The 142,428-nt window shown below is 42.6% G+C and overlaps 5 protein-coding genes across 6 annotated transcripts; 3 read left to right on the plus strand and 2 right to left on the minus strand.

The window, feature by feature from the left end:
• The first annotated feature begins 12,724 nt into the window (after positions 1-12,724).
• Positions 12,725-79,501, plus strand: RIPOR2 (RHO family interacting cell polarization regulator 2). Its single transcript, XM_053987145.1, has 22 exons — positions 12,725-12,761; positions 46,663-46,789; positions 47,893-48,048; positions 48,685-48,763; positions 48,980-49,003; positions 50,030-50,083; positions 52,890-53,039; positions 53,956-54,019; positions 57,862-57,905; positions 59,146-59,271; positions 60,634-60,782; positions 61,881-62,010; positions 64,042-64,731; positions 67,380-67,564; positions 69,321-69,489; positions 70,959-71,094; positions 71,993-72,154; positions 73,130-73,288; positions 74,329-74,531; positions 75,994-76,077; positions 76,684-76,774; positions 77,885-79,501. Exons 2-22 carry the CDS (start codon positions 46,689-46,691, stop codon positions 77,983-77,985), a joined length of 3,057 nt encoding a protein of 1,018 aa, XP_053843120.1. The 5' UTR covers positions 12,725-12,761; positions 46,663-46,688; the 3' UTR covers positions 77,986-79,501.
• Positions 79,502-81,682: 2,181 nt separating this feature from the next.
• GMNN (geminin DNA replication inhibitor) lies at positions 81,683-89,991 on the minus strand. 2 transcript variants are annotated; one of them, XM_053994605.1, is made up of 7 exons: positions 89,924-89,991; positions 89,311-89,375; positions 87,573-87,671; positions 87,116-87,245; positions 86,374-86,456; positions 86,183-86,293; positions 81,683-84,629 (listed from the first exon to the last, which is right to left on the minus strand). In XM_053994605.1, exons 2-7 carry the CDS (start codon positions 89,365-89,367, stop codon positions 84,426-84,428), a joined length of 684 nt encoding a protein of 227 aa, XP_053850580.1. In that variant the 5' UTR covers positions 89,368-89,375; positions 89,924-89,991; the 3' UTR covers positions 81,683-84,425. The 2 variants fall into 2 exon arrangements, with proteins under 2 accessions (XP_053850580.1, XP_053850571.1); XM_053994596.1 differs by lacking the exon at positions 89,924-89,991 and adding an exon at positions 89,456-89,663.
• Positions 89,992-98,377: 8,386 nt separating this feature from the next.
• On the plus strand, positions 98,378-105,911 carry C1H6orf62 (chromosome 1 C6orf62 homolog). Its single transcript, XM_053976356.1, has 5 exons — positions 98,378-100,567; positions 102,405-102,581; positions 103,162-103,284; positions 103,976-104,110; positions 104,614-105,911. Exons 1-5 carry the CDS (start codon positions 100,439-100,441, stop codon positions 104,737-104,739), a joined length of 690 nt encoding a protein of 229 aa, XP_053832331.1. The 5' UTR covers positions 98,378-100,438; the 3' UTR covers positions 104,740-105,911.
• Positions 105,912-112,766: 6,855 nt separating this feature from the next.
• ACOT13 (acyl-CoA thioesterase 13) lies at positions 112,767-118,861 on the minus strand. Its single transcript, XM_053979130.1, has 3 exons — positions 118,778-118,861; positions 115,602-115,786; positions 112,767-113,462 (listed from the first exon to the last, which is right to left on the minus strand). The coding sequence occupies exons 1-3, from the start codon at positions 118,856-118,858 to the stop codon at positions 113,306-113,308; spliced, it is 423 nt and encodes a 140-aa protein (XP_053835105.1). The 5' UTR covers positions 118,859-118,861; the 3' UTR covers positions 112,767-113,305.
• Positions 118,862-118,948: 87 nt separating this feature from the next.
• On the plus strand, positions 118,949-124,823 carry TDP2 (tyrosyl-DNA phosphodiesterase 2). The gene is made up of 7 exons (XM_053979117.1): positions 118,949-119,140; positions 119,215-119,303; positions 121,250-121,417; positions 122,087-122,178; positions 122,654-122,772; positions 123,203-123,373; positions 124,167-124,823. The coding sequence occupies exons 1-7, from the start codon at positions 118,949-118,951 to the stop codon at positions 124,446-124,448; spliced, it is 1,113 nt and encodes a 370-aa protein (XP_053835092.1). The 3' UTR covers positions 124,449-124,823.
• Positions 124,824-142,428: the final 17,605 nt, after the last annotated feature.

A 142,428-nucleotide genomic window follows, 5' to 3' on the forward strand; every position in this document is an offset into this window, starting at 1 on the left:
GAGCCCTGATGTTCAGGATGGGCTGCTGCTCCTATGCAAAGTGCTTTGCTCAATATGCTTCCCTCAAATTCAGGTTAAATGAGTACAGTGCAAGCCTGCAAGGAGCTGTATTCTATATTCTGCTGAGATTTCCATCTGGGCTCATCCCCATGGCAAGTGCACCTTCCAGGGGCATGGCAGGCACTGCGGCTGGCAGCTGCCGCAGCCCCCTTAATTTTGCTTCCCATCCCCAAATGGACAAATGTGTACAGTGGAGTGTTTTGATGACCTTTTTGCTTCTGGCTTGTGCAAGTGTTTTTTTAATGAATGTAATTTTACTGTCATGTATATGACAGTATAGCCCAGTCTAATGAAAAGCAGTCTGGGCTGGGGACTGGATCCCAGAAGCTCCCCAGCTCTTGTAGCAGTCCTCTCCACCAGCACAAGCCAGCCACTGAGGAACACGTGTCCCTGTCTCAGGTGTCTTTGCTCTGCTCATGGGGCTGTGGAGCAAGCAGCTGAGGGGTGACAGCTCACCCACAATCAGGTCTGACAGATGGAGGCTATCCTGTGCAGCACAGCTTTGCTCTGCCTTCCCTGTTTTCAGGAAAGAGGGCTTGAGCAAGCAGAGATTCCTCACCCCCGCTTGCTGGAGCTCACTAGAGCCAGGCAGAGTCACTTGACTGTGACTGAAGGTGAGAGATGAAGGAACAGGAGAGCATGGGCTGAAAGCTCAGTGTATTGCTACTCTGGTAGCTCGTTCTCACTCTCAAAAAGGAATTAAAAAACTAAAATCCACAAACTCAGAGGGCTGGGTCAGTCCTTCTGTTGCTGTTATGCTGTTAACATATTTTGTGATCCTCCTACGCTCAGTTTTTTTCTTCTTATGCTTAACCTTGACCGCTAAGGAAAAAAAAAATCATCTAGCAACTTCAAATTCAGTGATTCATTCCACAAGTTACTGCATTTTCTAAAACACAATCTACTCTAATGTCCTAACTGGAGGCTTATCATCTGCCTCAAAAGTTTGCATTCGGCCTAGAAAATGTAAGCAGCTGTATTCAGGCACACTTACAGAGCAGGGCCTGCAAACACAGCAGTGATGGACTTCTTAACTGAATGCTAAAGCAAGTGGGGACCAGAGGGAATTTTATTAAAACCTTCAAGAGAAGGCCTTTTGCTTTGCTTTAATCAGTCACTAATCCCCATGTGCGGCACAAGAACAAGTGGGTGCTCTGGGAAGAGATGTTTGGGTGAGTTGGCATTAGGCAGTATCCCAGCCTAGTGGTGCTAGGAGAGTCAGAATCAGGCATCACTCTGACAAGGCACTCAGAAGGAAAATATCAATAAACATGAAAAAATAAAGATTAAAACTCTGTGGAGATTTCATGTATGACAAGGCTTATACATGTATGAGGAGTTTCCTTCAGGTACTTCCTTCCTACCTCCAGTTCCCTACTGACCCTAGCAACATCCTCCCTGCAACTTGTCTGCTCCATTCATCATCTGCAGGCTGGAACAGCCTACTTTTTGGTTAGAAATAACACTGCTCAAACGCTAAGAGGGAAAAAAAAACATCATTATTTGCTTTTAGGAAGGAAAAGACAGCAAAACCAAAGGGCTTGGATTCACTCAACTCTTTATTCAAAATGCAAGCCCTGAATATCAGCTTGTGAGAGTAACCAGATTTGGTTCATGGCCAGCTGCACAGGCCTGGCTGTGTTCCAGCCAGGGGGCTTTGCCTGCTCCCCCTGCACAGAGGAGGTGTGTGGCTCTGGAGGAGATCCCCCCATGTTTCCCACGGCAGCATCTGTTTTCACAAATAACTTCCCAGGCATTGCTGGCCGCACCTGGAAACCCTAACATAAGTTTGTCTGCCTAGCATCTTTCTTTAGTGTCTTCTAAGTCTTAAATTTACCAGAAAACCTGCCAGCAAGTTTCGGAGACCAGATTGAGATTAATTTAAAATCTGGCCGACAAAAGAAGGCTCAGACGGAGCCAGTGCTGCACTGAATATGTCACCAGCTGCCTTTCTTCTCTGCTCTGCTCCAAAAGACAGCCTACCTACTTCAAACAGTCAGCCTTCCTTTTCCACCTTTCTCAGATGTTTTTAAGCAACCTAGTTTCACTGGAGAGCAGTCCGTGGGGGCTGGGGTTTCTTACTTTGAAAATGTGAGACCTTCTGGGCATCAGCTACCAGGAGAGTGCCAGTCACCAAAAGCAGGCGGTTTTGGAGGGTTACCAAAGCTGCTGCAGAGGCAATTTTCCATGGGGAGGAGAAAGGTTCAGACATTGTTCTCAGCCAGCTTGGTCCACACTGTGAAACCCTTGCAAAAAGGAAATGGTCTTCCTATGTGTCAGTTTTGACATTGCCATCCTGTTTCTTTCTGCATTTCAGCATGCTAATTGCTTGGAAAGGTGGGGGGTAAAAGATCTTATACTTAGATCTTTGTGTAGGTGCTGTTGCTAAGATGCATGATGGAGAAAAAAAAGTTCCCTTTTTCTTTTGATTTTATTCCCATCCTGGCCATACTCTGCAGAGGAGCAGGGAGGAGGGGTGCCGTTCCCTTGCACGCAAACCCAGGGTCTGGCAGGAGGGAAGGGTGCTGTGGCAAGGGGCAGACATCCTGTGAAAGGTGGAGAGAGGCTCTTCCTGGGGCTCTGCCACACCACAGTGATGGCAAAGATGAGTTGCTGTGTCCTGGACAAGGCTCACTGCCAGTCCTCACTCTGCTGCTCCATCCTCACCATGCTCCCTGAGCAGTGTCATCTCTCTGCCCATCTCTAGGACTGTGAAGTCAAACAGCAATAAAATATACTTCCCCCTCACCCCCAATTTTTTTTTTCACAGTGTTTTTTGCAGCACTTTGTGCAGAGAGCATGAAATAGGGCATGCCGGTGTGTCTTCCACAGTAGCTGCTTTGTTACTCAGTGTAGATCACTACTTTGTTATCACTAATTTCTTGTCTCTTCTGCAGTTTTGAAATCTGTGTCAAGGCTATTAGACTAACCATAACACTGTCCCATCCCAGAAGAAAGACCCTTCCTACAGGGGTATGCTGTTTGTTTCTGGCTTTCCTTCTTTTTGGCCAGCTTTTGCTATTTTTTTATCAGCCATGAATATTATTTCTGAATTGCCTGTTTGTAAATTGCTAAAACTCATTAACATCAGACATGAGCCATTTTCTGTTTATTTGAGAAACTAACTCCACAGTACACTGCTGTTTAGAAGAACCTCATACTGGCTTCAAATGTGTGTGTGCAGTCTCTAAACAAGAGTTAAACTTGATAGAAAAAGAAAATTCAGGAGATGCAAACAGGAAGAAAAGTAATTGCATGAAGTGCCACATTTTGCAGAAACTCTTGCTGCTATTTTTACTTTTCTGTGTTGTACCGCTCTCTCTGAAGTTGCTCTCTCAGCAAACAGGGCCAGGATGAAAGACAGGCTGATTAGCAAAATCAAGCTGCTGAAGAATCACTGATGCAGTGGGTGGTGATCTTCTCCTAAGAGCTAAGCATTAGTGCAGCAATGCAGCAGGAGGGACCCAAAATCCTGGCCATGTACAGACAATGGAAGGTTTTAGCTACCTTCTATGCGTGAAGTTTGCTTGGACTACCATGGCCAACAACTGCCATTATTTAAAGGTGGAAAATCTGCTCTTTGCTTCCTTTTTATTTTCAGGGTAGAGAACTGCAAATGCATGCAAATGTTTGCAGAGATTTCCTCATTCTAAAATACTCTACAAATGCTATCATTGTTTGTCCACTCAGCTGCCAGAATCTCTTCCTGAGAGATGTGGATGTGGAAAGTAGTGAACCACTTTTTCTTGAAGGACCTCAAGTCCACATTCCTTCAATTGACTCCCCCTGTGCTTTGCAGGGAAGGGAGAACTGTTACTCTTCAGTTAAAAGCAACCAAACCTAAAAATGCCAATAAATCTGCTGTGGTCATTGCACTGTTTATAAGCTGCTAATCACTTCAACAAATGACAAAAAGAGAGACACTGTACTAAAAATATTAAAAAAAAAAAAAAAATCCTCTTTTCTGTCCTACTTTGTAGGAGCAAAAATGAAGCAATCCCTCCAGGAGAGCTATTACCAGCCCTGTGCACATCCAGCCCCTGCACATGCCCTGTACCACTTGCTCAAGGAGGAAGGCAAACAGGGTGGGGATGCCTTGCAGTGCGATTTCCTTTACCACAGGTTCCGTTCTCAGCTATGCTTTTTTCCTAGGGCTTCAGATAAAGGAGAAGTAAATCCTGCTGTTGCAATTATTCGGAGAAGTCGATCCCAGAGTGCTACCAATGTACCAAGAGGCTGCAAACACAAAACAGGGACACTTTTCAGAACAATTTCTCAAAAAGCTACCTGAAATACAGAACAGAATAAGTCCATCTCAATTTAACCTTTTTTTTTTTTTGCCCTTAATAAAAGTGTTCTCTGCTGACACATGCACAGTAGGCAATATGAAAGCTTATCCATTCTTTGGAAACAGCTCCTTGTTTTTCTAAAGCCAAGGTGCTCCAGTTTTAATATAACTCCACTGCTGAACTGTGCCATGGCCACCTGCAGTGCATGGGTTGGAACTGGGGAAGGATCAAAAGCCTGAGTGCTCAAATTGACACTATTTAGGATTAAACACTCAGATTTCCTGGGACCTTGGCACCAGGTGTCAGGGACACCCTGGGAGATAGCACCTAAGTCAGGGCCAGTATCAGCAAAAGTTTCACAGAAAACAGACTGGGCTTGAAACCAAACAACCTCACTGGTGAAGATGATGTTACACCATCTTTTTCATTACCTGTGTGAGCTACAATGAAGTGATGCCTTCCTACAAAACAGAGGAAGTTCAAGGTTTGGGGCTGTTACAGCTCTTGGAGATACAGAATCTATGTTAGTGAAACTTTCCCACCTGATCACTCAGATGCCACTCTGACAGTCACAGTCCCACTGCCCAAGATTTTAACTGCTGAGACTGAAGCCCCTTTGCAGGGGGAAGTTCCACTGAACCAATGGGTCCCCCATTTGACCCCATCCACACACCATGCTCACACAGACAAGTTTCCCTTATCCCTTCAATCCTAAGTATCCCATAACAACATCCCAGACATTTGGCTTCTTTAAGTAATTTAATTGTGCTGCTGTGGCATAATAACATTTCAAGCTGGAGGGGCAGGGGGATCCCAAACAAAGGAAATCCTGGGCTTTGGTACTCTCACAGTCTATGCACCCACTCTTCACGCTGCCTGAATTTCATACTCCTGCGTGCAGCTTTGTTTGCAGCAGCAATTCCTTATGTCCATTAGTCCCTGATAAGTGCTCTGCAGGAGAGATGTTAAACAGTAATTTATAGCATTTTAGGGACTGATGAGAAAAATGTGTTGTAGGCAAGGGGGAAATGCTGAGGCTTGGCAGTGTCCTGGAGATGGAAGCAGCTAAGTCAGACTGCCTGAGAGAAATGCATGCTTGCTCCTTTAGGAGCAGCCCCAGGCAGGGTCTGAGCCATCTCACAGCTGAAGCTGCCCATCTTACCCACAGTTTACCGAAATATAGGAGAATGTCTTAAAAAAAAAAACCCTTTGGCAAAGGAAAAAAACCCACACTGTCTTGCAAAATACCCAAGATCAGTAGTGTCAAAAACAATCTCCCAGAAGCAGAAAGAACATTGCTGCATGGAGCTGGGAGAAGCAAAGACTAGGGGAGAAGACCGGCTCCTGAACTCCTTCCAGTAGCTGGAGAAACTGGAAGCACAATTACACAATGAAGTAAAGGCCCCCAAACTGAATAGTCCACAGGCAAGATTATTAATGTGAAGGAAGGACATTCATGCACAGACATCGTTTGTTTGACAGTGTGACCTGGGAGTTTAAAATAAATTACCTGAGGCTTTCACTCAATTTCCAATAATCTACCTAAAAGGAAGGAAGGGGGACTCATATATTTTTTGAAATATTACTAAAATAATGTTGTGAATCACCTTTTAATATCCTTTGCCTGGGATGGAAGTCATACAGCTGAACAATGAGATGACTTGCTTGCCTGTATTTCCTCCAACACCCACGATAGTTAGTATTGGAGAAAAAAGGTATTATTAACATAAATTATGGTAGAGAAAATTGAGATGGTCTTGTGGCTTTGGCATAGGCACTAGAATATTGTCTAGACCTCTTGGGTCAATTATAAAATTTGTTCACACTGGTAAAAGTATTATATAATTGATCTCTGACTCTTACTAAGACATAAGGTTTTGATGCTTAGCAGGATTGACCACAGTTGTTGGTTATGCTGGGGATAGCAAGCTCCCATATTATTATAGTATTCAGACTGCTTCTCATTAACAATTTATAGAAACAACCTGAGGGACTTCTGATAGGAACCCATGGGATTTAATCGTCTAAGGATAAAAAATCCATCCTCTATTCTTTGATGATGACAATGACCTCACTGGATAACAGAGGAATAGGTGACAAAAGAACTAGGAAAAAAGAATGAACACAAAAGCGACCAGACATGAAGATTTCTTACAGAAGGAGAAACATAATAGGGTCACTTCAATTGCTTGAAACAGCAAAAATATTCCCATCCCAGTCAGAGCCACTGGAATGTGCTGGACCCCTCAAGCAGTGGGAAAATTCAGCACTTGGCTAAGCGTCACTGAGAAATAAATTTAACAAGTAGAAATCCAGTATTACTCAATAGCTGCTCTAGCAAAACATCACTGAGTCTAACCTCAAGAGATCCCCTATTCCCACTGCCCTCCCCTAAGACTTCAGAATCAACCATTCTTATATTACTCCCAATAGCTACTTTTCTGCTCTGTTCTTCAAAAGCCTTGTATGTGCTTTGTAGGTTAAAGCAGCCCTCTGATTCACTCAGCACTGACTCACCCAAGCACTATCTTTTGCTGCTTCACTGTCTTGGCTGTTGGAAAGTGGTTTTCCCAAACTTACTTCTTCCTATTTTCTGCTTGTTTGCTACCTCACCTGCCTCCTCATTTGCTTCCTCCATTCTGCAGCCTCACTTCATGACACCTTGTTCACAACAAAGGTGAAGAAGAGGGCTTGAGTACTGCTCTTAGCTCCTGTATTTGTTCGCTCTCCCTCAAATGAAGTAGCTACAGTTTCTCCAATCTTTTCCTTAATTTCCCATTTCCTAACCCTCAGAACAGTCTGGTTGCTCCCCTCAGGAACATCACCCAACAGTCTCCATCTTCCTTGAACTGAGATGCCCGAAAGTGGTGTCTTGCCTTGGCAGAGGCCTTATTAACTTCAAACACTGCCTGAATACTTTGTGTCTCTGCCTTTGGTCACACCTGATGGCAAGCTGTCTGCTGGTTTTGGGTGCTGTTGCTGAATCCCCATTTGCTGTCTCCTGCCTTCTTTCTGAAAACGTGCTATTAAAGTAGCCATCCCTCAGCCTGCATTTATAAGGATTATTCCTGCTGGAGCATAATACTTCACAGATCATTCTCTTGCATTTAATTGTTTCCAGACTGCTTCTCCAGTTTGTAACTGTAAGTTTGAATTTTGATTCTGTCCTCCAGTGTATGTTCTGGGAAGCCTGGCATCTGCAATTGTAATGAGTGTGATCATATCTATTCTGGGATATTAAATATCATCTAGGATATGAAAGTATATATTGAATAATACCAGATCCAAGGCCGAGCCCTGCAAAATCATGCTTGACCATTTTCTTATCTTTTGATAATGAGCCACTTGGGAACTACTTAACTGAGTACAATTTTCAATATTATATTCATTCTGTAGGGGTTTCATCCAGCATGGTTTGCTTCCTCCCTTTGAACTGAAATAATATTTTGCTATGAGAAGATAATAAGCCAAGTGATACTGGAATGACAAAACACTGTCTTGGAGGAAGCCAAAGTCACCTTTGATGTGGTGGGATGTGCTAGGTGTTGTAGATTGCAGTGTCACACCTAAGTGTACACAAATGCCACTCACCTTTGGGACATGCCATGGTTTCTCTGCTGACAGCAGGGTGGGGAACATGAATGGACACCAGTAGAGCACCAACATCACCAACAACACCATGGCTGTGTGCCATGGTTCCTGCTCACTGCAGTGTGTGTCTGCTGGGGAATTGAGCAAAAGGCTAATGTACTACAGGAGTCCTAAGGAACTACTGTCCTGTCTGCTGTGTGAATGGTTCCTGGAGCCAGCCCTTTCTTCAGCCCTCAGAAATGCGTGGTGCATATTTCACAGCCTTGTGAAGATTTGTGCACAGGGCTCTAAGTGTCTGTGAAGTTGTGTGCAGTGAGTCATGTCTTCTACTGGCCTGCCCTGCTGACTCTCATTCTGGACACTAAAAGGGAGAAATTCTCCCAGGTTTTCTCTGGAACTGAATATCCCTACTTAAAAAAAAAAAAAAAAAAAGTGCTTAGATTTTTTTGGCAAAAAAAGTGCAAAAAATTTCAAGAGTTGGAAAGAAAAAAATTATACTAAGCTCACTCAGACACTGACACAGACTGTCTAAACATAATCTAAGTCCCTGGAGCCCCTGTAACTTGCAAATGAGTTTACAACTAGACAAGTTATTGTAACACTATTTATCAGGTTTCTGAGGAACACGTTTTGCTGGAGGACTGACACTGCAGCAATATCCAGAGCAAAACTCCAAATGCATATTAACGCTTACTTTCCCAAAGTGACCAGTGTCAGCCACCTTTTTCTACGTTCCCTTTCATACTATCTCCACCTCAGAGTCATCTGCCCTTCCTTCATCAATTCTTCCCCTCCTTTTTTTTTCATGTAGATTATCCCATCAAATGTAATCTTCACTCCCAAAATAGCCTCAGAACAAAGCAGGGGAGTAACTACCCCTGTGATCTTCAGCTTTCCGTATCCTGAGAATCTTTCCAGTGCTGGAACAGGAGAAGATGTGAAAAGGGCAGAGCTGTTTCAGACACAGAAAATGGCCAACTCATCTCTTCTGCTGCTTGTGGAATTATTGGTAATTTAAGGTAGGGTTGAATTAAAACATCCCCCAAAGGTCTAAATGGCACAATTTTTTACACTTCTTTTTCATTAGGAATGGGTTTTAGTCCTGTATCTGGAGATAAAACATCAGAACACTTGACTTTTTCCTGGATCAAAAATCCTAATAAACTAAGTTGCAGGGGAAGAGTAAGGTTGGAGTAATTTAAAGAAGCTGCTCTAGAAGTTGACTCCTTTTGCTTGATCCACCCTTGTTTTTGACATTTCCCCAGGCTCCCCTGCTTTTTGTTGACAGGTTCTTAGAAAATGGGTGGTGGCTTTTTCTGAGAACAGCATCAGATGTGGTTACGTGAAAAATAGGCACATGAGAGTTTTGCAGTGGATGCAAAATTGATTGAGGGCTTTTATTTTTGGTGTGGAGTGGGTCTTTATAAACCAACAGGTGAAAAGAACTTACTGTGTTTCAGAGCAACTCAGTAAGTATGAGGAAAAAAATACTTCCTGTGGGTATAGAAGGGAAAAAACCCAGATATGCTACAAAACAAAGCAGGGAGGAGGTCGCTTTGTTAGGCTGATGGTTGAGATCAGTAAGCAGCAAAGACAATCAGCCAGGGCAAAATCCTGCTGCCCTAAAGGCAAAGATGGAGCAGAGGGAAGGGGAACCTGGGCATCCATGTGAGGTGCCTTGTTTTTTGCCTGTGTTAATTTAGCCTGTCTCAAGGGAAAGGGCACTGTGCTCTCCTGGAGAACAGGTCTCTGGAGGAACATCGCATGCTGCGAGCAGAGCAGGTGAGGCTGCTGTCAAGGGGATGATGTGGCAAACGGGAACGAATCAAAGCAACTTCTCTTTGTGCATCTGCAGCGGTGGCTGAGTCATTACCATTCATCACTAGCCCGACTGGTGTGTTAATTCTGGTGACAGTTGTTTTCGGGAGAGAGGACAGCTTTTGATGCCTTTTAATTCCTGAAAATAAAAGAAAAAAGGGGTGTCAAGGTAACAGGCATCCGGAGAGGCTGACTGAAAACAGTGGGTAAGGAAATAGCTTTAAGTCCCAGGGAAATGCAGCGTAAAAGAGAGCTGCCACAATATCCAGGACAGTGTGGCTTGCTCCTTCACATTTCTGAAGGAAGCAGCAAATGGCTAAAACTTCCCATGCCCAAGTTACAAAGGACCTCCAATTGCAGGACAACACAGAAGAGTTAGTGCTGCAGTATTTTCTCTGTTATTCTTCCTGCTGGGCTCTCTTTCTGATTTGAGTATTCACATCTGTATTTGTAGCGTCATTCATCTTGCAACTTATTCTAATCAAGCCGAAAAACCTTCCTCAACAGAGCAGAGGCCTCTTCTGGCCCCAGTCCTCAAAGACTGACAGGCTCCACATCACCCTGGGGCAGTTTAGCCTTTGACTTTACAAGATTTCTCAAGATTTCTGCCAACCACTTCCTGCTGTATGAAGGAAACCATGGGCAGTGGCTGCCCATTGCGAGGAGTAGGTCTTACCGGGAAGCTTTAAGACAAGATACACCTTGTGGCTGTCTCTCTTTCAGCACTTCTCCTTTCCCCTCACCCCCCAAAGTCATTTCACATGCTAGCCCCACCAGCCTCTGCAAGCTCAGGGGTTCCCAGCCCTGATCCTGGGAGTCCTGGAGAGGTCCCAGCCTCCTATGCCAGCATCCCTTCCCTCCAGACTGATGCCTCTCTTCTGCAGCTTTCACGTCTCTTACTATTCCTCTTTTCATACCCCTCTCTCTCTCGTTGATCCCCTCTTCTTCTCTGCTTCTCCTCATCACCCAATAATGGTGTTTCTCTCTTTTCATCACTTTCTGCATCTACGCAGCACCATGGCAGGAGAGCTGTACTGAGGCAGAGGGATGCTTTCGTTGAGTACCATCTAATCAGAGATGGTCCTTGCCTGAAAAAATAATTTCAAATAAGCAGAACAAGAAAAAGACTGAGGGAGGATGTCTAGAAAGGAGGAGTGCCTTCCCCAAGGCTGTCCAGCAGGGTCAGAAACAAGTTCTCTTCTCTTGTCTGTTGGACCAAGCTGTCATGTCTATGGGGATTTGAACAAATGTAATTTTAAAGCAAAGCCAGGTTTGAGGGGGGGCTGTTGGAAATGGAGTTCCTTAAGGAATCTTGCTGCTGTGGCAGAGGAACAGCCCAGCAGGCAAACCACAATGCCCCACTAAAAACCAGTCCTGGGATGCTCTTGGCTTCAACCACATCCACCTAGGAAAACAAAGCTTCCCAACCCTAGCAAGGCGGCAACTCACAGGTTGTGCAACCAAGACACCTGATGTGACGGCGAGGGGGAGGCATGAGCAGGTGGGATGCAGCACCTCTTTCCAGGGACCCTGCACCCAGAGGAAAACTGTGCCTGATCTGGGACAGGTCTTTTCACCTTCCTATGGTGACCAAAGTGCTGCCATAGTATTTGCTAATGAACATGGCCTGGGCTGGGGTGAAATCAGGTGCTTCAAATGGACTAGTCCCAGCTTTAGTTCAAGTTGTGCAGTGCCTTGCAAACACCCACTGGGAGAGCTTTAAAAAAATACCGACAAAACAACTAGAGAAGAGCTCATTATATCTGTGACTCATCTGCCGGAAGCTGCAGTGAACACGGTGCTGTGCTGGGAGTCTCGCTTCAAAGGGTGTGGTGACACGTGCAATTACTAGACTGAGTAATTGCTGCTCAGTTCAGGTTTACTGTCATCGCATTCTAACTTTTGATAGCAGAGCTATTGGGGACTGCCTGTGCTAGGCCCCACAGTGGACAGACATATATATGAAATATCCCTGAGTGGACAGCAGGACTATGCAAGGCTCAGACACTACCTAAAGGTATTTTTGCACAAGTTTAGAGTAAACTAGTTTGTAGGTAAGGTCCTCTCATAAACAGAGGGACCTGACACAAAGGAGTCAACTTGCTTTATGAAGTTCAAGAAACACAGTGACAGGACAGACCAATATGGTGCTGAATTAGTAGTGACAGAGATACTCAAACAATATGCCTATTGTTGGCAGACAGCAAGCTTTACTTTGGTGTTGTTCTGTTGTACACCTGATCAGGAAGGTCCTTAGGTTTGGTAGTGCACCACAGACTGTGATTCGGATGAGTGTAACTTAGAATCATGTCCCTGCCAAGGCATCTGCCCATGGGACAACTGCCATCACCTACGGTTTTCCAGCTTGTCCACATGGCTATTGCTATGGGCCACCCCGGCGTGGGTGAGAAAGTGATGTCACTGCCACCGTGCTAAAAGAAAAATTAGTTCCATGAACATATGACAGTGAGAGAGCCTGGGGGTTTCTTCCTGTCACACTGTCCCTGGGGTGAAAGGGAGGAGTTGCTCTGCAGTCCGAGCAGGGTGAGTTGTTCCCCGGCTCTACCTCTGCCACCAGAAAACATTCCCATTCATATGCAAAACTTTTAACACCCCGGGCTGACAGGGCTGCCGCTGCTGCGCAGTTATGGCACTCAGCAACAGGGCAGGGTGCATTTCGAGCGTGTCCTGCCTCCTCTGCTCTCAAAATCAACTTCTCTCTCAGCAGTAAGGACACCCCACCTTAAAGCGCATCTCAAAGGCTGACTGTAAAAACAGGAGGTGTCATTTCTATGAATGAGATTGTTTTCGTAAATGCAGAAGCGGAAGCTGTTACCACCACAATATTTAGGAAACTGGTGAAAGGAAACAGTTGAGCTGTAGCGCAGGAACAGGTTCAAGCACTCAGCTCTGGCTGCGCCCTGAGCTGCGTCCTTGCCACGATGCAGCACTCCCAAGAAGACTTGACTGCACTCGGAGAAGAAGATGATTCCTTTGGGGAAGGTAAAGTCATCTTTTATTAAACTAATCCTTCTCCTACTTACACTAGAGACTGGTTACTAGCCTGGGTGGTATTTCTTGTGTAAATCTGAAGTTGTGGGCTTCAAGGTCACAGGGTGACCAGACTCTTTTCTCCTTAGAGAACGGAGAACAAAGGCATCACAGATACAATAAAAATACTTTCACACTGGTTCAGCAGCTTCAAGGAAGTTACTGCAGAAGAAAGCTGGGGGGACACCCAGTGTATTTTCTACAGTGGCTGCACTGTGCAAAGTAGCACATTGGGCATTCAACAGCACAGGTGCAGCTTTAAGTGGTAGTGGCTCTTTACAGGGGCTAAGGGTGACTTGCTACTTAAATTATCTGAGCAGAATTAGCGTCCTCCTCTCCAACTGCCACAACCTGAGATACAAAGCCAGTGTCATAATTTCTTATCCCTAAAACTGCTTCTCCTGTTGCCTGATACCTGTTGCTTGCATCCTATGCCATCATTTACATGTGTACTGAGTGCTATCAAGTCAAAATAGCAGAAACACAGATAAGAGGGCCCAGAGGAGGAGGAAGAATCTGGCCCATGCTGTTCAATTTCTGCCGCTGCTCACTGCTCCCCTTTGCACTCGAGCCAGGGGGAGAACTTGCTCATGCAAATCTTCTCCTGGGCCCCAGCCCTCCACAGTTTCTAAGGGAGTTGAAGGCACAAAGAGCTGCCTGGATCCACTCCAAAGACTGTGAACCTTTAAACTCACTTTCAGCACAGCTTCAGCAAGCCTCATTTAAACAAAGCTCAGCTGCGGTTGGTATGGAAAACTTAGCAGTGAATAGTGCCAAATCAAGTTATCTGAACTCCAGTGAAAGGCATCAGCTCAGAAAAGAAAGCGGTCTCAATGATGTTCTCTCTGTACTCAAATACATTTCTCACGTCTCTATGCCCCCACTCCTCACCCTGTATCCCAGTCTGGGCTCAGAAGGGCAATGAATTTGCTGACAGGAGAGGTCATTGCATTTGCATTGTGGAAGAAATCCTGGTAGTCCAGGAAACACCTCATGCCAGTGGGCAAATCAACTGGCATTGAAAGTACCCCATTGCATTTGCTGCATCCTGCATTCAATACAAGTGGATGCTGCTTCCCAGGATAATCATCCACATGCTCTGACTTGATATGGAGATTTGCAAGTGCTCTGAAGAGCCCGTGGGTTTTTAAGCTTCTTTGCTGTTTCTGAAACCTTTAGCCCATGTTCTTAATCAGAAACATAGAAGGGAAGGAGAGAAATGTGGGGAGGTTAGTCGACATATATATTGTGTTATCTGAAGGGAATGATATACCACTTCAAAAATCTGTTCCAGCCTCTCAGCTAAGTTGTTTCTGGCAGGGCGGATCCAGAAACAGCTAGAGGAGGCTCTGCTTTTCAAAGGCAGGAACATTTTAAAAACCTCTCCATGACCCTTCTTGGAGCAGTAGCTTGGAATAGATGATCTTCTGAGGTCCCACCCCACCTGAGGTGTCCCATGAGTCTATGAGTTGGTGACATCTTCTTCAACTCACCTACATGTAACTGGGAACAGTTGTATCCCAGCTGTTCTCTCAGACAGAGGGATTGTTGGCTCCCAAAACTGCCATCTGGAGAGCCCAAACAACACAGGCACAGTGCTAGACTTCCCCTTCAGTCCCCTCTCCTTTCTCTTGAACGGGTTAGCAAGGAAACATTAACTTTTTGGCTGCTATTTCTGGAGCGCTGTTGACCCTGGACAACCCAGTGCACTCCCTCAGGCTGGGTGGGATATGAGCGGGGAGGAGCAGGGCCCGTTTTGGTCACAGGGCAGCCCCCGCCCGGCTCATGCTGCAGGCTTAGGCGCCAGCCAAAATTTAGTCACAGCCAAAACACAGATTTTCAGGCCAGATGGAGGCACTTGTCAGGCACTGAACTCCCAGCTCAGTGCAGACCTCAGCTCTGAGGGCATGACCTATTTTTTTATTATTTTCCACATCCACCTTGATTTGGAAAGTGATGATGGCAAATCTCTGTCCACCTTTTTAACTCATCCCAAGGCTTAGCTACCATCACAGTTACAGACAGCTATATTTTATTTCTTTTAGCACTGATCTGTACACTTTTTTGGAGTTAGTTTACCTCCTGTCCAGGAGAGCTAAGATCTCACTACTGCTTGTGCATATAAAAATCTCATATAACTATCTACAGGCAATATTCAGACCACTCTCATCCTTTGCCAAGCAGACTGTTATCAAGCAGACTGTTATCAAGCAGACTGTTATCAATGTTTCCTTATAAAGTTTTAATCTGTTAAGCATTTTCATGGTTTTTGAGACCAGTCCCTTGGAGAGATGTGGACACCAGCATGGAGCCCAGTGCTCCAAAACTGTTAGATCAGGGACAAATCCAGAAGTTACAAGATATGTTTACTCATACTTTTTAAGTATATGTATAATATATCAGAATCATTTCAAGGTTCTGCTGCAGTCCTTTCAGGTTGCAGCATCACATGAGGGTCTGCTCTTCTCAGATTTTTCTCTTTAATCCTCAAGTCTTTCAGACTCAAATTTCTCAGGACAAAGTCAATGCTATCCTGCCAGGATGGCTTATCTCCCTTGCTCCCAGGTATGCCCATACTAAAACCAGATGAATCACCTCACTTCCTCAAGTAGCCTGGAAGTTTTCCACTTCTCCAGACACTGTGCCATCTGCATACTCAGTCAATTAATGTTTAAAGTTCCCTTTCAGGTCACTGACATAAAAATAGTTCAATCCCATGGGGAAGAACCAATCTTTGTATGTCCTCTCCAGAAACTGGCATCTTTGATGATTTCTCAGCTGGGTTATGTGTGTAAAGATCTCATGTGGTACCAAGTTCTATGTCTTACTAAAGTCCGAGCACACTATCAATACAATTATTTTCTCTAAAATCCTAATAATTGCCACTGATTGTACAACATCTCCTTTAATTTTGCTTATATGACTTCAACATCAGCTATTCCTTGATGAGGCCAAGACCACTGCCAGGCTACCGCATCATTAGTGACACAACATTAACTTACAGCTCCCTGGAATTCCTCTGGTGTTTCAAGTTTTCTGAAACATCAACAAGAAGTTCCTAGGATAATTCTAGGATAATTCAGTTACTTTTACAATTTTGTTAGGTCAAAACACCCACAGTCAAAACAGGGAAAATGCTGTTTAATTTTTAGTGACTCTAAGTGCCTGAGATTCTGAAGTTATATTTCATTAAAAAGAAATCCCTTCCACTAGCACTAGGCTTTCCCTCATCGCTGCAGCCTGCAGTGATGGTGTGGATTTTCCCTGACTCTGTCTAAGATGAGGAGCCAAGCCCAGAGAGTGAGGGAGATTTGAGCACAAGTCAGCTTTCCTGGCAGACCCTGATTTCCCTGGGAGGAGAGCTGAGGGCTCACACGAAGGTGTGATGCCACCACACCAGCATAGCCTCTGACTGGGACCAGAGGCTCAGCTCAGCAGGAGCTCCTGGATCAAGCAGACACATCCATGAGTAGAATTTGCAAGCAGTCAGCAAACATGGTCAGCATATCACAGAATTATAGGATATGCTGAGTTGGAAGGGATCCATCAGGATCATCGAGTCCAACTCCTGGCCCTGTACAGGATACCCCCAAGAGTCATACCTTGATATGACTCAAGTGCCCAAGAGTATTGTTCAAATGCTTCTTGAGCCTTGTCAGGCTGGTGCTGTGACCACTTCCCTGGGGAGCCTGTTCCACTGTCCAACCCCCCTCTGGGTGAAGAACCTTTTCCTGATATCCTGCCTAAACCTCACCTGACTCAACTTCATGCAGTTTCCTTGGGTTCTGTCACTGGTCACCACAGAGAAGAGATCAGTGCCTGCCCCTCCTCTTCCCCTCACAAGGAAGTTCTAACTGCAATGAGGTCTCCCTTCAGTCTCTCTTCTCCAGGCTGAACAGGCCAAGTGATCTCAGCTGCTCCTCCTATGGCTTCCCCTCAAGGCCCTTCAGCATCTTCATTGCCCTCCTTTGGATGCTCTCTAATGGCTTAATGTCGTTTTTATATTGTGGCACCCAAAACTGCCCCCAGCACTCGAGCTGAGGCTGCCCTGGTGCAGAGCAGAGCAGGACAATCCCCTCCCTTGCCTGGCTGGCGATGCTGTGCCTGATGCACCCCAGGACAGGCTTGGCCCTCCTGGCTGCCAGGGCACTGCCCAGATTCAACTTGCCATCAGCCAGGTCCCTTTCCACAGTGCTTCTCTCCAGCCTCTCATTCTCTAGTCTATGCACACAACCAGGGCTGCCCCACCCAAGGTCCAGAATCCAGCACTTGCCCTTGTTGAACTTCTTATAGCTGGTGATTGCCCAGTCCTCTAATTTGTCGGGGTCTCTCTGCAGGACCTGTCTGCCCTTGATGGAGTCAACAGCACCTCTCAATTTAGTGTTGTTGGCAAAATTGCTTGGAGTTCCTTCGAGAATTAGGTCCAAATATTTTGTTAGCATTGACCACTCTATCAAAACCGAGAATGCAAAGGAAAAGTAGAAATTAAGCTGTGATTTATTGCACATCTTTTCATGCAGCTGCTCTTTACTGACCTCTCCTCACACCTCCACTTCCCACTTCCTGTATATGTCCTCTGGTTGTACATGGGGTAACCATAACCTCCCTCTCAGGTCAAAGCCCACACAAAATCCCATCAGTGTTTCCAAAAAATGGGGTGGGGGAAACCAGTGCTGTCTTTTTCATTACATTCATTAAGTGTGTGCTACAGTTCAGTAGACCAGAGCCCCATTTAAGATGGTGCACTGCACAGAGTCACAGGGCCCTTTCCTTGCCCAGGACTGACATGCTCCTTTTGGCATACAGATACATTCCAGTACTGCTGCCCATCAAGGCTCCTGTGAGAACAGTAACTGTATCAAATGTTTAAAAAATGCAGCAGATACCTTTAACATCCTGGTAAAGCCTGCCTGTATTTTATAAGAGAGAAAAGAGCTTTAGCTCTGGGGTTTGGGACCAGCTTTGAGGCTTTGCTGAAATGTAAGGTAGCTGCTGTACATGGTTATGTGCACTGCCTGCACATAGTGAGGTTAGAGATGTTAGAGAAAACTGAGGATAAAGCCTCGGATGTTAACTTATAGTTGAGACTCTGTATTCAGCAAGAATCCAGCAATTTTTCTCTTTCCCTGAAGCAATACTGGACGCTGCTTTTCTTGGACATACAACTGCAGTGGCTTGTCAAACAGGGCCATCCATGTCACAGCTTGTCTGTGACTCATGGGACCAGTTCTCTTTCCATGCTGTCTCTAGCCCTGCTTTGGTGAGACACCTCAGGTATGACCCCTCCCCACAGAGTACATCAAAGTGGTGTAACTCTAAGAGAATTATGTTTTCTAAGGATACTTAAATGTTCATATCAGTATGGTATTCCAGCAAATGCCTACCTCAGAGATATACAGAGGTACTGTTTTTCCACTGTTTTCATCCCAATGAGTTTGACATGGCTACTTTTTAGCCAGCATACAGTTCCCAATACTTCAGGAGGCTGTTTTAAGGATGAGCAGCCTTGCAATGTATCAAGCATGGCACCTTCTCCTTCCTGACTGCTGGGAGACTGCAGATCAGTGTCCTGAAAACATTTACAGGTCCCACCAGCCCTACTTGTCCTTTTGGTTTATCTCACATTCCTGAAGAACGTGTGTGCTGTACTCCCTCCAGCCCAGAGGATGAGAAGTCCCATCACCAAGGCAACAGTGTCTGCTTCATCCAGATAGATGGATTGTAGTGAGATATTTGGCCTATAAACTCAGATTGAAGCACCTTTCTGCAAAAGCATGATCAGACCTATTTAACATGCAGGACAAAGATGGCAAGGAAAAGAGGGTGCTGTCTTATGGAGCATTTTTGTTATTACTGTTCACACTAAATGCTCCACTCACCTGCTTCTCGCAGCTGCTTCGTTTTGGTTGTGGTCCATGGGCGGACTCACAGTTATGCAGACAGAGGAGAGAGGTTTTTGTGGTCAGAGGAGTCAGTGTGAGACACCCATCCGCACCCCAGGCGCCCCCACACTGACCCACCCGCAGTGCTCTGGGACTTCCAGCTGTCATGGGCAGCTGGAGGGTTATTTTTAACAGGGCATCATGTTCCATATATGAAGCAAAAAAGTTTGAGCCCATAAGCTGCCCCCCCCCCAAAAAAAAAAAAAAAAAAAAAAAAATTAAATGAGAGACACTTTCTGCTTTGTTCTCTCCCTATTTTCTAATTAAAGGCCTTTGATCTTTTTGGTGCTTCCTTCTCCCTTTCTGGAAGGCAGCTTTTTTGGTTCATATCTGTTGACGATATTTCTAGATCACTAATAATAAGAACAGTGAGGGGAAAATCCAGGTCAAATAAACAAGTGGCATTTAACCAGCCCTCAGAGAAAAGAGGAAGGTATGTACAAGCCAGAGAGAAACCACTGATCAGGTGTGCTTGGGGCGCCTTCTAAGCTTGCAAAACAAGTGTCGTACCAAAGGCTGAAGCAAAGCTGCCTTTCTTTTCACACATTTTTCCCCTCCTGGTTTTACATAGCATCTCTACCAAGTTCCAAGAAACACGAGCTTTTTGTCACTCAGTCCCATCATTAAATTCACAAAATAAATGTGTCTTGGCTAATGTGAGTGGGTGGCGTAAACAACTTCACCCCTTTAATAATTCGAGGCACAGCTCAGCCGCCTGTGAAATGAGCTTCCGCCTGCCTGGATGCTGAACCAAAGCCTTGTGGTTGGTGTACCATGGGTGTGACAGGCACAAAACAACCGGGTCAGGAAGTGCAGAGTTAAAAGGCGAGGAGTGAAAACAGTCTGAGTGTATGGATGGGGGGGGGTGGGGAGAGAGAGGGAGAGAGTAGTCAAGCACTTGACAATGTCACAGAGGCCCTAAAAAGTTGATGGTGGGAAGATTTCCCAATAGTAGGATTTCTCCTATATCTCAGCATTGTTTGTGGGGGTGGCTTGTCAGGCCACATAGAATTTTAAGCAGTGTGTTGTTGATCTGGCATCCAGGAGCAGGGAAATGGTTTGAAGCAGAGGTTTATGCTGTGAAAGAGTCCCTGATATTCCTGTGTCTTTGGCAACTGGAAAACAGGTGAAGCAAAACTGCTATGGAAATCCTGAGCATAAAAGGCTTCAATCTGCATAACTTAATGGGGGCTGGCATTGTCTTGCTCTAGTTTAATTGCAGGTAGTTTGGCAGTTGGAAAGTTCAGAGATGCAGAGCTTGGAAATGATACCTTGAGTTCTAATAGTTGATTAAAAGGTTGGAAGACAAGAAGTGAAGTAGAAAGATAGGAAGCCATAGAGAGTAAGGAAAGAAACTGGTATTTTGGGGAAAAGCCCACTGTGACCTTGCCTGAACAGATAAACAGAGTGGATAAACACATCTGGCTGCACCCAAATTGGGGCAGTTTGAATGACCTCTATTCCAGCCTTCTCTGAGATTTATTGTTCTAGCTCCTCAAACTGGTTACCTTATGTTCCTCTTAGTCAATAGTGAGTGTGTGTGAGAAGAAAGGAGGGCAAGGGTGGAAACAAGAGGCCCCTCCAGTTGCCAGTTCAGGGCATGGAAATAGGGATCCTTCACTGCTGGAAGACCTGGGTTCTTTTGCTGACCATGGCAGTCCCCTGGTGCTAGCCTGGCAGCAGTGGGCACAGGTGTGGCTGATGCCTGTGGGCACAGGTGCCTGTGCCTGTGGGCACAGGTGTGGCTGATGCCGCAGCCCAGCATTCCCACCCACAGGACAACAGGAGGCAGATCCACTGCAGGAGTCGGGTAGACTCACCTTTGAGTCCTCATCACTGGGGAAGCCCTGCAGCAGCTGCTTACCATTAAAGTGATATTTACTCGAGCTTTGCCTCCAGCCAGGATCCAGTAGCTAAGGTAATGCCCATATGGGCCTGGGTTAGGTTCCCCCAGTGCACAGTGATGCTTTTAGTTATGCCCCACTGGGAAAACTACCTGCATTTGGTGCTGCTCTGATGCATCGTGGAGGGGGAGCTCAACACCCAGGCTGTTCCTGTAGCATCACTAACCAAAGCCCTGCCCTAGATTTACTGTCCATGTCATGGCATTGTGTGAGTCTGCCTACAACTAACCACAACCCATTCCACAAAAAAGAAAAGACACTCAAAATAGTCCAGCGAAATAAATGCTCGAGCCCAAAATCCCAGGTGAAATGACCACCCTGGGAAGCAAACCCCAAAACTGCCCCAAAAACTCAGACAGAGCTCTCAGAGGTGACTATACTAGTGCACACAAGGGCTTGCAAAAGCTCCCCTTTCATCACACCAGGCTGTTCCCCAGGCCAGCCCTGCCTTCCTGCCCTCCCTGTGCCCAGCCCTAGGGGAAGTGACCTGCAATGATGAGATTTTGTGCAACTGATTCTCTCTTCATGCTGTGTAACACCAGAGTGAAAAGCCCCCAACCCTCCTCACTCTCCGAGGAGTTAATCTATGGTTCAGGTATGGCAGCAGCTGAGTGGCATCCAGGAGGTTCCATGGAGGGGTGTCACAGTCACCTGTGGCAGGAGAGAGGGACAGCCTCTCCGAGGGGTTTGGCAGGACAGCTAAAAGCTCTTGTGAATATATTCAATATATGTCATTAACAGGGTCATTAAATTTTCAAGGACTCCTGCAGGACCTCAAGGAGATGAGCTTATAGACGTTCACATATGAGCCCCATGGCCTTCTCAAATTTGTGATTAAGATGCCAGCGGCTAACAAGGCTGGCCAGCATTCAGGCTCCATGGCATAACTGGAGCTTTGTTCACATCCTTCTCATTTCATGGTAGCTCAGAGCAGTGGAAGAGCTCTGTTGTGAACATGGATATTGTCTATAAGGCACCGTGCTCTTTTTAGCAGTTGGTTGTGACTGTGTAGAAGTGCAGTTTGCCAGCTGAGAGCTCCTGTAAGTTTTGGAGTCCTGTTCACTGCCTTCACACTGAACTAACAGATTTCCTTTTCTTGAGGGTTTTGGAGAAGAGAGATACTGTTGTAGATGTAGATAGATTTGAAACCAGATAGCATCTCTGAGATCCTCCTACAAACACATGCAAGGAGTGCCACACTAGCAATCCCAGCACACACTTAACAAGGGAGGCTTTTTTTATTGAGAGGGGTGGGAATGTTGAAAAGAATTCATACAAAAATATTCTCAAAGAAAAAGAAAGCCACAGGAGGAGCAGAGCAATCCAGCACTGCTGAGCTCAGCTGTGGAGTTGGATATCAGTAGCTTTTTTTTTCTAATTTCTCCATTGAAACGCAGGCACCTCGGGAGGTCCTGATGTGCTCTGCCTCTTCTGTCACTCTGGAGAGCTTCCTGCCCAGTCTATTCCTGATGCCTGTCGTGAGCCAAGGAAGAGTTAGCTTAATCAGCAACACCAGCCTCTGAGTAGTGCCAAGTTGTTGTCATTAATCACTTAAAAAATCACTGCACTGAAAATAGTACACAGGGTCAGATGTTCAAAAACTGGCATGGTTTCACTGGTGTCATTTAACCTCAGCCACAAAGCCAGAACACACCCCTAAAGAAACACTTCTTATTTGCTTTACGTATTATTTATGGATTTTAAATCCACCCACACAAAGCTGCTCTTCACCTTTCCTAGAGGAAATAACTGCTGTGAATGGTCAATCACCTCCAGGTGAAGGCAGGCTGGACCAACAAGGAACGTGTATACCCGTAAGAGATGCCTGGGGGCACTGGTCTGAGGGTTTGGTCGGAGTTTCTCTGTGCTACAGACCACCCTCTCTCCCTTGGAATCTCAGTCCAAATATTTGGCAGATGCACTTGGGGCTCATTACATTACAGAGGCAGCATGTTCATTGCGCTCCCCCGAATGGCATTTTGTGTGTGCTGCACTTGTTTTGTATTTGCTATATTTAAGCCACAGAAATATGCGCTGAGGAGGAAAGAGGGAAGTGGTGGTATCTTGGAGGCAGGGAAGAATGAAAATAATTTCTCAAAGCTGCAGTCCTCTGTGAAGAATTTTGGCTCACAAGAAGGAAAGAGGAGCACGGTCTCTGCACCAAGGACCTCAACGGGTCACCCATACTGCAGTTTATCTGGGAATGATTACAAAGCAACTCTGGTGCTACACTAATGTAACTAAGGATAGAAATTGCTTGGAGCCTTTGCACCTGAGGACTCCTCCTGGGTTTCTATTATGAAACTGCCCTGTTAGGGACATGAAGGAAGACAGGTGTGAGGCACTGCAGAATTCATACATGGAACTAGATTTTTAAAGGTCTGGCAGTATTTGCTCCTTTGCTTCCTGCTTCCACCCCAGCCTTTGCAGCCTTCTTCTACCTGACCATCATTTTACCCAGACCATGCTCATCATCCCTGCAGCTCTTCCCCTTCTTGCCATGACCTGTGGGGCTCACAGAGCAGCAGGAAGGCAGTGCCTGTCTCTATGCTGCTGCTGGGGGTCACAGCAAGGCAGGCCAAAGTCCTGGATGCTCCCGACTTGCTCTTTCGGTCATGGACTTAGGATACCTTTGATGTTTGCTAACATGTCCTATAGTGTCTTGCCCCATATAATACAATCTTTCATGATCCTTGGTCCTTCCAGGCCAGTTGTCTGCATCACATCATGGGGTGGAGGAGAATCAGAGTGTGCTTGTGCATGTATAAAGAAAGGTTTTCTCCTCCTCTGTGCTTTAGAGCTTGCCCAAAATTTGCCTCTCAAATGCAGGTGAGGGTGCAAGGGGAGTATGGATATGAACATGGGCTGGGGCCACATTTTAATTGTCCTGATGTCAGGGGCAAGTTTCAGCAGCAGGCATTACTGCTGGATAACAAGGGAAGATATGGGCACAGTCCCTAAGAGAACCCCACACAGATTCAGAATCTCAGCCTGCTGTCATGACAGACCGTGAAGGTTGTGGCAGGGAGACTGGTCTGGGCATTTGAGAGCCAAGAAACAAGTAAGAGGCAAGAGATTACCTAATGATTCAAGAGATCCCAGCAAGGAACCTAGGAACATACTGACTTTCTGTCTACAAAACTGAAACCATTCCTGGAAATGGTCTAACAGGGTCTTCTTGATCTTAAGCATGTTGGTTGTACTGAGACAGGTAGCCCTGAGCAGGAACCTCACATGCTGCAGACCCATGGAAAGCAATATGTTCCACTGTCTGCATTCCTCTGGGCAAACTGCTTTCATGGCTGTCCAGCAGCAGGACTTCAAGCCAGCCCATTACCAGTAGCATGGATGACCCTGTCCTGCAGTTATGCTCCCAAAAAGCAGGCTGATAGTGCCATACCTGTCTCTCCAAGTCTCCATCCCTCCTATAGTAGCTTTGATCATCTCATAGTGTAGCTGACTTCCAGCTGTCCAGGAAAGCAAAAATTAGTTTACAGCAGTTTTTCAAGTGCCTTAACTAGGAAACAAGGAATGATTTTCAAAAACAAGAGATAGGGAAAATATAAGGATAGAGCTGCAGTACTAGACACGCCATCCACACACTTGGTGTGCACGTAAGAGTGGCTCAGCCAGCCCTGGTTGCTAAGCAGTCTGAGAAACTGGAATGTGCTGCTCCCTCCAACCCTGCATGAACATTGCCATGCAAAACCTGCCCAGAAGAGGCATCAGTGCTGATTTTGAAACAGGTTCTGGGGAAAAAAATGCAGTTTGTGGCTCCTTTGTGCTGCTCCCCTAAGTTATATATGTGAGGATAGGTAGGGTATATGCTTGTGCATATACCTCCCAAACATCAAATGCTGCCAGAGGCACAGGCCATTGAGGGAACTGTTTTTGATCTGAAGGCAGCTATCTCAGACCACCACAAATGCAGCCAGTGGGACAAAGAACAGATAAAAGAAGGATTACCTAGGGAAAGTGTTATCTCTGTGGTACATCAAAAGCTAAAGGTGACTCCCCTTTCTGTCCCTGGCCCTCTCCCTCTGTATCCATAGCTGTTCCTTGACATACCAAGTGTATCCTGACCACCATGCCACAGGACACAACCACTGCATTATGCTTTGGTCATTCCTAAAGATCCAGCTGTGCTGAGCATCTGGCCAGAAGTCCCAAATGGAATTTGTTCCTGAATCACTGCAGAAGATCAGCACTAGTAACTTCTCCCCATAAAGTGCCCCAGAGCAGCAAGTGGAAAGACTTGCAAAAGCACCATCATGAGAAATGAGGAACTTGAGGGTGGAGCAGCAACACAGTGATGGGAAGTAAAGGGGGGAAATGATTGCACAGTGGTTAAAGGAGAGAAAAACAAGTGGGTATCAAATTCTTCTAGAAAGAGAGCAAGAAGTGCTACAGGATGACAATGAATGTGCAACAAACTGGACAGAGAAGCTATAAGGAATGGAGTCAATCCAAAGAGCAGCATGGGCAGGGTGCAGTAGGAAAGTGTGGCTAACACTTTGATATGTATAATTGGAAAGAGTAATGGCAAACTTGCATACGGTCAGAATGTTAAAGCTCACATCTTGCCCAGACTGCTCATGGCAGGGGTCAGGATCTTGTCTTTTACCTCTCTCCTAAAAGCTTTCCCAAGTGATGGTTCCAGCATCTGCCATGTTCCCCACTCTCAAATATGATCATTTACCTATATTTTTGGACCAAGATCCCCAGGTAAGAGCAGTCAGGTTTGCACCCTGTGCTCCCACAGAACACTTCCCTGGTTGTGATACCTGCTGGAGATGTCCTGTGGGATGTCCATGAGTTACACAGAAACACAGCAAAGACAAGTTACATCAGGAAAAAACAGGTATAAATTGTCTTCCTTAAAGGCTAGGGCAGGCCTGATCTACCTCAGACACCCGAAGCTCAAAGCTGTGGTCTGCCCAACCATCCCCCAACATCCTTTGGCCTCTTGTTGCTCCAAACATGTAACAAGAGACCTCCATGCAAACTGCTGTCTGCATGGTCTGCCGAGCATTGCCACCCACCACCAGTCCTTGCTTTCAGGTGAATGAAATCACCCAGGCCTAAGTCTTTGTATCTGCATAACAGACATACATCCCCACAGCAAGCAGGGAAATTTCAACAATATCCCACTTTTTCAGGGGGTCCACACAGAGCCCTCCCACACAGTATCTTATGGGGAAAAGAGAGTTTCCCCCAGACCTCTGTCCAGACTACTGGGTCATGCTCCATGCTCCCCCTTTCCAGGTTTGTCTAGTCTGCAGTGGACCTGAAAGCCTCCTCCTCTCTTGATTCAGGGGATTCAGTGGGCTGGAGTCTGTGTGGCAATAGGAAAAGTGAAGTACCTCTCAGTATATCCACCCCCCCCAGAGGGATGTGTAACTGATGCATATCAGTCAGAAAATCCTGCTCAGCCCTTTCAAGAAGCTTTCTGAGTGCCTGGGAGGAGCAGAGCATTTAGGTATTCTCAGACTATAATCTCTTCTCTGATAATCCTGATTTACTCTTTGGCCTGGAAGCAAAGGCTAATAGAAAGCAAAGTGCTTCCACAAAGCTCAGCAGGTAATTTAGTAGCTCTGGTTTAGTTGTCTCAAGTATAAAGTGGGGTTACCACTGCTGAGAATTAATGTTTGTGAAGGTGCACTGGAGCTGTCTCAGAGACAGAAGTATACCATAATTGTCAATTATTGCTTTGAAAAGGTCACTGTTTTCTGGAGACAAAGCTAAAATCAGCTGTTGTCACTTAGAATTTCACTGGGGACACTCATGATGACCTATTTTTAACATAACAGAAGATTACGCTGCAATACCGTGAATAATTTATAGGCATAGTAGCATGATCACAGCCACAATACAATGGCAGCTTCAGTTCCTGCATGATGATGGAGGGAGACAGAGCTCTCTGGCAATTTCCACTGAATTAGCAAAACAAGACACACGTGGAATGGCTGTCCCAGCCTTTCAAAAGCATGTGTGTCAGGATGAATACACGTCCAGAAGGACTAAGTGGGGCAAAGATTTTATCTAGAGCATCCATAAACCTACTCAGTCTCCCAGCTGTTTCAACAAGCACTGGGGGCAGAGAAGTGGGATTGTGTGTAGGGCTTGGTGTGATGGGGAGGAAGAGAGTAGCCTTCTGCATTTGCTATGCTAAACTATATTGAGAAACCAAGAGAAACAGCTCATACATCCCCATCACATGCATTTCCATAGGATAGAGGATATTTCCTTGAAAGAGGAGGTTGCAATATGAATGAGGTAATTTGTATCTGCAACTTTAAGTTCAAAAAATCTTCTGCAAGATAAGATCAGAAAGACCAGAGGGAATTGGTAACAACTGACCAGAACTGTAGGAGGATCCAGGTTGAAGTAAGATGTTGCAATTAGTCTACGGCACTGAAAACCTTTAACAGATAACCAGGCTTCCACAGTGAGAGCTGCCACCCCTTAAAAGGCTGAAATGGACTCAAACACATATTAAGTGTGCATGATGAGACATTTATAGCATTCAGCATTGCCACAAATATTTCCTCTCCTCTTTCCCTGGCATTCCATAGCCCAAAGTGCACAGCTGCTTTTTCCAGAAAGCCGCCTTTGCCTCAGAGTTCACATCCTGTGTGACACACATGAAATAGGGGAATAGTTGATTCAGTCAGAGATGTAGAAAGGTCACCCTTAAAATTTTGCCTTGGAGCAGTGACACTGTGTTGGCAACAGCCCCTACACTTTTTCTAGTGGAGAAACGGGTGCCTCTGGAAATACCACAGCCATGATCGCTGTAGAGCCCATCTGAACTCAGAAACCTTGGAAACGGCCTCTAGGCCCCAGAGGTCTGCACACCAGTGTGAAGAGCATGCTTCTCTGCTTTTACTAAATCTGGAGTCATTTTGTCTCATTTCTACTTTCTAAGTCTACAGGGTTTATTTTCAGCATACAGTATAAATAACTCATATTCATTATTCCTGCTGAAAATTACTTAAGATGATAGGTCATCTGGAATTGGCAGCTTGGATTTTTTTATTCAAGGACAGTTTGGGGGATTGTTTTACATGTACAATGCTCTGTAAAAAAAACCTAGCTCTGCCTTCCTTGCCGTTTGCTTAATTTCTTCATGCAACATCATCCTCTGTGTGACAGGTCAGTGTACTCAATGAAAACATTTGCATTCAAAGTGGTGAGTCTACCTATCCTGACCCAAATGAGGAGAGATACAGGGATATGGGGAGGGTATCAGCATTGACTTCTCAAGCCTCCTTCCAAATTGTGTCTATTTACCAACCTAGGGATTGGGTTGGCCAATAGATTTGCCAGGGATTCCCTCTGCCCCTCACTCCCCGTCCCTCCCTCCCCCCCAAAAAAGAAGCACTTGCAGCTGTTTAAGAGGCACAAGGGAGAGCTTGTTGAAGCTTTAAATGCTGGCAGAGGAACAGCAAATCATATAGAAAACACAACGTGTGTTTGGTATTTCTGTTGCCTGATGTAAAGTCCAGTATTTAAAAAAGTCACAGAAGAGAAATGAAGAAGTCCTAAGGGTAGCAATAAATATATGCAAAATCCACATCTCTCTAGAGAGATATATTGATAGTAAATAGGACTATACATTTTTGAAGGAAGACTAAATTTGAAGAAAATACCTCAGGGTCTCTGGGAGAATACGGTAGTCCTGCCATTTTTTTTTTCTTGGGGTAACAGAAAAGATGCTTAAAGGAAGAAACTCAAGGTCCATTCATTGCAATGTTCTTTCATTTATATTCGCCTTTAACTGCTGTCTTCAGCCCGCCCAATATCCAAATTTAGAGCTTTCATACACACTACTGAAGGCAACGGAGGCTGCAGCGAGCGGTCCACCGGCCGCGGGGAAGGCAAGCGGAGGCAGCCCGTTCCCTGCCCCATTCCAGGTGGGAAGGGTCAGAGGGATTTTGCAGATGTTCCGCCTTTGGGACAAACGGCCTGAGGGGCCAGACACGTCGAATGAAAAAACGGAAGAGCCGCACCGCCGCCTCTCCCAGAAAGGTACGGAGGTACCGGCAGTGCCGGCTCCGCCGCATCCCGCGGGGCCGAGCCCGGGGGGCTCCGCACCCCCGCACTGCCCGCGGGGTGGAGGCGGAGGCGGTGCTGCTGCGCGGCCGCTGCCCGCCCCCTCCTCCGCCTCCGCCTGCCTCCCGCAGCTCCGCAAGGAAAAGCCGGCAGCGGCTTCGCTCGCTGCCAGAGCGGCGGTGTGCGGCGTCGGGAGAGCTGTTCTCTCTTCTCCTAGTTTTTAATTTTTTTTATTTCATTTGAAAACTTTAATTTTATCTTGTTTTTTTAGAAATTTTTATTCCCTATTTATTAGTATTCCAGCTGCGGGCGCTGCCGCCCGGGATGGGGCACCGCGGTGCCCGAGGAGCGCTGGGCGGCGGCGGGCGAGCGGCGTCCCGGAGCGGGCTGTGAGCCGCGGCAGCACCGCCGGCAGCAACAGGTACCCGGCCGGGCTCCCGGAGGGGCGCGGGGCCCGAGCCCGCGGGGGAAGGAAGGAAGGAAAGGGGCGCTGCCGAGCGGGGACGTGGCCGAGCGCAGCTCCAGGGCTGCGGGGCTGGAGAGCCGCGCTCACAGGAGCGGGTCCTGACCCCGCTCATCTGCCGGCGGCGGCAAGGTTTTGGGGAAGGCAAAGGTGCTCTTTTGGGGCGTCCCGGGCATGGTTTTTAGGCTGTGATTGTGAAGAAAATCTTGAACGTGAGTGTTCGCTGAGGGACATGAAACTGGCTTAATATTTTCCCACAGAGCGTGGCAGTGCTTAGCCCTGTTTCCATTAAAAAGTCTCGGCGTTTCCTTTGGTCTTGTCTTTCTATTTCTAGTGGGCTTTTATGGTATTACTGGTTAGAGGAGAGCTTAGATCCTCTTAAGTTCCCTTTACAGTCCTCTGGCTCTTTCCCAAGGACTGATGCAAACACATAACACACTGGCATTGCTCTTCAGTTTACCTTTGAATGCCCTGGTTACAAAAGGTCACCCTAATCCTGTGACTGGTCTTTCTATTGCTGCGTTAGCCGAGCATTTTGCTGTCTCTCATTCAAAGTTTCAAAAAGCTTTCTGGAAACAGTGTGCTTGTGGCCATGCTGCCTTTGCACCCTTTCATCCATCTCTCTGGGAAGAGCTGAGTGTATTCCCAGTGTAATTTCAGCATTCATTAATCTGGCCATGCATTCAGCTCATTTTAATTACCGTGTTTGAGCTGCTGTCACACAGCTGGAGCCCGGGGCAGAGAACACACTCTCAAACAGAAACATCATCTTCTTCAGTCGTTAATTACGTTTCACAAGTATCCCTCTCCTGCATAAACAAAAGTAGGAGCATACCCAAACAGAGAGCTTAAGGAAGGAGACAGGAGGAAGGTGTATTTCCTGAAAGATTCCTGTGCTGGTGGCCCAGCTGTCTTGGAGATCTTCACACACTGGGAAGAGACACAACGTGATGTGGTTTTTGTGGCCAGACTCAGAAAGGTATCCACCGGGATGGGTTCGGAGCCCTGCTTTATAACCATAATGGGCAAATGTGACAGATTGTTCCATGTTTAAATGAATGTGGGTGGGTATATATGTTGCACAGTGGGAGTCTAAAGGAAGCAAAGTTTATCTTTTTACCAATAAATCCAGCATTTTCTAAGCTAGTACCTGAAGATTAGGACAGTCACTTAAGATGGTGTCTGTGCTGCTTGCAAGTGCAGATAAGCACTTGTGCAAAGTGAACTTTGACAATCCCAGCATCCATAACCTGATGTTGGTTTGACTTTTGGCATCCAAGCTGCATTTCCTTGACAAAGTGTGGGGTTTGGGGATTTTCTTTGGTTTATTTTGTTTTTAAAAAGCAACATGTTAAATTTCTTTCCAGGATCCTGCATAAGAAACAGAGCATTTAGCTTTGACATGTTGCTACTCCTCTCTAGAATGACAGTACCTTATACCTTAGAGGTTATACCTTAGAGGTTTTTCTGCTGCAGAATTAATATTTCTTAAATGCTTTGGAACGTGTAAGTGGAGAAGTGTGTGGTGTGTGAAGGAGCATCTGTAAGTGAAAAAGATGCTTTTCTTCCCTTGTGCTTTCAAGGCACATGACCATTTTATTCACCTGTATCACAGAACAAACACTTGGGCTAAGAGTGGTACAAAGCATGGCCTCAAAGCTCACAGTAGCATGTTTACGTGCCATGCAGGGTTACCTTTTGCTCTTTGATATTTTTAAACCCGAACAGGCAGAAAGGTAACTTCCACACAAAGAGCACTGCTGGAAAAGGTCTGGGGAAGCCGCCTTGCTTTCCTGCTGGGAGAAGTGGGAGTGAGAGCTATAAGCAGCATTGGCTTCTTCCAAAAAAGGGATGGCTGGTTTGACACTTTTTTTTTTTCCCCTGATGCTATACATGTGGCAGTGACAAGCTGCTCCCAGACAACCCACTTAACTGGGGTAGTTTTCATCAGGCAAGCTAGGCTGCGAGCAGCTGGGAGATAGACAGCTTGTGTCTGTGGCCATTCAGCCTGCACAGAGCATCAGCTGAAAGCAGACTGGGAAGGAAGTGAGAACAGCAATGCCTGAACACACGCTTCTGGCACGGGCTTGTTAGAGAGCGCTGGGATGTGAATCAGTATCAGATAGGGGCTTGTCACATCACTTTCAAGCTGTGTGCTTCCTGGATGACTCTATTAACAAAATGGGAGGGGGAAAAATGGTTATTTTCTCACTTAGCAGGAGCTTGGAGGTCATTGTTTTGTTCACTCAGCTTACAGTGCCTGCTGATTTTCTGAAAGGGAGGTTGCTAAAGAAGTTTCTTAGTAAGAGATTTTCAAAATTAATCAGAAAGAACACACAGTGAATTTTTTTTCCCCTCCACTAGTTTTGCACTGATTGTTGCATTGACTCCAAGATGTGCTTGCCCCTTTCAGGAGGCAGACAGAAAGAACAGCCCACTTGGAATTTAAAGTCAAATGTGAAGTCTTTTGGGAGCAGAAGCAATTTTGCCCTGGGAGACTTTACAAACCATGGTGGCTGCATGTTAAACACATCACAGAGTCAATGAGAATTTAAGTTACCAACATCTTTGTTTCCCATGGTGTCCTTCAGACAGTTGTGTTACACCAGGGCAAAGGCAGAAGGGCAGTCTGTGAGCAGGGGAGCTAGGCAGCTGAAGGAGGAATGGCAGGATGGGCTTTGCCAGCTCCCCGTGAGAGAGCTGGAAGGAGATCGGCAACAGAAACCAACCCTGGATTCAGTGAACTGGATCATATTATATCTCTCTGCCTAATATCAGAAGTGGCTTAGCTAAGGCTGGGCAGTCAGCTCAGTTTGAGCTCCATGACTGTGCTTCCCTACATACCCAAAATCAAAGCAGAAACTGCATTTTCTTGCCCACAGCTCTTCTGCAGCTTTATTTCTCCTCCTCAGTGCAAACGCTGCTCATGCCCTCACTTATCTGCACCCACGTGGGCTGTGTAGCTGGCCTGGGGCTGGTTGCATCCTGTCCTGCCCCTTCCCATAAAGTTGGTTCTCTGGCACCTGAAATACTTCCAGGTGGGTATTTCAAGGGGAAAGGAAGCAGCAGGTACCAGGTAATATTTTCTGGGAACTGTCGTTATGCCCATTTGTCAGCCTAGGGACAGACAACATGCAGCTCTTGTTTTACAGCCAGTGGGCACCAGTTTTAGCTCAACCTTCACTGAATTGTAGAATGGCTTAGGTTGGAAGGGACCTTTCTTTAAAGGCCATCTAGTCCAAGCCCCCTGCATTGAGCAGGGACATCTTCAACTCGATCAGGTTCCTCAGAGACCTGTCCAACCTGGCCTTAAATGTTTCCAGAGATGGGGCATCTACCACCTCTCTGGGCAACTTGTGCCAGTGTTTCACCAACCTAATTGTAAAAATAAAAAACAATTCTCGTGTCCAGCTTAAATCTGCCCTCTTATAGTTTAAAATCATTACCCATTCTCCTATCACTACAAGTCTGCATCCAGGGGATTTGGATTAAATCCCTTGAATTTTTGCTCTTCAGCTCTAGCTTTGAAGTGTTTTTGCTGCTGGGTCTGGTGCTCTTTGGGAGAAAGAGGATGCCACCTCCCCAGTCCCATCCAGGTTAATTAGGGAGCTGTAGCGAGGCTCCAGGAACCAAGCCATGATCAAAAATGACAATTCCAGTACGTGTTACCCCATGGGATTTGGTAGGTGTAGAGAAGGGCAGGTTCATAGTGTACTTGGTAGCCACAAGTACAGACCTTGTCTTATTCTTTGCATACAGGCTCTGCACCCAATGGACTCAAGAAGTCCTCTAAGCATGACACAAGAAGTGACTGGCCTTTTTTCCCTAAAGTCATCTTTTTCTTGTGTCTTTTTATGTTGCAAGGGTATCCTGTAATTTTTACTTCCCAACCAGCACAAAAGAAATGACGGATTAGCACAGAAGTATGCGAGCAATCTTTCTTCTTTTCAATGGGAGGAACAAATTGAAGCTGACAGTTCCCTGGAACCAGAGCAACACATGAAGTAGTCACAATAATACATTTTATCTTTCAGCTCTTTTAGAGCATCAGAAGCTCTCTGGTCTCTGATGCCTCCAGTAAGCTGACCTTGGCTGGCAGAGCCAACCATCTCATTACTGCAGTCCCACTGCTCACAGCCTGCCCTCTGTCCTGGCCCTCAAACAGCCTGATTAGCTGCAGCAGCAGCTTTGCTTTCCAGGTTGTGCAGCCTGCTGGTAACCTACCTTCAGTAACACCAGAACTGTTGCAAATAATCCCTTCTGTAATCAACTTTTTTTTTTTTTAATTCAAAAACCTCATCTAGCTGCAACACCCAGAGATTTGTAATAGATGATTTTGTCCTGAAAAGCCTCATCAACAGGAAAATGTCTAGTCATCCATTAACTCCAAAAAGCAGTTGCAGCACAGAAAATCTGTCTCGTCATCACCCAGGTTCTGGTTTTAGCTTGTGCCTTTTCCTCTACAAAACACCAGTCTAGACCAACCCTATCTTTTACTATTTATACATTTGTATTTGAGCTGACCAAAAGAAGGAACTCCTTTTCAGTGAAATCTGTAGGAGACAGGCAAATAAGCATCTGTAAATAGTGGCAGGAGGTACATGTTTCAACAGACCGTGCAAGGTTGAACACCAGAGCTTCCCTTCTCTTTCCCCAAATTAACATCTTGCTGTCTGACCAGCCAAAACTGCTTGATTTCTGCCTCAGTGAGGTGTCTTTCTTCATTGTAAGATTTGTCTTGAAGCTGCTAGAAGTCTGAATCTGAACAAAGAAAAAAACTGTTTGCTTGTAGTGAATGCACTCATTGAGGGTGCCTTAGAAGCCTTGAGGATCAAGGCTTGTGCTTGGGGTTGACATGGTGACAGTGGTCTGTGATACTGCTGCAGGCAGGTAGGGCAGACAGTGTAGCTCTGTATTCAAAGTCTGATAGGCATTTTCTTGTTATATAACATGAAGGAAAATGTATTTTCCATAATTAAGCAGCTTAACATCCTCTGTTAGTATTTAATTTTAAAATGATTGATTTTAAAACTTCTTAGCTGTGGTACAGAAGTAGTGGTGTATGTTGCAGCTTTGTGCAACAATATCCCTGCAAGTAATATTTGGCCAGTAAGTCTCCTTGGGTATGGACACACCTTTTTCTCTGGTCACCCCTGTAAGCATCGCTGGATCATGGCAGCAACCTGTGCACTTTCCCAACAAAGCAGGCACGTCAGTGGGTGACAATGCTGTTGCCAATGCTCAATTAAGTGTGTAAAGTGTTGCCCTGCATGACTGACTACCCTTTCCTTGTCTCATTTAGTACATCCACAAAACAGTGTTCTGTTAGTTCAAAGAAGGACTTGGGTTTTCACAAATAGGTGCTGGTGGCATTGGAAGAGTTGGCTGTGAGGTGCTCTTTGATCCACAAGGCTTTTTCTTGAATTCAGTATGACACTTGCAGGTCACATCTACTTAGATATACACAAAATCTTGTGTATAAGCAGAGATGTTTGCTAAAATAAACAGAGAAGAATGTTTAGTTTATTAGAGGTTCAGATTAATAAAACCAGGAGCTGGAATTGCACACTGCAGTAAGTCATCTGTGCTACACAAAACCAAACCAAAGCTGTATTAAAAATGCTAAGACTCAGCTGAGGCCAGAAAATAATCAGCTTAAAATTCTGCCTGCATAAACTGAGGTTTTGCTTTCTTTGAAATCAGAGGGAGATGTTGTCATCATCTCCCCAGATGACAGCTGGACCACAAAGCCTTGTTCCATCATGTAGAGTGCTGCACTGGAAGTGCTTTCAATACATTTGGTTTCCATGCCCTGTGCTGAAAACAGTAGTTCCCTAAAGGTTAGATGGCTTTTCATATGCAGTTAACCAGCAAAAGGTTGCTTTTTTCCCATTCTCTCCTAGCTCTACCCTTAAAAAGAAAATCATCTTCTTTCCTAGTAGAGAAGGTGGCAGCAGTGGATCCAGTGTGGCAGCTTCTATCTTAAACTGAACCGTGTACACAGGGTTCCTCCAGACACTGTATTTCTTGTGGGCATGTCATGCTGCCAGCAGCTGAAGAAGACAATTGCCTCCATTGGGAAAGGGGCAAAATAATTTTCCATCCTCATGAAAGGCCATTATATCCTCCTTTTCCTATCTCCTTAATGGTGTGTTATATGACATGAATAGGAAAATGCAGAAATCAACAGAGAAGGAAAGAAGAAAGGAAGGGCAGCAGAGGACAAGCTACGGTGTCATTCCTAAAAGCTTGTCATTAGCCTGCAATGGCCCCAGTACGTCTTTCTTTTAAATGGCATACTGTGGAATAGCAGGAATGAGCCAAGATGTGCTGCCTTAATTTATGCCATGAAAAGTTACACAAGATAACTACCTAGTAGTTCAGTGGCAAAAAGCACTGTTGGATCTTTCTGGTTCATGCTTAGTTTATCTGTAATGTCTCTGTGTCTAGAAAACTCAAATGGTAACTAATCCTATAGCATAGCTGGATCATATGGCATTTTAAACTCAGGATTTGGGTTTTTTTTAATGCCCATTAAAATTAAATTTACCAATTAACCCTGACTAGATCTACCTGCTGTAGTTTTAAGAGTTTCATCAGGTTTGCATTGGCTTTATCTGTGACAGTAAACTACAGGCATTTGCAAATGTTTTGGGCAGGAACAGCAGCAGGCACAGACCAGCCTGTATCTATGGCATTAAACTCCCCTACCTTTCAGAGGAGGAAAGTACATCAGGACTGCTTTGGGAATGATCCTTGGTCCATGCTTCCCAAAATATGCACAGTAGTTGTGTAAGAAAGCTCTATCTGGCCTAAACCAGAACTGTGCCAGTGACTGTTCAGTAAAACCTCTTTTGCCCCAAGGAGCAGAAAGCCATTTCAGAGTCAAGAGAGAACAGCTTTTCTGTACTGAGAATCTCGGTGTTGTAGAACGGTTTGTGTTGGAAGGGACCTTTAAGGGCCATCTAGTTCCAATTCTGCCCCTATCATGGGCACCTTCCAGTAGACTAGGTCTGCTCAAAGTATATTCCAAGTCAACCTCAATGTTTCCAGGAATGGAGCATCTGCAGCCACTCTGTTGTAGATGTTCCAGTGTTTCAACACCCTCATTGTAAATAATTTATTCCTTATATCCAGTCTAAACCTACCCTTTTTTAGTTATAAAAGATTGCCCCTTGTCCTCTTACTACAGGGCCTGCTGAGAAGTTTGACCCCATCTTTCTTACAAGCCCCCTTCAAGTACTGAAAGGCTACAATCCAGTCTCTCTGGAGCCTTCTCTTTGCCAGTTGAACAGCCCCAACTCTCTCAGCCTGTCTTTGTAGGAGAGGTGCTCCATCCTCAGGACTCACTCCAGCATGTCCATGTCTTTCCAGTGCTGAGGGCCCAAGACATGGATGCAGTACTTGACTTGGGGTCTCACCAGAGCAGAGGGGCAGTGTCCCTCACCCTGCTGCCCATGTTGCTTTTCATGCAACACAGAATATTGCTGGCTTTCTGGGCTCCATTTGCACTTTGAGTCATCTTGATAAGTGTTGAAATGAAATGTAGTTTCAGAAAGTGGTGGTAAGGACAGCAGGTCTCCCTAAAACTCTAGGTATTTTTTCCTAGTGGTTCCTGTAAACACTTGTGTGTCTGTAAAGCTGTTCTGCTCTTTTTGTGGATACGTGGTATAAGATAACTGTCTGGGACAGGGTTGGGATAGCTGTGTCCTCTGGCAGTCTACACATAGCAATCACCTTTTTTATTTTGCTCAGCTGCCCCATTGGTCATAAGACTTCTTTTTCCAGCACCAGTGTCACTAACACAAGCTTTTCCTAAGAGGGACCTTAGCACAGACCCTTACCCTTTTATACTCACTCTTTCAGATGTTTCTTACAGATCCTTTAAAGATCCTGATCAGAGAAAATGGTGGTGTTTTGGAAGAAGTTTAGGCTGTTTCATTGTATTAGATACATACTCATATCCTGTGCCTTCAAGAGGTTTTAAAAGCTTGAAATACTGTAGCCAAGAGAATAATGAACTCTGCTATACCTTTAAATAAAATTTCTTAAAGTCATATATGTAAGAAGACTGAAGTTTTGAATTTGAAAATGAGCTGAAGCCAAGAGACAAGCAAGCTGCATCAGAGCAGACAACCATTCTTGGTTGTGCATGGACAGTGTTCAACTACTTGATGTACTGGAAGAGAGCTTCAGACAGATGCTATAGCCAAATGTAAATGAAGTAACACAGGACTTTTATGGCAATGCTCTTTAAGTGGTCACACTTGTAAGGTGTAAAAAATATTAAATAAATCAGTTTCTGCACTGCTCATGACTAGGATGTCTAGGAGAAGAACATCCAGCTTTTTAAAGATCTTCATCCTAGGACATGTAACGGTGTATGTTCAACAGTACTTTAGTGAGCAGTGTGCCATTACGACACTCCTGGAAATAGAATGATCATATAAACATCCAGGGAGTTTTAAGTCACCCTAATCCCATGTATTTAAAAAGGAGCAGCAAAGCGTTTGTATCTCATTAGTGGCTGAAAGGATTTGACAACAATGATGTTTTACTTTCCTTTCAGGGATGAAAAGCCTGTCGTACTTGTTTAATTTAGCTCACTCATGCTTATATTAGAGCGTACCTGGAATGGATACTGAGAACAGCTAGTTTGTCTGTCTTGGCTGAGGGAAAACAATCTCTAGAGCAGCCCACTGATTACCCAACCATCCTGCATGTGTTTACTTGATGCATTTACTTTCCTGCAGATGCAAAGAAATGGTATCCTCAGCTTGCTGTCCTTGCCCATGTTGCTACCATCTGCATTAAATGAGGGTTGTAAAGCAGCAAAAATGTTGGTGTAAAGTAATTAAAGAAATCAGCATTCTCAAGGACAGCTTTGCTAGCCGTTGCTTTTTTCTCCTGTCACGGAGAAGATTTTTATATTCATTCCTTGTGCAGTCTGAGAAAGTGAAGCCACTCTGTGCTGCTTACACTTGACGTGCAAATTTAGGTCACTGGTCAAATTCATCATGGATTTTGCCAAAGGACTCCCACTGGAGCTGCATCTATTGACATCAGGGCTGCCTTACCCCACTTGTGCCCAGGTGTTACTCCTGGGCTTGTTACTCCAGATGTTGCTGTTGGTCAGTAAGGGTCAAGGGAGACCACCCACAGCACTCACAGGTTCCTAGGCCTCCCCTTATGCTAATGCTTGCCAAAATGGGCAATAGGTTGGTCACTTCTTGTGGTCTGAGCTAAGAAATTAAAATTACGTGACATCTGTGGTCAACCAGGCATATGCTAAAAGAGGTGGAGAAGTAGCCAGGCTGCTCCTGGCTGGAGGAGTTCCCACAACCTGTTTTGCATCCTGCTAGTCTTACTACTGCTCAGAAGATTGCTCCTAGTAGTTTATCTCCTGATGCAGGGATAGATAACAGAGCTGCCCAAAGTCTTGCACTTTTATGACTGTGCAGTGCTGCCAGAATGACAGTGTGGTTAATTGTGTGCTCAAGCCACTCTGCTGAACCGCTTGTTAGGGATTTTGTGCAAGGTGGATTTAAAGCATGAGAGGATTGTTCTCAGTTGGGTTTCAGAAGTGCTTTTTCTTTAGATTATTTGCCAGCACTTGAACGGCAGTGGGACTTTGTTTTTAATTAAATCTTACATTGACATAGAGAATTATCAGTGATGAGTAGAATTGGAGTTGACTTCTAATCAAAGATAATTCTGCATACTGGGGTGGGTTTGAGATGAATGAATGTCAAATGTAATTAGATGGTCAGATTCTGATCCCTCAGCCACACTCACAAGTACAGTTATAGACCAAATTTTGCTTATTTATGCTAATGCCAGCTGAATATGATTGCCCTATGTCTCTAATGCTGTAGGGAGCAAGATTAGGGAGGGCTCCATGTGGGCTCCTGCGCATGCTCACCCCAGCCACCAGTGTGAAATAATGTTGGAACTGAAAAAAAAAAAAGGAGGTCAGCTGCCACGAACCCATCTGTTGTGTGCAGAGCCATTTAGGATCAAATTTATTTTCCTTGGGTTTATTACAGTGAAATAACTCATTTGCATTTCCCTCTCCTTAGGTTTTCAGCTGTACCAGGGGGAAGGTGCAGTGTAGGTCTTTCTCTGAGGGGAGGTTAAGCAGAGGCTCCCTGGCAACACAACTAGAGAAACGGGGGCATTGCACTGAGAGCTTTGGTGAAGCAGTAGATGCAAAAAGGGGAGGGAAAAAGCTAACTGTGGTATGAGACAAAAAGGGTGCTGCTTTCACTTTAGCCACTGCCAATCCTTATTTCTGTGTTCTAGTGAGGTCATAAGAATTAGTGCTAAAGGCATGTTTTACAATAAAAATAAAATGAAGTGAAAAGTCCTCATGCTGACTTTGGTACCTACACTGGTGTGAGAGATGACTTACTGAATAAATGGAGCTGTATTACAGTGGGAGCACCAGCTATCGGGTTCTATGCATTTGCAGTCATATTTACTTGAACATTTTGCTCTTGACCTGGACCATTAGCTTTTTTCTTACTGTTACTATTGCTTTTTATGCAATAAAAAGGTTAATGGACATCATCTAGTTTGGGTAGGAGGAGCAGAAAAACAACATGGGCTGTTCCAGATGGTAGACAATTTGTATTTCTGCTCAGGGTGTCTAGTGATGAGCTAGCAAATACTGTAGCATTTGAATTGAAAACGCCCTTACATGCAATATTTAAAATGTTCTTACAGAAATGAGGCCATAAAGTACAAGCCTTTTTCCTAAAGCTTGATGCAATTTGAAACAAAAGCTGAAATTTGGTACTGCGATACTACGTTTTCATTTCTAAGGAAGAGGTAATGGCACTTTGTGCTCGCTTGTGGGGATTTCTGCATGAAAAAGTAAAGCTCCCAGCTGTGGGCTTAAGAGCTATAAAAGATGCATCAGTTGCATAAACATTTCTTTGTGCGTTGTAAGAATGGAATCCACCTGAATTGAAGGTATTGAAATACAGCTAATAAAAGAATCACTGTAGGTGTCCCTGATGGACATAAAGTCATCAGTGAGAAGTGTGCTCAAGCCTTCAGAGAGAGCCTGCTGGATAATCAGTGTGAAGGATGTCCATGGTGAGGGAAGAGACCACCTCAGCAAGAGCAGGATGAGCTGCAGTGGGCTCAGCTAAGATTCTTGTTGCTGCAAGAGGCGGGGCAGAAGTTTCCCTTCCTGTGCTGTGGCTACCAATGACTTTGATGCCCACCCAAGCATGTCCCATGTGCTCCCACATGTCTTGTTTGAAGGAGGGGGCTCCATCTCAGCTGCAGCTCCTTCTCTGTGCAGCACTGCTCTTCAGCCGTGTGGGTAAGCCCATGTGGCTCGTTCTGTAGGCTAAAATTAACGTGTGAAGCTCTCGGGTCTGCTGGCCTTTCACCGGCTGATGTAAGCTTGGGAAGTGTGCTTGTCGGTGTAGCCATATGCTACTATTTAGGAATATCTCTAAGCCTTGGACTTGGGTGGAAAAAATGCACATGATTTTATTCTGGCAACCAAGAATAGTTCTTCAGATGGAGTTCACATGTCTGTACAGCTCTAGCAAATGCTGCCCTGCACAAGGGAGGAGCAGCCCAATCACTGGGAGCATAAGGTTGTAGTTTGTGTAATTGAGTGACCAACAGAAGACACCTTTCTACAGGTGCTTCCAGGAGACCCTCACCCCACAGAAATCTTGCTGACACATACAGAAATTATAAGCCTGCTCACTCATGCCTAAGAGTTTTTGTGTTGAAAGTGTAAAAACTCTTGTGCAAGAATTAAATTTCTTGTGAAAGTTTTTATAATGCTCCTGAGCACTCTTACCCACATAGCACTGTCAAATTTTTATGTTAAAAAACCCAAAAGGATGTGTACTTTCTCATCTAAGATGCATACCTCTGTACCTTCTGGGAGCTGAGGGAACATGGAAATCATAAATTCCAGGTGGTTATTTGGGCTACTGGCCATGCTGGCCTTGTATTGCCAAAGTGATTCAGCTAAATCAGAACGAAGTTGGAAAATAAATATTAAAAATTGCTAGACTTAGGCTACAAAAGCAAGCAGCATGAATTGAAGGTGCACTTAATGAGCTTGGCGCTGAGTATGTGTAAATTTAGAATTTCATTTTGCTCTTTGGGCTTATGAGTGCAAAACAGAAAGAATTGGCATGGAGGATGACATGACTACTAGGGCATAACAGTTCCTTCCCTTGTTGTGGTTGTCTTTTGGAGAGATGCATGGTCCTTTGTCTTTTGGAGAGATGCAATGACATTTCATCTCATTGCATTTAAAAGTTTTTCTCCTTTGTAGGGCAGCCAGCCCAATAAGAATATAGATCTTGGCATAGATGAGAGAGGAAAATGTTCTTTTCTTTCATTAGTCACAAAGATATCGGTTCATTTGTCAGACATACCCCGGGTTTGCAGGTAAGAAATGTTCCTAGCACACCAAACAGAATCGGTTGGCTTTTATAGCCATCCACTCACATTAGTTAGTGGACCCCCTCAGCTCACCTTAATCTAAATAATTATCACTTGATTTTTAACAGGCAGCCTGCAGACCATCATAGATCAACATACAAACCATCTCACTGCAGGAATTACCTCTCCTGAGATCCAGAATGAACCTTGAACCATGTGTCACAAAAGGAAAATAATATAGGAAGAAAGGATGATCAAGGATGCTTTCAGTCACTCAGTCCTATCCCATTTAATCAGCGATTATACATAATCTCGAAGTGTCCTCAAAGCCTCAGCTGCAGACAGCTCCCTCACACCTTACAGCAAATTCTAGACCTGGAGCCATAACTGTAGCTGCTACAAGGAGAGAACAGGAGGAATCAAGGGCACCATCACCACTGTATATTGCAGCTTTACATGGTTGTTAGCACATGTCTAGCAAAACCAACTTCCCCTTGTCATGTGGTGGGCAAAACATAACATCTCCAAACTGGTCATGGGGAAGAAGCAAAGAAAAAAAGGCTGTGCAAAAGTCAGACTAGATTTAGCAAATATGTTTCTGCCTGAATTTCCCCTCTTAGCTTGAATCAAATACTGTTTATCAAATATTTTGGCACTGTGGGAGGTAGAGGTCTGTGCTTAGGGTGATGAAGAGAGAGCAGCCCTGCGGAAGTGATTGTCCCTTCCCCACTCATTAGCTAGGGCTCAGCTGTTTCCCCATTTCCAGACTGAAAGAAGAGCTGAGAGGGGGGACTTTTATTTCCCTGAGGACAGAGGCATCATCAATTATCTGCCATTCTTTGCTGCAAGCTGTCAGCGAATAGGGCAGCGGAGTACTGATAGGATTTCACCTTATCCCTCCACACAGTGATGGGCTCATCATTCAACTGCTCTGCACTTAGCATGTGCAGTATTAATTATATTAATTATACTTCTACACAGGGCATGCTTATATTAGCAGTAAAGAGACTGGTGTCTTTTTAAAATGAAACATCCCTGGTTCATTAACTATATAGATTTAAAAGTGTAAGTGTAGTCATTATTTCCACTGCTGAAATAGATATGTCAAATCACATTTAATATCATTTCAGATGTGCAACTTGCATTATATTGAGAGCAAAATTTATACTGCATGTAGAAGACAGTAGCATTATATCATATAACTGCTAAATGTAGACTGAGAAACTTGATCGCTCCCTTGGTGTAGCAGCAGAATGCCCTTAGTGGTGTTCAGCTGTGGGGATGCCTGTCAGGTCAGTAAGAGATCTGGGTGAGTCCTCATGGGCTGAGCCTCACTGAAATTATACTAGCAACTGCACCCATGCATATCATCAGGATACAACTGTATTATTAAATTCAGAGGTAGGTTTATGTAGTTGATAGCAGAGAGACCTGTGAATGGTTTAAGAGGCAGGAAAATAAATCCCTCTCAACAGAGGATATCACAACAACATGAGAGATACTCATCACTCAAAGTGTATTTGCAAGATGGGTATCATTAATAATCCATTGATGCAGTGACCATATGCAGCCATTGTCTCTGTGAATTTGGGCCAAGGAGCTGATGCAGAGTCTGCAATTTTCTGAGGATGATTGGAAGTATCTGAGATGTCATATTATGAATATCAGTTTAAATCTTAAGAACAGATGGTGTTGGTACAATAGAGTCAATCTTTAACCTGACCAATGGAAAATAACTGAACAGAGCTGGGATATTTCACCAGTTCCTACTGCTACCTGCTTTTATCTCAGTTTTTTTCTGTACCGAAATTAAACATACATTATTCACCAAGATTATATATAAATATATAGGGAGAGGCCACAAGCCTATCTGGGCTCTGAGTTCTGACCATTTTATGCAAAAGCAAAGCAAAAGTAGCTCCAGGCAGGTCTTCAATTTGCATTTCAATTGCACTTCTTGCACATTTTTTCTGGTATCTTGGGGAAAGTCTTAGCTACTAAAGCCTTTCAAAGCCATCTGAGTTCTTGGGCAAAATAAAGAAAATAAATAAGTACATTCCTTTTCCAAGATTATTTATTTTTTAAGTTAGCCCAAAGGAAAAGAAAATCAAAACAGTTCCAGTGTTTCTGCACAGTCAGATTTGGACACTAAGCCATTCGTATTCCGTTCATATGAATAGAGAAGAGACATCATGCAGAAGATGCTAGCATTTTCACAACAGTTTTGAATCTAAAGCCCTTTTCATAGCCAATGTGGTTGTGATTAGCACCCAATTTCAAGTTTTGTTTTATCTCTCTTATTTTTTGAGGAATGGTTGATGTTTATGCAGCTAAATCTCCTCTGACTGTCAGTGTTGTTTAGCTCCTCCTAGGTCTCCAGATGTTGTCAGGGTGTGTGTGTTAATGTTCCTGTCAAGCCATGCAAGTACTGAACACTTGCAAGGGATTTTCTTTCTGCTCCTTGACACTCTGGACCAGATTTTTAATGTAAATCCTTGTATGGGAGCATGCAGATTGCAGCCTAATTGTCTAAAGGTCATTTGCAAACCCAAAGGGAACTTGTTGTGCAGACCCCAGAGTGCTGTGGTCAGGTGGTTTCCGCTCTGTCTCGCAGGAGGTGGCTCTCTGTGGAGTTTGAACTGTTAGGCATAATCTGGCACAGGGAAACTCTGAACCATCTATAGGGATGTGAGATTTGACCCTGGAAGCAGCAAAATGCCTTCTGGCAAGTGCTGTGCCAGGTATCAGCAAGCCTGAGCACAGCTCAGCCCTGCAGAGGTGTGGAGAGAGCCTTATGAATGTAGGGGTGAGTACAGAGCCAAATTTGGGCTCTCATTGACCAAAGACTCAAGTACCTCCAGCTGTGACTGGAGCATGTTTATTCCTGTGTGAGTTAGCCAAAGTGCATCCTCACTGTGGTATCTTCTGAGTTTGTGAGGAGCAGCTGCTCCAGAGCCTCTCTGCTCCTCCACGCTCTCCCCTATCCGTGGTTTTCTGCCCAATACAGGTGCTCACGGTCCTAGTCTGCCAGACAGCAACTTCTCTGTCCCAGGGGTTTATCCTTGCTGTGGTTAAACTCTCTGAGCCCTGAGCTGGGTGGGCTACATCTGGGCTAGGCTGGGACACGAATAGTGAAGTACCATTACCTGCTGACCACAAGGGAGGAGAAAACTGTCTTTGACCCCTTGTGGTATCTCTGAGGCTATTCAATCAAGGGGACAGCCCTCACTTCCAAAACAGGAAGATGCAGTCTGGTTGGGTTGTGCAATAGAGAAAATGTCTCATTAGCAGTAGTGCTGGCAATGCTGGGACTGGAAGAAGTGTTTCTGGCAGAGTTCTTGCAGAAATATTCCCGACAAAGCTGCTCCTTGGGCAATACAGTCTCCTCCAAAGAGAAACAGTAGTTCACCATGGCACTTACTGCCACCCCAAAGAGTATTTGCCCAGCTTAAGGCTACAAATTAAATATAACTCAGCAGTGCACAATGTTTCCCCACATATTTGCTTTCTGTGGTGAATGTTTGCCATGTAAGCACCACGTAGCTCTGGTGCTTATCATTAATAAATATGTTCAGTTGTGAAGGCTCACAGTGTAGATCTCTGGCTTTCACAAATGGCTGCTTTATTGGGCACTCGCAATCATTCCTGATCTGTGGGGATGAGAGGGCGGTTTAGATTTGCTCTCACCCTCTCAGCCCTGTAGGTCAAAGTTGTCAGAGTTTCACAGAACATGAGCTCCACTGCCTGCAGGCAGCTCCAGCCCCTGCCATACCATCCTGCTTCATTACCAAGCTCATCCCTCAGCCCAGCTACTGGAGTGAAATGAACTGGGACCATCGGGCAAGCTGAGTCCAGCTTTTAAAACAGAGGGAAAAGAACTGCTAAAACCCCTCTTTTTCATTTTCTGTCAGGTTATTTTTAAGCTGGCCTAGTTTCTCAGTCCATTTCACAGCACAGTTGTGTCATCAGCTGAACTGACATCCCAGGAAGGATGGAGGCAGTGAAAGGATGGGTCTGCAGGATGGAGGAGCCGTGTCTGGCAGTACCCGCTGACCAGCTCCCTCTTCTCCAGCATCCCCGTTTTCCTCCTGCTCCGTGCCCTGCTGCCTGGCCTGTGTTGACCATGGTGCTCCTCACAAATTGGTGGGGCCAATCCTCTTACCAGAGCAGCACAAAACCAAGCCAGCAGAAAAATCAATTTAATTGTCTTCCAAGGGCAGAGAGACAAGAACAACAGTGGATTAAGGAGAAAAGGAAGATAAAGGCATCCCCCTTTTCCTTTGTGGCAGCAGATAGAGCTGCTGTGAACCATAGCACTTCTCTGCTATTTATTTGTGGATGGATTGAATTCATCCTAGTTTAGTGCAGATGCCAAGCTGGGCATTGGAAATGAGCACACAGAGGGCAAGGGCTTCCTCCCTGCTGAGGCCCCCCCAGACACATGAAATGCAGAGCATACAGTGCCTGGAGCTTGTTTACTCCTCTCTCTTCACGGTGGAGGGCATCCCTCTCATCAAGGCATGTCATGGCTGCACATGCACCCACTGCGTCTTCTCAGCAGCCCCTGGGCTGAGCAGCCATGGGAGCAAGGATCAAAGGGGAGCTGCAGGGCATTCATGATGTATCAATCCTTTTTAAAATTATTATTGTGTATAATCACACTTTGCAGTGACAGTGAGCACCTCCTAAGGGCTCTGCACGCTGCCATAATAATTCCCAGGACAGATGGGGACACTGGGGCTGGGGGTGAAGCCAGGCATGGCAGAAATTGGGGATGGGATTATCACATCAAGGTATCTGGTTTCTAGTCCCACATCCAGACCCTCTTTGTGTCCCTGGTACATTTTCAGTAGACCCTGGGCTGGAAGTCGGAAGTTAAAATAGGACTGTTTTGGTTTTGAATGGGGATGATTTGGAAATGCAAACAGATTTGTGCCCTGGCTTGCAGCCCTTCGTGGGGTTCAGGTACCCCTTAATGTCACGGATGGACACCAGGCTGTCTGGCCTCACTGCCTGCCTTTTACTGTAATTCCACCCTCACTGACATGCTTTCTGTTGTTTTTCAGGAATATCTCCGAAGCTCCCTGACATCATGTCAATAGGATCACATTCATTCTCCCCAGGAGGTCCTAATGGGATTATTAGAAGTCAGTCCTTCGCTGGCTTCAGCGGGCTTCAGGAAAGACGGTCCAGGCAAGTGCCCTTATTCTCTAAGGGGAATTTCAAAATCAGGCTGTAAGGGAGTTCTGGGCTTTAGGGGATGAAGGAGGAAAGGAGATGAGAGAGGACTTCCTTATTTCTGACTCTCTGCCAAATAAAGTGTCCTAGGCTAAAATGTCTCTGTATATTTTTTGTATGACTAAGCTGTTATCCCTCAGCCTGTTTGCCTCTCCCCCATTAATGCAGGGCTTCCTCACATGCCTCAGAGCTGTAAGAGAATTTCAGAGAACCATTTTAACTTATGCAGTGATCTTTTCAACATGTGAAATGTGCAGGAACACTGTACATGATGCACTTGCCATCACCTCCTGTTTAAGACCACTGCTGCCTAAAAGACAGTTTTCTCATTGCTGCACTGCTACGAATTCAAAACAAAGCTGTTTCCTGGAGCGTGCCTGTGGAGCCTTTCTGTGCACTGCCCCTTAGCTACACAGGACTTAGGGCTTTTAGTCAGGCATGCCCAAGCCGTGCAGTCGTGGATGCTCCCAGAGGCTACTTTACAATTGATTTTAAATTATGCAGTCTCCCAGTGCCAGACCACCAGTTAGCAACTGAGGAGTAACAGCAGGCAAAGGGGCTCCCATTGCCAGCCCAAGTCAATGATGGTTGTTAGATGCTGACCTACCCAACAACTGTCCTCACTTTGCCATACACTCCATACTCAAGATCAGTAATGCTGTTCTCCAGAAACTCTCTTAATTAAATCCCAGTCTTCCTTAGGACCCTCAGGCTTTACACCTAAGATTATCTGGGCTCCTAGCACCTGGATATAGTTCAGCTCTTTCATGGGCTCTCTAATGTGAGTTAGGACAGGCATGGTGCAAGACAGAGAAATGTCTGATGAGCCTCAGATTCGGCCTTGCATTTCCAGACAAGCATTTATGTCTTGGGAAGCACATATCCCAGGCTGCTCAGATTCTTAACCCATAAAGAAATGCAGACCTTTAACTGGCAGGCACAGAAGCAGATTCATTTTTTGCAAGCAGAGATAATATCAGAAGATTTCTTCAAGCTACACTCCTTTGAGATTTCTATGATTTATATGAATTTCTTCCTCTTTGATGTTAATTTTGCAGGTGCAACTCCTTTATTGAAAATTCCTCTGCACTCAAGAAGCCCCAAGCAAAAGTGAAGAAAATGCATAATTTGGGCCATAAGAACAGCACCACGCCCAAAGAACCCCAGCCTAAAAGGATGGAAGAGGTCTACCGAGCCCTGAAAAGTGGCCTGGAGTAAGAGCTTTTATCCTGCTTGTTGACTGAAGCTTTCTGTGACATTTTAGAGCCTAGAGAAACAAGAACAGGGATCCTTCCTCATAAGAGATGAACATACACCTCTTGAAGTCTGGATTGTGACACTTAGTATCTAAAATATTTGTATGGGAAACAGGAATACAGGAGGCAGAATCCCATTTCCATTCACATTTTGAGAAAAGCTCCCAAAGCCTGTGATTTCAACGTGAGATTTTTTTTTTCCCCTCTGAGTTTCCTAGAGTCCTATCAAAGGCTTGTATTGCCTTTCAGATAACATCCCAGATGATAACAGGGCTTTTATCAGCCAGATACAGGCATAGAGACTGGAAGGCACCAGCCCATAAACTAAGCAGCAGATTAGCTTACTTGAAACTGGTTGTTCAGTGTAAAGAGGACACCGAGCTCTTACACACTGTTAAATAAGGGGACTCCTATTTATTCCCAAAAAGGCAGCAGGGAGCTGCTTTTAGGACAGATCAATGTAAATGAGTTTTTTGTCTGTAAACATCCAGTGCGGAAAGTAATTTGTCAGGCAGATTTTCTTTTAAGATGGTCATCAGCCAGCTTGGTATGTGCTGCAGAGCTCATGCATCGTTCTCTGGTTTGTGTTTGCAGTGAGTATCTGGAAGTCCACCAGACAGAGCTGGATAAGCTGACTACTCAGTTAAAAGACATGAAAAGAAACTCACGCCTGGTACGTGCAATGCTTTTTCATCGTGTAGATGCACAGTGGCCTTCTTGAGGTGCTGGAGCAGCCAAGGGATGGGTGTGGGATACAGGGAATCTGCACTGATGCTCTTCTTCCCTTTTAGCCATGGTATTGTTTGTGATTTCTATTAAGTGTCAAACACTACTTTCTCATGGTGCTGTTGTGTTGCAAAATTAATCAGTTTTGTGTTCTCTGTTGCAGGGAGTCCTGTACGATTTAGATAAGGTATGCTACTCCCTTGAACACTCATTTTGCAAGGAAGCATTAATATCCATACAGTGTACATGGAAACCTTTCTCAGAGGGATCTGCTAGCCACGCCAACACCTGCATTTTCAAAGGAAGAAGTCCCACTTCCCTCTTCTTCCCAGGGTCTCTGTTCCTGCCCACTAATGCAGCATCACAGTGTGCTCACTAATCTGGCATCAAACATACCCCACCAACCCTTTTTCTGAGGTCTGCCAGGTCAGACTGGCTCTGGGATGGGCACAGACAGAGAGACAGACCCCTGCCAGGCAAGGAAGGAGGCAGAGGAGGGACTTCCTTTTTCTCTCAGCTGACAGCCATTAAATCCATTCCCTTGTGCAAATTCTCTCAGCTAGCTCCAGTCAGATGGGGGCTGATAGCAGCGTACCAGAGGGCTGAGGGGGATCCAGGTAAAGCCCCAGTTCATTCCTGCCAGTTCTGAAGAAAGAAAAATTGAAAATACATTTTCCGTGCCAGAAAATTTAGGTGAAAGAAAAGCTTTCAAAAACATTTCCTGAGCAAGTCTTTTCTTTTTTTTTTTTTTTCCGACAAAATTCCAAGCTTGGGTTTAGTTTCAAAACCAGCTTGCTATGGAAGGCTATGGATCTTGAAATGTAAAACCTGATCAATATTAATAATGGGATTTCAAAGTATTGAAAACATTATTTTTTAACCTAAAAAAAGCTCTGCTTTCTTTGGGTTTTTTTGGGTTTGTAGTTTTGTTTTTTTTTTTTTTTTTTAATAATTAGAAAAACCTAGAGAAATCCCATCAAATAAAAACTCTCATTTAAAAATATACATTAGGTAAAAAAGTGAAGGAGCTTCATTGTCAGCAGCAGCTTAACAGTAGTAGGATGGGACAACTGATTCTGGATTCATGGTCAAGGAAATCCTGTGTGTTTTAAGGAGGAATATCTTGGATCCGTGGGGACTAGCAGAGCTAGTGTGGCAGTGTCTTACTGATTTATTTAAAGATGCCTCACCTCTGTCTTTTCCTTTCTTTCAGCAAATCAAAGCAGTTGAGAGATACATGAGAAGGCTGGAGTTCCACATTAGCAAGGTAATGAGCTCTCTCCTATCATCTTTCTTCTGCATCTGTTCCTATATTATTGAGGAAACAAACCCTTGGCCTCCTGCTACCTCTTTGTGCTGGGGAGGCTGCTCCCAGATTGGCTGTTTTTTCCATGATAGGCTGGTGGTCGGAGCCAAAGAAAGGGTTTCCACACAGACCTCAAGGTCCAGCCATGCCCCAGGACACTCCCACATACTTTTAGGTACAGAGAGAACATAGGGTTGGAGACTTGCTGGGGAAAATCTATCTCACAGCATGCTTATTGTCAGACTTTAGATAGAAGGAGAGTCGCATCTGAAAGCAATTTAATTCAGCAGTTATCTCTAGCACACACAGCAGCTAGTTTGGATTTATTCCTGGATTTCACTGCTAATGCTTCTGCTGCGTGGTTTGGGGCCCACATCCACCTGAATGCATCGGTGAGAATATCAGTGGAGGTACTTGTGATTTACACTGATACGTTTTAGAGCTGGATGAAATCCATGGCATGTATTCCTTTACTTATAAACATATCTGCTAGTGATTAGTTGCTTTTTTGAGCCTGACAAAGGAATGAATTCTTTTTGACAGATGAAATGTCTTTTGAGAATCATTTGAAAAGCATTTGTGCAGCTTCAAGTCCTCTAATTATGACAACCTATCCAAACCTTTTCATTTCAGTCCTCTCTTACTCTTGGAGCTGAAAATAAAAATATAAATCATGAGGCGATAGACTGAGATTTTGTTCCCCAAGCCACCTACTCCCTTGCTGGCAACATGAATGGCAAAAATTAGTACTTGAGGAACATTTCCATTCAAATCCTTCCCACTTCAGCCTGCTCAGAGCTAATGGTTTCTGGGTTTATAATAAGAGTGAAAAGCACCAAACGCGAGAGGTAACGCTGGTCAGTGTTACTCAGACTTGCCAGCTACGTGAGTTCACTCTCTGTAACCCACGGCAACAGAGACAAAACGAACAGAGTGTGTGCCATTAAAGCCCACGGGCTTCGGCAGGTGGAGAAACATCTTTGTTTCTAATGATAAAAAAGAGTTTTTTCAGCAGTATTTAATCAGGGACACAGAGATGCCCTCTCTCTTTTACCTGCCACTGCTCTGTAAAGCAAGGAAAATGGGGTGCGCCACAGGAGATCCCACATGCTTGGGGAGCAGATGAGCATGTCCTAGCCACACTCACATGGGCAGGAGCAGGATATCAATCCCAGACCAAGGCTCCACTCCAATGTCAGAAGTAAATACCAAACAACAGCTATTTATAGTAGCTGTCTTTAGTTTGCTGGCTTGCAAGAGAAACAAGAGTGAATATGAGTGCAGAAAGCTTTTTTTGTCACTTCAAAATGGCAAAATGATGCCTGTGTCTTCATTACTTTATGCTGAACTCTTTCACTTTGCAAAGCATTTGCTGTTTTGGGTAGGGTGTCCTCAAGTCAGAGGCTTCAGCCCCCAGTTTTTCAAGATAGCCTTGTAAAAATTGACCCAAGGCTTTGAAGCCATCAGGAAGACAAATCCCATTCCAAACAAATTAGCAACAGCACTTTTTGTTAGATGTTAAGCAAACTTGGAAAATGGGATTTGAAACATGCCTGGATTGTCACATCAGGCTCATCTCTAATGCAGCACACAAAATCACAGACTGATGAAGCCAAGGTGCTGGACGCTTTCATTGAGAGAAATTATGCCATGAAAATCTATTGCTGAGCAGGAGCACTGTGGGACACAGAGTGACCTCTTGATTTCAGAGATAACAATGGAAAGAGTTATTTTAGGTAAAACCCAAATATCATCCTGTTTTAGGAGGGATGTTAGAAGCAGAAAGAAGAGACAGCTTCTTCAATTCCTGTCCTTTTCCTCACCCTGGTAGCCCAGTTAGAAAACTCACATCTTCTGTATCTGACAGATTTAGTTTATAAAAACATAAACCACTATATCTAGCTGGTGTATATATGTGCATGTATTACTCAGTTGGAGTATATATGCATTCAGTACAGGGATTAGAGGGAAAAGGGAAACCAAAGCACAAGGTGTGTAAATCCATTGCCCCTCTGAAGTCAGATCCAGGTGAGACTTCATACTGTGTGTGACTATGCTTTGCAAAACTTCCAGAATGCTTACAATATGTTGGGTCCCTAAGTTACATGAAAAGAAAGTAAGAAAAAACTAGATGTAAATGTCTGGGGGGGGTTGAAGTTCAAAATACTTTTTTAACTTGACATCAGCTGTTTGTAAGCCCTTTACTTGTGCTGTTTCCTAGTAGGACTCTCAGTTTCTGGAGGATGGACAGTAAGAGTTCAAAATACTATTCCCAGCTTCCAGTACTACCTATTAGTCAAATATTGCAACAGCTTTGATCCATTAGGGGTATTAGGGATCCAAAACCACTGCTGACCCTGTTAAATGTGCTGTTTACCACTTCCAGTTGCATTTGGCAGTTGTGGGCATTGCAGTTGCCTTTTAAAGAGCTCTTCCACAGCGAGATGTTTGAGAAGCTGGCTGCATTCTTGCCTCACTGTTACAATGGGGAGAGCATGAGTAGAAATGCTTAGAGGCATGCAATGCAAGCAGGTGAATTGCTGGCCTCTACTGTTGCTCTATTGAGTTTTTTACAGTGGAAGTTACTTTCATCTTGTGTTTCTTTTCCACAGACTGTAACACTATCACAGCTTCATTTCCTTAGCCCCTCCATTGGATATAATGGTTTGGCTGAGTTTTCTTTTAGTACAAATTATTTCATTGTGTTTGCTTTATTTTGCTGGGGTCTTGGGGTTTTTTTTCAGTACACTTTCCTTGTTCCCACTAGGTGGATGAGCTTTATGAAGCCTATTGTATCCAAAGACGTCTCTGTGATGGTGCCAGCAAAATGAAGCAAGCTTTTGCAATGTCTCCTGCCAGCAAAGCAGCTCGAGAGAGTTTGACCGAAATCAACAGGAGCTACAAGGAGTACACAGAGGTACACCATCATCAGTTCATTCTTTTCACTCTCTCACTGTTTGAAAGCCATAGGAACTTTGCCACTAATTTCAGGGAGAGTTTTATCCAGACAGAAGAAATGAAAGCAAACTCAGCAAAGAAGAATTATTATTTGTTTTTCTTCAGGTGAATACCTGATGGCTGACAAAGACAGGTTACATGGGCCCTAAGAGTTCCTTGAAATAACAGTTTAGACTCTATGAGAGCAGGGTTATACCTAGGAACTGCAAAAAAAAAAAAAAAAGCAAAGCATAAATCTGCCCCAAACCTACTTAAACTCCTACTACCTCCTTCCTGCCTGCAGATGTAGGGATGGCAGCTTGACTGGAAACGATGTGCCTACAGACATATGCTGCATCCTGTGTGTTGTACTTGCTGTAATCAAAATCTATTTTATTAAACAGTCAGGAGATGATGAGCAAGTCTGATAGTGTTGCAGACTTCCCGGCACACAAGCTGTGACAACCTTCCAAAACCTGAAGGAAGAACTGGAGAGGGTCTAATACCCAGTCTCTCACAGCCTTCTTTCTATATGTACTACATGCTTCTTGAGAGATTAAATCATGCTGGGAGCCACTTTTGGCATAGAGCTGCTGCTGTTGGCACAAGTCCTGGCTGGAGAGGACCAGAACAGTGAGCAGGTTATGCTCCAAGGGCAAAAGCTTCCCTTTTGCCATCAGGGGGATTAGCATGAAGCAGCAGAGAAGCACAGGGTTGAAGTGTCAAAAAAGCAGGCAAAGTTGCCATTTTTTAGGGCCAGACCTAGCTAAACAAGAAGGATAGCTCTGAGATTGATGTTATTGCAAAATATCTTGAATCTATGCTTACAAACAGACCTTTTAAAAAAAATCCCAAAGAAGTTTTGTCTGCCCTCACTGTTTTCTTTTCCAACACAGAACATGTGTACCATAGAGGCAGAGCTGGAAAACCTATTGGGGGAGTTTTGCATCAAGATGAAAGGTAAGTGCCTTTTCACCTTTCCCTTCTTTCTCAGAAACAGTAGCAGTTGCTGCACACATTGGTGAGGGAATTGAGATGTGCTGTGTGACATGCATTTATGACAGGTGGGGTTTCCCACCCATTGCTGAGCCTTCGACCCCCCAATTCACACCCCTGCCCACTGGGAAGGATTACAGAAACAGGAACACCAAAGCTTGCAGACTTTCTGAGATTCTGCTTTTTGTTTTCTAGACTAATTACCTCCCACAAAGACTCCTCCCAACAGCGAAAGCAATTCCGTTTTGAAGACTGCTGTAATTGTTGCCTCTATTTTCAGTAATTCTTTGAGAAGGTGTCTGGGAAATTATCTGAATTGCCATGGAGCTGAACTTGAAATTTAAAATACCTTCTTAATTTGACATCAGCTATTTCTAACTCATTTACTTTTGCTAATTTTGACCAATACTATTTTTGACCAAATGTAAAAAATCAAAAAGCTGGGGATAGTTTTCCTAGATAACACTGTGATGGTGTTCACCTTTCCATTTTATTCCTTGTCTTTATGACAGGGGAGTTTATGGGTTTGAATACAATGGAATCAGTTTTACTTGAAGCCTCAATGGATCATCAAGTATTGCTAATGCTATTATCCCTTTAAGACTCAATGTCTTAAAGAAGATATTGGGAGGGGATATCTTTTTTGGATCTTCAGTCACTGGCATGAGAATAGTTCTATAAAACAAAGTCAGCATCTAAATATTCATGAACTCTTAATTCTTCACTTGATATCTTGCCATTTAAAACATCCACAGTATTGCTGGTGGAGTTTTGAGAGCTCACAAATCTCATACAAGGTTTTGATTCTGCCTGCCTTGTCACAGTTGTTTCCTATGATTGCATTGCATAAGATTAAGATTAATCTTAGATTAAATTAACATAGCTACTCTGTGCTCTCATATTATAGAAGACAATTGCAGCAGTTGTTGTAGTTCTCCTAGCTCCATCTCTCAGGTTTTAGATGAACACACAGAGACTGAGACAGATATTTCTGTACAGGAACCCAAGCAGAGCCACAGCATGGACATGCTGAATGAAACAATGTCACAGAGTGTGTAACGGGATTTTCCAGCTCCCTTGGAGTATTTCCTTACTTGCTGTAAATGCAGTGCACAGTTCCTGGCAGTGGAATGTGTTGCAGAAAGTGTCACGGTGTCACAAATGTCTTATCTGAAGAGGTCTAACCCCTTCTCTTTCGGATGCCAAATCCTCGGGCAAAATTCAAGGACTCTGGAGAAGGCAGGTACTGCACTCATGAGCAGGAGCAGAGCACAGAGCACAAGCAGCATCTGCTTCTGAACACAGTTTGCATCATGTAAAGAAGCCCAAATTAGAAAACAGCAAAGAGAAATGCCAGATTAAGTATTCTTTAATTAGGGCATCTGAGATTTCTATCTAGATAGTTTTCCCTAGGAATAGGAATCCTATAGGACAATACAGCCACCACTATTGCTAAGGCTTGCAGCAGCTTTGGCAAAAAAGCCTGCAGATCAAACAGCAAGTTTCCCCCTTAAGTTATACTGCAGCATATCCAGCTAACTTTAGGATCTAATTTGAAATCAAAGCATTCCTCTCCCCAAAGCTTATCTGTTCCTAGCCATTCCAGTGAAAGTTATTTTTATTTTGTGCCCTGTCACTTACACTGAAAGCAAGCCAACCTACACAATGCTGTCAGGAAGCAGGGGAGCTGCACAGAGCTTTTATGACTGATATTTATAGGAAAAAAAAAAAAAAGCGTAATCATTTTTCAGAATCAAGATAATAAATGTGCCAGCAGGCTTAGCTAACTTAGCTAATCAGTTGTTGAAATTTACCAGGGAAAACCCAGTGTGGAAGTTCCGGTATGGAATCTGTGTGTCCTGTTGTAATGTACAGGAAAGTGCCCTTATAGCTGTTAGAAGAGCCAGGACAGCAGGAGGTGAAAAGCCCAGATGTTTCACTCAAGGGAGAGCAATATGCTGGCCTGACACAGCAGTGGCTCTCCACCACCAGCAGCCAGGAGTCCAGCATGCACATGCTGTGTGAGCTTCAAGTGGCCCTGCCGCCTTACCACAGCCCCGTGATGACCCTGTCCCCTGATTACTTATGCTGACCCTCAGAAGCAAGCTCCTGTCCTGCCTGCATTGAAGGCCCAGTGCTTTTACAAAGGCATGATGTTTGAAATTGTATGATGGAGCCATTGGTTCCTGCCATTTTTTTAGTTCCCAAAAGCCATTCAGTCACCAGAAATTTGTTTCCTGTGAAAGTACTTATGCCCTATTGTCAAGTCAGCATTTAGCCTCCTCTTCATCATGCTGAAAAGACTTGACCAGCCTGGTTGGGCCAGTCACAGCTCACAGACCTAAACATCCATATGGAGTTTTAAGCTCCACGTCACCTCACACACCCACCCCATTCACTGGGCAAAAAAAGGACCTTTTATTTTCCTTACATGCTTTTGGTGATGTGTCCCAGGAGAGATCAAATTCACTTATAAAAGCATGCTGGGGGAGAGAGAAGCAGTGGTGGAGAGCTAGTAATCTTAAATTATTTATAAACAGTAAATAAATTAGAAAGGAATTGGTAATATGAGCTCTGTGCAAGGGCCTCTCTGTTCTGCTGAACACTAAGATGAGCAAAGAAAACTTCTGGTCAAAGAAATGGAAGAGGCAGATAAGCAGATCATGGGGACAGCCCATGACTGCATGCAGGGATTGAGTTGCTCCTACAGTACAGCTAGCAGGACTAATTCATCCCTGCAAATACAGCCAGCACTAGGGCTCGTCACACTTGCCTTGGTTCTAACACACCCCTGTGTGTTGCATTGGGGCATCCCTTTCTCTGCCACAGACTTTGTATGTGGCCTCAAGACAGTTTCTTTGGGCGCTGCAACACTAGAGGCATAGATTTAGGCTCACACAGGCAAAGCTGGGTAAATTTTTATACCAAAACAAGTGCAATGGCTACATACTGAGGGGAATCTGTGAGAAAGGAGAAGCTCCCTCTGTGGGAAAAACAACCAGTTGAATCCTGTAGAAAAGCAGGTCAGCAGGCCAGGAGAGGGGTGGTAATTCCCCTTGGATTTCAGTGTGGAGCCTCAGGAAACTTTCATTTCATATACACAGTGCTGATATAAAAATAGCATTGTTATGTCCTACCTTAAAAAACCCCAAAACCAATCATAGATCACAAGTGCTTTGCTGTGCTACTTCTCCCGCTCTGGGGGAAAATGGGATTCATCTGGTATTACAGATGTCAGTCATATTTTGTGATGCACTTACTATTGAAAGACACTCAGCTATTATGGGAATGATAATGTTATGGAAATGCCAAGCAGAAGGAGCCCCTGTTGCTTGCTGTGTCTCCCTGAAGATGTACTAAAAAGGAATCTGTGTTGAAGCGTGGAGCTCGGTCAGTCAGTGTTGAGCAGCGCTACAGGGGGATCAGCAGCTCGCCTACACCTCACCATGGGAAGGGCTCTCAGCTGAGTGTCTGAAGCCAGATGACGTCAGGAAGCTGTTTCTCTTTTTTCTATAGTTACTATAGAAAAGGAAACTTTAGGCTCTAATTGGGAAAAAAGCTGGAAGGTATAAATATTCCATGTGCAAGAAACCACAGGCCAATGAATTTTACGCAAAATAAAGAAGAAAATTATGGTGGGTTGTCTTGGTTTGGAGGGTGCACAGTAAGAGGGGGGATATAAACAGCAGCTGGGGGGCTGCAGGAGAGTGTTGCTCTCTGGGCACCCCACTGCACCCCACTTGTGGGCTCAGCCACGCTTGGCAGCCCAGGCCCTCCCACAGCCCCTCTGTGTCTTTCTTTCTCAGGTCTGGCTGGATTCGCTCGGCTCTGCCCTGGAGATCAATATGAGGTATGTCTGCATGAGTTTGTTTATTAAATAGCAAAAGAATCAAAAGGAAGGCATACTTCTGCTGCTTTTTACGTCATGATGAATAAAACCTTTTCACATCAGCACCTCAATAAACAGCTATTATTTTCCTTTATACAGAAAATCTTGCATTTTCTGTATGTCTGCTTTTGTCAGGGCATCTGTCAGAAGACCTGGATTTTACATTCAGAGAACTGGGTGATGGCTATTCGAAGAACTATGAGCTTTTTTTTTTTAGCTTTTAGATATCTTATTTGTGACAAAAAGCATATGTCCCATCCTATGCATGAAGGGGAAATGGAACACATCCTTTCAAACATCCTTTACTGAATGCATAGGTTCTACTTCATCATAGAGCTAACTGGCAGAGAGAATAACTGAGTAACTGCATAACCATTGCTCGAGACCCAGTGTTACCTGCCGTGAGGCTGCATCAGGATCTCTGGTCATGGCAGTGTTTCAGTTGAGATCATCAGGAGTAGTGTGTTAATTAGAGATGGATTAAAGTAAAAGCCTCCAGCTCTGCCAGAACAGAACTAACCTTGCAAGAAATTTGCAGTGGATTGATAATGGATCCCTCCAACCAGAACTTCCTAGCTGCCTCGCTCATAGATTCATTTGTTCCCACTCTCATTCCCTGTGACAAATGATTCCTGCTTCCTCTGTGGGGTCATTTAGTTGGTGCAGGTGTCTCCCAGTTGGCCCAAAGTGGTCTTCCTGCTCTTGATGCTTCGAACTGGGTTACTGCACTATGGATGTCGTTCATTTCCGTCATCAGACAGCCAAAACCTCACAGCTGGGGAGGTCTCTGATGGGGAATGGCTGAAAGCTCACCTGCCTGGAAAGGCAAAAGATCCAGCAAGTTGTAGATGTTAGGATAGACCACAGGTGCTTTCATCCTGCCCTCCCAAATCTCTCTTGCCCTGCCACTTTCCCTGTAAATGGAGTTAAATGCCTTGCAGCTTTTTTATGAGTCATCAAGATACATGAAATTAAAAACTTGGGTGAGGGATCCACTACCAAAAGGAGCAATTAGGAGAGCTGAGAGATAGAGATCCTCCAGTAGATTTTTCCTTCTGACTCGATGGGAAGTGGAAGGGCAGCACCTACGCCACCTAACTCTTCCAACCTTTGTCTCAGACCCTTTGCCCAGTTCTGTTTCTGATATTTGTGCATCGTGAAAGCAGATTTCTCAAGAAGATAAAGATTTTTTTTTTTTTAGATTTTCATGCGTTACGGTCGTCAGCGCTGGAAACTAAAAGGCAAGATAGAAGTGAATGGCAAGCAAAGCTGGGATGGAGAAGAGATGGTTTTCCTCCCTCTCATTGTTGGACTGATCTCCATTAAGGTATGCATGCTGACTCCTTTGCCTGCAAGCAAGGCAGGAGTCAAGAACCTGCCTTCTCATGCACCATCAGCAAAAACACAGAAGCAGATCATTAAATTCTTTAGAAATGAGCCATAATTAGTATTTCTGACACACCTACTAAAGTGCTGTAATATGGTCCAGTTTAGATACCACAAGACTAATCAGTTTGTGAGAGCTGTGGGAGAGATTTTCTTCCCAAACTGGAGTCTTTCCATCACTATTCCTTTTCTCCATTGCCCCTAGCATCCCCACACAGTTTTCTCCTGGCTGGAAGTCCATATGCTTTCTTTCCAACAAGCCTTCAACCTAAAGATACCTATTCTCTGACCTCTGTCTAGAAATTGGTACTAGAAACCATTCCAGATGTCCCTGATTAGGAAGCTTAAACAGAAGAATGTTTTGAAAGTCTTAGGGGAAATGGCCCACTTAGACACTGCAAAGACTTTATGAAAAAAAATGCAGGTGATTACAAAACCCACAATCAAAATAATCCCAGATGCATGAGACAGTAGGTTTTCAATGAAAGGCAAGTTGTGACACATGGTGAGTCACTCTCCTCAATCTAACACACAGGTTTAAGGTGGAAAGTTAGGAGAGAACCCCTTTTTATAGTACACAAGAATCCCAGTATTATTAAGGTTAATGTGTATATTCTGTTCCCTTTTTGGACTCTGTCCAAACACTTTCACATAAAAGGCTCAAGAACTGACTTTCAAGCAAACAGCCAAAGGCTGGTTTGTGTAGGAGCTGCATATAGAACTGTCACTCTGAATTCCCAGGCAAATATATCTCTAAATATGAGTAACAACATTCATAGAGGTGGTTCCTCAACAGTCGATCTGTGGAAGTCCTCACCAAATGCCATCCTTGGTGCAAACTATTACATGGCTTCAGAATTACAAGAGAGAAATACCTGGAAGAGAGCGCTTTTGGGAATTATCAATTAGGCAAGTTACATCGGGAGATCCCCAGTCAGGAATTTGTCAACTGCTGGGACACTCTATGGACTCCCTGTTCTCACTCTTCCCTTGGGCTCTGGTTGTCATTAGTGCAGAAAATCAAATACAAGACTAGAGAGCCTCTTGGTCTGAGCCAGTCCTCTTCTGACTCCTGTAAAAAACATAAAGAAAACATGGAATCGTGACCATATGCAACTATGCATTTCCTAAAAAAAACAAAACAAAACCACCACCAAACCCCACATTTTTCCTTGCAACAGACAATCATATCTTAGAAGCTTTTTGGCAAGGGGGCCAGGCCAGACAATCAAAACTATTATCTTGGGGCTAAGTATTGCAATGCCTTTTGTGGTGCTAAATATCCTATTCTTGTCTCTTACAGGTCACAGAAGTTAAAGGGCTTGCTACTCATATCCTTGTGGGAAGCGTAACCTGTGAGACAAAAGACCTGTTTGCAGCTCGGCCTCAGGTGGTTGCAGTAGACATTAATGACCTTGGCACAGTAAAGCTGAACCTTGAGATCACCTGGTAGTAAGTAGAACTTGTTGGTCAATCAGTCAATCAATCAATCAATCAATCAATCAATCAACAATCAATCAGCTGTAAAACTCAACCAAAGAAAAATGATTCATCCGTGTGGGTTGTTCTCTCCATATTTTTCCCTGCTGAGGAAGATTGTAAAGGAACTGTGGCCCAAGTTTGGTATATGAGAAACAGTTCATGGTCAGCCACAGTTTGCCTACTTTTCCTGTGGTAAAGAGGGTTGTGCCTAGTTTCAGCTGTTAATTTAAGTTTGGTATGTACTGACATTACAAGGTATGGGAACTGCTTAGTGATGATAATCTCAGAATTGCCTTAAGCTTATTTCAAAGCTTAAAAATGGGATATAACTGAGTGCTCATATATATATATGTGTATATATATATTTTTATATATATAATGTATGTTTTTATATATGCATAATATTTTTTAAAAATAATTTTATGGATTTACACTAGCATAACAAAGTTCAGTAGCTGGCCCATCTTGAAAAGCTGGCTTTTAAGGGCTTCATACACCATAAGAGTGATGGGAAATCTTTTGGTGTTTTCTGTTCACGTTGGTCAGCATAGGTGAGCTGGTAGCCTTAGGGTACAAACCCAATTCTCACTGCATTTTTATGAAACAAGTAAATGTCATTTCTGAAGAAGCACTGATGCATTTAACTTTTTACAATCATGTGTGCTGTTTCTTGTAATGCAATAAAAACATGAAGCCAGCAATAACAGCTCCTGGTTTCTTTCATAATGCAACAGCTCTATTAATAGTTGAGCACCTTTCTCATTAGTATGTGTGACACTTGGCAACTCAAATGCAAGAATACTTTTCACGTGAGAAGAATAACATCAGACTACACTGCATAAATGATTTCTGAGGGAACACTTTTATCAGAACCGAAAACCACACTTCTGAGACTGCTGTCTAATTAACAACATTTCCTTTAAATGCTTCAGTTTAAAAACTTGCTACCTCTGGGTTTTGATGTGCTAATAAACCGCCCTTTCAAAAATGCTTTCTATGGACCTGAAAGTCCCTCTTGCTCAGCCTAACAACCTTTTATTTTCTCCCCTCTTGCTTGTGTATCCATAGTCCCTTTGATGTTGAAGACTTGACCCCATCCACAGGAAATGTGAGCAAGGCATCTGCTCTCCAGAGGAGAATGTCCATGTACAGCCAAGGCACTCCTGAAACACCAACATTCAAGGACCACTCATTCTTTGTAAGCTCTGTTTGGCTTTGTGTTTATGTAATGAGAAACCTTAAAGCAGTTCAAACACTGCAAATGTTTCATTGCTTTACATGTCTAAGCTTTTTTCCCCCTGGTTCCAGCAGGTTACCCTTACAAATACTTATAAAGCAAGTGCATTCCTAGCTGCTAATCCTAAAAGAAGGTGACTATGATCCTGGCATCTTTGAAACTATGTGGCCAATTAATGCATACCTATCCTTCCTGCCTGACTGCTGTGATGCTTGAATAATCTTTAAAAAATGTGTTTTCATATTGCAACAGTAGTTAAACAACCATTATAGCACAAGTATTTTTAAGTATCCTGTGATAAAATTTACCCCTGTGCTGAAGATATTCACAGGGTGTTCCTACATTTTGCATGAATCGAATTCTGAATGCTTAATCAGGCCATCTGTACAGAGATTAACTTTACAAGTGCTGCATCCCATGCTTGTAATTTAGTGCTCTGCTACAAAGCATTCGTTTAACTTGCCCTTCCTCACACCCTCTTTGCTTCAACTGTTGAAGAAATGGCTGCATCCCCTACAAGACAGGCCAAAGTTGACAATCTTAGATGCTCTTCAAGACACTTTCTTTGACAAGCTTCGTCGCAGTCGCTCTTTTAGTGACCTGCCATCGCTCAGGCTAAGCCCAAAAGCAGGGCTAGAGCTATATGTGAGTCTTGGTTTTTGTTTGGTGAAGGATTTTTTCAGTTCCTGTGTGGCATTTCCATTCCCACGCATGCTTTTCATGTGTTGCTCTCTGTTGCAACTCGCTCATTTTGCTGACTGATTAGAGGGCAGGACATAACTGTGAGCCCATGCGGCTCACATTAAATCAAAATTCCTCTTGGTTTCCACAGAGATAATGATCAGAAGTCAACTATCTGTGGGCAGAGAGCAGGGCAGGAGTACAAGCCAACAGTGTTCTTAAAAAATCACCTGCTACACTGATTGACGCTCTACATTTGCCTAGTAACATGACTTTCAGAAGCTAAAAGCATACCCATGTCAAGGGAGAGAAGAAATAAACCTTTGACTATGATTATGCTTAGGGAGAAAAAGCTGCTAATAATACTAGAAAAAAAATTTCAAGTTTTGGACGCTTAAACCTTAAGCTTAACAACATGTTCTACAGTTGCCTACAGTTCTTTCCAGCAAATTGTCAGCAAAATAGTAGTTGCCTTCCATCTGTGCCATGCATTTCCGTGAACTGGCCACATAACAAAGCAAGGTCTGTAGGTTAGATAGGCAGGCTGTGACTCCTATAGTGATTTTTCCCCATATGTCAGTCAGAGATGAACATATTCATATATATATCTGCCCTGATAAGTCTGGAGTCTGCATAGGCTGGTTTTGCTTCTTAAATGATCAATGTCCTGCTCAATACACCACCAATTTGCTGACTAATTTCAGCAGAAACTCATGTTGGACAGGATATAACTCTAGGTTAACAATTGCTACAGACATCCATGCCACATGCCGGACATTGGATAAGAAATAGCACAATACTATCACCACTTAACCACTAGAAAAACTTTTGGAGCAAACTGTGTTACATTTTATGGATTACTACTTTAGAAGTCAGAAAATAAGTAGAACAGAGGTCTATAATGACTAGGAAAATGCAGACAAATGCATTATGTACAATTCATTAAAAAGAGCCATGGTACAGGAACTAGAGCAGTGCACTGGAAATACTGTTTGAGAGAACAGGGTAGGGTGAGCATGAGAACATGGTAGGGTGAGCAGAGTTCATGACTCTCTCTGGAGATCATTTCCTAGAGCTCTCTATTTAGCAGAGACATGCTGAGCCCAGGTTTTCCAGAAGTTTTCATGGTGAAATTGAGGAGCTGTGCCAGATGAAGGCAGAAGTTTGATTTGAAATATTTCTTCCATCTCTCAAGTCTTGAATGTTTCTTTAATCTTTTTCCTTGCCTTTTTCTTTCCTGGGCACATGCTGTTATTTTTTTCCTCTTTCCAATGCTGCATGAAAAACATTTTCTCCCTGTTATCTTTTCAGTCAAATTTGCCAGATGATGTCTTTGAAAATGGGACAGCGGCCACTGAGAAGCGGCCTCTCTCCTTCACTTTTGGTGACCTGCCTTATGAAGACGCCGTGCCCCCTGCCAACTCAGCAGAGTCCTCGTCTGCTCATGTCAGCTCCAGCCCTGACATCACTGCGACCCCCGCCCAGCACCGAGCCCTGGAGTCCTCCCAGAGCTCAAGCCTAGACTGTAGCAGCAGCGACTCCCGCAGAGACTCTGTTGCTGAGCCAAAGGACCTGCCGTCCCACGGAGAGGGAGTGGTGGCCGAGAGCAAGAACACCCCAAGGGCAGCTCCTGAAGTTTGCCAAAAGATCTCTGATGCTGGGAGCGATCGTGTCTTTGTAGAAACAAGTGTCCCGGTGTCTCTCCTGCAGGACACGGATGAAGGTTCAGAACTCAAGCCTGTGGAGCTGGACACCTATGAGGGCAACATCACGAAGCAGCTGGTCAAAAGGCTTACATCAGCAGAGACACCCCTGACCCCAGAGAGGCTGCCGTGTGAGGGATCCATTAGTGGGGAATCAGAAGGATATAAGTCTTATCTCGATGGAAGCATTGAGGAAGCCTTGCAAGGGCTTCTCTTAGCTCTTGAGCCACATAAAGAGCAGTATAAAGAGTTTCAGGACCTGGATCAAGAAGTGATGCATCTAGATGACATCCTAAAAGTGAGTACATTTTCAGAAAATGCTACCCTAAAGAAAATCTGAGCAGGTAGAATGGCCTTGCCTGCCTCTCAAACATCAAAGTAGGCTTTCTGGAGAATAGTAAACTTCCCTGGTAGCAGTAGATTTGCTCCTGCTTGGAGCATCCTTTGATAATGTTGCATTTTTAAACTTTTGTCAGCAATGTGCTTATCATAGCCTTGTGTCTTCAAGCAACAGATCTTTTATCAAAACCTGGGGGAAAGAAAAAAAGGTGCTATGACAAAAGGGTAATTAAATTACACCCTTCTCTGAATGCTTTGTGAACCATTGTGAATCACCTCTTGTGAACCCATTGCTTGTGCCATACTGGGGATCAAATATAGCCAAACTTCTGCCTTTGAAATCTATGAGTCACATCCTCAGTGGGTGTACTTTAGAATGCTACCCCTGAACTCTGTGGAGCTGTGCAAAACTACACTAGCTGAGGATCAGGCCATGTAGCCATAGAAGCTGAATTTTCTAAATTGCCAAAGGGATTTAGAAGCACAAGTGTCACTGAAGGTTGCTGTCCCCATGTCACCTAGGCATGATCTTTTCCTTTTTCCCTCATCCATTTTCATAATGAGAGACATCCTGTCATTACATCAAGATCAAGAGAATAATGTTAAAAATCAGAAGAAAAGGGGTTTGCATGTGTATTGTTAATATGTTTACTGTGGGTCGCTGTTACTCGTATCTCCCCCATGAATAACAACTCATGACACGTTACTCTGCAAACAGTATTATATGGGAAATAATCATTTCAAATGCTTCATATTCATATGCAAGTTGGTCTGCTAGTCATTTAAGCCTCATAATTCAAAAACATGGCTGAGGAGGAAGCAGGGAATAATTTATTCTTCTGCATTATATTTTTACAAAGAAACTTTGTTAACCTCCTTGTTTCCATTGCATGGTACTTTCCCAAGTTAAGTGCTTTTTTTGACAGCCTGCAGCCCCCATTCCTTGCATTATTTATTCCTAGAGGGGTTCAAACAGGCAAAGGTATCATTACTATTATTTTCTAACTTAGTACAAGAGGTCAACTATCCAAAGGGCAGAGAGACAATGGAGACTGTTTATTTAGGCTGCTTTGATCAGAAGTTACAAACAGACAGACATGGGATGGGGGCAGAGAGGATGGATGTGTGCAGACAGGATTCCTGCACACTTGAGATGGACACCTCTTCAGATCTGTTGAAGTCTGGATGTCACCTATTGATCAGTTCACATACTGGCACTCAGCATCACCAGCAACCATGCAGAAAAGGGCTGCATGGGCTCCTCATGCAGAACGGTTGAGCTGGAATCCAGCTGTGGCTGAAGAAATCTCTCTTGGCCATATTAGATGAGCAGAGAAAATGGCCCACATGTTGCTGTTTGTGCTTGCTTGAAGAAGCTGCACTACCAAGCCCTGAAGGAAATGGAAGCTGAAACCATTGGTGCTGCACAAGAAGCAGGACACAGTTCATCCTTGTCACAGATGTGTTGGGAAGTGTGTTTGATCAGCTATTGACTGTACAGTCAGTTTAAGGACTCAAACATCCTAAATGCAAATGTATGACCATTAGTAATGTGTGCAAATCAATTAGTAATGTGTGCAAATCAATTACAAACAGAACTCCAACTCCCTTCAGCTCTAGAGCAGTGGTGCTGGATCTGAACTCCTCAGAGGCCAATGCATTTTTCTTTGAGCTGAGACAAAGTCATGGCTCCTGCTTGGGACTGGAGGATGTGGCCTGTGTAATGGCACCAGTGGCTCATGACTGTTTCTGATCAAATAATCAATCACATGGTGTGAAAGATGTTGAAGTCATTGCACCAACCAATGGAGATGATCCCTCAAGTTACATCTGATCCTTCAGAATGACCCTGGAAGCAATTCTCTGGGCACATGTGGATGAATTGCCACATGGGGCCAGAGTATTTCATACTTCCTACAGCAACAGCAAGGTTTCCTTTGCATTTCTTTCCTGCAGTGAGGTGGGGATGGTGTCCCCCCTCTCTCTAGCACTGTTAATTTCTGAGTTACAATACTGCCTTTCTCTGTCACCTAGGAATCTGATGCCTTATTGGCTTTTCCTTGATAATCCATTTGGCTTCAAAGGCCACACAAAACTCCTCTCATTCCACTAATAAATGTGCAGCTATGGGATAAAATTCATTCCTGGCTAAGGTCTGTTAGAGTTACGTCTGGAATAAATCAGGTAGTGCCATTGGATATGTATAAATTGGCTTTTGTAGCTAGAACAGCAATTAAGGAATGTGCCTTCCCCTTTCAACTTCCATTGCATTAATTCCCATCATTCCTTTTGGAAAATGCCGAGAGCTGCAAAACTTGGATTCAAGAAGTACCTCTCATTTCTATAAAACGTGTTGAATTTTGTCTTTGAGGGTTTTCCTTTGGGGAAGAGAGTGGGTAGCATGAGGAGGGGAGCAGGAATGAAAGGCTTTCCCCAGGCTTTGATTGTATATGCTATGAATATGAAGGCTTGAAATGAAACACCCAATAAAATGAAGTTTTAAAAATAAATTGAAGAATTTGAAGTTTTAAGCTTTATCATTTTTTTCTTATCTTTCTTGTAGCAGCTAATATCTGGGGTTTTCATTGGTTCGTTCTGCCTTTGCAGTGCAAGCCAGCAGTAAGCCGAAGCAGGTCCTCCAGTTTAAGTCTAACAGTTGAAAGTGCTTTAGAAAGCTTTGATTTCCTGAACACCTCTGACTTTGATGATGAGGATGGTGGTGGTGTGGAGGTTTGTAATGGTGGAGGAGGTGCAGACTCAGTATTTTCAGATACTGAGATTGAGAAGAATAGGTAAGTTTGTAGTACCTGCCAGCTGTGCTTACGCCAAACTGACACCCTGGTTCTTTGTCACTAACAGGGGATCCTGGTGCACAATTTATTCAAGGAAGACTGACTAATCCTTGATAAGTTTTAGGGTCAGAGGGCTCCCCATGGCTGCTGCATACAAAATCTTTAGTTTCCAGGACCATTTTTTTTCCTCTGTTCAAATATATGCAATCTGTCCTCCAAAGAAGGGTAAATTGAATTAGGCTGGCATCAATACTGGCAGAGCCTCTTCCTTGACATAGGTTTGGACCTGGCTTTCCTTGGATGTAATTACTAACTCCTCTGTGGTTTTTCCCCCCTCCCTTTGTCTTTTCTCTCTAGCCGAATGAGTCTTTGCAGTGGATTAAGCTTGTCAGTAACAATAACACAGGGCCAGATTTAAGCAGCATGATGTAGGTTGCCTTTGGAATGTAAGAGTGGTGACTGGTACTCTGTTCATGGCCCTGCGTGTTACCTGCCCTTCTTTCATCACTTTTGGTCTTTCTGAGAAAAAAAAAAAAAAACAAAAAACACCAAAACAGAAAACAAAAAAGCTGTGGTGTTGTGCCGTGGCCTGCCATTGTTGTGTGACTTTAAGATGCTGTGCTTCAATCATTAGATCTTAAAAGCATGTTTGCCTCCTTTGAGCTGACACGATGCCCAGCAGGCACGTAAGCGGCACTAGAGCTGGAAAAAAAGAAAGGAACACAGTTCCCTCCCTGCCCGTGCTTTCCAACCAGGGAGCTATACTACTCATAGCTTGCTTAAAGCAATTTGAGTGCAACGAGCAACCACTGTGCAGTTCCCATCACCTCATGTCCTCATTCCGGAATAAGACTTGGTGGGAAAAAAAAATTGGGAAATTGTGTTGCTTGCTAAACTGGCACTCTGACCTCAGTCCAGTCTGTGCTGATTTAAGGATCTAGCTTCAACCAGTTAAAATACAAATTAAAATTGCTTTTTTTCCCCCCTCTGGCTCATCCCCAGACAGTGCAGATTCCCACTTCCATTTTTAGATGCATAAGTGTGTGACTCAGTGTAAAGATTGCAAGTGTTGAAACTTCTGAACTTGCAGCCAAACACACTTGCCATCTGGGGACTGACCTCAGGCTTTGCATTTAAACACAGGGAGGTTCATTTGTGCAGCAAGACAATGTTGGAAATAATAAAGACAGTAAGACTAGCTCTACACTCTTGCAGAAACAATTGGCAAAGTAAGCTGTACACATTGTGTCTAAAACAGCATATGAAAACATCATGTCTCTTACTTCAGCAGTGGTTTTCCTTTCCTTCTGCAATGAGCCTTAAATTTGACAGCAGGAGGACTCTGAAAGCACAGAGCTGTTCTTAGCAGCTCAGTGCTTGGGGAGGAACAAATTGTCAAGGTTCTTAATCCAGAGTGACTGGGCAGGTGATTCATCACAGATGGGAGAAAGCTGTCACCACCAAGGGGAGTAACCATGACAAACCTTGCTGTTGAGGGCATCACATCACTCAAGACAGGCCAGTCAGGGGACAGGTCTGTCCTCTAGATGGGCATGTCCCTCCTGTACCCAGAGAGGGCAGCCCTGCTCCTTTGTGATATGATGTGCCCATCACCAGGTTTCTGTGCGCTTTCAGCTCTTCTGCCGTGCTCTTTGCTCATCCCCTTGTGTGTGAGTGGGTGTGTGGGTGTGGGTGTGTGTCTGCTGTGGCAGCTGCCGGCCCTACACTGACCTCCTCCTCCCTCCCTCCTCCCCAGTTACAGGACGGAACACCCAGAAGCCAGAGGCCACCTGAGCGAAGCTCTCACCGAGGACACGGGTGTGGGCACCAGCGTGGCTGGCAGCCCTCTGCCCCTGACCACAGGCAACGACAGCCTCGATATAACCATAGTTAAGCACTTGCAGTATTGCACCCAGCTCATTCAGGTACCAGCCCAGCCTCAGCTGGGGCATTTATTTTAAAATCATTCCTGCATGAGTACAAGCCTGCAGCATGAGTACAAGCAGGCTGGCAAGGTCAGCACTGCTCCTGTGAGGCACTGGGAGCACAGGGCTGGGACAGACACCATGCTGGAGTTGGATGGTGACACCCTGACTCCAGCCAGAGGTGCCTCCATCGTTTCCATCCTGGCCCGTTTCGGAGCAGACCTGACATGGAACTATGGGATACTTGGCATGAGCTGCCCAGGAGAGCTGAGGGGCAGCGCAGTGGGACACAGGGGCATCCCCTGCTCTGGGTTACAAACTCCTGCCGGCTTTGCTGGGAGGTCCTCAGTAGAGTTAGTTCCCAGTTAAAGCAGCCTGTGTCTTCAGAGGTAAAACAGGAACCCTGTCTCCACTGTTTAACTGAGCCCCAGGTGAGCCTGCAGATTCAAGAGCAGAGATGAATTTTTTGCACAAGAGGCAGAGAGATTCTGTCTGCAACAGGCATAGTGAAGGCAGCATGAGACAGCCCCCCTGGGGCATCAAAATTGTCAGTTCATGCTCACAACTAGAAGGTTTTTTCTGTAGTTTTTTTTCAGAGCCCATGCACAGCAAATGTGAATTTAAACATCTAGTAAAGGAGGTCATCAGGGCTTTCCTGACAAATCAAAACATGCTGCAACTTCCTCTTCACAATTATTTTACTCTTCCATCTTAGATATAATTAGCTTTATTTTCCCAAAGGCTCATTGAAGCAATAGAACGTGAGCCTGATTCCAGCACCCTTAGTGCTGAGCTGGAAACTCTGCTGACTCACAACTATGAGAAAAAGGGAATTCTTTTGGTTTCAATACAAGAGTATACAGTAAATATGCAGCTGAGCAAGGTGAACTTGAACATCCACACACAAAGCAGATTTGATATGAACATTATTTATGTAGACTGCTGAAGAAGATACAGATATCAGCAGTAGGGAGTATTAGCAAGGATTCATTAATTAATAAAATTAATAAAGGCACCAAAGTAATTGATCAAAGCTGAAATGGAGTGGAGAAAGAGCAACATGTGGTCTTCCTCTATGCAGGGTTGTCCTGAAAGTCTACAGCCCATGTTGTGTGAAAACCAGACTAATATTCTTGCCTGGCTTTAAGTCTTGTGATGGGTTTCTTTAGCTTTGTGGAGTGTGTAAATCAGAAATTAGTTATGCAAATGGCTACTTGGATACTCAGGTGTCGGGATATGGATGTAGATATTGAAGGTACAAGCAATGATGCTTATCAACTAGGACCAAAAAATATCCCAACAACAAAAAATTCTTTAAGTTAAGGAGATCCTGTGGTTCGAGGCAATGAATTTGTCATTGCACTTCAGGTGTTTTGGAGTTCTTTTTTTTTTTTTTTTTTTTTGTCTGAGGCTGGGTTTCTGTTTGGTTCAGTGACTCCTTTTTGTCTCTTCCCATTTGTCTTCACCAGCAAATTGTGTTCTCCAGTAAAACACCGTTTGTGACAAGAGACCTCCTGGATAAGCTGTCCAGGCAGATCCTCGTGATGGAGAATATTGCGGAGATCAGCACTGAGAACTTGGGAAACATCACCTCTCTTACTGATGGTAAGAAACAGCTTTCCTTCTGACAAGGATTTGCCTGGAGATGTGTGTCTACTGAAATAATCACCGTGCAGAGCTCACCAGCAGTGCAGGAGAGGCCACTGCAGTAAGGGCTGGCTCAGGGTCACCAGGAGGTGCAGCAGTCAAGGCAGGTGTCACCTACATCTGTCCTCAGCACTGGTATCCAGAAAATATGTAAGTGAGAAGAGAAAGGACTTCTTACACAGCTTGATGTGCAGAAGATGGACAGGTGTCATTGGTGTCATGGGGTGGGGATACTTCTACCTCTGAAAACCCAAATTATCCTTCCACCTTTCTTTCCTGAGGAAAGGCAGGATTTGCATTACAATATCAGAGGCATAATACAACTTCTTGAACATTTCATTTTTAGTCATCTCTATGGAGAACTTCTTAGTTATTTTTCTTTCTGTATCTGCTTTAATACTTGGAAGAGTTTGACAAACACATAGTTACCCTCATGTACACACTGGCAGGATAGGTAAATACTACAAGGTGTATTTACTATATCAGAAAGTTGAGGCAAAAAAACTGAGTGACTTACTTGAAGCCAAAGTGTAGTGCTAGGACAGGGACCAAACTTGCGCAGACCATTTGTGGTGTTCCCTTAGTATTTTGTGCTATTTAAAAGGAAGAAACATCAATGCCAAGAACTGGATCAGGAGCAAATTTTCTCACATTACCATGGGAAACAGAAAAAAACATGTTACAAACCTGGGGTGAGCACGTTGTCATGTTCTGTGAAGGTAGTGGCTCAAGGAGACCCAGCAAACGGGATAGGGTGAGATGTTTGCTAGGTCCCCCTGAGACCCATTCTTACCTTCTTTTCAAAGCTGATGCTTCCAGCATGGTTTTGTTTCATCATTCATTTTGTCTTCCCCAGCAATTCCAGAGTTCCACAAGAAGCTGTCACTGCTGGCTTTCTGGATGAAATGTACTGGCCCTTCAGGAGTGTATCACACCTCTGCAGACAAGATGATGAAGCAGTTGGATATCAATTTTGCCACCACTGTGAATGAGGAGTGTCCAGGACTTGCAGAAACAGGTACAAACTGCTGCAAAAAAAAATGTGGCAGCCATCAAAATGGAGAACAGTTGTGTACTGAGCTTTGTTTTCTAACCCCTTGGAGATCTGTTTGGCCACAGTTCCAAGATCTCAGTTGAAAACTAATGCTACAACTCTTCAAACAGTTTTGGCGCCAAATAATAGGAAAAAAAAAAAAAAGGTGAGGTCAACAGAAAAGAAAATGCTATTTTAAGGTTTATGAGCTAACCAGAAAGAAAGTCAATTCCCAAATACAGATTTGTAAGTGATTCAGTGAATCAGGAACCCTTGCACTTAATTTTGTGTATCTGTATAATTCCCACATCACACTGCAGTGCACTGGGGTGAAATTAATCCACATTCAAGTGAGTTTGTCTGTGCACAGGTTCTTATCTTGCATGGGATGTACCACACCTCAAACTGCAGCTATACTGACTAGCTCTTCTTTGGACAGAATGGGGATGGAGGCTGATTTGCCCAGCTGTGGCCACCTGCACTGTCGATGCCGACATAGAGCAGTGTTCTCGTTCCTGCTCCATGCTACAGCTCTCACAGACAGTGCCTCAGAGTAGATTTCTGCATGCCACACTAGTGCAGGAACATGAAAAATAGCAAAGCCAAATCCTGCCTCAGTGGCACTGTGGGGATGTAGCAGGCAGTGCATGTGGAGAGGGGTTTACGATTCAGGATATTGTTTAGGTAGAAATGATGCTCCACTGATTGCACAGGAAGCTGCACTAGCCATCTGTAAACTGGCAGAGGTTCATCCTTACAAAGATATTCTCTGACAATGAGACCCAGACAGGGAGAAGGCCTGTCCAGCTTCTAACCTAACCACAGCTGAGTTTAGAAACGTTGGGAAGTATCTGGCCTTGAAGATGAGGTTCTTTCTTTCCGGTGTTGAAGTGGACTGCATAATTTTGCCAGCAGCTTTTGCTCTCACTAACCTGTCCCTTTGTCCATGGCTGCCTGTAGTCTTCAGGATCCTGGTGTCTCAGATTCTGGACCGGACGGAGCCTGTCCTCTACTCCAGCATGTCCTCCGAGACCATTACTGTCTTTCAGTATTACAACTACTTTGCCAGCCACAGTGTCAATGACCTTGGAAGCTATTTGCTGCAGCTTGCAAAAGAAGGTAGGGTATATAAATTCTGCTGGCTGGTTAGGGAGTACCTCCCTGTCCTTCTGAGCTCAACACAAGGCAGCTCAGCCCTGAGGCTGGTTTTACAAAAGAGACAAAGAAGTGTCCTGGCTATTGAGTGAATGCACCTGAACTGTTGTACGTGTCGAGGGAAAGGAGCTGATGCAGATAGACTCTCAGCCATTACTATTTCCATATTTAAATGGGAAAAAACTGTTTTGGAAAGCACTGTTTTTCAGGGGATGGCTGATGGTGGTGGGCTGAGCCCAAGGTCTGGGAAGTTTTCTGTGCCCACAGCTTGGATAATGTCTTGGTCTCTCACCACCTGTTATGGAGACACCTTCTGATGTGCTGAGAAATTCTCAGGGACCAAGGGATCACAGCACCTCAGGGTTTTGCAGGCTCTGCCACCAAGAGCTAAAGAGAGAAGCAGATGCTGCACAAAGTGTGCTGAACAGCAGTCCCTGGCAAGCCGAGTTTTCTTCTCTATTTGAGAGGGAATCTGAGGAACCTTGCCTAGTTTTCCTTTTTATTTGGGCATACGAGGGAGCTCTTGCTCAAAAGCCTGGAAGCAAAATAGCATTTCAACTCACCTCTGAAACATATTAGCCCTAGCTCTTATTGGCAGACATCAATCTATCCAGGAGAAGCTCTCACAAAGATGCTCTGAAAGTCAATACACTAGCCAGGATATTTGGTTTCAATTGTTAGAGTGAGAATTCACATCTTCCAGCAGAAAGCAGGGATTTGACAGGTGTGCCTTTAGCTCTGGGTAGACCTAAGTGCTGCACTTGGGCCCATCTACTCATCTCCTCACTTGAAGAAGGTCTGAGAAACTGGCCCAGCTTAAAGCCCAGACAATTCCCCATGCAGATACACTGCCATGCTGCAGTTCCTCAGATGGGAATATTTTAATATCCTCAGTGTGTGTAATATAAATCAAGGATTGCTAGTGAGAAAAGGATCAACCCAAAGTACTGAGAGTATAAAGTAAGTAACATGGACCTTTATCCTCCTTTTTCTTGCACTTTCAGCATCTGTGGTTCAGGTGCTGCAGTCAGTGAAAGACGGAAAACTGCAGCAAAATGTGTCCAAAATAAACTCCAATAACCTTCCACCACAGCAGGAAGTTTTAAGAGCTTTGGCTTTACTTCTCAATGAAAATAAAAATGAAGTCAGTGAGACTGTGGCATCACTTCTGACAGCAACTGCAGAAAACAGGCACTTCAGGGAGAAGGTAAGTGGCAGAAAATCACCTGTCGCATGAGAGACCTGTGTCATCAAGACTTTTTTCTACCTGTATGCCTCAAATATCTGTGCATATAAAATAACAGATCCAAGCTTGATTTAAACTGATCCAGAGGGATATCCTGTCTAATTTTTCTGCACATGTGCAGGTCTGTTTCCATCTTTGTGCCAGTCTGCTTCTACCTGTCATTACGCTAAACAGGTACCAATCAAAACTGCAAATACTTACTGAGTGCTGTGCTCTCCAGCTATCTCCCACACTTCAGCATTTCTGCTGCCCTGTCTCAGACTTGGCTTCAGACAAAGGCTTCAAGGTAACAGTCCCCAGCATCACCAACACGCAAAGACGCAAAGATGTAGGTCTCAGATTTTTTTTTCCCAAAGGAGTCTGTCAGCTATGGGATTGCCCACCATTTCCAAAGGGGATGGACTGCCTTGGGCAAACACAGCTCAGCTATGAGAACTAAGATTTGAGTCTATCTCTGATACCAAATGCAACAAGCAGGGCCAGGTTAAACACAGAAATTAAATAGAGGGGAGAAGGAGGAGAAAGAAGAAATTGGGGATTGGCTCCTGCCATTTCATGGCAGACCTTTCCCTACTATCCATCTTGTTCTTTGTCAGGAAAGAGCAAAAGAAAAGGCAGCTGGAAGAGGAAGAGTGGCAGAAGGAAGGCAAAGGGAAAAGTCTTTGCTTCTCTTGTCTATCAATCCAGTCCCCTTTTTGCTTGCCCTCCCACTCCATCTTCCATTTTTGCAGCCTCTTGGTATTTCATACCATCCTTCTCCCATCCCCAGTTTCCTGGTGGCAGCATCTCAAGGCAAATACAGCCTTCTCCTGGAACAGGCATGTGTAGCTGATACCTGGTCCACTGCCTGCAGGAAGGACCAAGAAGCCAGGAGTGGCTTCTGTGAGGGTATTATGCAGCCTTATGCTGCAGGTGAATTCACTGTACAGCTGAGTGCTGCCGAGATTTGCTGCTGTGTAGTAGCTACTAATTTCTAAGGTCAAGCAGTAAACTGGTCTAGCAGCTCATGCTGACATTGTAGTAATTATTTTAAGTCTCCCTGGGGTCTATACCAATGAGTTCATTATTATCCCTACATTAAAGAGACCATCACAAGGGCCACCTCTTGAGATATTAGACTCCAAGGCCCATTCAGAGCTCTTTGGTGATATGTGGTGAAAGGCCTTCAAAGATGCCAGACAGTGCATCTCACTTTAACGTGAACTCCTCCTCCCCAAAAGCTGAGGCTGCTGATCTATGACTAGTGGTCTGGCCTGGATCTGCTGTAGGGAATTATCCCACCCTGTGCCATCCCACATGCTCACTGTCAGGGAGGCAGGCTGCAATTGCTCTCCCTTTAACAGGGTAGCAGTACCTCCGTGCTCCACCCTTCTCTATGGAGGCACAGACATTTTCAATGCTATTCTTCTTTATCTGTTTACAGGCCTTGATTTATTACTGTGAAGCACTAACCCAGCCCAACCTCCAGCTGCAGAAAGCAGCCTGCTTGGCTCTAAGATACCTCAAGGTAAGAGACAAGGAATACATTGTGGTGCTTGGCTTTGCTTTATAGAAAGGACATCTGATAGGTACAAACAACAAAAGAGAAATTGCAATAACAACAGCAGTAGTGTTTTTGTTTTGGGTTGCTGTGCTCCATCCTTTTTCAGATAAAGGGAATGGTTTAGAACCTTCTAAACCACAAACACCTGGGCTCTGTGACCTTGGTAAAGTTTTATCTTTTGCATATCATCTTTTCCTCCCTCTTATATTGACTTCAGGAGACTCAGTTCCACATCCCAGAGGAAAAAAAAAAAAGTTAATGTGTAAACTACTGACTGAGAAGGATAAGAAAATGCTTTCCCAGGATAAAATGAGCTCTAATGCATGTGGCCTGCAGTAGCAGAAAGGAGAGATCACAGCTTGTTAGAGTAGGGTCCATGCCAGCAGCAGAAAATACACCTGCTCCAAATGCTTCCCCTCAGGGAAACCCCATTCCTCCTGTCTCCACCAAAGCCCTTTGCTTGGAGTGGGAAGGACAGTGCAGAGGATGGTTACTATTTACATGCAAGGTTGTGGAAAAACCCCAGAGTGTCCTGTGTGGTGCTAATGCAGTTCTCTTTGCACTTCCCAGGCTACTGAGAGCATTAAAATGCTGGTCACACTCTGCCAGTCTGACAATGAAGAGATCAGAAAAGTGGCGTCTGAAACCCTGCTCTCCCTTGGTGAGTTGCCTGGTTTAGAGCAGTATTTAATTTTATGTTTTAACAGAGCAGCATGTGAGACACCTGAGCTATGTAAATGCGAGACTGTAAATTGAAACAAAACTTTACAGAGTGACTTAAACAAGCCAGAAAATACAGATTCTTAAAAATAATTCATTTTGAAAATGAGCCAAAAAGAGAGAAATTGAATTGTGTGAGTCTGGAGGGGGAAGTAGTAAAAGGAAGGATAGCAAAGGAGAAGTTGAGAAACAGAAATAATTGATAATTAATCTGCACAGTTTCTGGGCATCAGTAATTCAGTGGCATGGAAAAATTGTGTTTTTCTGGCCTTTTGTCTAGGCATGAATTTCTACTCCATGGGGGAGGTGTCCTTGTGTTATTTTAATTATGCAAATCCTTCAAATATGCTCTCTTCCATTCAACACTTCAGCAGGAATTCAGTCTGCTGTTGGACATGTTATTGCTCAGGTTGTAAAACAACTAGCCCAGGGACACTCGAAAACTCTGATTGTTCTGCCATTCTTCTAGACAACATACAGAGGCCAGTTTTGGTTCCTAATTGCCAGTTCAACCCATTAGGCTCAATGCTATCTTCGTGAAAGTGCATATAGATGGCAGTAGCTAAGGAAAAGGCGTTTGAAAGACACAATAATATTTACCAAACATACTGCTTCCTCATTTTCAGCAGTACAGAAGTAACGATGTGGATAGACTCACTTCTTTAAAGTGCCAGGAAGTGGGAGGTGGATAAACTTTATATTTTCCAAGGTTGACTCAAGTACATCACAGCAGCAGCTGAGACCTTGACAAGCACAATAGGTCATTCAGTAGGACAAGCGTGCAGATACTGTCACCTCGTCATACAAGCCACATCTGCTTCTGTTTGGCTTTAGATAACCAAGCAAGCTACATGGGAAATTTCAAAAAAATAGTAATTTGAACATACAGAGCATGTTTAACTTTTCCAAATAATTTCTGAAATTGCTTCTAACAAGATAAAGTTTAAGAAGGGGTAGAAGTTACCCCTTCTAATAGCAGAGAAATCCAGTATTTTAAATGTTCTAGGGCAATGACATAATACATTATTATGCTTTATCATTTTGCATTCAGGTGAAGATGGGAGACTGGCATATGAACAGCTGGACAAATTTCCCCGGGAATTTGTTAAAGTTGGAAGCCGCCGTGGAACTGAAGCTGCCACAGCTTTTTAGATGGAAAAGAACCTGCTAATATTTAACAGGCATTAAAGTAGGATGGAGCTGCACTTCAGTGTGGGAACAAAAGGAAGACTTTAAAGAATTTTATGAGAATGTTCCAAAATGTAGCCATTTACAGACTTCTTTAACAAAAGCAAAATCTAAAATCCAGCTTAAGGATTCCTACTGGCTCCTTGTTGCAGCTCATGATGGAACAGTTGGATGCTGAGGAACAATACTTTCTTGACTGATTCTAAACAAGTAATGTAATTGCAGTTATTCAGCCTCAATAGACTTCTGTGAGGTTTTTAGAATTTGGCATCTCCATATATTTTCCTATTACACTTACTTCCTTGAAGTTGTTGTGAAAACTTGAGACGTGTGATACCATATCTAACAAGGACACTCAGGAGGCCACCTGAAAAGGCATGCAAAGAAATTTTCCCTTGAATCCCAAATGAAGTGTCTGCTGCCATGCAGTGTCCCCAGCAACACTTCAGTGGCAGGAAACACTGCTCAGCTTTCTCAGTTGTGTCTTGGTAATGAAATACAGGGAAAGTTCTACAAGTTTTGCCTGGAGAAACAGCGTGATGTAAACCCTGGGAGGCGTCATTTTGGTGACTCATTCTAAATGCCTCCACTTGTCTTTTATTCCCTTCTCTTGCCCTCCAGCAGCAAACCATCATTAATCCAGCAATTTCTGAGAGGGATCAAACAATCATGTAGGTTTCTGAAAGCTAAATGAAAAGGTAAAGTGCATTTATTTATTCTGAGAAGAAGGAGTGAATACTGCTAATTGCACGAGTCCCCAAAACCATTTTGTCCTGCAAAATGTTTGCAGGCAGGATTGGATTTTGTACATTCTAATTAGAGGAGCATAGTTTCTATAGAGTGATTTCAATATAAAGAACAGAACAAGCTCAAGTGCACCTCGGAGGCACTAATAAACAGAGGGGGAAGTGAATGTACCTCCCCTCCCTGCACTGCAAGGTTGAAAGCGAGTGCTTCAAACTGTTGATTACAAGCCTTAAGTTAACAGAGATGAATAGAATTTAACAGAAGAGTGTTCCTGTACTGTGTTCATTATGCATGAAATGCTATTTAGATGTCAATTGAAGTATCCAAATTTGCATAGAAAATATTGCAAACAGTTCACATCAAGAGGAAACCTTGTGAGCCAGACACTTTGGCAGGCAGGGGTCATTTGTTTTGGTTTTTTTAACTGTGAATGTTACAAGAATGTACATATCTGTATATTTATAAATATATATATTCTTCCTTTAATTAAAGAAGTACATTTTGTACAGTGCAAAATGCTTACTTGTTTACTGAGGGATATAAACTCTTTTTGCAGAAGGTGAAATAGCCATGTTATGGTTTTTATATTACACCTGTCCCATCAGTTGAATTCTTTCAAGGTGTCCTTTTGTATCTACTTTTTTTTTTTTTTTTTTAGTTTTGTGGCATTTGTACTCACCATATTTCCTATCACATTTAAGTTATAATAAAGATTATTTTTAATTACTAAGTACATCAGTCCATATGTACAGTCACCCTTTCCATCAGCAGCCTCTTCACTATCAGGCTCATAGTCTAAGTTCAGAGCAAGCCAGTTTTGTGTATCATTCAAGATACTTATCAAGAAAGGCTCCACAGGGACTACCAGAAAATGTGCTGGAGAGGCTCCAGGATTGTTACCAAACTTGCACTGATTACTCCTCCCTTCTGTGAATTCCGTGAAGACTGACTCTCCTCAGACAGAAGATATTCCTTCCATTCGTTTTCCCTTTTCAAACATTCAGCCTTACAGCACGCACCTTGGGAAATGCAGAGCTGCCTATGGAGCAGGGAGCCAAAGCCACAGAGAACAGGGAGCAGCTCACATACAGAGGTACTGCATCAGATGGAGGGTGTTACCTCATTGTAGTTTAAAGCCACCCTTGCAGAAGTTTATTAGCCTAAAGCTGATCTGCTACACCATTTTAATCAGGATTCATGACAGCTGTGACAAAGTGAACAGACCTTAAAGCTTCCAAAACTGAAGGCAAAGAAAAATGACCAAAACATTTATTTGTCTCATAGCTTGTACATTTTTATGCTTGCAGAGCTGACAACGCTGCCTTTTCCTGGCACATTGACACAGTCCTTGGTGGAGTAGTAAAAACCAGAGGTGAGCATCACAAGGCTCATGGTTACCGACTAGTATAGAAGGAAACAGCAGGCAGTAATTACAAAAGCTCTTAGGGCTGCAGCAGGCTTACTTGGACAAATTTAAAGGTCAGGGCCACCCCAGGAAAGTATGTTAGGAAAAAGTTCCCATACCAAAGTAGCTCAGCAGCATTGCAGATGGAAGAGATGGGCAGCTCGCTAGCAGTACACTGGGAAAGGGGTTTATCTGGTGGTAGAGGTATCCTTACCTTATGCTGTGGTGGGTTTTACTACCCCTGCCATGCTGTCACTGTCTCAGCATTTGGCCCCATAAATAGAAATCTGTAGCACCCCTATACTACTGTAGATAGAGCACAGCATGTTAGGCTGCCCAGTTTCACCCTGCTACTGGCAAGGCTGTTATATCCATCAGACCTTCAGAAAAGTTACACTCTACAGCTTCACCCTATCCTGCAGTCTGTGATATATACATTATAATTTATACTTTATAAATAATGCTCATCATTAACGTGGACTTCAAAATTAGCAGTCAACAACTGCCAGATACTGTATCTTCAGTATGGCTCCCTGCTTTGCAGTGGGATTGTCCTGAGGAGAGGATCCACAGCACCCAGCTTCAAATAGCTGCAGTGCCCCGCAGGTAGGATAGATGTGTCCTCACAACTGATTACATTTCATTACAGGCATTTGCCAGCAGTTCATCAAACAGCAGCAAATTAAGGCTCCTCATAACACCATTATCAGTTGCTAAACTATCAGTTGCTACAGGAATGGAAAGATAAATGAATAACACAATAAACATTTTCTGCTGAAAAAAACACTGATGAAAATGCAACTCAGACTTAAGAACACTGGAGTGCTGGAAAAGCACAGCCTTGGCAAAGTTTACACATCTTCTTATTAAATTCTCAAATCCAGTTCTGAAAACAACCTGAGATGACCCTTGAGGAAAAGTAAATGAATATGCATCTCATGTTCTTAACAAAAAATAACCCATGACTAACTTCATTACTTATGCAGAGGCCACACCATAAGCTGCAACACAGGACAATGCTGCAGGCCCTCACGTAAGCAATCCAATGCCAAAAACCAAGCGAGTTTCAGCTGCCCAAACAAGTTGCTATTATGGTCTAGTTAATTTCTCCACACATTGTCTTAAGTACAATGGGTGCTTTGTAAAAATAACAATTTTTAGTGTAAACCAGTTATGAGTTCTTCCTCATACAATCCACACAAACAATCCCCCTGCCCCATGGTTTGCTTATCCCTGCACAGCAGCTCATTCATGAAACATCTGACACCTGCAAATGACCCACCTCCCCACACCTTGCTCTTGCATGGCTGAAATTCAGCCCTGTTCAGACACGCACATTTTATGGGAGAAGTGCTAGGACACTGTGGCTACATCCCTCTTCCACACAGCCTGAGCCTGCCTCAGTGAAAGACAAGATTGTGTCTGTACCCTCTGCAGTGAAAAGGAGTCAACATGCTGGCAGCACAAATGCATTTGACTTCTTGGGAAGAATCACATTCTGTAGTTAGGTTCCAGAACTGATCATTTTATTGTGTTAGATAGAATGTTCTCTCTGTAACTTAGCTGGATATAAAGGTTGTCTTTAGTGATGCTCATTTTCAGCTGCTACATAGCTGTGTTACAGTGACAAATGAGTTTCCCTACATACTGGTTGTACCAGAACTAATTACAAACAAGTCTCTGTATACTTTCTACACCTTTGACAAGCTGTTAGCACCTAAATACCAAGCTCCTAGACTTAATATGTAGCACAGTGCTACTACATGTATGTTCATAAAAGCACTCAGGAATTTTCAGAACAATAAACTCGATCCTTTCAGAATACTTTTAAACAGCAATTATTGCAGCATCCTAAAACTGCTGAGAACATTTCCATACATTAATGTCTGATACAATAGGCATAGTCACTGTTTGATCAAGGTTCAATGCATCTGTGACAAAGCACGTATAATGGTTTTATTACTGTGGCAATTTGTTTCTCACATGTAGCCTTCTCAGGCATCACAGGTTTTTTCAGTTTCTACAGCAAACTATCCGCTCTGCTAACAAATTGCACTTAATAAAACCATAGTAGTCTTGGTTTAAAACATTAGTATGTATTACTAAGTGGCACATGCCTTTTTGCTATAAGAATTTACTCTACTACAGGTGGGCCAAATGCTGCAGCACATCCATCAGCCTACTTGCAGTACTTCCATGATTTACTTGTACATAGTCTATTTCAACAGAAGGATCCAGCATATTAAGGGACTGTCACATCTTTTTATTTAAATAAAAATGAATCCAGAAAAAGCATAAGATTTAAACCTAATAAGCATTCTTCTTGATTGACATGAAGATACTGATGTAGAGATGAAGATACTGCACACAAATTCTGGATTTGTCTCTTTCTGGCAGTTCTGTTCCAACAACAGCACCTGTACTACAGCAGCTCACACAGCAGGAATTGAAACAGTGGAAAAGTTGCACTTGCTGTCTCATTTTGGTCTGCTAGCCATGCCACAGTCCCTTCTTCCCTTCTACAGCCTCTGCAAATAAAGTATGACTGATGTCTAAAAATAAAGCCACCTCTAAAAACGTTATAGTTAACAATAACTTAAACTAAATTGAACTGCAAAGAACAATTATATCAAAATGAAAATGCTTCCTTATTTACTAATGTTGAACTACTTTGTTAAGAAAGTTGCTTAGAATCTGAGATAGGACAGGTCTAAGTCATTTGACAAGCATTATCCACTTCTTAGCAGAAAACCAAGGTTACTTTACAAAGCATTTGCCCAGCACCCAGTTTTGTTTCTTCAAAACAGCATCAGTGCAAGATAAAGGACACACTTTTATCACCTTTTCAGCACTGTGATGGAAATGAATGTCTTAGCGCTCCCTGGAGCACACATTGGAAGATAATCTTGTGCTTACAAAATTCACAAGAAAATTGTGATGCCTCATTTTCTAGTTAGCATGCTTGAGGTAAAATAGCAGCCAGGAGTATTACTGCCTACAATGGCTTCTGACATTTCCTGGATGTCACAACTGAAATCTGTTGTAAAACATCTGTTAACTTATCAACAGCCACAGGAAGTAAAACAGAAGGAATATAAAGGTGCCAATCTGATAGCTCCAGTCATTCACACATACCCTGAAGCAACCACCTTTGGCAAGGCCAGAGAGATCCACAAACCAGGAGGCTTCTATTCACTTCTGCCTCCTGAAAGCCACTCAGCTTTAAGCTCCTCCCAAGATATGGTGACAGGCACCATTGTTAAAGCCTTGTCACAGAACTGCCCCGAGTTCACTCAGTAGTAGAAAATCTGTATCCAATTACTCTCCTGCTCCATCACAGCCCATGCAGATACCAGATAAGGTGCTCAAGATTTTAAAGACCCTTTCTATTCCTATAAACCTTTCAAAACCTTGGTAAGAGGGTGTCTCGTCTCTTGGTAAATACCACAGCAGTACCTTGAAAACAGTGTTTCCTTTCAGAATAGCTCTGAAATATAGGCTGCTTTGTCTCCACCTAGTTTTCAAGTACAGCTGCTACTGGGTCCAAGAACACACCACCTTCTCTTCATAAGCCAACTAAAGTATTACTAAAATAAAAGGTCTAATATTTGCTACTTAAGCTCTCATTACACAGCTTGTAAAATGCTTCCTTAGAAGGCAGAGGAAATTAATTTTAAGAAGCCAGAAAATCATAAATCTAACTGACCTTTATATTTTGACTCTTTATTACCCAGGAAGATTTTCTGAAACCTCACCAACAGCACGCAAATTTTTGCTTTTCCCCCCACTCTATCCACAGAAAAAGCAATTTTGTTCTCCAGAATTCTGCAAATCTAAAAAGAACTAAAAACTGCCCAGGCATTCCCCCAAACTCTTGAAAGCTTCCACCAACAGGAGTCATAATTGATTTAAACCAAGGATTAGCCATTCCCCTGTGAATTAAGACACTATTTTGGTAATGCAAAAATTTATTTATCAATTTTCATGCATCATGTCAGACCAACTGATAAGAAAGATATTTACACAACAGTTGAAATACACAGTATTTGCGTTTCATACAAGCAACTACATGCAGTCTGTAGTAAACTTTCCATGCAGTATTCAGATGCTCTTCCCACTGCTACATAATTTCAGTTAAAAATACCAACATCTGCAATGTTCCCACAAGAGTTTCTATACCTGAGGTTTAGTATATCCTTTCAAAAGGAAAACTGCAATTAAAAGCCACATACATAAGCCCTTTTAAAGGTTGTCATTCCAGTTGCACATGGCTTGCTTCCTTGGAAAGAAGATCTGATCTATCCTCTCTCAAGCCAGACAATACTTGTGATGTCTCTTCTTCAGAAGGGCTGTCTGCCTCATCTCCACAATTATGCTCTTCATTTTCCTGCCTCGATTCCCCTAGAGCCAGACTCTCCAGTGTCTCAAGATTGTCAGGTGCTTGCCCAGTTAGCCTCTACAAAGAAACAGAAGACAGTGAATTTAATTTTTTTTTCTACTTAACTATGAAATAGTGAAATAAGACCCTGCATATTAAATTAAGCAAACTAATCACCTTAATTTGGATGTTGTTGATATAATCAAAACATTCCTCAGTTCCAAAAATCTCAAGACACAAGTTCAACTCAAATTACTACCTCTTGCAAACCACATTTGCTTCAGTTTTTCTTAAGTTCTTCAGTAGGACAGGTCTTAGGCAACCTAAAACATGGGAAACTGGTTCCCAAGTATTTACTATAGTACCATATATATTTCGTTTTAGAAAAATTACTGTACAACAAATTTACTCCATTTTTAGTTAGAGATGAAGCTACATTAAGTCTAGATGAGCTTTAAGACCCAGCAGTCTCTAGCACTTGATCAACCTAGAAGTTCCTCACCTAACCTGATCTAAGGAAGATAAATAGGACTGTATAGAGGCTGGTTTTGAAGCTACTGGTTGCTTGATGTATCCCTTAAGCTCATTTAAGCCTCAGAAGGGAGCAGCTTACAACTAATACGTGATGATAACTTTTGAGAAACTGTAAAGAAGTTTCCAACTATATTAGTTCAAGTCCTCAAGTAATGTAATTTCTGCCAGTGGGTTTATCATTAGCAAGCAGTACTCCCCAAGTACAAAAAAAAAATTCAAGTGTAGCAAAATAGTCTTTCAAGGTTGATCTAAGTAACTGCACTAACTGAAAAGTAGCTTGATGAAGTTTAATTCTTGATTAGACAAGTTACTTGCAATAATTTCATTTTGTTTCCACCTCCCAGTCTAGTCATCACAGACTCAAAGTATTTGCCAGGCACCCAACTTCATATCCCAGCTTAATGAGAGCTTAATTCCTGCAAAAACAACCTGAAAGCCACAACCTCAAGGTTCCACAGATATCTATGTATTTATCACAGCTTCAGTGGCTCTTACAAACAATCCATTCCTGCTAAAGGAGCCATGGAATTAGTGACACAACTACTTGCCCCAAGGAATTCTCAGAGAGCTGTCAGGAAATTTATGAGTTTATGAACCCTAAAGACTCTGTGTACAGCCCTTTTTGGGCAGTGAAACTGGCACTATGCCTTGACCTTAAAGAGCATAGTGCTCCCTCTCACTGCTCTACTTTGTCACTGTTTCAAGTTCAGTTTCTCAAAGGACACAGCCAGTACCAAACTATTAAGCACATGAATTTAAAGTCATCCCAAAAAAGTGAAAATCAACTCTTCCTTCCCTTATCACATTCTCCAACATGCAAATCCTGTTCTGTTAAGAGAGTAGGTTGAATCCCTCCTTCTGAAAACATCCATCTTAGTACTCTCATTACTCCTACAGGTACTAAGATGGGAAAAAATCATCCCCTAGAAGGAGCTTTTTGACTCTAGAATTAGAGCAATTCTGCAGGAAACAAGTCAGAGAGCAGTTTAAAATGAAAAATCATGTGAGCACATAGAGAAGTCATGATTCATTATAAATACCTTGGCTGGTTTCTCACTTTTTGTTCTACAACATTAACTGAAAATTGCTTTGAGTACCTCAATCACACTGGTCATATAATGGACATGCTCAGCGAGGGTCATGAGCTCTTCATTTTCTTCTTTTAGGCGGGCAATTTCACCATCCTTCTGCTCGATTTCTTTGTGCAACTGAGTTCAAATAACAAAATGTCAGAAGAGGAAGACAATAGCCAGATAACTTTAGCGGCTAGGCGTCTTTGAGTAGCTACCTTTTCATTTTCTTGAAGCACTTCAAACAGAGCCTTCCTTCTTTCTTCAGCCACTTCTTTCCAATACTGAGATGAAGGATCTCCTGAAGTTAGAGGCTACAGTAAGTCTGTGGCTCTTCTTAAGAGCACCTTAAGATATCTAACTTGCATACAAGTGTTCTATGAGCTGTGATACTGAGAACTCACTCTGTATAATGTTTTCAAAGATTAGTTGTAGAACTGCAACTAGTGACACAAGCTTACAGGAAACAGATCCTGCACTGCACTAACAGCTGTACAGTGCCAAGCTGCCTCAAGCAGGGCAGCAGGCTCTGCAAGATGGACACATTTGCAAATGCTGCTCTGAATGTGTGCTTTGTGGAAGACAGAAGTGTTACTTCCAAGTCACTGTCCACACTGGGCATAATGGTTCTGAGAAACTGCGCTGTGGCGCTGTGGCAGAACAGGCTTTCAATTCAACTTAATTATTAGTCACTGGAAACTTCTAGCCCAGCCAAAATAAACTATAAGACTTCTTAATACAGCTGCACACCATGCTTCTCAGCTTCTGGTTATCATGAGCTAATCCTTAACATCTATACTTTATTTAATATAGAGGATAAGTATCATCAACTCCTGCTAGACATTATGAAAAACCCACAAAGCCCTTATCTAAATTACAAAGGAAATATGTTTCAAGTAGTACTCCAACAGCAGCATAACATTCAAAGTCCAAGAAAACATTTCAGGAATTACCACATACCTTTCATCATGAGATCTTCAGCTTGAATGACATTCTCATTCTCTTGCTCCTTGTCCACAGACACCTCAGCTTTACAAGCCTTTGAGGCAAATTTGTTATTACAGAGTTTCCTTCTGACTGAAGATTTATTCTGCATAAAACATGGGCAGGTTTAAGTTTAGAGAAACATCTCAGCCTACATAAAAATACAAGCTTCTAAGCCTGCACACTCATGACTGCAAGTAAGTCTCTAAGTCCTGCTTTCTTCACATTATAGTTCTAGTTTAGACATCTTCCTTAATACCCAAAAAACTCAAATTACTAGGTTTTAATATTGTTTATTACTAGAACAAGCTTGTGTCACTCTAGTTGGAATGTTTTATTTTTTCAAATATATTAGTTTTCAGTTAACAGCTCAAAAGCATTTCACTATGACTAGAAATAATTCCATATTTACAGATTATCTTTTAGTTTATACCTCATTACGCCTGCCAACCAGGTTACCAGCTGCTGAAGGCTGAATCATTTTAAGAGTCGGTCTTCGGGCAGCACTGCATGTGGTATCTGTGAGGTACTTCTGAAAAGACAAAAATGGTTCAGACAGTAGCCGCTCTTCTTTACATAAACTGAAAATTAGGAATCCATCATGCTTCCATTAAGGTAACACACAATTCTTCTTTTCAAGACAAAAAAAAAAAAAAAAGACACTGTAGCCTATATTAAGGCTTTTGTAATGAAGGTGATCTAATTACTTGTAGCAGAGATTGATCTTAATCACATGAATCCCTGCCTCACCAGAAATATTTACCTTTCATAAAAGAACTTGAGCAGAAATACTCTGATTAGATTTCAAGACCAGTGACTTTAGCTGGGGCAGCAGCCTCAGACTCTTGGGGACAAGGACCAAAGTGATTGCAGTTGCAAGGTTAAGTTGCAAGGTAAAGGCACATCAGGTAGTAGCTGTTTTTGTAACCCGTGAATACACCATCAAACAGTGCTCATTTAAATAGATGTGTTACTTTGATTATCCATTAAAATGGATCAAAAGTTTCCTTGCTTCGATCCAGACAAGCTATTGTTTTGTCTAACCAGTATGTTTATCACCCTTCCTATCATGCATAAATGCCTCTTTCCTGCATCAAAGCTTTCTGACTGGGTTGGTTACACTGCCACCATGGGATAGCAAACAATGGCAGACAACCAAGCAAGAACAGCCAGGATACAATGCCACACCAGCGTGAGAAAGTCACCGATTCACACCGTACTTCATAGGACAAGAGCTCGCATTTCCCACGGTAGTTTCTGCCACCAATTATCCTACTGTTCCATTAAAGGACAAACATTAACTGCTGTGGGAACAAGAATCACACCGTGTGTCAGACACTGCTTGCTGTTACTTAGGATTAGAGTTAAGTATACTCTGCCAAGAAATTATTGGCCAATACTCAAGTTAACCCACTGAAAGTGCAAAAAGCCACACCAAGCAATTTATACCCTAGACACACTATGGGACAAGAGTGGCATAAATCAGACCTATCAATTAGCAATTTTCATTAATACCTGAAGCTTCCATTCCAGTCACTATGCCTCACCGTACAAGAACTACCAGCCTCTATTATATACAGTTTTGTACCAGTCTGATTAGGGCCTACATTAAAATATTTACCAAGAAGAGTTACTAAGGTTTGTACCTAATCAGTTAACTCTTAAAAACCTAAAATGTTTAAGCATTTCTACCAATTCCAAGGCAACTATTATGAAGGTGACTTTAGAAATTGAACTGCCTGCTTGAATGTTTCAGTTAAAACATGTCCAACACAAGACAGATAGAACTCTTCAGAAGTTCCCACCCATAAAGAACAACCTACAAAACCTACTCCACAACCACTAAGCATAAGCCAGACAGATTCAGTAAGGAAAGGCACATAGGATAAACAAACCAAACCAACCCCAAAAAATTAAACGTAGAGACAGTAAGCTCAGTGTCAAAGTAAAAAGGACTTGCTGAGCAATAGGAAAAAAAGTAGTCATAAGCACATAAACCCAAGCAGGACAGCATGTTCCCCAGCCACATTGTCTGCCAGGAGGTTACTCAAGCCAAATGGACATAAGCCAGGTGGAAGCACATTGCAACAGATCCCCTTCTATTCCTTCAGTGGACAGAGGAGCTTGTGTCAGACAGAGAGGCACTAGCTTCCAGGCTTTAAAGCCTGTACCTGCAAAGATCCTGAGGACTGTTCTGCGGTCAGTTTCTGTTTCATTTTGGAATTCATTAGATCAACTGCAATAGAAAAAACAGTAAAATTAATACAGCATCTCTCTACTCCTGAAGTTCGGGAAACACTAGTTAGAGAACACTACCATTTCGGATTATCAGCTTTCACGGCTGCCTTGAGCAGCCGGCCATGCACGGCGTGGTCACTGGGCCCCTCCAGAGCCCCTCCCGAGGCTGTAGCCGGGACACGAGCGGCGGGAAGGCAGCGCCCCGCACCGCCAGAGCCCAGCGCAAAGCGGCCTTCCCGCAGGGCTGGCGGGGTGTCCCGGGCGCACAGCGGAACGGCTGCGGGGAACCGGGCACTCCCCGCCACCACCCGCCGGCCCCGCTCCCGCCAGGAGCTCACAGGGCCCCTCCCTCCCCGCGCGCCGCCGCGGCCAATGGGGATCAGCGAGCCAGGAGCCCGCCAACACCCGAACTCGGCCATGGAAGCTTGCGGCCCCAACCCACCGCCGGTGGCTCAACCGAGATGAAGAGCGGCCCCCTCTCGTCCTTCCCGCCCCTCTCCCGAGCCCGGTGTCCCAGTCCCGCTCCCTCCCGCCGGCCCCGCTCACCGGCGGCCGCTCCCGCACGGGCCCCGCAGTGCGCTCTCGCACACCCAGCCACGTTCTATAAGGAGCGCGCTGGTGGTCACGTGACCCGGGGGGGCCCTCTCCGAGCCAATCGCGGGCCGCGCTCCCCCCGCCCCGCGCGCCGAGGCCGGCGCTGAGGGGGCGCGCGCTGCGGCGCGCGGTCCTGCGGGGTTTGGTTGCTTCTGGATTTTGGTTTTTTTTGTTTTACTTATAAAGGAGTTGTGCCAAATCAGATTTAATCACGCCTCCGCTTATTCTCATCACTCCTATCTAAACACGGTACAACCCGCAAAACCGGGGAAGAAAATTAGCAGTGTTAAGCCACAATAACTGCTACAGAACACTAATTTTATGCATGATACAGACTACAGCTCATATTAATTATGCCTAAGGCGTGCTGTTAAATTTGTTAGAAGCCAATTGACAATTATATTCTTGCAAATATTTGCACATTTATCTTTTATTTATACTAATAGTATCTTCTGCTGACTTGTGAATAAACAGTTTGTTAAGGACACATTCCTTGCAATCAAGGTCTCACAGAACAGCTATCAACATTTTTCCCAGGCAATATGATGGAGCTATTAGAAATTAGGATAACTACAGAGAGAAGTATTTCTTTAACCTGCTATTCTGTCAGTCTCCTGTTTGGAAATAAATTCTATGGCACTTAAGAGAATGTTTTAAGTAGAATGTCACGGTCCAATGAAAGCAAGAAAGGCGGAACATAAAAAAAGATGCATTAGGAAATCTTTAAACAAGGATAAGGAAATAAAACTGATCTTTCTCATTCAGTCTCTCATTGACCCATTTAAATTTTCATTGTCCACAATATCCTTTGGCAAGTACCTCTAGAGCTCAAATAACCTTTGGTCTGAAGAACGCCATCCTTTTTTTTTTTTTCTTGTGAACCTGATTCCGATATTGTCACTTGATGTCCCCAGTCCTTGTACTGGAATGGACAACAAACAACCTGCCCTCATCCAGGCCACTGTTACACAGGCTGCTCTTCAGTTCCCTTTCCCAGGCCTACTTAGCTATCCGTGGCATGACAGGTGTTCCATCTTCCTGCTCTTTTGTGAACTGTGTGGCATTTCATTTGCCACTGTTGAACACAGGGCTGGCATTTCTATGGAAAAATCTGCCATAACTCTTAGATCTTATTCTTGAAATTAAGATATTTTTCTTATGCATATTCTTTGACTTTTATCTGCATTGAATTTCATTGCTGTATTTGCCCATCACTCAATTCCATAATGTCCATCTGCAGTTTTTCAGTCAGGTCCCTTCTTGTTATCTTGAATAATACAGTGTCATAAGCAAGCTGGCACCTCAGTAAGCTTTGTCTTCTATTCAGCAAATGAAAATAACACATGCAGAAACATCATCTAAATTAACATTGTTCTGCTATAGTGCTAAAAAAAAAGTTCATGCTCTTAGGTTAGTTTAATTCTTGCTGATTCTGCAAGAAAATTTGAAATTTCCATGTTTCAAAACACCAGCAGATATACTTAACTGGTTATATATGCACACAGATCCTACCAGCATTGAATGTCATTTCAGAAAAATCTCAGTACAGGTAGTGCCTATATAAGCGCAATATAAAAACATTCCTATTTTTACATTTTATGTTTTCTTATACATAAATTTAAAAATCCAATAAAAACTATACTAACATTTAAATTAGAGGCATCAATTTCTATCATAAATCATACTTAAGAGGCACTGTGTGCATTTTATGTCTCCAATATATAAATTGTACATCTTGTAAATACTATGTTTTCAAATGAAACTTTCCCAGACATTACCTTTTCAAAATTCAGGTTTAATTCATAAAAAATTTTCAGGTGGATTTACAGTTCAGAAGTCGAATAACTGCTTTTGGAGATGTTGGTAATTGGAAAGATCCAAGGTAAAGGGAGATGGTTCTGATGTGACAGTCTTGTTTGTTTTTCCTTTTAATTTGTTCCTTGCTGGAGGCATACAGTCTGGAGGTTTATTACAAAGCTGCCACTCCTTCAATTTATCCATCTGAAGAACGTGTCCTCTTACGAACCACCATGTCCCAGAGTTCAATCTCTTCAGTTCAAAAGGTTTGTAAAGAACCCTATCACCATCTCAGAAAGAACACTGAGAGTTTTTTATTAGAAGCTTATTCATAGCCTTAATTGTGGGAAACCAGTATAATAATATAAAAACCTCACAAAAAAAAAACCAAAAAAACAAAAAAAAACCAACCAAACAAACAAAAACAAAACAACAAAAAAGAAAACAAACAAAAAAAACCAAACCAAACAAAAAAAAAAACCACCAAGGCATCCAGGTTATTTTACTGTAATAATTTCCCTTTTGTAGCCAAAGTTCCAAAGTTTTAATTTAAACAGGGATTAGGGCATTTTTACATGCAAAAATTTGTCAACCCAATGCTAGCAGAATACATTTTTCTTCAGACTGAGTGCAATATAATGCATTTCAGCTGGTTTGTTTTATAAAAAATAAAACCCTCTGTCATGAATACTTATGACTATTTGCACTTCAAGTGAGCCTAAGCAAACACACCGAGGTTTCCCATACAGCTCGGCCAATTTGTTAGATTATTCATGGCAGTAGAGAATGTGTACTTTTTAGAGCTTTTGAACTCCATTGCTGTTGATAAATGTTATCAGTTTTTACAGCAAATGACAACTGAAAAAAAGGCTCCTTGGAGGACTTCATGTGCCTGGGAACGTGGGAATAGGTGGGTCTCCAGCAGCTTGGGAGTCCTGTATTGCTTACATGCGAGTGTGTGGAAACTTCCTAAGCATGGCAGAGGGAGATTCTGGACTTGGCTGTCTGAATCGAGTGCTGGCAAGGACGTATTTGTACTTGACAGTCACACTGTGCCTTTTGTCAAGGCCTTTCTGTACTCTGCACATAAATGATCTAGCTCTGGGCTGCTTAAGGACTCTTTATTTCTACCTACCACATTAAGTACAGGTAAACCACATTGTGATTTTTAAAAATTTTGTGTACTATGCTATTAAATAAATATCATAAAAGAGCTCCTGTTTGTTAGTGTTTACTGTAAGTGTTTGGGATGCAGAGGAACACCCTGGGAGAGGGCCAGGGCAGCCACTGCGGTGCTGAGCCTCTGACTCACAGCAATGTCTCGTCGCGGTCCTGCCCTGGCCGCACCCTGCAAAGGGTCCGGGGAAGGAAGCCCCGAGGCCGCCTTTGGAATCCTTGAACCAGTTAAGACCTGTGGCTCTCAGGGTCCCTCGCTGATGTTCTTTTGTCCCTCCTGTCCAATATTTATTTCAGGGATGAAAGGGGTCACCGCAGTCCGCCGGGTGACAGTAGGTGGCAGCGTGGCATCACGCTTCCCCTCCCTCCGCCTCTTGTTTTTCCGTCGTGCTTCGTGTGTTACCGACAAGAAATTCACGGTTTGTCTTCTTTTTCCCGGGTTAATCAGCATGGAAGGCTGCATGCTAATGAAATCCGTGGATTATGTACACGGCACAATCCAGGTATAATTCATAAGGACGACTGGGTTTCGATGTGGCCACTGTTAATAATTAGATTTCTCCAGAGAGTACGCAAATTTCATGTATTAGAACAAAAGATTGTCCTGTAAACCATGATCCTGAGTGCCTCAGAGGTGAAAAGTTGAAAGAAAAATCTACATTGTACCTGGTTATTTTTTTCCCTGGTTAAGTACTGTGTAAGACACTAAGACATCCTTTAAGACACTGTTAGGTCCTAACCCACAGCTTTAAAAAAAAAAAAAATTATAAAAGTGCTTTGGGATTTAAAAATTGAACATGCTCTATAAAGGCTACAAATTAATAATAAGTTAAAGCTACTGTTGATTGCGAGTATTTAGAATATAATTTACAGACTGAACAAATAAAACAAGTTTTTTCAAATTTTACCCTTCTTCTTGCAAGCATCTGCTGATCAAAGACAAAACTAACATTATTTAGAAACTCACATGCCCAAGAACTTATGTCCCATTTTATGACCAAAGCCCCGTGAAACTAGAAGGTGAGACACAAAGAAGTGCCAAATGAAGCTTAATATTATAGCATCAGCTGTGCAGTGGTGTGTTGCTTTGGTTGTCATCTGGTGACAGTGGTGTGCTGGTTTTGGCAGGGGTAGAGTTAATTTTCTTCTGTCCACAACTGCCGTCACAACAATAAGTGGACAGTAGTGGACAACCCAAGTCATTCTATGATTCTGTGATTCTAACTGGGTCCAGAATATGATATAAGGAATGTTATACACATTAAACACTGACATTTCTTTGCACAAAAGCATTCCTCTTATGTCTTAGAAACTAATGTTTTCTCTGAATGCAGAAACAAGTGAATCAGTATGTTCTGAAGCATATGAGCTTTAATTACCACCTAATTTGTCTTGTTTGAATTTGCAAAGAATACTAATTTATTTTTGTCTGATGCATAAATATTTGGCACTGAATTAATCATAGTCCTGTTTTTGAAGCAAGTAGCTTCAGGGCTGATTCTTCTTCTAACATACAGTACAGTATGTGTGGAATGTACAGAAGAAAGATAACAGAATCCATCTCTTCCTAAATATGTCTATAACATACATAACAATTTGCGACAATCTATTTAAAATAATTATTAATATGAAATTATTAATTTTTAAATAATCATTAAGCTGGAAATTAAGAGCAGAGGCATTAGAGTACAATCTTGCCCACATGCTTATGAGTAAACATGTAATTCTGAAAACATGAATTAGACTCTGAAATTACTGAAATTTTAGGAAAAGGAAACTCAAAATGAAAAGGTGTATCTATAAAGTTATCAATAGTTTTTAATTTACAGAAAAATCACAAGTTATTATGCTTTTATTTATATATTATGCTGTTATTATTATATTTGCTTGCATAATAACTTGCAAAGGAGTGCTAGATTTCACTGAAAACAGTGAGGATATGATATCACGGTGACTAGAAAACACCAGTTTCTCAGAGCATAGCCAGCAACCAGATATTCTAAACTTCCAGTGCTTCTCAAAATTCCATGGCTCACTTCCTCTCCCAAGGAATATATTTTTGCGATGAGTACATGACTGCCTTCACACGGGCCATTTCCCATGCTGCTGGATTCTGTATTTCTGCAGGATGGCAGCCCTGATGCTGCAGCCCCAGTCCTCAGAGGGGTCTGTGTGCACCTGACTCCTCCAAGGGTACAGGACTGCAGCTACCGTGGTGTTGTATAGAGTCCTCCACACTCTGGGGGAAAGCCTCAAGGACACCAGCTGATTTGCCTGTGCTGTGCTAACCAAGCAGAAGCTGACCCACTCTGCTGGCTGGTTTACTCAGCCTGGATTTATCGTGCACAAGAAACACTATTTTTGCTGTGTTAATGGGATTTAAGCCTAAAAAAAGAGAACTATTACTGCATATAATGCCACAACCTGCTCATCAGGTTTGTTTTGTATAACATGCACATTCCTTTCTTCTCTGTGATAAGCCTTACTTTGTTTTAAATTAGAGAGGCAGTCTGTCACTGGATAGAGTGTTATAATTGCAAAATACACACCCAGCTTCAAGGACCACAAGCTTCTCTTATAAATGATGCAATATTGCATAACCAGTATGAAGCATAACAATAACATGCAATTATGCAGTCAAGAGAATGATGGATCAATAGGATACAAATACTTATTTTGCTAAGTCTTAACTCTCCCTTCATTAAGAGATGTTACTTTTTGACATGTTTTAACTAAGATGATGAGATTTTTCTACCCTACGAGCTTCATCATTGTGCATGATGGAGAAAAAGAAGCACAACTATATAAAAGTAGGACAAGACTCAGCCACTACTCATGAATTTAATAGCGCAAATATTTCTGCATGTAAATGTATAATAAACATAATTGCGTTGGTTAATTTACTCATTTGCGTAAATGTTGTCAGGGTACCTTACTAGACAATGAGCCAAAAGGAAAAAGAAATCTCTGAGCTTGCTAAAGAAAGGAAGTCATCTATCTAAGGAGGAGCACCAGTCTTTACAGAAGGAACCTGGAGTGATTCCAGCTCCCCATCCCTTTCTGAAAGGATTTGAGCAGCCTGAGTTTGCAGAAGACAGGTGGTCGCTGCTTAACATGTAATACTTTGTACTTGATCTCCCTTTTCCTTTACACACAGACACACGCACACATACCTATATATGTATATTTCATCTAAGTGTATGTATTCCTCTCCTCATAGCTCTACTATAAAGCCCTCCAGAAGAAAAAGAGCTCTTACACCATCACTACATTTGACAAAAATTTTTGGATGCATTCCTCGGCCTGGGGCTGAGCAGCTGCCCGATCCCTTGTGATTGCATCCCTATACTCTAAAGGGCAGCTGGAGTCCCTGGGCTGGAAGAAAACGCCTTCCTTTCCCCTCCGCAGGTGGGCAAGGCGCCAGTTCCCTCCGCGGGCCTTCTGTGCCGGGGCAATCCCCACGTCAGGCGGTGCCGAGCTCTCGCTGTGCTGGCACAAAAAGGGTCACAGGCCAAGCGTGAGTCATGGCTTAAAATAGCAGCGGGCGCAAGACTGCAGCACAAAATGTCGCACAGGGCAGTGTAGAAAACAAAACTGGACCAAACTGGCTGGAAGAGCAGTTATCTAAACGCGGCTCTCCTTAAGGACAGACTGATGTTATAGTTAAAAAACTCGGTCAGCCTGAAAAAGCCACAGAAGTGCAGACCTGATGTAATCCTCCTATTTACCTGCCTTGCTTTTTACCACCAAATAAAGGGTTATTTTCAATCGGCATTGCCCATTAGGACTAAACAGCAATCTCTAAGTAGGTAAAAATTATCTGTTTCTGCTCTGTTCTTGTTCAAACAACAGAGGAATGTTGTGGTCAATGCCTGTGTCAGGGAAGGCAAGAGGACTGTTCCCACCCGAGTCTGACTAACACCGGGGGAAGATAATGAAGTCCAAGGGCTGAACACAGCTCCTGCCTATAAGACAGGCAGGAGAGAGATGTCCGAGGGAAAGTATGTAGAGGTAAGGCGTGCTAAAGGAAAAGAACTAATTTGAGAGTCAAGAGAGAACAAGGGGGAACGGCAGGAACAAGAGACTGGGGAACCAAACACTGAAATGTGGAATTACTGGAGAGTGCCATTGGCATGCTGCATGTGCTTTGAAACACGATCGAGAGAGAGACGGTGCCCACACTTGTCTTCTGCCTGTAATCTCTGCAGTACCGCTGCTATTCCGGTGAGTCACAGGCGCCAGCTTCCAGGGAAAGGTGGGAGAGCTGCCTTCACCCACCCTGGCAGCCCGCGCCGTGCTGTGGCACAAACCAGCCATCACCACCCCGTGCCTCCCCGGCGCCAACCTGCGCTGCCGGCGCTTCGGGAGCACCCCCGGTCCGCGGCGTGCCGGACAGCGAGGAGCTTTCCCTGGCACTCAGGGATGGGCCAGCAAACGAGCCCGGTGCTGGGATGGCGATTCCTCCTACGCGCCCTGGGCCTTCCCACAGGGAGAACGCTCAACAGCAGGCTGTGTCCTCGCTTCGCTTCCATTGCTTCCATGCCATTCCTCCTTCCTTCCAGAGAACGGGAAGTAGGGCATTAGCCTGTCCTTGTAGTGCAGAAATAAAACCGCTTACTTCTCTCCAAGGATTAGGTTTGTGACTCTGGAACAGAAATTACTTATTTATAAAACTTAGCCAGCCTCCTCGGGAAGCTCTGCGACCGCCACGGACGAACACGGCTGCTGTGGCGAGATCAGTGCTGCAGACACGCCCTTGGCCATGTCAGCTTCGAATACACGTTGGACTTCAATTGTTGTTTTATTTACAGTTGTACTTCGCATACGTGGGACGGGCTGAATACAAACCCCGACGGACCAAATTACACAAAATATGCCACTACAAGGCTTGTTTAACCTATAACATCACCACGCTTAGGGCTGAGACAAGTTTAAGTATTCCCGCAAGGTGACGGAATTTGGAGACGAAGCGTTTCGTCGGGTGGGGCGCAGGGGAGCTGCCCCAGGCAGATACCACCTCGGGCGGGCGGGACGGGGGGGGGGAATCATGTTTCTTCCCTCCCCTTTGCCTCACACCCTGCCCATCGTCGTTCCCCCCCCACCCCCGCCGCAAGAACGGCGTTGAGCAGCCCCATCCGGGTCCTTGTCCCGCGGGCACCACGCGGGGCGAGCGGGCGGTTACACGAAGTGTGACCGCGGGGGGGTAGAGGGGAAGAAAGTGCTGGGCAGTGCGGATTCCTGGCGCGGTGAGAGCTCGGAGATGCTCCAAGCCGGTGTTGTGCTTTGCTTCCTGTTATTCTCGACAAGGCATGGTTACCGAGGTTGAGCTCTACTTCCTCGACGACAACAGTGCCGCGCCCCCCGGAGGCACGAGCGCTTGGTACGCGCCGGCGGTGCGGGTAGGGCGGTGCCTGTGTGACTCAGGCGCTGCCATTTTGAGGGGTCCGTGGTGGCTGCGCAGCTGCACTCCGCAGTCGCTCCGTGCCGAGGCACAGGCACTCCCGCTCCTTCCTGCCCGCTCTTGCCGTCGCCCTCGAGGACGTCCCGGGACCGCCTGGACGAAAAGAGGCTCCTCAGCCCTTTCATCATTCTTCCCGGCCGTCCCGGTCCTGTTCCGACGCCGCTCCGGGATCTCTCTATGCCCGCCACCCTCCTCCGTAGGAGCCGCTAGCGCAGGGACAGCGTCCTTCTCCTTCTCCTCCTCCTTCCGCCGCCGTCGCCTCTTCCTCCTCCTTCTCTCTCCGCCACCATTTCCCCACTCCCCGGCCCCGGGGCGCTGAGCTAGACTATGGGGACCAGGTCGGGGCCGAGCAGCGGCAGAGCGGGCGGCCCGGTCACCGTGTCCCCTGCGGCAGGGATGGGGGGGCTCCGCGGCTTCGTGGCTTTATCTTGACATGGCTCCTCTCCGTGCTGCCAGCACCGCCGCCACCTCCTCCTCCACTGCTCCTCCTGCGCCCGCCGGCTGCGGGTAGCGAGCGGGCCACGGTCCCGGGCTCTCGTCTGAGCCTCTCAGTCTCTTGCTTAACTGGGGGGAAGCTTTGGAAGGGTTCCTTTTTTGGTTTTTATTTTCCTTTGGTTTTTGTTCCTTTTTCTCCAGGGAGAGAAGGGGAGAAATACTTTTTTTCCCCCCTCCTCTTCTTAACCTGGTCCGACGAATTTGCTAACCTAAAAACTTTTAAACCCCGACTAATCAAACACCTGGGGAGGGGGAAAAATGTCTGGAGAGAGGAAGAAAATAACCTGATAATTGGGGATTTGTTTTTTTTTTTTCGGGGGAGGGTGATTTAGAGGTTTAAAATTGCAACCTAGATTGCAATTTTAAAAAATACAAACAAAAACCTCGCAAAGAAATCTGTCACCGAAAAGCAGGAGCAAGACGCACTCCATGTTTTCCGAGTCGTGGCCATGAAGTGAGAGGGGAGAGAGGCGGTGCTGCTGTGGGTGTCCCGCTGCCCCGGGCGCGGCCGCCCTGCGCGCAGAGAGAAGCCCAAGGGAAATCCAGGAGCGCCCGCCATGCACAGCCTCGGCTGACCGTGCTCGCAGCAGCAGAGAGAGAGAGAGAAGGATCCCCGGGGGATCAGCAGCCCAGGGAGCGTATGAGGTGTCGGGGGATGTAGGGCTCTCCCACTGGTAGGGAGCGCGGGTTTGGGGCACTGATTCAGGTTTAAGTCTTTCGGTGAGATAATACTGTCCTTGAATCCCTGTCCGCCCCTTGTCAATGGCCATCATGATCCCTCTCCTCTTCGGCAGCAGTAGCCTCAGGGTAGCGATGAGCAGGATGAAGTTAGAAATGACTCCGCTGTCTTTTCTCTTTGCTCCCCTGCAAACCAGCGCTTTGTTGTCTGTAGTTGATTTTGTTGTTGGCGGCAGAGAAATGTCATACTTCCCGGGTTGTGCACTCCTCCTTTGCACCCTTTTCTCTGCTCTCCATCAAGTGTAATAATTCTGAAGAAGAAGACGGGCAACATAGCAATAGTGGAAGGCTGAGAATAATAATCAGTAGAGTCATGAATCTGGCTGGGGTAGAACGCAGTTTGTAATTTCAGCTTCGGGTTTTTTTTTTTGTAAGCAGAGCAAAAGTACCCCCCCATGGATTGGGCTTGTGCCAGTTGCTTTTTATTGTACACATAAATTGTGATTTGTTTGGGGTTTGTTTTCTTTTTTCCCCCTTCATTCTTACCCACTTATTCCTGCAGCTAAACTGTTCAAATTTTTCTCTTCGAAATTCTTTGGGGTTTTTTTTTCTTGATTTATTATAAAACCTTTTGTCCAGCCATGGCTGGACAACTACTTTCTTTGTTTCTTGACCCCTCCAATACGACATTCTCGTAAAGTATTGCCTGAGGTGCGGTTTTGCGTTACATTAGCGTTTGATTTATTCAGTTGTATTAGCAGGAATCAAACGACTTGTTTCTGTTGTACTTAAGTCTTACGAGAAGGTGCCCATAGTTTAGCGACAGTTTCTAAAGGCTTTAGTACCACCTGTATTACAAAATGGGGGACCCAAACTCCCGGAAGAAACAAGCTCTGAACAGACTTCGTGCTCAGCTTAGAAAGAAAAAAGAATCTTTAGCTGACCAGTTTGACTTCAAGATGTACATTGCCTTTGTGTTCAAAGACAAGGTAACTTGGTTTTAGTGTGTCTGTGAGTTTGTTGCGTTTTAAATGTTCTGTGCAAAGTCTTGCTGCCTGATTGCATCAAATGTTTTATTCTTAACGGAGTCCATTGACTTCTTAATTTTTTTCTTAAATTGCTCATTGCTACAATACTTAGTTCATGTTTGTCATTTTGGCTCTTTGTGTTTTGTAAGGCAGAGGGTTCCAGTGCCTCATTAAATTGTTACTTGGTAACTTTTGTATTGGGTAGATGTTTTTTAAAGTTAGCACTGTAACTCGTTAAGCCTAATTGGGGTCTGACCTGCACAATTGCTGGCTGTGAGCAGTTGGGCTGTGAAAGCAATCTGGCTGGGGCGATTGCCGAGTGTGTTTATCTGGTGAAAGCAGAAGGGAAGACCTGGCAGTTGAAGGGAGGAGTCGCAAGATGTGATGTGGAAACGGCCCAAGTGCGCAGGCACATGTGGAACTGCTGCTGTCATTTTGAAAGGGAGTGGGAGGGCAAAGAGAAAATCTTCATGTGCTTGACTGCCTCCTTTGCGGCTGAATTCAGCACATCTGGATGGGGAGCTCGGTCTTTCTAAAGCCAGCTATAGACCCACAATTGTGGGAGAGTTTTTACCCGCAGAAAGTTAAGGAAAGTAGGTACTTAGAGGAAGTGAATGTGCTGAGGAATATGATGAGGAAGTAAAGATAGAAGCAACAGACTACATAATGATGTACTCTCAGAGATGAGCTCTGAAATGGTTTAATTTCCCCGTATGTATATATTTTGCATTTGCTGTAATAATTAGGTGTTTTTAATGAAGACTTTTCCTTGAAATTTCTGAGTTCAGTTTGCACTTGTTTGTCAGTTCTAGTGCAAGCAGAGATGGATTTTATTGGGGTATAATTTCTGGGTACTGTGTAATAGTAACATAAAAATGAATGTTTAAGCAGTGGCAACAATTAGATTTTTTTAGATGACACAGCTTTAACTCGTTGGACATTAGTACTACTTTCTGGTTGCTTTGTAGAAATCCATTGCAAATGCCTGTTTTAAATCCTGTTATATTTGCATCCATCACAGTGAACTGAATATGTCCATCCCATACCATTTTGATTAAAATAGGAGTTTAGCTGAAGTCAGCATGGTCAGCAAATAGTTGCCTGTTACCTGTGTTCTGATGGGGGGGAAGTGGAGCATTATTTTATGAGATATACTTTGTTTCTTAAGTAAGTCAAGGCTTCCAGTGCACTGAAAGAAAGCTGTTAGAAACAGACATATAACTTTAGTGATTTTACATTCTCATATTTTGGCCTTGCTTGAGAGATGCTGAAATATTTGTAGTGAGTATAAAAGTTATTTAGCAAATGAAAATAGTTCTCCTTTGAGAAGATTATAGCTAATTTCTCAAACACCTGCTGTCACCAAATGTGACATTGAAAGATTTCACTTTTCATAAAAGGCCAACTGTAAAAAATTGAAGAAAAAAGATGTGACTTGATTGATATTTGCAGAGAGAAGCTTGCAGAAGTTCTTTGTCATCCCAGAGTCATATACTTGAAGAAGGAGCAATTCTGTTAATGTTTAGATAGAATCTTAGTGTTTTCAAGATTGATATGTAAATCTGCATTTTTGGAGACTACAAAAATCTGTTCAGCTTTTATAAAAGTTGTCGGTCTGATTCTGTTTAATTTATAAACTTTTGCAGGTAAATTTTAGTGTGATTTGTGTCAAAGTCTCCTAGCCTGTGTAATGTGTACTTTATACATACATACAGAAAATCACGAATCCTGAAATAAACTGTTACCTATAGTTTCCTAAAACGGATTGTAATCTTAATGTAATCTGTGCTTTTTTTAGAAGAAAAAATCAGCACTTTTTGAAGTGTCTGAAGTGATACCAGTCATGACCAATAACTATGAAGAAAATATCCTGAAAGGTGTGCGGGATTCCAGCTATTCTTTGGAAAGTTCCTTAGAGCTTCTGCAGAAGGATGTAGTACAGCTCCATGCACCCCGCTACCAGTCCATGCGCAGGGTAAGGCTGCTTTTTGTGCTTGCTAAATTATACTTTTTCAACACTTGTGCTTTTCCTTGTGAATATTAAGGCTAATTTTGCCTTTTTTGTTTTCTCATTTGCTGCATGAGGGCTCTGCAGGCCTGTGTTTATGGGGTCTAGTTTGAAGGGTAGCAGTGGGGTAATAACAGTTCTGAAACTGTTTAAATATGTAGTTCTGAAGTTTTACCTTCCATTTGTCTCATTCAGAGATGTGCCTCAGGAATTTTATCTTCTTGCCATCTTTGTCCTTTAGAAAGCATGTGTTAATAATTCTTGCAACAACTCCTGCTTTACATCTAAGTAATTTTGCTTTATGAATATTGGAAGACAGTCTTTGCTAATGTTTTCTTAAAGCTGTAATTTATATTAAGTGGGTACTGATACTAAAATTCAGTGGAAAGCAAGGAAGGCTTCAGTTGTGGTATAAGTAATGCAAATGGAAAATCAAACAAATGTTGTGTAAGTATCATCTCTCAAGTATGTGCCTGTCTAGATAAGTTGCTTATCTATGTCTTTGACCACTGGAGGGAATGTAAGTGCAGAACTTTACTGCTCACAGGATGTGATCGGCTGTACCCAGGAGATGGACTTCATTCTATGGCCTCGTAATGATATTGAGAAGATAGTCTGTCTCCTGTTCTCTCGGTGGAAGGGATCTGATGAACCCTTTAGGCCTGTTCAGGTATTTGGTTTTGGGTTTTGACTTCAGTAACTAACTTGTTCCTGGAGGGAGTGTTTTCTTTTACCAATAAGTTGATAATGTATGCAGGTTCTGTGGATGTTAGAAAAATATTCTGTCAGTGTTCTGAATGCCAAATTCTGCCTCCTATCTTTATGCACTGTTGTATTAGCCCTTCCAAAATGTAAATTTCCAAAGGGCCTTTGCAAATAACACATATGTATAAATGCATACAGTGTGTTTGTATTTGTAGGAGTGGATTAGATATGCCTCTTAGTACAATTGAATCTTTGTCTAAATGTGATGGTGTTGTTAAGGTTCTGTCAGTATTCCAAATTGCTGAGTTTGATTAGATGGAAGAGTGAGTTGGATGGAACCTTTGCATTATAAATTGTTGCACAAGGATCTTCTGCCACAGGAAGGTAAATTGGGTTTTATATATGCTGCAGGTAAAGTACCTTTAAGTTGTTAATGTGTCATTGCAATGCCTGATGTCAGTGTTGGCAGAATGAAATTACTGGATTCTTTAAATTGTGTCAAGATACTGCCACAGTCCCCAGTTTCTGCTTTTCAGACTAGATCAGAAAAGGGAAGAACAAAAGTGGTTGTAAAGCCCCATATTGGAGGAAATTAGTGGGTCACACTTGAGCTTTATCTTGAAAAATATTTTATTTCCCTCTCTCACACCATGTAGGCCAAGTTTGAATTTCATCATGGTGACTATGAAAAACAGTTTCTGCATGTTCTGAGCCGAAAGGACAAGACTGGAATTGTTGTCAACAACCCTAACCAGTCAGTGTTTCTCTTCATTGACAGACAGCACTTGCAGGTGAGCTTATCTTGTCCTTGTTTTAACAGGTGCATTTTATCACAAAGAGCTTTTTCTTCTCGGGAACATCAGTGATTTTGCTGCAAGGTACTCAAGTAGAAAAACTGATCATGCATTCATGATTGCATTTTGGCAGTTTCAGGGAAAACTTACACTATAAATAGGACTCATATGTGCAAAAACTATCTATAGGCCACATATGTGTTCACATAGAATTAATGTTATTGTATTAAAAATTGAAAAAAATTCTGAAATAGGCCTAACAGTGATTAAGAAAAATTAAAGCATTGGTTTGGTTTAGGTGACAATATGGAAATAATTCAAGTGAAGAATGAACAAAATAGTGGGAACATTTTATGCATTAGAGTTTGCAGACTAATATTAAGCTCTAGCTGTTTGTATGTATGAAATAGTGAATTTTAAATGTCTGTGGAGGTCTGCCTATTAGTCCTGAGTTAACATCTAAGCTTAATACATTTTCTTTGGGTTTTCTTTGCCTCTAGACTCCAAAAAACAAAGCTACAATCTTCAAGTTATGCAGCATCTGCCTGTACCTGCCACAGGAGCAGCTCACTCACTGGACGGTTGGTACCATAGAGGATCACCTCCGTCCTTACATGCCAGAGTAAGGTACTGGCCAGCAAAATGGGGAAGATCACAGAATGCAGCAGTGGATTTTCACTTTCCTCACCACTTCATTCTTTCAGAATTTAGAAGAAAATGGACTCATGTTCAGAACACTATACATTGTGAAACTTGATCATCCTGGATTTTTTTAATCATTTGTATCTCAGAACTTTGCAATTTTTTTTAAAGATGTTTTCTGCATGGACCTTGTGAAAGAGAGGATGCTCTGCACACTTCTGCACTGCATCAGCATCTTACTGAAATGTGAAATGAAGGGACTGTACATTGAAACAAATGTATCCGAAAGCACAAGGTGATCATTTGTGGTGGTGTTCCCATTTGTGCTGGTCATGCCCCCTAACATCTCTAATGTTAACCATCAGTATTTTGAGGGTGAGAAGTGAATGTAACGGGTATAAAAGCCTTATAGCTTTGCTGTTCATGATTGTATAGAAGAGCACTATCATTCATTCTAATGAACGAAGAAGTGGCTATTACAATAGGAAGTAAGTGTGGGAAAGAAATCTTTCTTCAAAAAGAAAAGCATCTCATTTAATGTATCGGCATTTTTTGCCTCTTTTATTTTGCTGGGCCATGTCTTAAGTTTACTGGCACTTTTGTTTTGGATCTCTTTCCCCAAGTTGCTGTATAACAGTATGAAGGTATTCTTTTGAGTTAGATGCATTTATACAGATGAGGCAGACCTGGAGTCTGAAGTTGCTAAAGCAGCTCAAAAAAAGGTAAAATAATAGCTGCAGAAACAATGTTGGTAGAGGATTATTTTTTCTTGAGATTTGAGACTTGTAAACTTGCAGGTGAACTGTGCAGGAAATACTGGTTTCTAAAACATTTCTTACAGAAAACCTGTTGAGGTTTTTTTTTTTTTTTTCCTTTCTTTTGGAATAGACATTATAAACCAATGTAAAATAGTGTTCGGAGTGTCAAAAATTGGTTCTGACAGAATATTTTAAGATTGTGCAATGATAAAAGGAAGACTACTGTATAGTTTTGATGACAAAGAAGGCTCTGCTTAAGGGTTGAGTACTTTACTGGAGTAAAACTGTATAAGCCTACTCCTTTTGGATAAAACTAGTGCTTACCTGTTTAAAACTTGTATTTAGCTTTTGTTTGGAATTGGAAAAAATTGGAAATTAAATAAATTAGGTAAAAGATGGCTGGTTTTATTCATGGAAAGCCTATTAATTGAATCTTAGTAGCGTCTTGCATCTTAAGAGTGTCACCCACTACAAACACTGAAAATATACAGACTGTAAAATGTTAAGATCAGCAAAGATCAATGGCAGAGGTGTTCTTGCAAATGTGGACCATATGTTTTGAAAAGTACTGGGCAGAAATAATGGCATTACTAGTATCTTACTGTATTGGTACATAAGTATTTTTACTTCCAAGGCTATAAGTTCCTACAGGTTAATATGAAACACTCTACAAAAACACCACCTGAAAGCTCCAACTTCACTTTCATAGTTGCCTTAAGTTACAAAGAAATGCCTTGAAAGCGCTGCTCTTCAGAATGCTAAGATTTTCTAAAATATTTAGTAACCACTATACCTGCTAATAGTACTGAAAATTACTCAGCTTTAAGTGCCTCTTCTTTGAATGATCTGTACAACAAATACAAAATGTCCACACAAAGCTTGAGCTAAGTTTCATATGGTCTGGAACATTTAAGTTTCTGGAATTTAGAATTTGCTTCATAAGTGCCATCCTTTGTTCTTAATTTGTCATTTTGGACGTCATCTCACCACAGTGGGAATAGGGTCGTAGTTATCTTGGTTAGCAAACAAATGACAATTCTTGCATTAGGTATTTTGGTTTTCTTCAATCTAGTTTCTCTTAGAAGAAGCTTCAAGATGTTAGCCTGAGTGGCTGTGTACAGTGCTTTCCAAGTGTCAGCAATCATATGGATTTTAACTTTAATTCTCTGTATTACAGGAAACAACCAGTTCCGTTTAATTCCTTTTTTAGTTCTGTACAGGGTGCATAGGACAGGCTGCTCATTTTTTCCTCGTGACAAACCAGACCATGCTTCCTTGGGAGCGACAGCGTGTTACTGCCGCTCTTGGGAGAACAAAAAAATTGGAAAACGAATTTTGTTAAATGTGGTCTGTGCTACCCAGCTAGCAAACCTTATGCTTTTGCTGTGCTATCAGAGTGAGTTGAGAACCATCTGCATTGTCTAAGTAGTGGGGGAAAAAAGATAAGGGTCCAGCAGGTTTCAGAGCATGAGAATGTTGGGGAATACGTGAGTTTGTTCTTGTATCATTTGGCATCTTTGAAGAGTTTCTCTCCCCTTAAACAGGTCAGCTTTTGAGGGAAGAGATTCAATTCTTGTTCCATTCTTTCTCAATGGAACTTGCAGTTTAATCTCAAAATATTCTTCTGTTAAATTACTTTAGCAAAATGCCCTTCAGAAGTGAATGGAAGAAGTTCATAACATCTAGCTTTTGGTTCCAGGCCCTCTTTATATAAGTTTAATGGCTTTTTGGTAGTCTTTTTTCAAAATGTAGGTTTTGTCTCACAAAACTAATTTTCCAAAGCACAGTTCATGATGGTGTGCACCTCATTTTTGGAGCTGTTTGTAAATACAGAAAGGCTCTCTTAAAAGAATTTTAGTTATTGCCTACTGTCAACTGCTTGTGTGGCTCCCTTGGACATACTAATACCAAGAATTGAAATACACTCAATATTGCACCTGAATATGGGAGTTTAACTGGACTGTTGCTTAAGAATTTGTCATGAGATCTTGGTAAGTGCCAAGGGGGCAGGGATAAAATAAATAGAGAGAAGGCCATTAAATGTTAAATGCATCTCAGTGAATTGGCTGGTGAAGGGAAGCTTGCTTCAGGTGCTTCCTGGGTGATGAGAAGCTTCTTAAATGTTACAGTCTGTACATGACTATGAAGCTTCTTTTCACTTCTCAAGCTTCTTCAGCTATGCAAGAGTTACCAAAATATGGCAAGATGGACAGAACTGCTGTACAAGTACTGCCAAAATGCAACAGGCCTGTAGTTAGTTGGCAGTTGATGCCCTTTGTCATGTCTGTCTCAAAGTATAAATTCCCTCTCAAAAGCTTTATTATAGCTTTAGTGTTATTTTATAAACATAAAAATTGATGTTAAGTGTTGTATCAGGTAGAAGAAACACTGGGGTTAGTCAGTGCTTCTCTTAAGAAAAGGAAAAACTTGGTTATTAATCCCTGAGCATTTAAAGTTTTAGATCAAAGGTACTGTTCTCTTGTTGCAAGGTCATTTTTTTCATTCCAAAATGTTAAGTCTGTTAGAAAAACAGGTGGAGATATGAAAATTGGAACTTGTAAAATGACCTAGACTTTCAAAAAATTGATATTTCCAAAAAAGCTATTTGATTGTACTTAGAAAATACAAACCTGAGGATCAGCCTGCACTACAATAAGTGGCTGTGGTCTTTGGGAATGACCACATCTTTTCCTTGACACATAAGGTGCAATGGATTAGTTTTGAAATTACTTTACAGCGTCACACAGATGCCATAAACGCTTGGGCCTTGCACATATTTGCGCAGCTTGTGAGCTCTGCAGGCATCCTTCCCTTCCCACCCCTGCTCTGCTGCCAGGAGAACACTGCTTTTTCTTGCACTTGTGTGCTGAGTCATTTAGGTTATGTGCAGTTACTGAACACCAGCTTATGTTGAATCAGGATCTGGGGGGCTGAACAGTGAGAGGAGTCACTGAAGGGTTTTTTGCCTCTTAATAATGAGATGAGTCTAATGGACTGTTGGAGGCTTCATTTAATATTGCATTGATGTTACTGCCATTGAGCATGATAGTTGAAGTCAAGAATGAGTAGAGTGCATTTGCGTTCACTAAGCAGACAGACATGCCATGTGAGTTTACTTAATTGCTATTTACTTGTATTAGCCTGGAAAATCATCTCAGATTTTTCATTTTACATTTATTGCGGCAGTAAATTCACAACTGTGTAAGCTTACAGATTCTGGAACAGCTTTCTGGAGTAAAGCAATGAGACAAAACATTATTAAAACCCTTCAGGTCTGCAGCAGTAGGTGCTGCTTTGTGCACCGCAGCTGGGAAGGAGCTCACAAGGCTCACTGGGTAGTGCAGATGCTGTAGAGGGAGGGCTGTGTCAGCTCTACAGGTTAACTGAGCTAAGTGTAATTTCTCTTCTGCTTGGGTGACTGAAATGCTTTTTAGAGCTGAAGATATCCGTGACCTACTTCTGCTTGGAAAGGATTTACATATGGAAAGGTCCCTTAATTTAAGCACAATTACTGTATGCTAGAGCACCCACTAAAAAAAATTGCTCTTCTGGACTCCTGAAATCTATTCAGGCAGCTACTGCTTTTAAGCAAAAGAAATCAAAGATCCAGAATTTCACTAGTGTTACAAGCCCCAGGTACTGTCTTGGTAAACAAAAATAGGGGTCTTTTTTTTTGGTTGAGTTATTTTTGTTTTTTTTCCTGAAGGATAGCAAATGTGTCTTGTTTGATAAAAGCTGGCAGGTAATTTATTCTCTTTTAAGCGAGAACTGTATAACTGTATATGCTGCTGTGTCCCACAGCTGTGGCAGCTTGGGATCCTGGTCTGGTGGTAGCAGTGGTTCAGTGAATGCACTGCAGAATCATGAAGGTGATAACTGTCATCACGTTGGCCCTGAACTCACGTAACAAAATAGGCATATAAGTGGGGTTTTTTTCACTCCTGGGGACAATGAGGTAAGGAGAGGTTTGGGGGGCTCTGGCTAAATGGTTTTTTTTTTTTTTTGCAGATGGAAATTCTAAAATTGTGAATGATATAATGCAGTGGGAAATTCTTCCATATGCCCTGCAAGTGGCTCAGAGCCAGTCAATGAAGCTGAAGAGATTTCAACTGCTGTTCAGAACAGTTACTTAACAGCCTAATTCACCTCACATCCCTGCCCTCCATGCCTCATCCCTGTTAGGTGGTGGTTTGTGAATTTGAGAACTGTAAACCAGCAGCTCAGCCATGAGAATCCTGTGATGGGTGGCTTGACCTAAAAGACTTAGGAGGAATTCTGGATAGTTCAACACTTGTTTCAGCAGTGACACCCTTCCTTACGTACTCCCTAGTTTATTACTGACATCTTCCCAAGAGCTGGAATCCTTAATGACTAAACCCTTTCTCACTGCATCTTAATCTGTGATCTGTATCTGCCCTGATTATCATCTGGACCCCTGGTTTCAAATGCCAGTAGGAACAAGTCTGCTCTTGATTCCTTATTTTCTCAAGGCATCTGTAAAGCACAGCTGTACATGGTGCAAGCCCGTGGGTGTCAGTCTGAATGCATTGTGCAATAGCAAGGATGTGAAACCAGCATGAAACACTTGGCTGGACAGGGTACTGCATGAAGTGGGAAGCTGAAGTTACTTCCACTGAGAGAGACACACTCTTCCTCAACATTTCATACCACTGAAATGTGGTATGAAATGGCCACATATGTGGCCTCTGTAATAACAGACATCTAGACATAAGTATAATTTGGGTGTTTGGTATATTTAAAAGAAAAACCCCAAAACACAACAAACTGCAATATGGTCTAATTTTTAGCTGTTAAGATATGGAACTTCCAGTTGTCTGTAAGCTACTGGATATGTAATCTGGTATACTACCAAAACTCACAAGATGAGCTCATGGAATCACTATTTGCTTGCTTGTAAGGGAATTATGCCTGAATCTGCAGTGATGGAACCAGGTCAACCCCACAGGAAGTCTGTTTGTGCTGATGGTACATGGTGGAGCCATGTACCACTTGTCCTTATTACGGTAATTTGTTTCCATTACTTTGAGATTCAGCTAAGGTAAGATACAGATTTTTCAACATGTAGGTTACAGTGAAATCAGTAAAGAACATTTCAAAGTATTAAGTCTGATGCTTGACAGTTTGCTTTCAAAGCTAGGCAAGCTCAATGGTGTCAATTCCTTCTAAGATCATCTCTGTGCCTGAGTTCAGCTGTGAAATAAATTACAAGGTCAACATACTGCTGCTGGTGAGGGATAACAGTCAAGGTTGTCTTAAAATAATCCATTTAATTAACTGCTTCTGAAATAACTGGCCTGCATATTAACGATGTCCCTCTTATTAATTAGGCAGTACTAAAATACTGTGTTGAATAGTCTATTGTAAGGGAGAAGAGAATTCACTTGTTATTTCAGGAAGGTTTATTTCTGTTTCCCTCTCAGCCTGAAACAGTCCTTGCCAGGCTTGAATGGGAGCAGGAGGATACTGCTGTTTCCATGTTTAGGTTTGCTACTCTCAATTGGCCTGGACGCTTTTCAGTTGTAATTATGAGGATATGATGAATGCTAAGTGATAGAATGGGACCACTTAACTCTGATAGGTTCCTGAGACAGCCAGCACTGATTGAGGGAAGTCGTGTTAAGCTGCAGTGGGACAGTAACACAAGGACAGAGTGGCCCCAGCACATACAGCTTAGAGTGTTGAGAAAATATGTTTGAGAGTGTAATGTTGAGAGTGTTCTCAATATTTTGGCACATATTGAATTTGGCACCTCCTTCGTTCTCACCCTCTGCCTTTTATTTCAGGTAATAGTCAAAATCACTCTTGTGTTCCAGTGAGGGGAATGGGTTTATAGCAATTGGAGGGGAGCAGTTTTAAAACTATCTTCTTGGACTCTACATGAGCAACCCACGTAAGAAAACTGGTAAACTTAAGAATGGAAAAAAAGATAACTGGAGATGCCAGAACAGGTTAATAGGAAGATAACCAGAGCAGCAATCGCCAAAGTCCATAAGTGCATCCACTTGCTTTGATGGATCCCCTCTGCTCATCCAAGTAATTGCAGAGGAACTGGAGATGCTTAAGACTCCTAACAGTGCTCCAGGCTGAGGGAGCTGCGACATGAGAATTTCATACAGTGCAGCATCTAGCTCTGATGAGCAAAGATTTAAAACAAGAAAGGTTACTGCTGTACAAAGCACCTTTGCAGAACTGTTTCATCAAAGCATTGTGTTTCTTTAAATAGGATTCAGGCATGATTTCTGAGTATGAGTGAGTACAAGTACTGGGGGAAAATCAATCATGAATGTACTGCTAAAGAGAGGATGCTACTATTAAAAGTTCAACTAGCCACAGGCATGTAAGCCCTGTATGCTTCTGAGGCAGCCCCAGAGAAAAAGCTTTTCTGAGAATGTATATATCATGAAAAACTGTTCTAAACTTGCAGCAAAAATACATGCTGATAGCCTGAGCCCACTGTAGATATTTTTTTAGAGAACTTCCACTGAAGGGTTAGTTATCCGCTCATATTAGTTGTTTAAAAGTCATTTTGGAAAGATTAATGACACATTAGTAAACTTGTACAAGTTTGTATTGAAAATCAGCCTGCATGAACAGGTCACCTAATTCATTGAAAATTACTTCTTTAGATTTAGGAATGCACAAAAGAAAACCCTAACTGCTCATCACAAAAGTCAAATGACTGAAGACAATGACTCAACTTCCACAACAAAAAGAACTTACACTTGCCCTTTACTAGTGTAGATCAGCTTTTTGCTAGAGGAGAAAAAATGCACTGCATATATAGCATTGCTGTTCTTATTACAGCTTGATAACCCTGCCATGGATCATTTGGCAACAGTTTGAAGAAAGCAGTTAAGCCTGTCCAAACAGTGCAAGAGGAGACCTGATGAACAGCACCTGATGAATAGCAGCTTAACTTGACCACATTGAACCCAGGTCAGATAATCTACAGCCTTAGCCTGAATGAAAGCTCACCAAAATTACTTTTCCACGTCTGTAACATGCAGCTGATGGATTTTAAACAAATATAACCACAACCTCAGCTAGGGAGAGGTGAAAAGCCCACATGATATAATTGTATTTTCATGTTCCAGGATCAGAGGGAGATGATGACATCTTGGGTGAATTTGTATACAAGGGGTCCACCACACCCCCCTCGCCACTACTCCATGCTGACAAGCCTTTACTTAGTGCAAAGAGGCTACAAGACTATGAAAAAATCTTTAAAAAGGTAGTTTCAGAAAGCTTTATTGAATACTTAATTTATTACAGAATCAGTAAATTACATTTTGCATTAGCCTGCTTTGTACTTTCCAACCAGTTCTGGACAATGTTACAGGAACTCTGTACTATCATCCCAGGGAACAAGTACAGTTTGGAAGGACTTCTAGTGGTGTTTGAGTGTGACTGTGACAGGCCTGAAGACAGGGTTGCTTTATCACATGACACTACAGGTGGAGAAAGCAGATCTCTTAAAATGCTGTCATGCTGGTTAACCATATGGCTGGTCCAAAAGCTCTTCCCTTCTGCTATCTTGACCAAAAAAAAGCCAGGTGCCTCCCTATGTTGTTGCACTCTGTTGTTCATCCCAAACCCAGGGTTGTTGCAATTCTGGTGGTAATTAAAAAATCTATTTGTTTATTATAGAAGTGAGACAAATTCACTTGATAGAGACTATCACAATTTTGTGCAGATGATTTTGCATAAGTGAGAAAATAATTCTAAATGGGATTCTGAAGTCCAACACTATTATTTAAAATACTTTTTCATATTAATTTCCTATGAACTTTGTATGTCTACCTTGTGCAATTAACTTTCCTGTAGCCTTATTTGTTAAATCCACAGTGGCAAATGCGAGAGTTTTTCCTTGCTTCAAAATCTGAGCTGTAATCAGTATGTCTTCTCCAATCTTAGCAGCAGAAGTGTATCTTCAAGGAAGAAAAAAAGGAACAGGTAAGCAACTGTACAGAGGATAAACCCAAGAATATTCCTGCATTTATATTATCATGAAGGAATTAGCAGAAGCGGGTAATAAAGCCACATCTCTATATGCCTGCCTACTTGCAAACCCCCACTTAATGGATTTGAGCTCCTCTAACTACTGGCAGTGATAAGTAAGTATAAGAGTTCTCTGAGAAAATGGAGGCTAGAAAGAAACCCATTGGCTTGGTTCAGAGGAAAAGTCTGTTTTGGAACAGAAACAATGAGGTATCTAAGACTTCAGTTAAAAGTTCAGCTCCAAGTCCTATTCCAACCACTGCTGGCTTCCTACAGCCTTTCTAAACTAGTCTGGCTGCTTCAGCTGCAAAATGTCACTGTCACAAAGGCTCCAGAAGGTCATTTCTGTATGGAACTGTAAGCATAGGTTAACTGTTCCCATACCCTGGTTAGAGGAAAGTCATGAAAATCTGGGCAGCCCTCAAATGTTTCCATTCATTAGACAAGGCTTTGTTTTTATTTACATGAGCAGGAGGGTGTGCTTTTAAAACACACTCTTTGGGGAATAGGAAGAAATTTCTGCACAAAGAATTCCGCTGGAAAGAATTAGCAGGAACATGATCCAACCATGATCTGAGGTAAGGGAACAATATTCAAATGTTAGAGCTGCAGAGGAAAATTAAGAATTGCTGGATATTAATCCTGTTGAGATAAATTTCAACAACGAGTCCATTTTTATACACGACGCCATGTCACAAGAATGTCAGTCACGCCTAACGCTGATGTAGCACCAGCTCCACTGCTTGACAAGGGCAGGATTTCAGCCTTGTCTCATTTCCAGAAGCTGCTGCTGATCCTCTTGTGGTTACCAAAAAAAATTTTCTCTGTTTCTCTCTGTTCTTTCCATTACTGAAATAGCTTCCTCATGACAACTTTTTAAAAAGCTCCTTCCCGAAAAGGAAAAAAGTTCTTGTAACAATATTTGATATCCAATCTCACTTGTTCAATGAATGCAGTAATCCAAGTTAAAAAAAGATATTAATATTGCTTCATGTAACATTGCCTAAAGGTAATTTTAGATCTCCTTCAGAGACAGCACTTCAGATTTCAGCCCTTATGTAATTGGGTGAAGATAACCAATAGTGTCAATAATTCAGATGTTGGCCTCTTGTTATACTACTGCAGGAAAAAAAAAACATAGTAACAGGAGAATTTTAGGTTTTAATTTCCAGTAAGATCCTAGTCATCACAGTGGTAGCATGAAGCTTAAATAGATGCCTAGTGGAGAAATCAGAAGGTGCTGGGAGAGAAAGGAGGAAACCTGGTAAAGATACAGATCACTCCCCACACACTTTTAAAGCTTTTTTTTTTTTTTTTTTAATGGCAGTTTTGATGAGGGGTTACTTTTCTAACATTTTTAATGCTCTGTGCTAGTTATTCCAAGTAGGACTACTTTAGTTCCAATTGGTCATAATCTCTTCATTAAAAGTAATGAAGCAAAGTTGACAAACTACAATAGCATGATCAAAGAAAGTTTCAGATCAATTGGTTTTTTAAGACACCATGCTTTGAATTTTCATTACAGGAAGAATTATTCTCAGTATAAAACTACCTTAAAATAACCTAGAGCAGAGGATTCGTCTTCCACTGAGAAATTCTGATTCAATCTGTAATTCACCCTCTATACACAACAGAGGTAAACTCTTTCCTGCTTTAATATTTTTCTCTGAAATGGAATAATACTAAGAAAAGGGTTTATAGAAAGCTGCTTACCCTAGAACCTGGGTTTTGAGGAGACATTAATATACCTGCACAAGCTAAAACGGAACCAAACCAGTTTCTTAGGAGTAAAATTGGTGACATATCATCATCCCTTTACATTCTATAAAGGAATGGGCACTGTCTCATCAACACATGTAACAAATAAAAGCTTAAGAAGGTCCAACTCAAAATTTGGAACCAAATGGCAGTCTCCAAAAACAAGCATGCAACTCCTTTAATTTATCAAAACAGGACTTCTCAAACCAAAGAAACACCCATTTTTAGTCAGTGCCACAGCACAGAAAAGATGTCCAATGGAGTCAGTAGGGGAAGAAATGTTTTTGGTAACCACAGTGGATGATACCTACGTGATGTTCATGTCCACACTGACCCCAGGCACTGCTCTTTCTGTGTACAGCAATGCTGCTGTTGACACCACATCCACAAGGGTGGCTGTCAAACCTCCATGTAACGTGCCACCTCTGTTTGTATGCTCCTCCTCTACTTTCATTTCACAAACAACTTTTCCAGGAGTTGCAGATTGAAGTTTCATCTGTATAACCAAAAAAAGGAATAAACTGTTTAGTGACAGTAGTACCAACACCTAATATTGCCCCAATCAAATTGAAGTAAATTTTTTCTGACTCTGGACTCAGGAGACAAATTAAAAGATGGAAAATAGAGTAATTCAACTGTCCCATTAGATATTTCCATAAATTTTGAGCAGAAGACTGTGGCTTTAGAAAAATGTGTACTTCTAATGCAGACAAATATTTAAACTGACAGCTTAACAGAACTTCAATATGTGCTATGCTGTCAGGAATTGCTTAGGAGGAAACTGTCTTCAGTTTTCCTTTTGCTTTAAGCCGTGAGTGAAAGACCAGATTAGAGGGAACACAAAACTGCTCTAAGTATCTGTGTGTACCATAGTTGTGAAGGCATATTTGTTAGCTCACAAAATGGAAATGAGACCACCAGTAATTCATTAATCATTAGATAAGAGCAACCTCAATAAAAATCAGTATTTTGAAATGAGCATTGGAGATACTAATAGATTGGCCTCTCTGATGGGAAATTCATATTCATGAGTAGAAGTATCCAAGGCTGTATCACAGTGTTAGAGCATCATTATCTGCATATACACTTTTCTTCCAGCCCACAGGTGGTAAGTCCAGAATTACAGCTCACCTATGATACCATGCTTCCCCCTATAACCAACACAATAAGCTGGAATTTTGAAACCAAGAAGTTACTGCAATTCAGTATTTGAAAATCTCTATTTACATTTCTTCAGTTAGTAGCACTATATTCAAAACCTGAAAGCAGATGCAAAACTGCATCTGCTATATTTACATGTATAACTATATTTACATGTATAACTAAGACTTTTAAGTGCCTTTAGACTATTAAAAGTGAAATGTGGATATATTTATTCCTACTAATTTTCAGGTTTTTTACAAGGGCTTTTTTAAACTTGAATGTTTCCATTCTGTTACCAGCTAAGCTTAAATATTTTTTAATCTTAAAAGGTATTAAGGTTAAAATGTTTCCAGTTTCATTGTTCCTTATTTATAATGCAATGTAAGAGCTGAGTTTCACCCTTTCTGATAAACCAAAGTTTATCCAAATTTCGCAGACAAATGATACAAAGATCAGTGACCATGTAGTACAGTCTTCTAATGGAAAAAACTGCTATTAAACAGAGAGGACATTACTGAGGCAACGTCCAAATACAGAAATAGCACCTATATCAATGAAAACGCCAATGAAATCCTAAATCAGGCATGCTGCACTGCACCGGAGGCCTGAGCTTCTGACAGAATTTCTAAGAAGGACTTTACTGATGTTCAACACTGGGAGCAGATTGCTTCCACTCCTGTCAGGGACTGGTGCTCCACCCCACCAGCGAGGCAAGGAAAGCATCCGGTCCCATTTGTCATTGCTCTGATCTGGCACTACATGCCTGCTCTCCTTGATGAAAATAGTTCAGTACTTGAACACTTCCAGGACCTACTCAGCTAGAGCTGCTGGTCTGTGCTTCTCCTCCCACGTGTGCCTGAACAGCACACTGCTTCAGCTTCCAGGCTTTAAACATAGTCATTAAACCCTGGGTAGATACCACATTGGAGTTACACCAGAAACTAAGTGTGAGGCTGGAGGTGAAAGGTTTCAGATTAAAATGCGTCTTCTCCGGAACAAGAAAAACCTTGAGTAATTTAATTATGGTAAGAGATTTCAGGTATCTCCCAAAAAAGCAGCAGTTACTTTTAATTCAAACACAACTGTACTTTTATTTTTATTATGATCAGATTCCTAGCATCCTGCAGTCTTCCCATCTTCTAATTCTAGAAGATTGCAGGAAAAATCTGAAAGTATTCCAGAGCCAGATTGGAAGCCTGTCTCCCAGGGCTCACTTCTAGCCAGTTACCTTTACAAGCTGAAATGCTAATATTTGCTCACCACTTATCAGGATTTAAAAGGAACGTAAAGTTATCACAGTGAAGTGGTGACTAAGAACTAAATGGACTCTATAAATATACAAACTATCTTCTTAAAGCTTTATACATTTTTTAAAAACTTTATACTCACCAACATGTCTTGGAAAAATAAGACTGTAAGAATTACTTTGCAAAAAGTTGATTTCTATTAAATTTATCAGATCATGGAGCTGTCAACAAAAGCACTGCTTCCATTATAACATTTGCTCCTCTATAATGCAAAGCATATTAATTTTTACATGGCTGATTTTCTTAGATATATTTACTCCACCACTCCATGTCACAGTTAAACAACCAAATAAGTGAAAATTTAATGAGAAGACTGAAACTTCTTCTAGAACAAGAACTTTCCTACACAGCAGCTATGCTACTGCATACTGCACAAGCTGCAGTGTAAATTAACAGTAGCTTCAGCTTTTTTTTGAGCATAATGTAGCATGACACTGCAGCAGCACCAATTAAATTTCTTTACACCAGAATGTGAAGGTATAGTGAAGGCCTTGTGTAGAAATTCAGAGAGCCCTGGGGTGTGCGTTGTGCTTTCAGCCTGACTTAAAGCTCAGCAGATGTCATAACGAGGCATCTTTCGAATTTTAAACAGGGAAGGGTTTATTTCACGGTCCTGGAAGTTAGTGGCTTCGCACGTACTGCGAAGGAAAGAATGCCACCTGCTGAATGACTCCTGAAGGTTATTCAGTACAGCCACCTTCAGAGAGCTGCTGGAAGGTAGCTGGAGCATTTAGCGAGAGTTACTGAGTAACAACTGAGTAATTATACTTATTATAACAACTGTTTTCTACCCCGTGTTAGCAGCACGGCCACACGGCACGGCGCCAGGCCTGGAATGCGGGGAAACACCGGCCAGCCCGCACCACCGGGCTCCTGCCGCGCCCGCAGCCCCGCCAGGCTCGGCCCTCAGCAGCCCCCGAGGACTGACCCCCTGATCCCGGTTCAGCGCGTTATTCCGGGAGGGGACAGATGGCCGAATAACCGAGCTGTCCCGGCGGGGCCGCGCCCCCGGAGCCCAGCCCTCCGAGGGCCCGTACCTTGCGGAGCACGCGGTCGAAGCCCTTCGACTCCAGCATGTACTTCATAGCCTCCTGCAGGCTCTCCACCGTGAACCCCATGCTGCCGCCCCGCTGACCGCCGCCCGCCCGCCCGCGCCCCGGAACGGCAACCCCGGCGGGCGGTGCCTCTCCCCGCCTTCCGCCGCAGCCATGGCGGAGCGGGCCGAGGCAGCGCCGAGCCCGCCGCCGGCGGAGCACAAGCGGGAGCAGGAGGAAGAGGATGAGGAGGCGCTACACGTCGCCAAGCGGAGGAAGGTGCTGTGCTCCGAGTTCGCCGCCATCACCAGCAGCGACGAGGCTGTGGCGCGCCGCTTCTTGGCCGCCAGCGACTGGCACATGGAGGTACGGCCGGGGCCGGCGGGGCCGCGGGGCTGCCCGGCGGCGGCCCCTCCCTGCCAGCCGCCCCTGTGTTTCAGAGGGCGCTGAACGCCTACTTCGACCCGCCGCGGGACGCGGAGGCAGCGGCGGGCGGGGCGGCCCCGGCCTGCGCGGACAGCGGCAGCTGGTAGGTGACAGGGACGGCGGGATGTGGCAGGAGGAGGGGGTCGGGGAGCGGAGCCTCCCCGGGCGAGGCAGGTTCCCCTCAGCGGGCAGGCGCTGGGGCCCCCACACCCAGGGAGAGCTATCGCCGGGCTGAAGCGTAACGTGGAGAGCAACGCTCCCCTCCCGCCGGGCACCGCACCTCGGCTGAGGTGTAGCGAGGCAGGTGGTTCCTGTTCCTTTTCTGCTCCCGTTCTTGTCCTTTTGGGCTGCATTTTCCCTTTTTGGATCCTCTGGACTGGTGGATTGTGAACCTTTTGGAGAAGGCACAGGCACCTTTTCTTCTCGTTGCCTTGTGTTGTGCAGTGATACGTATGCGGATTTTACCATACACGCATTTGTATATGTGTAAATTATGCATATTTGTATTATAGTGGGTATATGCATATTTTTATTTCTATAAATAAAACTGGCATGTACATGCACACCTTTTTAAATGTACCTGTGATAGTTAAGATGTAAAATCTGTGTTCTACATACACCATCTCACAGCACATTTGGAGGATGAACAGAGTGTATTGATCTGCATGTGGAATGGAACTTTTCCAGATCCCTGCCTGCTGTGGTTTAACCCCAGATACCAACTAAGTAGCACACACCTACTCACCCAGACACCCTGACTTACCACCACCCTCTCAGTGGGGTGGGAAACAGAATTGAAAAAAAAAAGATAAAACAGTTTTACAGTAGAAATAAAATTAATGATAATAATATAAAATTAATTGTAATGAAATTTGAGATAATAAAAAGAGAAATGGAAGCCAAGAAAAGATAAGAGATGCACAGTACAATTTCTCACCACCCACTGACTGATGGCCAGCCCACCTCTAAGCAGCAGTTAGCTTGGCCTGGCCAGTTCCCTCCAAGTTCATCCACTGAACATGATGATCTGTGGTACGGAATATCCCTTTTGCCAGTTCAGGTCAGTTCGCCTCGTCATGTTTCTTCCCAGCTTCTTATGCACCTGGCAGAGCATGGGAAGCTGAAAAGCCTTTGTCTTGAGGTGGCAACTAGTTAGCAACAACAAAAACAACAGGGTGTTATCAACATTATTCTGACCAGGTTTGCTTGGCAAGGTTTTGGTAGTGAGGGGCTACAGGGGTGGCTCCTGTGAGAAGCTGCCAGAAGCTTCCTCTGCGTCCGACAGAGCCAAGATCAGCTGGCTTCAAGGCAGACCCGCTGTGGAACAACGCTGTGCCCATCAGCGATGGTGGTAGCGCCTCTGGAATAACGTACTTAAGGTTGAAAAATTGCTGCACTACAGCATCTGCAGCAGAAGAGAGAACTGAAAACATCTCTGCAGACACCGAGGGTCAGCGAAGAAGGAGGGGCAGGAGGTGCTCCAGGTGCAGGAGCAGAGATTCCCCATGTGCAGAGCATGGTGAGGCAGCTGTGCTCCTGCAAGCCCATGGAGGACCGCAGTGGAACAGAGATCCACCTGCAGCCCAGGGAAGACTCTACACTGCAGCAGGTGGGTGCCTGAAGAAGGCTGATCCCATGGAAAGCCCACACTGGAGCAGGCTCCTGGCAGTACCTGTGGGCACATGGACAGAGGAACCCATATTGGAACAGGTTTGCTGGCAGGACTTGTGACCTTGTGGGGAACCCACTTGGAAGCAGCCTGTTCCTGATGCACACGGAGAAAGAGTGGGATTGTGGGGAGAGAGTTGAACTACTCAAGTGCTTTGGATTTCATTGGTTACCATCTGATTAGCTTACATCGGAATGGTAAATGTCATCTTCCATCCATAAGGATGAGGAAAAGCCACTTACTTCACACTGGGGCCTGTATGTTTTAGTTACTGTGCTTTTAAACACAGTAGTTTAGTAATGTGGAGATCAATACATGCATTAGAAGATAAGTGAGGTTAGTGTTATGCATATTAACAAACAAATGCACTCTCTCTTTAGCATTGACCTCACTGCAGATGCAACTACAAGTACTGCTGGTGTCAACAGTGAAGACACACCGCAAAAAGAAGATGACAGCAGCTTCTCACTGATCACCTGGAACATTGATGGGCTGGATCTAGGAAATGTGAAAGACCGAGCTAGAGGAATCTGTACATACCTGGCGTTGTAAGTATAGCCTCCTCTTTGTATTGTCAGGTACCTGGATTCAACAGAAAAAAACAAAACTTCTTGATTTAAGAATTTACAAATCTTCATGTCCCAATTATCTTAATGTTGGATGCAACAGATCAATCACTGTATAAATGCTAAATAGCTGAGAGTTGTTATACTGACTGTAAAAGGTGTGAACCTGTGCAGCATCCCAGAGGTTAAATATTTTGAGATGGCTACTTTAAAAGTCTAATAATGAACAACATTGTTCAAGTTGCAATCATACATCACAAACATAGTTCATAATTGCATCCTGTACATGAGAATCTTCTGGAAAACATGTCCCAAAGCTGCTTTGCAGCTGCTTAAGTTGAATTCCTCATGTTATGTAGTATATGAAACCTGCAAGGTCGTGGTAGAAGGGAGTCATGCATTTTATTACCATGTCGGTTTCATGTTCCTAATAACAATTGTTTCCTCCCTTTTAACAATGGTGGTGTCTATGTGCTGCTAAATACAATGCAGATAGGTTTTTTCTTTTTTAAAGAGCAGATTCTTACAAAACCTAGGAAAACGAGGGCAAGGTGCACCTGAAATCCCCGACTTTGTTCCATTTGGCCTCAGAGTGTTGCAGTACTACTTCTCAGTAATTAACTGAATTTTTTCTTGCCTTGCTGATTTCAGATACAGTCCGGATGTTGTGTTTTTACAGGAGGTCATCCCACCACACCTCCCTCTTCTCCAGATGAAAGCAGGCAATTACACTATTATTCCAGGTAAGAAAAAATCCTCAGGTACTAAAGACAAAAAACAGAAAATAAAGTTTGGGTTTATTCTGTTTCTCTTGCCAAATCCTCCAACTATTTTAAAGAATACAAAGAGTAAAGTGAAGAAGGAAGCACTTGATGTTTCTGTGTTTTGGTATCAGCATGTAGCTTGATGCAAATTATGCATGTGAAAAGCTTGCTTTTCTGGCATTTTCCTGTGTATTTCTTTCTGCATTTTGAAAGATTGGTAGAAAGGGTAGTCAATAAGTACCATAGATAAGTAACTTTTTTAGGTATTTGTATTTAAAAAATTTGAAAAATTCAGAGCATTATTATGCAACTTTTCACTAATGACTTAAAAATCAACATATTCTCAAAGGTTGTGGTAAAAAGGTCTCTTTCAGAACCTTAACTGCTTCATGGCAGTTCTACTGTGGCACAGCAGAAGATGCCCTCAAACATTTCTTTGCTTGGTCCTCTGTAGGTAACATAGATGAGTATTTCACTGCTGTAATGTTAAAGAAATCGAGAGTGAAGCTACTGAAACATGACATAATACCTTTTCCAACGACTGCCATGAAGAGGAACCTTTTAGTTGTGCATGTGAGTGAGTCAGGATGTACTAAGCAGCTGTACTTCTGTCTTCCAAACAAAAAATCCCAGGAAAGGCTGAACTGGCTTTTTCTCTATGACAGTCTCAAAGAGCAGAAAAACTTCTTCAAGCATACAAACCCAGTTGCATTTGATACTGACAAACTTAAATCTTTTATGCAAGTTACTTACAAGTTACTTAAATCTTTTATGCAAGTTACTTACTTATATGTAAGTTACTTATTTACTTTGTTTTCAAGTCTCATAACCTCTGAAAACAAAACTAAAAGCCTGTTATCCTTCTGTAAGCCCCTTTTCTTCAATGTAAAACTAATACTAACCAGAACTCTGACATTCAGTCATTAGCTTTGTGATTAGGTTTTGTCTTTGAGCTTCTTACCGTGATGTGGATACTAACACTGCCTCTTGGTTTCACACATAGGTGAGCATATCTGGTATTGAACTTTGCCTTATGACCTCTCATCTGGAGAGCACTAAAGATCACTCCAAGGAGCGTATGAAGCAGCTGCAAATAGTGTTAAATGAAATGCAGAAGGAGTCTGAGTCCACCACTGTTATATTTGGAGGGGATACAAACCTCAGAGACAGCGAGGTAAATAGAAATAAGCAACTTTGTTATTTAGAGAAGGTATTTTGACAAAGCCTTCTCAGGCTTTTCTGTTGTCTATATGAGAAATTACCTACTTAACCAGAACAGAGATATTCAACACTTATTCTTAGTGTGGAACTGTGACTAAGTAGAAGTAAGTGCTGTTATGGCTGAGGTGGTATGTATGGAGACCCCTTCCCAATAACAAAATACTTTAATAATACTACTTGTATCTGAGCAGATGCAGGCAGATTTGATGAAAGTTTTGACTTCAAAAACATCTTATTTTGGGAACCTGGTCTTTACTTGTTCAACTCTCCAGTTCTCAGAATAAATGAAGGAGGAGGGTGCTCTGGAGAAATAGACCTTAATCCTTGGTAATCAAGACATTCAAAATTAGAAGCAGGTTTTGGCTGATGATACTAAAAGGGAAATTGGTGCATTATTACTAGAAGGTCAGCATTTCATGTCTCCTTATCATGAATTTCTGTTGCAGTTAACTGGAATGACTTTGGTTTAGGAAACATGGTGTTGGCCCCTATACCTCAACATTTCAGAGCTGACCATTTGTTTTGGAACATGTTTTGGATTTAGAAAGTGCTACAGGAAATGGTTGTGCTGTAGAGTATCTGGAGAAATACCATAGTTTAGAAACATCTCCAAGATCTTTGATTTTTAACAACTTACATTTTGCAGAAAAAAATCCAATGCTGTGACAACTCATTTCTATTCTTTGAAGGTAGAATATGTGAATTCACTATCTTGTGGGATTTTTTTCCCCTCTTTCTACCTTCAGGTTACTAAACTTGGTAATCTACCTGACACCATTAAGGATGCCTGGGAGTTTTTGGGTAAACCTCAGCACTGCCGCTACACTTGGGACACCCATTCCAACACCAACCTGAATGCAGCCTACAAGTGCAAGATGAGGTTTGACCGTATTTACTTTCGGCCTGCAGTGGAAGGGGGGCATTTCATTCCACGAAGCATGGACTTAATTGGTTTAGAAAAACTAGAATGTGGCAGATTTCCTAGTGATCACTGGGGCATTCTGTGTAATTTTGATGTTATATTATAAAAAAGAAAGAAAGACTCGCCTCTTCAGTTTTTAGGTGATCTATTCTTGTTTTTACAAAATTTTACTCTCTCAGTTTAAGGTAGGGCATATTTAAGTTTTCAACCCCAATACATTCTTTGTTCTTGGCTTCTGCAGGAATGGCTTTGTTTCAAGCCAGGTTTCCCTTTTCCTATTGTATGCATCTTCTCTTGAATCACGTTTTATAATATTTATTTTTAAAAATATCTGCAAAACTAAACAAATTCTAGTTTTAAAATGACAGGAAAAACCTGTAAATACAATTCATAAACATACTCAGTGATTCAAAAGACATTTTTATTTTGGCATGTATTATGATCTCATAATAAAGGCTGCTTTTTTTCTATTTTAAGACTACTTTTATTGTGCCTTCATTGTTTATTTTGTAGCCATTCCCATTATCCTTTATGACCTTGTCTTTTGTAGGATGTTTTGTGTTAGCTTCTGAAGTTTGTATTGAATGTACAAACCCCTTCAGGCAAGATAGTAAAGGAGCTGAGGAAAGAATGACTAGATCCTCACAAAATAAGGGTTTCTTCAGTAGAAACTGAACTACTGTTGAGCAGATTTAAGAAAAATATGCCTTCTATTTGACAAGAAAATTGTATAGGCAGATGCATGGAAGTGGTTCACTTGGGATGGTGTATGCCTTACTGGTGTTTGTTAGCCTGGATATGAGGTTCAGACTAAGATGTGTAGTGTTTCAGTGAGGTTTTATAAACTGCTAGGCAAAGCCTGAACAGCTCAAGGCCTTGCTGATTTCGCAGAAGATCAACCAGGCCTTCCTACTCTTAAGAGCTGTGTAATCAATCTTGTAGAAGCTGTTGTTTTATAGATGCACAATGATGATATAAAAGGGAAAGCCTCCTAACTTCCTGATGTGAAGTTCAGTGCACAGGCATGGAGAAAGAGGACAAATAACCTGTCAGTGACGTGAAGTGAATGGAGTTTGACAGCGTAAATTCTTTTTGTTGTTGTTGTTTGTCTTTGGTCTTGAGCCCAAAGCTTACAAACAACTTGTACTTTGCTGCACTACTGTGGTGGCTTGGTTCCACCTAGCAGCCAGTCTGCCACCCAGCCACTGGCTCAGTCCCCTTCCCCAATGAGGTGGGAGGAAGAAATCAGAAAAAAAAGAAACGAGAAAGCTCATGGGTTGAGATAAAGACACTTCCCAATTATCCTCATGGGCAAAACAGACTTGGTTTGGAGAACCTAATTTGTTTTGGAAACACATGCAAGGAAGGAAGTTGCAGGAAGTTCAGCTGGAACATGAAAAAGAACTTCTTTACTGTGCCGGTGGTCGAGCACTGGATCAGGCTGCCCAGAATAGGGGAGATTCCAAACTCACTCCTTACTAATGTGCTCCAGTGGACTGGCTGTGCTTGACCCAGGAGCTAAATGACTGCTGGTGTTCACTTCCAACCTTACCCATTATGACATTATGTGACAGTAATTTACAGCCAGTAAAAGTGTTTGACCACTCTTTCAGTAAAGCTATCCATCCTGATGTCCAGTCTAAACCTCTCCTGAGTAAGTTAACCAGCTCTTCCTCTTGTCACAGCAATGGGGAGGTCTGAGGTAGGTGCGGTTTTCCTTTCATTCAGCAGGAGGCCCAGGTGACCTTACTAAACAAGCAAATAAGCCTCAGGATGTTAATTCATCTGCACAGAAATCAGCTGCAGAGATCTCCTGTTCTGCTTTCACTTCTTTAAACAACAATTTTTTTTTATTAAAGGTGAAAGAGAACAGCCTGTTTTGGGAAAGATGTCCAATCCTTGATTGCTTTCAACATATCCCATTATTTTATAACTGCTCAGCTGCAAAAACAAGGAGGGAGAAAGCATTGATACATTTTTAAACTCATGTTGAGGTCATAATCTCTTCTTTCTATTCCAAAATAAATAGTTCTATAAGAAAGTGAAAAATAGGTACAATTGCCAGGATTTTCTAACTGCCAGGCTTTTCCTTCTGGACTTAAAATGGGGCTGACACAGATCACACATTACGACTCGCTCTATGACAATCTTGTTCCTTACTAAGCCTTTGAAGAAATGTCATGGGGTGTGTTGTCAGGGCTTACACCTCCTCCCCCTCCCTGGTAGTTCCAGCCAGAGGATTTGTGGGGAAGGTGAAGGCAGTTTCACTTTTCTAGCAGTGTTTGAGAAGGGAAAAGTACAATAAACTCGTGTTTTGTCATCAAGAAGCACCAGATTATGTGGCCTTCTCTATTATGGCTGCTTTTGGTTATGTGGCTGCACCTTCTGGACGATTTTGGAAGACATGAAAGAGGCTGACTCCTGTTGTTCTGAAATAGGTTTTTGAATCAGGGATAAAAAAAAGCGGAAAAAAAAGAATTCAGAGTAGTGTGTGATCTATCTCAATGCCTAAACTCCAGATCCACTTCTAGCATTGACTGATTCCTCCTTTGATCAGCAGTCTTTCTTAACCTTTGGAATAGACAGTGGGGGGGGGGGGACATAAGAGCAAGCAAAGACATAACATTTGTACGGGCCAATTCATTTTTATAATTATAAACAGTAGGTAAGAGGAAGACTCAATTCAGTGCAATTAGTGGTTAGTCATTCTTTTAAAATGAGGAAATTGTGCCTACATCCTTTGAAAGCATTCTTGAACCACAGAAGTGGTAATATTTTATAAGAAGAAATGAACACTAAATGTTTCACTGACTACTGGATGTGAAGCAATACATCTTTAATTAAATGTACTTTAAACCACTTAATAAGCATCTAAATTGCTGACAATCAAGAGCAGTCAGAGTCTTTAAATTAATTAGCCTCTTAATTTAATCAGTGATGTAAAAGGTAAAATATCTGCTGAATACAGCAACTAAAACTTAAAGGGGTAGAAACGGCAAAGTTAAACCAAACAAAACATTTCTCAGCCTGCAATTTGTAATTTGATTTATTTTCTTGATTCAGTAGCGTAATATTATGGCATCTATACCGCCCAAAGGATTTATACAAATGTGAATGTGAGAAAATTAATAATCAACAGTAACCTGTACTTGTGAAAATAATGTACAATTGGAGCATTATTTTATTTACTCTTTATTTTATTAACTCTTTGATAACTCTCAGTTATCCAGAGAAGCATTTTTTTCTGATAATCCAGCCAGTCTTAAACAGTCCTACATGAAAAGAGCTTGAACTTACTAAAAGAGAAGATGTATACCTAGAATTAAATAAAGAAATGTTAACCATATAGGGAGTTAAATAATAAATAGATGGATTTAAAAAGAAAAAAAAAAGGGGAGGGGGGGAAATAGCACGTAAAATTCACAGGGTTTTGTTCACTAAGAGTATAATAAATGTTCATTAATGAAGATGCATAGATTTTATTTCTTGGAGACAAAGCTTGTTGTGTAACATCAGCTCAGAGGAAAGAGACTCCCAGTGACTGAGAAGTCTTCAGTGTAACACTGACATTTGAGAAAGTAGGAGGCTTAAACAGGAGGCACAGTGGGCTGAAACACTGCTTAATTACAACAATTGAAATGAAAGTTACACTGTTTCTGCAGTGATAACACTTAAATGAAAGACAAAAAGGAAGGATTACACCATGCCATGATAAAATTTTGCATTACAATGTTTCCTGATACTGGTGTGACAGAGGAGCTGACGAAAACCTACTGAGAAATCATTTGTTGAGGCAGAAGCTTTACCTGGACCTGGAAGTAGATACTGTGTGCAAGTACAGCTGGCAAGGCTGGACAAATATGTCCAAGAAAGGGAACTCACTTTCTTGTGGCTTTCAAAAATTCTCCCAATTATTGAAAAACCAGAAAAAAAAAATCTGTCTCAGATGCCCTGGAGGTGAATGCTATCATCCTTTTCAGTGTTGGTAGACACTTACTCGGGCTGAAACAGGTCAGAATTTTTTCCATTTGGGATGGAATGTGGGGGGAAAGGGGTCTTTCTGCAAAAGCACAACACTGTCTCACCAAGGTTTGGTAAGCAAACTTGTGCATGTTCCACAGCTCCAAGTAGATGGCTGGCAGGGTTCAGGGTGCTCAGAGGGCTGCACCAGCCTCCTGCAATGGGAGAATCCTCCCAGTAATGCTATGCCTCCAGTCAGGGCTTCCCTGCCACCAGCACCAAGTGGGTGGCAGAAGCACCATTTATGTTGATGGATGGGTGCTTGCCAGGTCTCCTAACTACCCCTGGATGTCTGGCAATGAGTTACCTGTCCTGGCTGATGGCAGCTTCACAGGGCTTTTGTCTATCCAAGTGAGTTCACCTGCTGTGGAAAGGAGCTGGAGGTGAATCAACATTGATCTAGTAGGCTATGTTTTAAAGCTTCCATGGTCTTCAGATAGCTTGCATCACACTCAGCCTATTAGTTCATCAGTGTTAAACCTCTTAGCTCATCAGTGTTATGAAAGGCAAGAATTGGCTCAGCAGGAAAATACCATCTTAGCCTCTGCCCACTGCAGTAATCTGCTTTCTCGGTCTGCTCCTCAGTTTGGTAACATTTGTGGAGTTCACAGGCAGAGAATGGGCAACAGGGGCTGCTGCTGGGGTTCTCAGTTGGGAGCTGTTTGCTCTGATGCCTTTGTGATTGCATGGGACTGGCATGCAAATAGAGAAAGAAAGTCTGCTTGTGACAAAGCCAAGGGCACTGGACCAGCTACTGCTGTGCAGAGAAAACAAAGAGGGGCATTTGCTGCTTTCATCCTTTCCCCTACTTTCACTAAGATGGTGGGAGGTACCTCCTGACAAGACGAGAAGAAGGCTTATTTCCCTCAGCCTGCACTGCACCAAGGAGCCCTTTGCATACTTGCACAGATGGTTCAAAAAGCTCTAGCTTTGAGTATCCAAGTGAGTATTTTTTCTTGCAGAAGAATCTGAAGCTATATCTGGTGCTTTTCCAGTCAGTAAAATTAGGAACTCACGAGCATGCAAAGCATTGGAGAGCAATCATCTTCCCTCACTGGCTCTGTAAATCACCCCTGGTTGCCAACAGGAAGGCTGCAAGGCATGAGAAATGGGGCTGCCTTAGTAAGGACAGATAGCCAGGCTTCCTCTCTCTATACACACTTCCCTTTCAAAACCAACCAGTCTCAGTCAACATCCAAAAATATACGACATACTCATTGATCTTTTTTTGTGTCATTATTAGAACAATTATTTTTACATCAAATAAACAGACTTCAGCCTCCCTAACTGTGGCCTAACTGTGGAAATCACAGAAACTGAGGAATAAAAATTGACATAGCAACAGAGCATGAAAATTATTTTAAATGCAGTCAGACAATTTCGGAGTTACAGTTTGTTATAGATTGAAATGACCAACAGCCCAATTTAGGTACAAATCAATCAAGTAATTTATTAAGCAAGAGGCAAGTAAGCAAAACAGCGCTGGGCGGCCGGGGAGTCTCATGCTCTGCCAATGGCACGCAACTTCCCCTTTTCAACTCAGGTCTTTTATACAGGTCTTTCTCCGGGTAACGTGTCCTTTCTTCTTGTACTCTGCACATGTGCTTTCCTGTTGCTAAGGGGTCGCTTTCTGCCTCCTGGTGGTCGAGGGGATGAAGGCAGAGGTCTTCCTCAGCATGCCCGGTGGGTGACCTTCTTCTGGCTCATGCGCATTACAACGTAACTTATACAATCTTTTGGGTATGCCCGTGTTAGGCTTGCTGATATTGCAAATGTTTGCGGTTAAAAGTAGCACTTGTGATTTGGTTAGCCAATTGCATAAAATTGTTGAAAATAGCACTTGCAAGTTTCGCAGCATTGCTTTATATCTTGTCATCTAGCCAACAGACCGCATAGGTCTCTCAATGTCTTATGATTTGATTACCAAACTGCGTAAGATCTATCACACAGTTCAGAGGTTTATATTGTATCTTTACAGAGCTTGCACCAAGGGAGATTTGACTATCTTCAGGAAAAGTCATACAGCCAACTGTTAAAAAATATCGGTAAGGTAGGAATCAGAGGGGAAGTAAAAAGACAAGGCAAAACAGTTGAATACTGAAGAGATGACATTTCTCTTTGCCTTTTTGACTAGTAATGAGAATCACCCCCATATTGCCTTAAAGCTAAATTAGTCCAGCACTGCAGAGAAGTTTGTGGTTATCCTTTCATGATGACACCATCATGGACTGTACCATGTCCTTGTTTTGGTCTATCATATCAAAGCTTATCTGATGGTCTGTGAGCCAGGAAAGAGCCAGGGAGAACATTTTTACTGGAGCAAGTTTTCCATTTCATCTCAGCAGCTTTCACTTCACTGGCTCCTAGTGGTAATATTAAAGAAGAAATAAATTCTGTGCTCCACACGTCTCTTCTTCATCTATCTCCTGCAACTTCAGTATAGAGTTTCCACAACTAGAGAATAAGTGATCTTGTGTTTTCACTTTTGCTTTTGAGGAAAATTCTATTTTATTGACAACTGGGGATGCCCATAAGCAGAGGGAGAGTCAGATCCATGAAAACTTAGGAAGTAGGTTTTGGAGCAGAGTTGGAAAAATTCCCTTCTGCAAGGAGCAGATTATAAATTAGCACTGCAAGGTTGTCACCTTTCTGGTGTTTAGAGAGTGGAGGAGCCAGTATTTTAATATTTCCTTATTCTGCAGAAAAGTAACTGGTAAAGCAGCAGGGATCATACACATATGTGTGATGTGTTTTCCACGGACCACCTGCTCCACTGGTTTGCAGTCTGGGGTAGAAAACTGAAACTTTCTCAGCTATTAAAAGTTCCCCCATGTCTGTGTGGCTTTGCTGGGCACTGGACATGCTCCATATTGCAGTATTATCTGCCATTACAAAACATTCTGAGGAGAACAAGGGTGCTGAGTGAAATGTAATGTTTTTGATTAGATTGCCAGGAGGGGGAATTTATTAGGACTGGCTGGCAAAAATCCTCTCTGTGTTAGTCTTCTGCTAATAAACTTTGCATGCTTTCTGCTTTATGAGCATGAAGCAAGGAAAAAAGGGGTTTTTTTTTTGTTGCAGTTATTTGCAGTCTAATTTTTCAGGCCAAAAGATCATATGAATGATCTTAATTATAAATATACAACAGAACCAAGGTGAAGCACAAGTCACAGAGGATCCAGTAACTCTGTTTTCAATGGATCAGCTTCTCACACAGTATCCTTTGGTTGAGGCTTTCAGATACTTAACTAGGTTGCAAACAAAATGTTCTTTCACAATGTATTTTTGGTTTGAAAGGGGATTGGTAGCTTTCTTCTGTCTGCTTGAAGCCTGCTGAGCTGCATGTACTGTACTCTCTTAAAGCTTGGTTCTTTGCAATTCTGAGAATAAAATACTGCACTTGCTCCCATTGACTGACTGAAATAAAATAATCTATGATGCCTGAACAAGTCTAAATGAAATAATAATATCCTTATTAGTGAAAACCAGATTGTTGATACAATAATTGAGCAGATTTATTGTCATCTCCTTGGACTAGTCTGCTGAAACAGCCTGGTGTTTTATTTAATCTCATATCAGAGGAATTGCAGGCTGGTAATCCATCATTAAACAACATTTAGAATGATGGATGAAAATGTCAGCTTTCCCAACATAATCAATCCATATCTCATTAAAACATATTATTTATGTTTCTTATAATAGAACCTGCAGGGGTTTCTCGAGGAAAATGGAGACATGAGCTGTTGTTGAAAGATGAGATATACTGTAGTTTATGAATTAATAAATGCATATAAAAATGCTTATCCACACTATCAATTGTCTTTTACCATTTTACAGATAAATCGAGTGCCTTGGCTTTCCTCTTGCTGTGTATGGCAGCATTTTGTTATGTTAATTTTGTTGGTAATAATTCAGTGAGAAAAATATTAAAAAGCATGTAGGAAAGACCATTTTGCAAATTATTTCCAAGACATGGTGTGGGGAAAACCCTTGAATGCAAATTAGTAAGAAAGACTTTACTGTTCTGTTGCTGTTTGCTAAGGTCAGCTTTTGTCCCCATTAGTCCCCATGCAGACTAATCATTGCATTTCTTTAACTACAACAGAGTTCCATTTTGAGGATACTTTCTACTGTATGCTGGCTCCAAGATGAATGAAACCTTGATTTATGTGGTTGTGGTGCTGCTGTAGCCGTGGTCACAATGGCAGCTGTTGCCTCACTTTAACTACATTTGAGGATCACTTTATGCTTCAACTCCTAAACATCAATAAAGGAAAATGAGTAGTAAGCGACTGCCTTGTCTACAACAGACCAACTCATATTTCAGGTGAAAATGAAGACTAAATGTAGCTTTGCCTGTGGAATTACCATTATCTGCATCACTAGCAGGAGAGAGCTGGCCACAGGAAACAGTTCCTATCTGTACAGCAACCAATGCAAAAGCAAAACTGTCATAGTGTGATCTTTATCAGGTCATCTTCATTGCACCAGACCAGTGACAAATGTGTATGTTGGTCAGCTAGAGGTGCTTTGAATTCCTGATCCTATATGGGCTCTGGGCACAATGCACTCCCAAAATTGTTCCAGTTCATTTTACCCGAGGCAATGCTGGCTGTGAAGGGAAAACAAGCAGTCTCTACAAGCTGTTAGCTTTCCAGATAACAGCCTGTGTGTATGGAAACCAGATATACGACATAAAGATCTTATATTTTTCTCCACCTTAGACCTGCAGAGATATTTTACTTCTTTTCAATTTTCTTTGATTCATATAACTTCACCTTAGTGAAGTGTATGTGAGGACAGGATCTGTATACACAAGACAGCATTTTTGGCTTGTCTATATCTGTATACACAAGACAGCAACAGTTCTTGGAAGAAAAGGTTTTCAGAGCACAACACAGATTTTAAAAATTACTTGTATATCCTTGTTACTACTTGTATATCCTTATTACTACTTGTATATCCTAAAGAAGGAGAAAATGTCACTTCATGCAATGATGACATAAATTACCTTATCAAATCCCCTAGCCCAATCATAAAAACAATCATAATATTTTCACACTTACTCAGAAATCTATCAGTGAGCTACTACAAAACTGGTTATGCAGATTATATGTCTTCTGAAATTACAATGACACTGTCTTCAGATTAAATAAAGGTACATTTTATGGCAGCTGAAGGAGTAACTGGAAGGCAGAAAAGATGTCCAAATCTCAGCAGTGATGTCCAGAGCAGAAACATGAATATATTATTAAAAAATGGCAGAAGTGAGAAAACATATTTGGTTTCTGTCAATAAACCAGAGAATGCACATATATGTCCAGTTTAGTGCCTATCTCTGAAGGGCACACATACATCACAAAATGTCTGAAAGTCATATTTAGGGAACTTTTCTTATTCATTCTTCACAGGCAAGGGAAAAGAGAATGAAAGAGAAATGTATTTTATATTATATTCTCTCCCAGCACAGTTTTCTAAGGAAAAAAATATATCTTTAATCCCTAAGGAATTGTTCAATCAGCTTTATGGTAACAGTGAGACTGATACTGCCCCTGAGAACCTGTATGAGATGACTGTAAAAATATAAGATGAGTCCATCTTGCATAGCCAGCCCTTTTCAGTAAGACTATCACCAAGTTCTCTTTTATCGGATAAGAAATGTATTAGCAAGAGGAGACACACAGTCTACCTTTTCTAGTCATCAGAATACTTTTCCACAAACACTCCGATTTTTGAAAAGACATGTTTATCTTTTCTCCAAGCTTAATTTTGACAATATTGTAAAGACTTCTAAGAGACCTAAGGATTCAGTGAAGTTGTTCCTGTCTCTTTAGCAGTATTGTGCTTTGCCAGCAAATGAGTCATTTTCAATGCCATTCGACTTCAAAAAAGCATGGACTAATGTTAGTCTGATCCTTTTAGTTGAATTTTGTTTATTTTTCTGAGCACAGGAGAAATAAAAAAGCACCAGCAGTGTGTGGGTTTTGGAAAGAAAAATCTGGGCAGCACTGATAACATTGAGGCAATCAGTGAAGCCAAAATTCATTTTGCTGCAGGAAGAGGCAGGGTTTTAAATAAGTACAAATTGAAAGCATATGACAATCCAAAACTATGTAAGAAATGAAAAGTGTTGAGAATCCACAGGTATCAATGACCCTTTTAACATGTTAATATTTCACTTTTAGTGAAAGAAAATTATCTGTTTATTTAACCATAATGCATTCTTCAGAAATGTTGGCACAGAGAAAGAGAAGTTTTCATGTTTATTGTTATTAAACTAGGTATAAGCTCCAAAACGAGGTACTGGATAGGAGGTGTTTTTTGTTTGTTGGGGTTTTTTGTTGTTTGTTTTGTTTTTTATTAGTTCTAAAGAGATTAAATGTCAGAACTTAGGCCACTGAATAAAAGCAAAGAGGAAGTGGGACAGTGGATCCAAGGAGCAGAGAGACTGAAATTTATTTGGGGTGAGAGTTCTGCCAGATGCAATTAGATAATGTCTTATTCCTGTGTGGGATGTTATTTGGTGATAAATACTTCATGGTATTGCTATTTTTCATAATTTGCTATATGGCTTATAATTAATGCTAGGATACTACTTTATCATTAGACTGTAGAAATAAAGGCATGGCCTTCTTTAATATCATCAGGTGATGCTTTAATTAACTTTTGAAAGAGTGGATGGTAAAAGAAGAATTGGATGGTGAGATTTGAGACTATGCAAGAGCTGCCCCAAACATGTTCAGGGCTATGGTACAGGTGAGTATCATTCTAAGGCACAGTTAATGTGGTAAAAAGCTTTCATAAATATTTCACAAGTGGTTGAAGAATTTATGTGTCTTGCAGTAAATATTAGTGCTAAAGTATTTTCTGCAGTAAGAGAAAGAAACAGCACCAACTTTGATGCTTATATTCATTACATGTATTATCTGTATGAGCCCACAATATTTCAGATCCAGTGTCTTTTTTATATTGAGTGTCTTTTCTGTAATTGATTTTACAAATAAGCAGTAAGTAAAAATGTATTATCTGTATGAGCCCATGATACTTCAGCTACAATGTCTTTTTTATGGATGTCTTTTTTGTATATAATGAGTGTCTTTAGAATAATTGATTTTCACAAATAAGCATTTAAAGTAAAAATATTCGAATATAAATATTTACTACTCTATATTATCTCTATAAATCAGTTTCTGACATATTCTGCTGGGAAGAAAAAAATCCCTTTTTGCACTTAGTGGGTATGTAGTCTGCAATATTGAATGAAAGCACCAGTATGCATTATTTTATGCTGGAAGCTATCAATAATATGTACCTAATATATTGTATTGAATAAAAGACTACATAAATCAGTTTTACAAGGGACCATACAATGCTTTTAGTGAATTTCCAGAGTGTCATAAAACCTATAAATCAATGTATTTTTATCAATTCAGTGTGAGTGGGTTTAATTAATTCTATATGCCTGAATAAAATTAATTATGTGTTTTAAACATTTGGATTTAAAACAAATATTCAGAATGACATCTTTTATGTTTATAATGTTAAAAGATAGCTGTTAGTTAGTTAGTTAGTTAGTGGATACTGTGCATCCATGATGTGCCATGCTAGTTTGATTCAAAGCTGAAGTCTCTCAAATTGAATTATGAGAATAAGAGAAGATTAAGACACCAGAGTACACTGAAGAAGGATTTCCACATCCTGGGTAGACTTTTCAGGTCATTTCCAGTGGTAATTTGAGGAATACAATTTTTAATTGTGATGAGTGACTTTGGCTGAATGCCATGCACCCACCATAATGCACTATCACTCCTATTCTCAGCAGGACAAGGGATGGGGGAGAAACTAAGAGGGAAGAAAGCTTGTGGGATGACACAAAGGCAATTTAATAAAGGTCGTACAGAAGCAAAGGAAAACAAGAGATTTCTTCTCTACTTCTCATCAGCAGGTCATGCCTACCTCCTTCCCAGGGAGTAGGGCTTTAGCACTCATAGTGATTGTTCTGAAAAACAAATGCTGTAATAGCAAATGCCACTCTCTTCTCCCCACCCTCCCCCTTTGTTTTATTTGCAAACCATATTAATATGGTATGGAATATTCTTTTGGTCAGTTTGGGTCAGCTGTCCTGGCTCTGTCCCCAGCCCACTGGTGAGTGGGGAATGTTGAGGGACAATGCTGGTGCTGTGCCAGCCCTGCTCAGCAGGACCCAAAGCACAGGTGAGTTATCAACACCTTGCAGAGCAGAGCTCTGTGAGGGCTGCTGTGGGGAAATGACCTCCTGCTCAGCCAGAGCCAGTACATTCACACATCTGGTGCTCTTCAGCTCAGACCAGCCATTTGGAAATGGAAAGCAATTCTGTGGTGGGACCATTGGGAAAGAGCCTCTAGACATGTAGAGATGCTCTAATTTATGCTCCATCAAAGGACACAACTCCCTAGCTGGAGTATTTCAAGTGAAAGGATCCAGTAGCTTTGAACAACCTTCCAGCTGGGTACAGCTGTCAGTAATTATCAATCTCATTGCAGATATGAAACACCATGGAATCAGTAACCCATGTTTCTGTCTCAGAGAGGTAGAAGTTGTTCTAACTCTAGAATGAATTGCTGTGGTCTTATCTTCTCCTGTACTGATTTTTTCTGTTCCCCTTGATAAAATACAACATACAGTGCAAGAGGGCAGAACACAGTATCATTTCTGTGTGGAATAGTACATTCAAATGCCATGTAAGTGCTTTAATACTATACTGTTCAGGTGAAAATTGCAAAATATTTATCTTCACTACTAGTTTGGCACAATTGCTAAGGTTAGCACTTGGTTTATGGTGTTGATGACAAAAAATTAAAGGCAGTGTAGTCTATGGATTTCAAGGAAGACAGTTCAAAAATATGGGAGAATAAGATGCTTTCTCTGAGCCTCATTGATATTTCTTCAGATATGTCTCTAAGCAAAACTTTAAACTGAAAACCAAGGAAATGCTTCTAATGCAAGGATAGTAGGATCTGCCTCTTGATTTTATGAAAATCATAAGCAAGTGATGGCACATGTTGTGGGACTGATACAGAGAAATCCTCATTCTCATAAAGGCAGAAGTTTCCTAGCTCCAGATTCACAGTCAGTAAGCAGATGATTTTCCTTGCATGTGTATTTTGCTAAGATGGAGGCATAATAAGTGTTTTTCATTTGACTTGGCTTGATTTGATAGAACCTTTATGCTCATTACAGAGAATCTGGAGAAAAGCCAGTTCGAGAGAAAAAGAAGAATTTTTACATCACTTACCAAAATATCTATATTAGGCACAGTGTAAGCATATAAACTGAAAGTATTCAATACATTTTTTATTGTACTGCCTACAAGAAAACAGCATTGAAACAGCATTGATTTTTTAAAGTAAGATGTTGTCTAGTCACTGCCATGTGTCTAAGGTCATCAGTTATTGTCTGCTCCTTGGAACACCTTGGAGATATCACAAAAGCTGAAGACCTTAGAGATTTGATGTGCTTCCACTTGAAATTTTATCCCACTCATGACTGATTACTGGTTATTTGAATAGTGAGAACAACATGCTTATGACTTAATAAATGTTTATGAGTAAAGATAATGATTTAACAATGGTTAGTTTAACATTCAGCTAGTGCTTAACATATGCCACATGTGCTTCATTATCACAATCACTAGGAAAGATACTTTTCATGAAATAAAGGTATCAATTTTATCATAATAGTAAGTCCATGCTATATTCACAGTATCTCAGACATCTTCATTTGTTTGCATTATTTTGCACTGAATAAAACAATTCCATCTGTTCATGTTGTGTTTCCTGGGAGCTCATTCTCGGCCATTTGTCAGCTGGTTGCTGTTTTTTTAGAGAATGATGCTTGTCATAAATCCAGTAAAAGTTAATGAGTTCCGACTTCCTGGATCAGCTTGTGGGTCTTTGTGCACTTTCTCTCCTCCAACACGGTGTTCTGTGATGAGCACGCAGACTCTCCTGCCTCCAACACTCTTTAAGAAGCTTTTGCAGTAATAATTTATGGGAACCCACAAAGTCAGACACTGCAGGTTTAAAGAGGGAGCTGCACACACCTCTCAAGGGCTCTGTGTGAAGCCTCTGTTGCTGGTACAGAGCTAAAGCACACAGCTTCTCCTCCTGAAAATATTCCGGATGTTAGAACCACAGTATGTACAAACCTGGTAACACATAACAGAAGCCTTGCTATTGGCATAGACCTAGCAGGAATTTAAGCCAGGATATCCTTCTAATATCCAAGCATTTCAGGAACAGGATCATGGGTAAGAACTGTGTTACTCTCTCTCACAGTAAGGAGAAATCAATGCTTTTGTTCTCAGCCATAATCTTGAATGTAAGTAAGTCTGATGGGAACACTGTATGCTCTCAGTCCTCCAGAAACTCAAAGTACTGCTTTTCTGTTCTTGCCTTTCAGAACCTGCTTGATAATTACCAGATGCAAAGACACTGGTTGCACAGTCTTGCTGAATTATAAGGAATTTAGAAAAAAACTTGTAATTGTAGCAGTTTAAAAGCTTTGACTGTTACTATAAGCACCACTTCTGGATTAAATTTGGTACTACTTCTTCAAAATAAATATTTTCAGCAGGCCCTGCAGTTAAGTGCATCATTACGATTAATTTATGCAGAATGAAGCAGCCTTTTAATTGGTAATGATTAGCGAACTTTCTAAATCTGTAAAACTTCAGTAGGCTTAAGCTTTCAATATATAGCGCTGTCTATTTTTACACCACAGGCTTCCATTTAACAGAACAGGAAACAGCTCATCCTGAAACTGCTGATGCTGCAAGCTCAAAAAAAAAAAAAAAAAGAAAAAAAATAAAAAAAGAAAAAAAAAAATAGGCTTTTACTTCACCTACAGTTCAGCAGGAGTGTCAGCCCATATCAGTTTTTATCTGACCAGAAAGCAAAACCTAAGAATTTTTATCACGGCATTATCTAGATCTTGCTACAATCTTGACCAAACTTACCTTGAGATCAGTGATTAAACAGAGAAGAAATGAGGGTGAGTAGAAGTAAGTTAGCTTTACCTTTTTTGCTTTCTACCATCTAATTATGACCACTGCCTGTTTTGTACTTAAATTTTATTAAACACTTCTTGTGTAAGGTCCAGTAATTCGACCACTTTCTCAGCCCAAGTTTTGGAAATTTGGAAGGTAAATACATAATTATTTAATGCGTAATACAAATTATGTGGCACCACTGTAGACTCAGCTGGAGCTCTTATCTAGGCCAGGTGTAAATGCTCTGTAATGCTCAGGGGAAACTGGTGTGGCACCAATGTAAAAGGCAGGAGAATTAGAGCTTTCTGGTAAAGTGCTTTCATATTCTCACCATAGCCTTGTCTCCTCATACCTGTTCTGCATAATTTCTTTTTCTGAGCACACTTGGGTCAGCTTGGAAGGAAAGCTGTCACCTGAAGTTTACATGCATATGAGAGAATAAAATAACACCCTTCTAAAATGTTGTGGGACTTCAAAGCCATGTTCCCCTGTGCTGCATTTTGTGAGCTGCAGCACCTTTATGTGTTATGACAGGATCAGCTGAACTCAAAAACTGTTTTCTTATCAACTGCTCAGAACCAATTGGTGCTGTTGCAGCTACTTTACAGGTTTCTCATGGCAGCAGGGAAGCTGCATGGGGAGGTTGGTGTCACAGCCCCTTCACAAGGCAGTTGTCAAAGTGTCTGAAGTACCTGTTCCGGTCCTTAAAGAAGATTACTCTTGATTTAATACAACTTCACTTTCACACCCAATGTTGACCTCATAATCATCTATAAATGTAGTTCACTGTGCCCAATATATGGATAATTTTCTTTTTCAGTCTGTGCAAAGAGAACAAACCTATGTCCCATACAAAACACCATCCAAGTCCATTTAGGAGAAGATACTGTGGATACTAACTCAGCTCTTTATTGTTCCTAGACCTTGTAATACAAGCAAACACAAAGTCAGAAATATGAGCACACACACATCTAAGTTACTTCTATGCTTTTGGCCCTTTAGTGCCTAGGATAAGAAAAAACCATGAACCTGTGAGATGCTTCATGAGCTGATTGCTTACATCTGAAGCATAAATGTCTCCAGAATAGCTACTTAAAAAACCATATTGCTGAATTGTGATTTGCACATGACTTACTATAATTAGAAGGGGAAGCTACTAGGGGGAAAAAAGGAGTGTAGAAGTAGCAAGCAATAAGAACAAAGTTTCCATTTATCTTTGTTTAGTGCAAAAGATGTAAAATTACAACAACATTCAAGTCCTATTTATGCAGATGGCCCAGTCAAGGGTACTTTTTCTCTCACAGGTTAACTCCTTTAGTCTGTTTTGGAAGGATGCTACATAGAAACATTTATGTTTGTCTTTCTCTAACAATGTTTTTTTCTCACAAGGTCAGATTTACCAGCAGGACACCGATATCCACAACAAAAGTGCACTAACAAGGCAAACATGGACTTGGTGTTATTGAATTCCTCCCCCGTTGTTTCAAATGGCACTTTCATGTGGGTGAATACAGTGTGAAGTGACAATTACATCCTGAATTGCTGTATTCTGAAGTGAAAATTCTGAAGTGTATTGCTGTATTCTGAAGTGAAAATGAGGCAAACCTTATGCAGTCTATCTATGAAATGATTCCTGCTTGTGCAAGTGCAAAAGGAGCTATTTGATCAAAGTGGTCCTGCTGTGAAAGATACCTGCTAGTAAAAGGAGAGAAGACAGGATTGCATTTTTACCAATTATTAAGCATTAATAGCAAGTCTACTTGATTAGAAGTGGGACTGTTTCATCAAACATGATCATTACAGTTTATAGAGTCTTTCAGTTCCTTCCTTCAGGTTGATTTCTCTGACTGCTCCATAAGAGTTACCTTCGTCCCAGTAATTTCTCTTGTCCAGCCTTGACCCACAGATAGTCTTTGGCATTTCATGATATTGTGGCTTGTGGTAGCAGAAACTGCAGAACAGGGCCAGTGGCCTCAAGCCAAAGTGTTAGTTGTTGGCTAATGTTTAGAATGGAATGCTGACAGCCATGGGTGAAAGAAACCTCACACTTTGCGTTTCTGTAAGCTTGAAATCTGAACCAAAAAATGCACTGAAAAATCCACATCCTTGCCAAAATTTTTTGATTCTTCAAAGAATCAAATGCCTTTGCAAGATTGCAGTAAAATTTCATTAAATTATTCTTCTCGTATCATATCCATTTATGTCTCAGTTGTGTAAATAAGGAAATCATGCTTTCTAGAGAAAAAATCCCCCACAACCTAATCATAAGCTCAGATTTTTAGGCAAGGCAGACAGTCAATATTTGCCAAAGGTGCAATCATCCATTGAAGTAGATAGTCATAGAAGGAAAAATTAAGGACAAACTTTAACCTGTAAGTAAAAAAGCTTTTCTTCTAGCAAGTCAATAAAGTGAAATATATAGTCAGTTAATGTCAAAGTACACCCTTCACTCAGCTTAATACCTTGCATAATTTCTCAGGTTAGAAAAGACACCAGGCTCTGCCACACAACATTTTGACCATACAAACTTTAATTGTTGGTATAATGATGCAACTTAGTACTTTCATTAAGCTTTTGGTGCCTGACCATAGTTACCTCACTTTCCACATTGAAGTTTTTTTGACCTGCTCCTAATTTTCCAGTCAAAAAATTCTCATTACTTACATAGCTAGCATGCAGGTGATTCCAGTCTTAGGCCAGTCTTAGGATGAGATGCATCACTGTTTTGACACACTGAAAATAATGATGACAAGACAGGTGTGGTAAAGCATGAGTCTGCCTGAAAGGAGTGGTGAACACCATTCTCAGCCAGTGCAGTACTCCTGTGCTTGGGCTTGAAGGCTCTGACCTGTCCTAAGCTGCTTTCTGGGCACAGGTGGTTTGTGAGTACACAAAATGGCACTGGCAATCTGTTAGCGCTGCACGTGGTTGTAGGTCCTTTTTTAAGAGAAAATATTTGCTAGCTGAGAATGACAAGAAATTTTTGTGGGAGGAGGACATCTAGTGATCTGATATGTATTTACATGAGCTGCATCC

Source organism: Vidua macroura, chromosome 1, assembly GCF_024509145.1.
Source record: "Vidua macroura isolate BioBank_ID:100142 chromosome 1, ASM2450914v1, whole genome shotgun sequence".
In the NCBI taxonomy this organism is placed as follows: domain Eukaryota; kingdom Metazoa; phylum Chordata; class Aves; order Passeriformes; family Viduidae; genus Vidua; species Vidua macroura.

What these genes read in the sequence shown, in the direction of transcription:
- RIPOR2 (XM_053987145.1), top strand. Translation starts at nt 46,689, where the DNA reads ATGTCAATAGGATCACATTCATTCTCCCCAGGAGGTCCTAATGGGATT. An exon ending in CTTCAGGAAAGACGGTCCAG is followed by an intron (nt 46,790 to 47,892) that starts GCAAGTGCCCTT and finishes TTAATTTTGCAG; the next exon opens with GTGCAACTCCTTTATTGAAA. An exon ending in GCCCTGAAAAGTGGCCTGGA is followed by an intron (nt 48,049 to 48,684) that starts GTAAGAGCTTTT and finishes TTGTGTTTGCAG; the next exon opens with TGAGTATCTGGAAGTCCACC.
- GMNN (XM_053994605.1), bottom strand. Translation starts at nt 89,367, where the DNA reads ATGAATTCCAAAATGAAACAGAAACTGACCGCAGAACAGTCCTCAGGA. An exon ending in AGTCCTCAGGATCTTTGCAG is followed by an intron (nt 87,672 to 89,310) that starts GTACAGGCTTTA and finishes TTGTCTTTTCAG; the next exon opens with AAGTACCTCACAGATACCAC. An exon ending in TGAAGATCTCATGATGAAAG is followed by an intron (nt 86,457 to 87,115) that starts GTATGTGGTAAT and finishes CTCTAACTTCAG; the next exon opens with GAGATCCTTCATCTCAGTAT.
- C1H6orf62 (XM_053976356.1), top strand. Translation starts at nt 100,439, where the DNA reads ATGGGGGACCCAAACTCCCGGAAGAAACAAGCTCTGAACAGACTTCGT. An exon ending in CCTTTGTGTTCAAAGACAAG is followed by an intron (nt 100,568 to 102,404) that starts GTAACTTGGTTT and finishes TGCTTTTTTTAG; the next exon opens with AAGAAAAAATCAGCACTTTT. An exon ending in GCTACCAGTCCATGCGCAGG is followed by an intron (nt 102,582 to 103,161) that starts GTAAGGCTGCTT and finishes TACTGCTCACAG; the next exon opens with GATGTGATCGGCTGTACCCA.
- ACOT13 (XM_053979130.1), bottom strand. Translation starts at nt 118,858, where the DNA reads ATGGGGTTCACGGTGGAGAGCCTGCAGGAGGCTATGAAGTACATGCTG. An exon ending in TCGACCGCGTGCTCCGCAAG is followed by an intron (nt 115,787 to 118,777) that starts GTACGGGCCCTC and finishes TTGGTTATACAG; the next exon opens with ATGAAACTTCAATCTGCAAC. An exon ending in AGTGTGGACATGAACATCAC is followed by an intron (nt 113,463 to 115,601) that starts GTAGGTATCATC and finishes TCTTCCTTGAAG; the next exon opens with ATACACTTCTGCTGCTAAGA.
- TDP2 (XM_053979117.1), top strand. Translation starts at nt 118,949, where the DNA reads ATGGCGGAGCGGGCCGAGGCAGCGCCGAGCCCGCCGCCGGCGGAGCAC. An exon ending in CCAGCGACTGGCACATGGAG is followed by an intron (nt 119,141 to 119,214) that starts GTACGGCCGGGG and finishes CCTGTGTTTCAG; the next exon opens with AGGGCGCTGAACGCCTACTT. An exon ending in GGAACCTTTTAGTTGTGCAT is followed by an intron (nt 122,773 to 123,202) that starts GTGAGTGAGTCA and finishes TTTCACACATAG; the next exon opens with GTGAGCATATCTGGTATTGA.